Here is a 124393-nt window from a genome sequence, read left to right as displayed (position 1 = left end):
TAGGAGATATTTAACTTGCCTTAACCAAGCCTCCATTCTTCCAGGTATTTATAAGAAGGGCTAGTTTTCTTATGGCCCATAGCTGCAGTTGATTTACATAGATTAGATAGTAATACAGGCATAAAGTGGCTATTTAAGTGATACAAATTAGTTGTCCGCATGAAAGGTATAGCAATACTCTTGTTTTAAAAAAAATATGAACCATAAATATTTAGTGAATATTTCCTGTAGAGATTATATCAAATGATTATATCAGATTATATTCATATCTAGCTGATTTATTTAATTTATCTCTTTCAAGGTACATTACGAAATATAAAATGGTATAGGACCTCCAAAAAGTTCAATGCAAGAAGACTGGATCACAAAATTACAAAACAATGCAGAGTCTTTAAAAACAGGTTAAAACATGACATACCACAAATAATACAAAAACTAGATTATAAAACCAAGAAAGCAACACAGTAAAACAAGATGTTACATATTATGATACATATGATGCATAGTACAATCAATTACAGTCCTTTTTTGCTTCATCAAAGCCCTGTCCTGAACAATTCCATTTTACACATTCCATGGAGTAGTAATTTGTGGGAGTCTTCCTGACCTTCTCAAGCACACCATTCCACAAGATGGAGCCACAGCAAAGAATACTCAGGAATGGGAAGGTGCTGATCTTAACCACTTACAGATGTATCTTTTACAGCAGCTCCACAACCCCACAACAGATCCCCTGAGGAAAAACTGTTACAGAATCCAGAGTGTTTCAGCCCATTCCCAGCTCTCTTCACCTGCTTCTTTTCTAATTGCTCCCGAACGCAAACCGTGCTTGCTTTACTCATGTTAGTCTCTTGTCTTAGGAAAGTAGGGCCTGATGGACTGGACCAATGTTCCACCTTGCCCAGTATCCAGTGCCCAAAAGTGACTAGCTAACTAGCATACACACTATGACAAAAATAGCCCTCTAGCATCTGGTAGGGCCAAGATGTGACTGGAAAGCTCATGGTGCAGTGATCTTGCTAGAGAAAACAGATGGGTGCAGGTAAGGGCCCACCTTCCATGTGAGCCCTATGAAAACATGCCTTGAATCTCATTAAAAGTTAGTCTATAAATGAAATAAGTACATTTGCAGAGTTTTCCTGGTACTGACTACAAAGACTCCTTTTAATGATCACAGTGAAATGAATCTTAATGGGACGTAAACATAATTAAGAGATCATAATCAGAGTCTAGCGTTGAGAACTCCAGATGTGGAAATTCCTGAAGATTTGGAGGTGGAAGGTCGGGTTTGGGGAAAGAAGCTCTGGGAGCCAATCTCTCTGGTATGGAGGTCCAATGTAATTCTGGGTGATCTCTAGTTCTGCCCGTAGATTGGCAACCTTAGCAGAGTCTCAAAAATGGGTGACTGGAAGCCCCACCCCGATATCATGATGCAAACCACTCATAGGTCTATATCATTCCAGAAATAAAATAGAAATATTCATTTTAGTAGACTGTAGGCATAGGATGGCATCTTTTGTGTGCAGCAAGGTTGCCTGGAGATCTGGAGATGGTAGAGTTTGGATAGGACAGGAAGTTCGGCATTAATGAGAATGCGTGGTGAGAGGAAGGAAGGTCATTTTACAGATTTGTCATGGGCCCTGTAGAGCTTTAGTGGACTCACTGACATTGCAATCCTAAGCAGAAGTCATGGCTTCTTGCTTTATATAAAAAGCAAGAAGCCATGGCAGCTGTTCAGACCACTCCATGAAGTAATGTTTGTTGGCAGAGTCTAAACATGTACAGAAGCTCAGCACACACTGATTAAGAACAAAACAGCATTTATTTATTTACTAAGATAATAAACTCTGTAGGACAGAAGAGAGATGGGAGCTTGTCTGCTTCAGCTGAAGAGAGGAAGAGGACAAATTAACTATTCCCAGAAGAACAGGGAAAAACTTGAATGAGCCAGAGGGAAGAAGGGGAACTCTTTGGAGGGGTCTCACTGGGCTAATCTGGCTAGCTGTCCCCTTCGGTGTCCCTGCAGGATTGTCCAGTCACTTTTTTTGTATATATGCACAACGACGCTGAGCAAAGGGAATACTGTGCGTAGACTGATTGACAGTGGCAGAACGATCCGAAGTTAGTCTCATTTCATTAAGTGGGGGTTAGAGCTCAGAGCCCTGCCTCTCAGACTGCCTGCCCACCCTCCCCATCTGTCCTTCGAGGGTGACTCCTCTCTTGACCCCTCCTCACGTTCTCGGTTCGTCTTTCTGATTCTCTCCGTCCTCCTTCTCACTCTCTGTCCGCTCCGTTCCTTAAGGAGACAGTAGGAATCCTGGTGAAAATGCTGACTTGTGAATTCATTCATTCATTCATTCATTCATTCATTCATTCATTCATTCATTCATTCACAGTGTTTGTTCCCCAACCCCTGCCAGGGAGCTGAGCAGCAGGGGTGGCCAAACAGTGGTTCTTCAAATGTCCATGGACTACAATACCCATGAGCCCCTGCCAGCATGTGGAATAAAAACATCTCAGTATTTTACCAGGGTCATCTTAAGAACTTCCATGAAACAAGCCCCTGTGGAATTCTGAGGAGACCCTTTAAGGAGCGCTCCGTTTAAAAACAAAAAAACAAACGTGTCTTTTTAAAAGAGGGCAGAGAGCAAACGAGAACCCTCCCTGTGACGCCTTCATCCCTTCCCAAAGATGGCGGCCACCTTTCCACCGCGCCATTATCCGCCCAAGCCTATGATGGCTGCCACTGACGTCAGAACGTAATGGTCGTTCGCACGTAAACAGCCTGCCCTGTTACCCAGATCTTGTGACCGGCCAAGCAATACGAAGACTTAGTGGAGAAACTGTCATCCGAGAGAGGTGATTGGGGAAGTGTCGATCACGTGACGGCAGGGGAGCTTTGTTGGCGGAAGTAGAACCGACAAATGGTAGAGGTGAGTGGGGGAGGGAGGTTGTTAGGGGAACGAGAGAGTGTGGATCGCTTTGGCTGTCGACCCCCCGTCCCCCTTCTTTAAAGTGGGGGATGCTGGTTTACCAGGGGCTATGGTGGCTAGGAGTGGATGGTACCCTTTTCTGTTCAATAGGGTGGCGCTTTCTGGTGTCCCACGTCCTGCTGCATAGCCTCTCCGCCTCCCCTTTAGTGTGCCTTGAGGCTTCTGTAGCTCTGCCCTGCCCTGTGTGGATGTTATCCTTAATAATTGTCTCTTAAGCAACATCCGTGTCTGAAGGTCGGAATCCGCCCTTTATCTCTTGCATTTTCTTCGAACGCTGCCGTTCTGCAATGAAAGGTAGTCCCGTGTAAGCTTGCCGCTTTCCAACTGAGTGAGGGGCAAACTTTCAGCAACGTGGAGTTTCTTCTGTAGTAATGGTGACAGCTTTGCCTATTGCATGTCTGTATATTTATTCATTTAAAACATTTGTATGCTGACTTTCCACCTGATCAAGGCCCTTATGGTGATGCACGGAAAACGTTAGACGAATAAAGAACAGTACTAAAATTGTAAAATGATTCAATAAAAGCACATAATGGGGCCAGGGAGGAGGGTCAGTGATGGTTATTGTAGGTATGCTGAATGAAATGAAAATATCTTCACTTGCTGATGGAAGACACTGCTACAGGAAAACGTGAAGCTTCTTGGTGAAGGAGTTCCAGAGTTTTGATGCCACAACTAAGAAAACCCTTTCTCAACTCACTACCTGTCTAGCCTTAAATGGTGGGGGGTAGCTGATGCAGGGCCTCCAGAATTGACTAGAGTGGTTACGTTTGTTTGAGTGAAAGTATGTTAGTCCCAAATCGTGCAGGGCTTGAAGATCATGGCATCCGGCCCTCTCAATTCCTAGCAAATAGATGGGGAAGAAACTGACATTTTATTTTCCTGGGCTCCAAGATCACTGCAGATGGGGACTGCAGCAAAGAAGTTAAAAGACGCTTGCTCCTGGGGAGGAAAGCTTTGGCAAATCTAGACAGCATCCTAAAAAGCAAAGATATCATGCTGCCAACAAAAGTGCATCTAGTCAAGGCTATGGTCTTTCCAGTTGCAATGTATGGCTGTGAAAGTTGGACCATAAGGAAGGCCGAGCGTCAAAGAATTGAGACTTTTGTACTCTGGTGCTGGAGAAGACTCCTACGAGTCCATTGGACTGCAAGGCGAACAAACCGGTCAGTCCGAGAGGAGATCAGCCCTGACTGCTCTTTAGAAGGCCAGATCCTAAAGATGAAACTCAAATACTTTGGCCACCTCATGAGAAGGAAGGACTCCCTGGAGAAGAACCTAATGCTGGGAGCGATTGAGGGCAAAAGAAGGGGACGACAGAGAATGAGGTGGCTGGATGGAGTCACTGAAGCAGTCGGTGCAAACTTAAATGGACTCCAAGGAATGGTAGAGGAGAGGAAGGCCTGGAGGATCATTTTCCATGGGGTCACGATGGGTCGGACACAACTTTGCACCTAACAACAAGAACAACCAGCACCCAGAATTGAGCCTGGAAGAAAACTGGAAACGTGTAGATGGAAAAAGACTGAAGTAGTGTGGTCTTTTCTATCCTCTCTAGTCAACACTCTGGCCACAGCAATTTGTTCCAACTGCTACTTCTGGTCAGTCTACAAGGACAGCCCTACATAGAGCACATCACAGTATTCTAACATAGAAGTTACCAGGGTATGCACCGCAATTCATTTTGGCTATTGAAATTACAGGAGCCCTGCCAGGAAAAGTAGTCATAAATATACTGGAGTTAATATTTCCCATGACTTTGAGGTGTTAAATGTTTTGTGATCAAGTAGTTGTCTAAGAAATGTGTCTCAAATTTTTGAAATGGTAGCAAACTTGCCCTGGTCTGTCTCAGAGATGCATTTCTTTCTCAGGAAGAAAATGTAACACTTCTAATCTGAATCTATAGAAGTCTGTATTCAACTTCAGAATATTAGGCAAGAGCATCAGGTACACAATGAGCCATCAAAAGCAGAATTACACCCTTCTGAGACTTTGAAATCTCTTTTCAGGATGGCACTGATAGACTTCTCATGGCCTGTAAGTATAGGGAATATATTTGTGATTGCACCATTTAGATTCATTCTGGAAGAGAATTTGCACCTTGTGCTAGGAAGCCAAATATACCCTAGTGGTTTAAAATACAGATTTACAAGTGCTTGGACAATAAATCTTGTGTGTATATCTCCAGATTACTGGCAAGGTGGGTTTTGACTGCAGTATTCAGGCAAAAGGGAAAAATACAGGGTGACTCCTGAGTTAGGACACTGGATAACTTTTCTGCAGGAATGACGACATTTCTGGATGAGTTAGTGCAGATATGAGATAATCGAGCCTGAACATATAATAAAGAAAGTGGAAATTTCAGACATATATGAGGAAGTTCCTTAAAATTGTATGTTTCAGGCTTGTAGCTTGCATGTTTCAGGCTACATTTTCTAAGTAAACCTGCTTGCTGCCCCCATGCATTTATTTTATTTACATCATTTATACCTTGCCTTTCTCCCGATGATGACCCAAAGCAGCTTATATCCCAGTCCTCTTGCAGTCCTGTAAAGTAGCTCTGAGTGTATGTGACTGGTCCAAGGTCTCCTGACTAATTTCCATGGCAAAGTGTGAAGCTGGGTTGCCGAGACCGTAGTTTGATAATCTAGCCACAACACCATGTATGAGACATTGTAAACCACATGTGCTGATCACATTTTTATTTAACAAAATGTATATCTCACCCTTCTGCTATCATAAGTGCCTCCAAGATGTCTAACATATATGAGCCTAGCTTTAGCTGAGAGGGCAGTAAAACATAATCTAGTTGAAAAAATGCTGTTCATTTAAAAGAAAGAGAGTAGTAAGTTGCACATTTTTTAGCAAAAGCAAGAGTGCCCTGCTTCTTTTCCTCTTTCCCTCTTCTTTCCGCTTTGATCCCAGTTTTTGTTGAGATATGTAATTTTGACATCTTTCACCTGTATTTTATTTCCCTGGGGCCTTGTAAATAATTTCTGCCCAGCCTCTAATTTTCCTGTAGAAACCTAAAACTTTTAGGGACAAGAGACTATATTTTTATGTTTGTGGCATTCTGGATGTGGGAGAGCAGAGCACTGAAGGGTTGCGCTTTATGAAACATCTGAATGGAACAGGCAGTCTGTAATACAAAGTGTGTGTTCTTAGGTCTGTATTGTGTTCCTCAGCTTCAGTAGGTCTTACTCGTCTCTGCTGTATTAGATGGTCTCTTAGCTTGATGTGGAAAACCCTCTGGGTTCAAGTTACCAACAGCCTGTTGAAAATACCATCCCTTTAAGAGAGGTTTAATTTATGGAAATAAGTGGTAGATGCTTTTCATGGCATGGAGGAGAGTAATATTTATTTTCTTAGATTTTTATACCGCCCTCCCATATGGCCCAGGGCGGTCATTGTCAATTGATAATTAACATCCCATTCAGCTTCTATTAAAGGAGCATGACGTTTTTACCTACTCAGGATTTTAGCCTAGAGTTATTTTTCAGTGACCCAGCCCCCTTTTTTATGAACTCCACAAGTCTCTTGGTTACCTGTACACATCCTGAATTTTGATAGTTAATGTAACATCCTTAAAAAGCAGACTTTCTGTACAAAAATTCTGTACTTTCTCGAATCACAGGCTTCCTCAAGTGAACTTTTAAGGAATGTTGGCCTCAAAATCCTAGGAAATGAGATCTTCTGTCACTTGTTGAGTTCTGTGACCAAGAGTTTACCTCCCTGCCCCCATCCCCATCCTCCAGCTCCCAAACACCTGCCGCTTTCTCCAAACAAACTGTGCACATACTAATCAGTTGCTGAAAACACGCAAGGCAGCACCTGACGTGTGTCTTCTTTTCATGCTTTAAATTGATTGTGCCATTGGGGACAGTTTGCTCGTAGAGATCAGAGCTACTTACCGGTGCTTAAAAACAACAACTTGCCTGCTGTAATTGTATGACACATGTGTCTCTGACCTTTAAGCTGTGTGGAAGATTGCAAAATGCATAAAATGCAGGTCACTGGAGCAAAACTACATATGGAGGGAGGACTTGTTTGTTTCAAGTCCTCTGTGAGGGTCGGGCATATCACTATCAAGCGTGGAGGGTGAGTTTTACCTTCCTCACAAAGTTGTCTGTGAACACAATGCTTTGCTTCTCCCCTTATCCAGTGGGAGTGAATGGCCATGGTGGATTTATATCTGCGTGACAGAACAACATCAAGCTGGGCCTAAGCTTGCTCCTAGCTTCAAATGACCCCAGTCTTTTAAATCAAAACTTCTATGTATGCAGTTCCACTGGCTATGCATAGAGCTCCCTTCTGGTTCCTGTTTGTGGTCACTTTGGGAAAGTGGCTTTTATCGATGCAGATGGATAACTGAATGTGTTTGTTGTATAAAGTGCCACGCTGAAAGCCTTGGCCGTCTGACTTCTGTGCATTGCCAAGCGTGTATCCCGCTCAGCAAGCGGAGCAGGGAAATTACCTGTCCTGGGTTACATATTGAATGGGGAGAAGGGAAGTTAGAGCGGTTCCTCAGTGGGCTTCCTCGGGCGGTGGTGGGTTCTCCTTCTTTGGAAGTGTTTAAGCAGAGGCTAGATAGCCATCTGACAGAAAAGCTGATTGCATGAACTGAGGCAGATTGTGAGCGGGTGGGCAGGTAGTTGTGAGTTCCTGCATTGTGCAGGGGGTTGAACTAGATGACCCTGGAGGTCCCAAGTGTCTTGTAGACGAACAAATTATTAGGGGATGACACCGTTGTGGTAATCTGGTAAAAGGTCGAGAAGTGCTATTCAGTGGCCGCCATTTTCAAAGGTAGGCTGGGAAACAACTGGAGATTTGGGGGCTGGAGAATGAGGAGGATCAGGTTAGAAAAGGGAGGAACTTGAGTGCAGTGTAATGCCATGGAATCTACCTTCCAAAGCAGCTGTTTTCTCCAGGTGAATCGATCTCTGTTGCCTAAAGATCTGTTGTAAGAGCATGGCAACCCTAGGTGTATTTTCAGCTCTTTATTTATGTGTGACTACTTTATATATGTAGATGAAGGTTATCCTTTGGTAGGAAGGTCATATATGATGACAACTTTCAAATGGCAAGAGCGGAGAGGCCCTACCTCTTCACATTTTTGCCCCCTCATATAATTTTACTTAGGAAAATGTGGGGGAGGGGCCAGCTTCCCTGATAATCTCAACTTTCAGGGTGTTTTACGTTAGCATCTCAGTATGTGTGTGGTGCTAAGTGAAGGAGAGGATGGGGGAGTGAGAATGGAGATGCCTCTGGACAGATGTGCAGTGAAAATAACATTCATTGGCATGACTAGAAATTCTTATGTCTTTCTGCAGTGTTGGAAGAATACAAGCTACTTTTAGAAACATGCAGTTCTTTGGTCGACTTATGAACACCTTCGGCAACGTCACCCACTTGTTTTCAAACCCTTATCGAGTGAAGGAGGTACCCTTGACGGATTATGCGACTCGGACCCGTCTGAAGTGGGAAGACAGGATAATTCTGTACGACAACAGTTCTGCTCACTCCTGGGACTGCCTTTTCATCAATCCACAGAATCAAGTGGCTGCCTTCCGGTGAGCGGCTGAGGCCTTCACGTTTTGTGCTGGACAATAATCCCCCCTACCCCAAAGGTCATCGTACAAATATGACAATAGGAGAACATGACAATAGTTCCGAAACCATGAAGGGGCATATGTAAGAGTTCAAGAGCATAATAGTAAACTCCTTTCTTCCTAAAGGGGTCCTTTTTGGGGAGGACTATAGATACATATTGTCCTGCATAGTCGACTCCAGAGGAACCTTTTCCTCTAAAGAGAGACTAGCCTGCACTCTGTTTCATCTTTCTCTAGTTGAAGAGATGACCCATGAGGTCCCTTCCAACTCTATTATTCTATGATTCTATTATTCTCGTTAGGGTTTTCTGCTGTAAGGCACTTAACAGCAGAGGAGAATACTCGTTTGAAAAGGTGGAGAATGCTGCCTCTTGTCCGCTGATGAATGCTGGTTGCCAGTTAGCTCTGGGTTCAGTTTGAAAGTGCTTAAATGTTCCATGGCTTGAGGATTCATGTACTTCTTTCTCCCTGTACAAATGCCCTATGTGCTTGTGTCCTGCCCTGTGCTTTGTGCCCACATTACATGAAGACAGTGAAGAGCAGGACTTTTCATGTAGTAGCCCCAAAGCTATAGAAAAATCTCCTTAATGAAGTTAGGCGATATTTGCCTTTTTTTTTTTTAGCCTTCCAGAGAAGGTGATAAAACGTGTCTGTCCAACAGACTTTTAGTCCCTATAGTGGTCATGCTGCAAAGTTTTGTGAGTTTTTAGTTGTTTTGTTGTGAGAGTTTGTATTTTATTTGAGTACTGATTTTTGCTTCTGTGGTTTCATTGTGTGCATTTTTAATATATCATCTCAAGCATTGGAAAGGCAGAACATAAATATTTTTAACTAGTATAATTTCTTCCACAGGCTTTTCCAGGTAGATAATGAGGCAGATGCGATCCAGCTGTTTGACCTGTACGTAAAACAGTTACGTCCATTCTACGAGAGCTATCGAGAACCTTTGCCCCTGGACACCTTGCAGCAACTGACAGATTGTTTTCGCAACCACCCCACCTGGTCCCTGGCTCATATAGCAGTCGAAGTTGGACTCTTGGAGAGCTTCCGGCACAACCGTATCTTGAGGTATGGCTCCGGGAACTTCTCGTAGTGAGAGAGAGTATAGGAGCAAAAGGCACCGGCGTCTGGATCTGCATTCCAGCTGTCTAGAGCAGGGGTAGTCAAACTGCGGCCCTCCAGATGTCCATGGACTACAATTCCCAGGAGCCCCTGCCCCTGTGGCAGGGGCTCCTGGGAATTGTAGTCCATGGACATCTGGAGGGCCGCAGTTTGACTACCCCTGCTCTAGAGTGTTGGGTTTGGAAATCCAGGTTGAAGGTCTTACTCGGTAGTTACTCTCAGTGGCAAGCCTTAGGCAAATTATCATAAGTCTTGTAGGCAGTGGCCCTGTCACTGAAATATTCTGTTCTGTGTATAGAGGGCATAGTAAGAATGCTTGATGGCTGCAGTGGTGGTAGAAGTTAGGGGACATTACACAGTTAGCCTTTTTTCCCCAACAGAAGTTTTATAGAAACACATACAAATATAAACAGAAAGGGGGGAAAGGCACTTCCAAATTACATGCATAGGAAGTGAATTAAGCCAGATCTCATTTAAAAACTGAACATGACAGATGTTGTGAGGCTTTCAGGTGCTTCTGAACTTCTGTTTTGTTTTCTTGCAATACACTAATATGTCTACACCCCTAACGGTTAAATACAATTTCAGGCTCTGCTGCCAACCCCCCCCCCCCCCCGAAAGCATTCCTAGTCTGTCATGCACAAAGGTTTTAGTTAGCCTTTTGTTGGAATGTATAATATTGCATAATCTCAAAAATCTGGCTATTTGTCCAACATTGGTGGTTTTTAATATTCATATTACTCCAAATTCACATTTCCTAGACATTTAATGCCAAAATAAAATCTAAAGCCATACTTAAAGGTAAAGGTATCCCCTGTGCAAGCACCGAGTCATGTCTGACCCTTGGGGTGACGCCCTCTAGCGTTTTCATGGCAGACTCAATACGGGGTGGTTTGCCAGTGCTTTCCCCAGTCATTACCGTTTACCCCCCAGCAAGCTGGGTACTCATTTTAGCAACCTTGGAAGGATGGAAGGCTGAGTCAACCTTGAGCCGGCTGCTGGGATTGAACTCCCAGCCTCATGGACAGAGCTTTCAGACTGCATGACTGCTGCCTTACCACTCTGCGCCACAAGAGGCTCTTAAAGCCATACTTAGGTGCCCCTTAATTTAAAACAAAATAACCCCCCCCCCCGAATAACTAAAAGAATGTTAGGACTTCTAGAGAAGTGATGACACAACTGATTTTTGATAAAATATTTCCCCATATTTGTGCATAGTCTAGCCTTTCTCAACCGTTTTACCATTGAGAAACCCCTGAGAGATTATTCAGGCTGCAAGAAATCTCAGAAGTGGAATGATCATGCAGAATATGGTTGGGAGGCTTAGCTGTGTCCATGGCCACCTGGAGCCCTTCCCCTTCCCACTCCCTCAAGGCCTATCATAGGCCATTTTGGGAAGGGGGGGAGCAGGTCAACATGACCATATATTGTCATATCATGATAAATGTCTTAATAAATTTTTAAAAATATAAAAAAATTAATTAACTCCCATCCATTCGGGAAATCCTTCCAAGGCCATCAAGAACCCCCCGAGTTTCACAAAACCTTGGTTGAGAAAGCCTGGCATAGATACGGCCATATCAAAATAGTCAGTGGGCATCTGCTCACATTGCATATGGGGAACAGCCTCCCTTTGGCTCTCCCAGATTTCACAAATTGGAACGTAGAGCAATACTTATGCACTGTAACATTTTCAGTGTGTTGTAGTGGTTAGAGTATTGGACCAGTGTCTGGAAGACCCAGATTAAAATCTGCGCTCTGCTAAGAAAGCTTGCTTGGTGACCTTGGGCCAGTCACTGTCTCTCAGTCTGGCCTACCTCACAACATTGTTGAGAGGATAAATGTACGAGATGAGAATTATGTAAGACTCTTGACTTACCCATTGGGTGAGAAAGATGAAGTAAACGAAAAAGAAACAAAAATAGCCCAGTTGTTCTGATTTCTGTATTACAGCTCTGAAAATGTCATGCCATGTCCATTCTGTATTCCGATAATACTTCAGTCTACCTCTAGTTGATCTAGAGTTAAAAATTTAAATACGTTTGCTGGGGGCAGAAAAGGATTTACGTGATTTTTACACTGAACCCATCATTCCAACACTCCAGTAACTAAAAGGTTATTGCAACTGATTCATATTTTCTGTCTGTTTCTTTATATATGACTGGAGAGTTTTAAAATACCACGAGAGGTAATCAAGGGGACATCTATAGCTGATAGCAAAGAGAAGTTCTCTTAGAATGAATCCGTGTAGATACAATTTTGACTTTGGAACCACTTTGGAACCACTCACAGTGGTGTGCTTTTGGGGAAAAATAGAGCTGGGGGAGGGGTAGAGAGGATGCATGTATGAGATTCTGGTTGGCTTTGTACTCAGGCCTGATCCTCTACCTGATATTTCCTCATCTTTCTTTGCAGCTGCATGAACAGCAATGAAGGTGAGGACGGCTGCACTCCATTGCACTTGGCCTGTCGGAAAGGAGACATCGACTGTCTGCGGGAGCTGGTGGAGGAATGCCACGCCCGACTGGATCTTGCAGACAGAAATGGAGATACTGTCTTCCACTACGCTGTCCGAGGGAATAACCCCAAAATTGTAGAGGTGAGGCGTTGGAAAGAAGGGACACTTTCTTCCTACAAGGACAAAGGGGGAAGGGTCATGCCATTAGCAGAGGAAATGAGGACTTTCAAAATGTGGGTGCCAAAAAGAGGCTGTTCTCCAGATGTAGGTAATGGGGGATTGTCCAAGTGTGTCAGTCTGCAGGCATTGTGGTACAACTCTCCAGTTCCAAACTTCATATTGGCTTTATGATGCTGATGCAGTGGGGAAGAGGATAGGGCAGTGGGGAGTGCTGAGCTCTCCTTCTGACTGTTTGTTCTGTCCTGCAGATGCCCCCAGGCAGTTTTAAATATGATTCCCACCCCCACCCCCCGGCTGCCATCTTACAGCCTGGGAATGATTGGGGCAATGGAATGGGGGGGATTGGCCTCCTCTGCTTTTCTGTTTTTCCCTTGCATTTATGTGTAAAGCGCAATTTACAGAGTTATCTTTGCTTCCAAGTAAGACATATGATTATTATTTATTATATATAGCCAAATACTGTAAATATTCTGCATTTGGAATCATGTATATGGAAAATTAAATGGGATTCTGGCCCACTTTTCTCTTTCTTGAACATGTCGTTTCCCTGTTGTGTTCCAAGAAACTTTCAAATAGTAGTAACACAGAGGTGCATTCCCTTGTATAAATGGAACATGCAAAGGAATGTTTATGTGAATTTGAATTTATTGTCCGCCACTCTCGGCAAAGCCGGCTTGGGAGGATAGAGTTGGCCCTACCGTGGGAAGAACAAAGGTGAGCTGTGTTGTGCTTCTTTCAGAGCCACTAATGTGATCCAATTGTTCCAGCTGCTGGGCAGAAGGTCAACCGCTGCTTTGGACCATCTGAACAACCAAGGTCAAACTCCTTTGCACTTAGCCTGCCAGCTGGGCAAGGATGAAGCTGTCGTTTCACTTCTGAAGGTTGAAGCCAAGGGCAGTACCTTGGGAACGCTGGGTTTCCCCATCCACACTGCCATGAAGTACTCCCAGAAGAGGTACGGTTGATTTCTTTGCTGGGGTCAGCGAGCTAGAAAGGAAGTTCTTTGAACATGGATTTGCTTTATACTTTCTATGACTCAGTGGCAGGAAGGGTCCATCAAGAACCCATCTCCCTCCCCCCCCCATGGTTTTCATCAGGACAGGCCAACAGCATAGTTGAAGAGAGAAACAGAAGAGCTGTGCCAGTCAGCCTGAAAAAAAGTAGGCACAAGGGCAATGGTGCAATAAAAGAGGGCAGATGTGTATTAAATGAATAATCATGTTAGCTTCATCAGGAGATTCTTAATTTAAATGCAGGGGGATTATTCATTTAATATCTGCAATCTTTTATTGCACCATTGCCTTTTTGCCCACCAGTTGACCTGGAATGTGGGTGTCGGTCTTGGCAGCCCGCCTTTCCCGGGTGCCAGTCTTGGGCCTCAGGTGTCAAGGTGAGAGGACAGAAGCTGTCCTTTTGCTCCTCGGGTTGACCCTCTGTGCTGCTTGCCATGTCCCACATGGCTCCAATTTAGTTATCAAGCCACTGAATTTTAAATGTGCCCGACAGCTGGTACGACTTCCTGGTTGTGTGAGGAAGCCTCACAATGGCTTGTGGGTCTACAACAACAGCATTGACCTGGCAACTGTGCTGCTGTGAGCTGGTCCTACTTGCCCCTCGGACACAGCTAATGCTCCCCTCTCCCAGGTGTTGTCTGCGGCATTGTCCTTGAGCAGCTGGTGCTGAGCCCTCTTTGCAGGCCTTCTTCCTTTGCAGATATGAGTGAGCCGGGGAAGATGAAACCACACAGCCAGTTAATATAGCGGATCTACAAATTAATCTTACCGGACTCTTGGACTGTATCATCGGAGTGTCAGCCTGCAAATTCAGACCTATTTCCCCAGGAGTCCTTGACTGATCCGTGTACCTGTTGCTTGCGCTTTTCGTTCTAGATGTGCCAGGGTTCTCCTTGATGCAGACGTCAGCCAGGTTCAATACAAGGACCAGCGGTATGGAGCCACGCCTCTCCACTGGGCCAAGAATGCTGAGGTGTGGAGCAAAAATACAAGCTTTGGCTATGGAATGTAGAAATCTTTCCCATCTCTGTGCTTTTTCCTTGCCAATGGCATTGCCATCTCTTGTGCCTTTTAAACTGTTCCCCCAGGATGTCTATTTAACTGTGAGGCTTGAATTGGAGTAGCTGCACCTGCTGAATTTTGTTCTGCAGGGCAACCGTTAAAAAGGTGCAGGGGTCCCTCTTCTGAAGTACAATTGGCAATCTTGTGTATGGAAATCAGAAGTCTTCCGTGATTTCCCACCCCCCCCTTAAAAGTAGAATCTCCGTGGTCCACAAATGTATGTTTGCATTTGCAAGCCCGGAATGCACACTCAGGGCTCCTTTTAAGGCAAAAAAATATGTCAAGTGACCCCAGAGGAGGGATTTTTGTTTGGGAACATTAAGGTCTACTTAATCCAGCATTGTTCACAGGAATGTTACGGTGCGCATGTCAGTGGGGTTGATTCAGAGGTGGTTTTTGGCCTTCCATTTTGGTGCAGTAGTTTAGAGTGGCAGTCTCTCACCTGGAGAACCAGGTTTGATTCCCTGCTTCTCCTCCACATGTAGCCTGCTGGTGACCTTGGGCAAATCACAGTTCTCTCAGAGCTTTCTCAGCCTCACCTTACAGGGTATCTGTTGTGGAAAGAGGAAGTGTGGGCAATTTTAAACTGCTTTGAGACTCCTTCAGGTATTAAAAAGCAGGGTACAAATGTCTACTTCCTAGAAGTAACAACTCAAAGCTATTTTTTTTGGGGGGGTGCCTCCTTCCCTGTGGACCCTCCCTTACCTACTGGGACTATCAGCTAGAGCCCCAGTCCTAGCCTAAGACCTTTCAGGCTTGGCTAGCAATTAATAAGGTGCAGGACTTTTTTGGTGGCGGTGCCTGTTCTGCAAATTCCCTTTCAAATGTGGCTCATTAGGGTTCTTCAGGTCCATAAAAGGCATCCAATGCCTTTCGATCCAACAGAACAGCTGGAGGACTTAATACCTGTGATGCTTCGTCATCTGGGTGCTGCTACTGCCACCGTGACACTTGACTTCTCTGCTGCTGCTCCTACTGAGTTGCTTCATTGTTGGAGATGAGCTTCCAGCACCATATTTATCTTACATAGTGGACTGCTTTACCCAGAAGTAGCACTTGGGAGCACAACCATGGTCCTGCCATTGACCTGACTGCACCTTTCTTCCTTCCCCTTCTTCTCTGCGTGGACCTAGATGGCCCAGTTACTTATAGAGTTTGGCTGCGAAGTGAATGCTCTCAGCATGATGGGGGAATCAGCCCTGCACATCGCTGTGCAGCGGGGGCGCTTTGACTGTGCAATGGTGCTGCTGACACATGGAGCTATTACCAACACGAAAGGAAAGGATGGGAACACTCCCCTGCACCTGGCCATGAAGGTGGGCTTCTCCCCAGCTGATGTTTTCCTGGGACTGAGGGGATGGGGGAGAGACAACCAGGGGTCTTCCTTTCCTAAATGGCAGAGAACCTGCCATTAGGAAGACAGCCTTTAGGGTTTGGATCCTGAGATCCATCAGCAAAAAGCATGGCCAAGGGTTTTCTGGCTTTCCTCTCATCTGCCAGTAGCTGTATAAGTGTAGATGTCTACTCTTTACGAATTAACTATTTGCTCCGTGCCTCCAACGCTGACGTAGCAAAGCAGTCCTCCCTGGCTGGCCAGGGCGTCAGTTCAAAGAGTTCCTGGTTCCTGGTTGCAAGGCTTCCCTCCCTGTTTTAAAGTGACTGCGCTCCAGAAACCCACACCTCTTAGCAGAGATTTGAGTCTTAAATTTATTTCCCCATCCTCGTTCACTGTGAGGCTGATGTCTCCAATCCTGTCCCCACCTCCCTCGTTCAGGGAAAGAAGGAAAGAGTCTCCTGCTGTGCTTGGCTCCCCTCCCCACTCTGAGCTTCCCCAATCAAGTGCAGAATACTTTATGTTTCAATTCGGGGGGGAGGGGAGACCCAGGTTCAAACCGATCTGAATTCAGCAGGAGCAACAGTGGAAAAAACAAAATAAGTGCAGAACCAGCCCAGGTCTTTCTTTTCCTCTCCTTAGCAAGACCACCTGGATATGATCAAGGCCCTGATAGTGTTTGGAGCAGACGTGGAGGTCCCTAATGATTTTGGGGAGACCCCAGGGTTGCTGGCAGCCAGGACAAGCAAAGGTGAGAGGGCAGTTGTGGGGCTGGGGAGTGGCAAGTGTGGGAACAAGACACAGACTGTGGAAAATGGCTTTGGACCCTGGTGCTGATGCATTTGTGGGCAGCCCTTGCAATCCCACATGAGAGGGTACCAATTTGCCCCGTCCAATATAGCTGATGAAAATTGGAAGCTGGGACACACAAAACAGGCATCATAAAGCAGGGTGGGAGGATTAGCATCCTCCCTGCAACACCATAGCAGGTTGCTACGAGTCCTTCATCCGTAGGCCGCTGGGAATGGGGTGGTTCCACACTTGCAGTGGTGACTGTTTGCTTTCTCTCTAATGCATGTGACATCCTCACCATGCAAAGGTGCCAACCGGAAGGTGCTCTTAGACCTGCTGAAAACTATAGGGACTGAACGCTGCCACCCTCCCAGTGACCCTGCCCTCCATTTGGCAGCCACCTCATCCTCATCCACTCTCTCGGAAAGACCACCACCCCCAGGGACCACAGACTCAAACCTAGGTAACCTCCTTACCTAGCCCTGTGACTCTCTGTCTTTCACTCACTCTTGTAGGACCTCTTCATCTGTTAGAACATCTCAACACAGCAGGGATTTTGCCAATAAGAATGGACATCAGTCCTGGGCAAACGTCATCAGTTTTTGCTGAGTGGGCATTCCCTGGGAAGGAATGGCCATATGGAACAGTGCTGGGATTCTCTCTAAGCTCTCTAGCTGCTTGTTCTTCCTTCTTGTCTTTCCTGTTCTTTTTTTGTTGGTTTGGTGGCCAGCAGAGGAAGCTGCCAGATTCAGTATTTCATTACCTACACTTCATTGTATCAACAGATATTGGCCACGCACAGATCGTTGGTTCCTTTCTGTTATAGCTTCGGTAAAAGCCAGGGCTCCCGTCTCTTTCATAGCTGTCTATATGGGAGATCTTGGCCAGGTGTTGCTTTACCTGTCGAAGAATGGCAGTGGTGGCAGAATTTGTAAGGCAAGTCAAGGCACATGAGTGCCTTGACTGAGGTGTGGCTGGCAGGGGACTTCCCAGTTTTCCTAAGTCAAGCACGCCTTGGCTGACTCTGGCCACGGCAGTAGCAAGGCAAAAGCAAATTCCTAGGCTTCCAGTTCTTCACGTCTCCCTCTTCCCACACTACTCAACAGATATCCTGGTATGTTTGTCTCCTCCTGTGTCTTTCTAGGATTCAAGGATGTCATATGTGTGTCTGCAGCGCTTAACACCTTGCTGAAAGCACCAGACGTGACCGATTCTGCCGCTGAGAAGAAAAGAACGTGAGTGTGCCGGAGTGAACGAGATTGCTTTCTGTGGTCTGCTCTCTTCCGTGCTGGCAGATAAAACTCTGTTGATCAGTCTGACAGAAATTCTATGCTGTATAAATAGATAAATAAATAGGTATCCCCCAAAGTGAAAACGACCCCCCCCCTTTCCTCCTCCCCTCTGGCTCAAAGCACATTTCCCAAGCGTTCTGCCCTCTTTCCCGGGGTGTCCCTTGGGTTCTGATGCTTGATTGCTTGACTCAGGCATCTGAAGCTGGGAGCAGCCATTTGGGTGACTGGTGTTTGCCACTAAATGCTTCCCTCCCCCTTTTATTCTGCAGCCAAGACCGCCTCTTGAGCCTGGATGGCGGGGGTGTCCGGGGCCTGGTGCTCATCCAGTTTCTCATTGCCATAGAGAAAGTTGCGGGGCAACCCATTCGGGAGCTCTTTGACTGGATCGCTGGGACTAGCACAGGGGGAATTCTGGCACTGTCTGTTGTGCAAGGTAAGCAGTGCTGGAGCAACATTTGCTCACTGGTGGGAAGGAAATTGTCTCCATCAGTTCTCAACTGTATTGTCAGCGGTCCTATAAGCATTGCTTAATTGGTTTTCCCAGACATGCAAAGCATATGAAGCTGCCTTATGCTGACAAGGTCATTATTGTCTACTCTGTCTGGCAGTGGGTCTCAAGCAGAGGTCTTCCACATCAGCTGTCTCCTGATCCTTCTGCCTGGAGATGCCAGAGATTGAACCTGGGACCTCCTGCCTGCAGCACAGGTGCTCTGCCACTGAGGCCCAGTCCCTTACCAATCAAAAGCCTGTGCAGAATGATCGTAAAGGAGATTTCTTCTTTTGTTGTGGTTACCCGATTGCCAGGCAGGGCTCTATGTTCAGATGCACCATTCAGTCTCATGTCCGGTATCTGGATGGTTTGCAGAGTTTGATCTATTGCAGAGTCGGGAGGCTGAAGCTCCATATTCCCTTGTTAATCCCCTTCCTGCATGAGGTCTGCCTTGGTCTTTTGAGCCTTTGGCAGGTGGAGCTCATGTGTTTTTAGACATTACCCTGCAAATGGAGATTTTCTTTCATTTAAAAAAAATAGAGCCTAGTACAGAAAGGGGTAATTTTTGCACAGGATACAGCCCTTCACACAGAGTGTTTTTCCCAGTTCCCCCCTCAATCCTGCCATTGCGTCTTGTGAACAACCCTGTCCATTCACTGGTCACATTCAGCCACTCTTTACCTCCCAACAAGGGGTGTACAAAGAAACCCAGCAGACAAGTATTTGGGGGGTTCAGGCCTATTGAACTCCCTCCCAATACTCCAGATCCCAATATTAGTACAGTATTTAGATTTGGTAAATATTTGGGAATCCCAAATTTTTTCAGCTCCATTATACACTATGGGGACCATTATATACTTAATATAATGGGATTATCAACCAGGGGGTACCTGGGACTCATAGCTGCTGATGCCTCTCCTAACAACAACTAAAAAAACACGCACACAAAGTTTCAAAAAATTGGACCAAGGAGTCCAATTATACCAGCCTCCAAAGAAGGAGTCTCCATCCTCCATTATATTTCCATTGGGAGAGGGAATGCATTCTAAGGGGATAAGCAGAAAGTTCATTGTAAAGAAGAAGAATTGTTTTTTATACCCCACTTTTCACTACACCCTGTAAGGTAGGTGAGAAAGCCCTGAGAGAAACTGCTCTTTGAGAGCAAGTCTAACAGGATTATGACTAGCCCGAAGTCACCCAGCTGGCTACATGTGGAGGAGTGGGGAAGGCATTTAAAGGGACTGCAATCTCTTTAAATTTGACTATGGCTATCCTGAAAAATATTTTCAGGGTTTTTCAGTGGTGGCTGTTTTGGATGGCCAATTTTGGATGGCCAAAATTCAACTTCAATCTATATCTGAGAGAATAGCCAAAAAATACCAATGAGATATTTTTTCAGCTATTCTTTTTGGCTAAGGTGCACCAAATGCACATCCCTACTCCCTACATATGGCGGCAAAGCAAGTGGCAATGGCATCTTGTCCATAGTCCTCTTGCGCTCTCTCCCTATCATGTCCCCTTTAACAATGTCCATCCCTCATCTTCTGTCACCCTTATGACTGCTTCACGCATTGCAGCAAAATAGCACTGCATCCTATTTTATGGGGCATCCGCTGCATGTTTTCAGATGCTCAGGTGTTATTCAGACATTATGCAGGGGGAGCCTCCCTGAATTTTCAGCAATACAGAATATGTCTCCTAAATGTCATTTGGCTTTTCCAAATTCTGTTATGTTATTTGCAATAGAAATTTATTTCATGCATTTTTTTTTAAGTCATGGACTCTTGCCAAGCTCTCCTGCATTTTGTCCTTGCAGCCACCTCTTTGTTAAGGTAGTTGAAGCTGAGGGAAAATGACTGGGCCAAGGTCCTGCAGCAAGTGCCCATGTCTGAGTAGGGACGTGAACCTGCATCCCCAAAGTCTTAGTCCGGTGCACTAACCCTTGCAGCACACTTGCTATAATTTCTGCCACTGTTGGGTGCGCTGTGGAGGCTTTGACAAATGTGCCACTTTGCTTGCCCTTTTGCATTGCAGGGAAGCCTATGGATTACATGCGCTGCTTGTATTTCCGCATGAAAGATGAGGTGTTTCGAGGGTCCCGACCTTACGAGTCAGAACCCCTTGAGGATTTCCTGAAGAAAGAATTTGGCGAGTACACCAAAATGACAGATTTCAAGAAACCCAGGTGCTTCCCAACTCTAGTAGTGCTGGCTAAGCATTTCTCCTGCCCTACCCACCTGTCCCTGCCTTTTTGTATCCTTCCCAGACATTTAACTCGATTAAGGGCAATAGGTAGGCAAGGAGGGAAATGTTATCTCTCTGGCCTCTTACAGGGTCATGTTGACAGCCACTCTGTGTGACCGGCAGCCTGCCGAGCTCCACCTCTTTCGGAATTACGATCCGCCAATGGCTAAAGCCAAATCCCGTTACAAGACAGCAGCCATGTTCCCGGAACTGACCAAACCAGAAGGTAAATGCTCATGGCTTCAGGGATCAAGTCAACTTGAGGGACTAAAGGAAGGCCGTACGGAAGAGAAGAATAGATGCTTCTCTTTCTTGCATCTGGGGCCCAGGCTGTACCAAACGTTACTCCTAAAAAGACCAATGAAGAGGCATCTGAACAAAAGGAGGACTTGAGTGACAGCAAACCCTTCCCTTTTTGATCTTAGGCCACAGGAAGAAGTACGAGTGAGATGGCAGCCAGGATCAAAGGGCAGGGAAAAGGGTGGACATTCCTGACCCCTCCCCCAGCAACAGAATAGATGTGAAGCACTGAAGCTGTATATGAATGCTAAGCAGTTGAAGCTACTGCCATGACTGCCTGTCCACTGCACAAGAGGGAGGGAAATAGCTCTTTCTTCTCTCTCTCCCTCTCAGATCAGCTGGTGTGGCAGGCCGCTCGCTCCAGTGGAGCTGCCCCCACATACTTTCGACCTATTGGGCGGTTCCTGGATGGAGGGCTGCTGGCCAACAACCCTACCTTGGCTGCCATGACGGAGATCAATGACTACAAGAAGTCTTTAATCCTGAAGGTGTGGCTCCGCCCTGTGGAGGCCTCTGTCAAAGCATTTACTTCCACTTCAATATCATTGTATAGTTGTGTGGTTTGGAGTCCCATTTTAAACTTCATTGCTTGCTCAGTTCCCACAAATTGCAGGGAGACCGACTTCCCTGTTTAAAAAAAAAAGTCCTGTGACAGTTTGCAACCTAACAAAAGTTAGTAAAGCATGACAGCCGCCTGCATGATAAATGTGCAGGTCTTTAAAGTGCCACAGGATTCCTTGTCTGTCTGCATGACAGCAGACTGAAAGCCAGTGCATACCCTGACCTCGAAATGAGGCATCATGTACTTCTTTTCAGAATCACTCACTAAATGCCCATGCTGTCCAGTGCAGTTGGAAACATCTTTATAGCCCACTTCTCTACCCGGTGGGGACCCAAAGCACCTTACAACTTAGTTCTTCTCTCCTCTGTTTTATTCTTACACCGTGTGAGGAAAGCAAGGCAGGGCAAGAGAGAGACTGACCCCAGGTCAGCCAGTGAGCTTCCATGGCAGAGTGGAGAGCTAAGCTTGAGTTTCCCTGATCCAGGTCTGACGGCTAATACCCTACTCAAAGGGTTCTGGTTATGACCTTAGTGATGGAGCAGGGTTTAAACATAACTTGTGAAGTTATGTTGGAAGGGCCAGCTTCCTCTGTCAAACAATAATGCTCCAAGGACTCTGGAGCAGATACTCATCCCTCCCTCTTTTGGGTATGAAGAATGGGTTCACTAATGCTAACCAAGGTACGTTTCTCTGTCCTTCCAGGGCAAAATGCATGAGGTGAAGAAGTTGGGCGTGGTAGTGTCCCTTGGAACAGGAAGGGCCCCACAGGTTCCTGTGAGCTCAGTGGATGTTTTCCGCCCATCCAACCCTTGGGAACTGGCGAGGACTGTCTACGGGGCCAAGGAACTGGGCAAGCTGGTGGTGGATTGTGTAAGTATTGGATGGCAAAGGGATGGGCCATTGAAGTGGAGACTCCATGTAAGGTTTCTGGTGCTGCCTGAGGCCTTCTCCATTTTAGGCATAAAAGGAAATTTGGGGTTCAAATACATGATGACGCTTTCTTCTGAAACTGTAGGAGTTTCCCCATATTGTTGTAAAGTTTAGGGTTCCCCAACCTTTTTAAACCAGTGGGCTCCTTCGAAATATCGATATACAGTGATGGGAGCAACTGCAGAATGGCTATGATGAGAAGCCAGCTGCAAAATATTACGCCACAACAATGAACACAAGGAACAATTTATTTTCATGGAAATTTTAACTCATGACAGTTAAACTGACAGTTTAACTCACGACCGGGGGGTGGGGGTGGGGAGAAGGCGTCCTTCGGGGCCCACCTCCAATTAGTCAGAGGTCCACATGTGGTCCGCAGCCCACAGATTGGGGATCGCTATCCTACTGGGCAGAAGCCCCATATGGCCATGCCCATTTTCTATAAATCCTTGGTAGGCCGCAGGAAAAGCGTCAGTGGGCACCACGTTGGGTACTCCTGTTAAAGACCATGGAGATGTGGAGAAATCCTGACTGTTGATGTAAAGGCAGTTTTCTAGCTATTTTCCCCCTCATGATTCTCAATTTTTTGTGGGTGGGGAATTGGGGTTCAGGATAGGGGTCCATGCATCACTGGGGGACAAATGGCCAGCCTACAAAGAGACCTGGAAAAAATTAGAATGTAAGATTTACAAGAGAGCCCCTCCACGGAGAATCTCATCAAATATTGAACGGGCCTCATAATCCCCACCTCCATATGTTAGTAGTCACCATGGGTTAATGTTAGTCCTTTTGCTATAAACCTTTTAAACTGATACTGCATTCAGAGTCCAGGCTGCTGCAAGCTCACCTGTGATGAAGGAAGTCGGTGCTGTTTGAATTTCCAGAATGCTGGGTCTGAAGGGTTCTTCTGCAGAATTAAACATCTTTCTTTGGCGCTTGGAGCTTTCTTTGAACTAGCACGATGCAAGGGTTAAGGAGCAGCAGCCTCTAATCTGGAGAACCAGGTTTGATTCTTCGCTCTTCCACATGCAGCCAACTGGGTGCCCTTGGGCAAGCCATTGTTCTCTTAGAGCCGTTCTCACAGAGTACTTCTGTTAGAGCTCTTTCAGCCCCACCTATTTCATTCACAGGGTGTCTGCTGTGGAGAGAGGAAGGGAAGGCGATTGTAAGCCATTTTGGGACTTCTTTGGGACGCAAAGCTTTCTCAACCAGTGTTTTGTTGGAACACTGGTGTTTCTTGACAACTCTGGATATTGCTTTTACATTTGTTAAACATTTATTGGGTGGGAAAGGCAGGGGCCCCAGGTGGGGGTGTACACAGCTATGCTTCACAACTATATTCTGCATGATCCCACCACATCTGGGGGTTCTCGGAGCCTGAAGAATGTTTTAGGGGTTTCTCAATGGTACGGCAGTTGAGAAAAGCTAGGGTAGTGAAAAGCAGGGTATAAAATCCAGTACATAAACACCAAATGAAAGACAGTGGCTTTCTGTATTTATTTATTATTATTACATTTATATACCGCCCTCCCCAAAGGCTCCTACATTGGGTTCTACATTGGCTTAACAGACTTGTCCCCAAGGCCAGTATTTTCAGATAGTCCCATATTGGCAATTTCATGCTGCTGGCATCTCTCTGAAACTTGTGTTGAAGTAGCACAACTCTCAGGTCATTCCCATAATAGTCATGTTAATGAAAATGGTTTCTGTGTGCTATTTTTTTAGGTCTTTGAAATACTGATAAGCCTGTTTTCCTCCTGGCCGAGTCATTTTTAATGTCGAATTTTATGTCTCTGTTCTCTTGCATAGAGACAGTTTGGCCCACATAAATGGCAAAACGGCACAGCTTGCATATTTCAATAAATACACTGCTTGGGTTGTCATGGGTCCAGCATTCTTTCAAGGGTTAATTCACTCACATAGCTTCTAACACAACATGTCTGCTCCCAGCTAATACGGTTGCTTGTTTTCTTAGATCTTTTAGCAAGAATAGTTTCTTGCATCTTAGAAACTTGGTTTAGTTACAGAGATTAGATAATGGCGCTCTGCCCTTGCTTGCTTTTTAGCCTCAGAATTAATACGGTTTCTGCCACTGCTTCAAGGAATGGAAAGGTATTTACCCTCAGCCAGAACTAGGTTAATTATAGCTGTCAAGGGATCCATTCATAAAAGTTTTACATGACTCCCCAGGAAATTCAACCCTCCCAAAGGGGTTGTGATTCCCCTGCTTTGCTAATGTTTCTCCTAACATTTTCCCGTGTAAAACTAATGTTTCCAGCTCCCCCGCATATTGGAAACAGCCTATCTGCTTATCAGTCCAAATGGTTGTTCAGAGGCTTGTCTGTTGATTCATTTATTTGTGTTGGGGTTTATACCCTGCCCCTCCTCCCAGCAAGCTGGTTCACGGTGGCTTCCACAATTTTAAAATCGCATGGGTAAGTAGGTGGTACAATTTATCCGTAAAATGTGTAGTATATTAATAAATGTAGTAAAAAAGGGAATGCTTACGAACGTGTAATTCTTTAGATATCAGTTGGATGCAAGAATGGTGGGATTGTTGGGGTTTTGGGTAAAATTTTAATTTATTTGCCAGTACTTAATCAGCCTAGTCCAGGGGTAGTCAAACTGCGGCCCTCCAGATGTCCATGGACTAGAATTCCCATGAGCCCCTGCCAGCAAATTTATGGGAATTGTAGTCCATGGACATCTGGAGGACCACAGTTTCACTACCCCTGGGCCTCCCTCCCACCAATGGCTTAGAAAAACCCAAATGCCACGTATTCCTTTGCTTCTGCAGTTTCAGCAGGTGGTGCTCGCACACTGCCAAGCCCATCTTCAGAACCTCAAATGCTAGACATTTATTATGTTTTTTTTTAAAGTGGGAAATTGTCAGGATGTTAATTTTTTCGTGTTGGATATGCCGTGCAACCCTAAACACTGTTACACACTTCTCTAAGTCCATTCAAGCCAGCGGGCTTAGGAGAATGTATCTCAGTTTAGGTTTGCAGAGACACTGTTCTTTTTTGACGCATGCCTATGGGGTCATGGCACTGCATGGTCCCTGCTTGTAGGCACCTTCTCTGTACATCTAAGGCTGCTAGCAGTTGGGAGGCAGAGAGCCGTCATCACTGCTGAACCGCAAGGCTGCATCTTAAACGGCCGCTGGGTTGCTCCAGTTCCCCTTCCTTGTCTGCTGCCAGCAGTATAATTGTCTGAAGTCAGAATTACCAGGCCCTGAATGGCAGCGATGCGTTCTCGAATCTAATTAGCCTGTCGCTACCACCAAATAGTTATTAAAGACGATTCATTCATTCAGTGCAACGGAGGCCCTGGAAACTCGATAAGAATTCCAGAGATGGAAAGCTTCATGTAGTTTTGTATTCTGCTGCAAAGTCCAAATTCTGGTCAGGGGAAACTTGGTCATTCCAGCACATATTGGCGTCACACTCTTGCATCGATTTGGTTCCTTGCTGAAAATGTGATGTGTAGGGTGGGCGCAAACAGGATCTTCAGTGATTATAGCAACGTCTCTTCACAGTGCACTGATTCAGATGGCCCAGTGGTGGATCATTCAAAAGCCTGGTGCGAGATGATAGAGGCCCGTTATTTCAGGTATGTGCCTCATACAGGTCGGTGCCTTGCAGGGGTCAGCAAGGGTAGTGCTTGAGACTTAGCTCACTGCCTTTCAGGGTGTGAGCCTGTGTAGCCTTTGCTGCATTGAGATAATTAGCCTGGGGCTCTAGCATCCCTGTACACTAGTTAAGGACTGAGCCTTCCAGCAGTCCAGAATGCTAGAACTTAAGGCTGTCTTACTGTAGAGTATTAATAATTTCTGTGTTTGGGTGTGAAAGCTGAACAATGAAGAAAGCTGACAGAAAGAAGATTGATTCATTTGAAATGTGTTGGAGGAGAGTTTTATGGATACCATGGACTCCCAAAAAGACCAGACAGCGGGTTCTAGATCCAGTTAACCCTGAATGCTCCCTAGAAGCTCAAATTAATAACCTGAAGTTCTTATACTTTGGTCACATTATGAGAACACAAGACTCGCAGGAAAAGACACTAATGCTAGGAAAATTGGAAAACAACAGGAAAAAAGGAAGGGGCAACATGAGATGGATGGACTCGATCAAGGAAGCCACAGACCTCAGTTTGTGAGGCCTGAAGAAGGTGGTTAATGGTGGATGTTGTGGAACTTAATTTCTTAGAGTTGCCATAAGTTGGGAGCGAGTTGATGGCATCACACACAATGTGCACACACTATTCTGTTCTGGAGTGCTGTATAAGCCTTCTGTACAAAATAGTTTGTGAAGTAAGATGGATTGAGAGGATTTGACTGGCTCAATGTTACGCCCTGGTTGGGCAGCCAGGGTGATGGTGTCATTGAGAAATCTGAACAAAAGTGGTGGATGAACGCATGAAGGTGCTTACAGTGAATCAGGCCCTTGGGCTCCCCAGGGTCTTTCACAGCAGCCAACACTGACTGGCAATGCCAGGGATTAAACCTGGGGCCTTCTTCATTCCAAGCAGGAGCGCTCCCACTGAGCCCCCCCCCCCAATCTAGTAGTAATTATTAATAACGGATTAGGCTGTCTGCAGGACAGGAGATGCCGTTCCAGAGGATAGATAGCCTGGGATAGGTAGCTACTGAGTCTCTCTTGAAAAGAACTGCGGTAACAAGGCTGCCCTCAAGGACAAAGTATATCTCCTGATATATTGCTGAAAAAGCCTGGGCATGTCACATCACAAGCTGCTTCAGCCTGCTATATCTATAGTGCTCAAGAACAGCAGACAGGAAGTGTTTAGGTAGCAGCATGAGTAACTTCTGGGCAATTGCCATGGTGGCACAAGGAATGCTGAGGTTCTCCTACCTGAAAGCTGTGTGGAGAAATGGTTAAAAGCATTGAACTGATTCCTTCATCCACAGGTTCAACCCCCAGTTAGAAACAGATGTTATGCTGGACGAGGTGAGTGACACTGTGCTGGTGAACCTGCTATGGGAGACTCAGCTCTACATTTACCAACACTGGGATGAAATCAAGCAGTTAGTAGAACAGTTTTTAATTCCCTGACGTTTTGCAAGACCTGGTGGTGCTGGTGCTGTGTCTCGGCAGAAGGGATTCCGAAGACTGACCAGAAGTAGCAGATTCTGCTGGCCTGTGGTTTACTTGTCCTCCTCCCCACCAGGAACCGAACTTGAAGAATTTGGTGATTCCACTTACTGACGTGTTTTATAGTTTCTGTAATCCGTGCGTGGTGGCGGCTGCTCTCTTCCTGCAGCCTAGCATGCAACTGAAGGGCATTTCTTGTATTCCCCTTTGCTTGTGTGATAACAGGGCACACACGAGTGATCGGAGACAGATCAGCTGCCCCTGCTTTCCTCACAAAGGGTATTGACTGATACTTTGGGTTTGATGTGTTGCACCTTTCTGTCAAAAATTCTGCGAGAGGTTAAGAGGATTTGAATTGCTCACTTCTCTGTGTGCCCATTGGATTCTGAATATTTGCTGTGAAGGAAGGTAGAGTTGTTATCCCACAGACTCTCTGAGGGATCTCTGAGAGAGCTACTGGCCTGCAATAATTTTTCAACTAAGCATTACAAGCCTCCTGCTTGGTATTGGTAAGGATGAGCGCCTTTGGTCACAAACAGTCAGAGGCTCTCCCCTTCTCCTTTCCTGAAAGGGAGGGCTACTTGTATAATTGGAAAAGTGTTGAGGAAAGTGGGATATCGTATGTATTACACTGATTTCTTGGCAGATAGAACATCCACTGGTGGTATTGTGTCACTGGCAGAGGTGGAGAAATCTCTCCTCACTCCCACCCACGCAGGAGTCTTCTAAGAAGGGTGAACAGGTAGATTTGGATACAGGTAGATTTGGATGCAAAAACTAAACCACATTAGTGAGGGGAGTTTCTATTGGCAGACTATATCTGGCAAGTAGTCAAACATTCATTTCAGTGTCTTTTCCCTTCTGCATTGCAGTACATTAATTCCTTTTTTGGTTTATTCAACCGCGCCTCCCCCTGCTTCCCCCTCTCCCTTTTCTCAATGACAAGAATTTAAGTGATGCTGTAATTTTTCTGCGTGTGCTTTCTGACTAATTTAATGTAATTTATTTACACTATTGGGAAACTATCCTGATGAATGTGAAATCAAACAGTTGTGGGTTTTTTTCCTATTTACCGAAATTGAAAATAACTGTCCAGGCGTGGTGACTGAGGGGTATCTCCACAACACTAACACAGTATTAAATAAACTGAAGTTTACATGAAACTTGGCTCAGCTCAAGCTTAATAACTCTCCAAATCCTCACAGGGAAGGTACAGACATTTGGGAGGGGGCAGCATAAGCATCTCCCAGGGAGAACATGAAAAGAACTATGCTGCTTCAGGCCATAGCTCTCCTGGTCCCACACCTTGCCTGTATTAGGTGCACAACAGAATCCATTTGTTCTTTGTATCTGGCAAGGGCAGGCATTTTTCCTCCTGATGGAAGCTAGCAGGAAGAATCTGGTTCTTTTAGTAAAATATCACTGTTACGGCTATCACCATCACCACAATATGTTGCTGTAATGTGAATACCTATAGACATTCACAGTATAGCAGCCATTCAGTTAGATAAGTTGCAGCTAAGTATTCAGGAGAACTGCAGGGTGATGTGGGAGAATCACATGTTAGTGCCAGCTTGGTCTAGTGGTCAGGAGCGTGGATTACTAATTTGGTGAGCTGGGTTTGATTCCCCGCTCCTCCTCCACATGCAGCCAGCTGGGTGACCTTGGACTCTCCACACACTGATAAAGCTGTTCCGACCAAGCAGTAATATCAGGGCTCTCTCAGCCTCATCTACCTGACAGGGTGTCTGTTTTGGGGAAAGGAAAGGGAAGACAATTGTAAGCCACATTGAGATTCCTTCTAGTAGAGAAAAGTGTTCTATAAGAACCAACTCTTCTTCTAAATTGTTTGGAATCATGACACTCCTGAAACTACAGAAAAGCTTAACAGAGGATTTGATGTTGTGAATTCTAAGGCTAATTTTTCAAAGGTGGAATCAGATATTCCCACTCAAGTTCCAACACTGGTATTAAACAGTGGTCTTTGACCCTGAGTGTTTGATGCTTCTGGTTAAATACAGTGCCCAATACGTCCCTCCATGGTGGTTATACAAAACTGTTCATTCCAGAGGGAAAAGCTAGTGACTGCCTTAGATTGGGTTGACTAAGAGTTGGTAAACAGAGAGGCCATAATCCAGCAGAGATATTGGATGCTTAAACCCCATTAGAATCAATAGGTTTGAGAATGTATCACTCACTCTCCATGTAATAAGTTTGGTCTTTCCCTGGATGTACGTTTTGGCAAGGTATATGCCATGTGTGAACTAGGAGATGATGAACATTGGGCTAGCCTTTTAACCTGCTGCTTCTGTCCCAGGAATTCATCTGCTTATTACATTTTTTTCTAGTAAACATACTATGTAATGTTTGGCAAAATTAAGAATTCAGTCATAAAAGGTTGAAAAATGTGTCTTGTTTCCATCTCTGAAGCACTTTATTTCCAATCCATATTCACCTTGGTTCTACAATCATACCAGAGAGAGGAGAACATCTGTGTGTATTTTTAGGTAATATAGCAAAGCTTCTGTAATGTGATTGTTCCCAGTTAGGGATGCCAGTCCCCAGGTAGGACCTGGGGATCTCCCGGTTTTACAGCTCATCTCTAGGCAACAGAGATCAGTTCCCCTGGAGAAAATGGCTGCTTTGGAGGGTGGACTCCATAGCATTATACATCACTGAGGTTCTTCCCCACCCCAAATCCTGCCCACTCCTGGCTCCACCCCAAAAGCCTCCAGGGATTCCCCAACGCAGAGCTGGCAACCCTGTTCCCAGTGTTTTCTCTAAAGCAAGGGCAGGCTCTGAGTGACAGCAAATCCTAATGTGATTGGTTGTGGTCAAGAGGACAACTTAGCTTGCAGAGCTACACAGGGAGCTGAATATAGAAACTGATGATAAATAATTAAAAGGGAAAGTCACATGACCTTCATGGCTGTCACAGGATTCCTCCCTACCTGGTATCTGATTACATTTAAGGATCAGGTTCTAAGTAACAGCCTGCCTAGTGAATTATTAAACCTCGAGTGGCATTTCCTTCCCTTCCTAGTGGACAGGCATCTTCGCTGTGTGTTGTGGTGCAGCAAAGGAAGTTCTTGTCCTAACTTGATTTGTGGAACTGGACACAAAAGCCTTTTTTTTTTCCCCTGGGGGGACATCAACATATCTTCTTTTCAACATACCCTTTCCTGGAGAAAGGGACCTTTGAATCATCCAAGCTGGAGGGTATGGAACAATCCTACAGATCTACAATCTCCATCTACAAGGTGAGGTTCGGTTACTTCTTGTGCATGTTCTGGAATGCAAGAGCTGCTCTCGATTGGCTCAGAGAAACATGTGGCTTCAGGACCTTCCTCAGTGGAGCAGATCACAGCAGCCGAGAAGAGCTAGGCAGATGGAGGCAATGTTTTGGTTCTAAGAGTAGGGTCCAGATCAATCTCAAATGCATGGAATGGGTGGTGGATGGATTCTTTGCAATGTGGCATTTTACACTGACACAAGGCCTTGCCTTATCAGTCTTGATCTGGTTTCTCTGTTTTGTGTGGTAATCATGTTTATTGTATTTGCCCCAGTGGACTACACAAAATGTGAATAATAGGCTGTGTTCCTGGAAACATGTATATGTCTTGGGGGACTCTCTTGGACTGCAGGTCCCAAGTGGAGGGATATACCATGCATGTAAGAGCATCTGTTCTCCAGACCCCTTGTAAAATGTTTGCTGTGTGAAATGCTGTTGTAGCTTTTGCCACACAAAGTATGAACTGGGTTTCTCTTTCTAAAGTGTGGGAAGCAGAGTTTGGGTCCCCACCTTTTAGCATTTGGCTTGAAACTCTCATGAGCCTTGCATTGACACAGAAAATTTCCATATAGTGAAGGAAGTTGAATCCTATTCCAGGTGTCTTTGTGCATTTCCCTAGTTTAAAAAAAAACAAAACAAAATTGCTAAGCAGGAAGACTCACTAGCAAAAAAGTTGGACACCTAAAAGTGGGCGGATTACTATCCAGGTGACCTGTGGTTTGGTGGCCACACAAGGAGCATTCCCGCCCACTTTCTTTTTTTCAGTGATCTTTGGTAGCAATGGGCCAAGCGGAGGGGAAGCAGTCAATTTCAGGTAGGCAGGCATCGTTCTCTGACTAGTAGAGATTACAAGGGTAATCAAGGAGCTAGCTTAAGCTATTGGCAAGAGGTCCTCAAAAGGAACAGGAACATTACTTTGAAAATAGTAAAAATTAAAGTGAGAGATCTGATGTTTGGCTTCGAATGAACTATGACAAAGTCCTGTTCAAGGTGTGCTTGGGTCAAAATCCAGCTCCGGATTCTTGCATAGCAATACGCAATGTTCTCAGTGGCTTTTTAAAGCTGCCACCCCACCCACCCCCCATTTCCGACTGACCTGTGCTTCCCAAGAGTTGATCTGTCCATCCACCCTTGTAGGCTCTGAAGAAGCATGTTAACGAATGCTACAGTACAGTTCTCCCTCAGAGGTCCTTGAGGTGGGCCTTCCAAGTAATCACATTTTTATTCCATCTTTTGTTCATTTTAGAATAGTTTATTATCCTTTTCTCCCCCATGTTGGATAGAGGACAACGTGCTTTTCAAAATGACATACACAAACACATTCTATTTACAACAACAGGCACAACCCCAAGAGCCCGAAAACAAGGGGGTAGTAAGCCACAGGGATGTCATAGGCCGGGGGAGGACGGTGATCATGCCAGCACAATGTAGACACAACAACAGACTGAGAGCCAATAACTTTTCCGCTAGCCCCAACATCTCATGCCCCTGGTCACACCCAGACTTTAAGTTACCTGCAGGAAAGGGGGAGTAAATGTTCAGGCCATGGATGATTTAGCTGGCCTCAGTATTCCCAATCCCATCCCCCTCGAATAGGGTTGCCAGCTCTGGATTGGAAAATACTGGAGAATTTGGGAGTGGCTGGGAGGGACCTTAATGGAGTACAGTGCTGTGGAATCTGCCCTCCAAAGCAGCCATTTTCTTCAGGGAAACTGATTTTTGTTGCCTGGCGATGAACTGTGAAGCTGGGGGATCTTCAGGCCCGACCTGGGAACCGGCATCCCTACCTTTGAAAAGAGTGTACATAAAATCTTCTCCCTCCATTTTAGCTTCACAATAACCCTGTGAGGTGGGCTGGATGAAAAGACAACAAATGGACCCAAGATCTCTCAGCAACCTTAGTAGGATTAGAACTCACCAGCTTATTACCCCACATATGTTCTGGTGTCTTTGTTCTTCCTCTTTACTGAACTCCCAGGCCCACTCAGTTGTCCTCCTCTACCCCTTTCAGCTGCACATTCAACATTCCAGCTCTCTTTAAGTTGAAGTCTAGCTTGTCTCGGGTTTCTTCCAGTTTGGAAGGCAGTAGAGACATTCCCGAGGCCCAGCTCAGATGTTATTGATTATATTCCTACTTGTTGCATCATGAAAAATGAGCAGTGAGAATGGCTTTGGAGTCGACAACTGGATGAAGCTACAGTAAAAATGCCGGCCAAGTCCTGGGAAAGGGCCCCAGATGAAGGGTTAGGGTAGAATATATCCCAATTATCTGGAAGATCCTCCTTTAACACAAGTGTGGGCAACATATTCAGTAGTTGCATGCAACCCACATGGCTTCTTGTGTGGGGATGAGATTGTATCTCTATTGTGAGGAAATTGCCTGTTCACAGCGCACAAAACCTTCATTTTTAAAATTTGGATACGGGGCAAAATATTCCCAGTGCTTGAAGCTGGGAGACTCAGAAGTGCTTTCCATAACGGTAAAAATATATTGGCTGACAATATGCTGCCCTTTAGGGGCTAAGGTTGCCAGCTCCAGATTGAAATGTACATGGAGACATTGGGGGTGGAGCCTGAGGAGGGGCTATAGAGTCCACCCTTCAAAGCAGCCATTTTCTCCAGGGAACTGATCTTGATTGTGGAGAGATCAATTGTAATAGTGGGAGATCTCTGGGTGCCACCTTGAAGTTGCCAACTCTATTAATGGACCCGCCAAATATGTCATCTGAAGTAGGCTACCTAATAATAGGGTTGGCCCTCCTGGAAAATACAATATTTCCCCCAACCTGTAGATTTATGACACCGTGAAAAGGTGTAGAGGTATCATAGCCATGACTAGACTTAAAACCAAATTAGCAAGGCACAAAATGTGATGACTCCCAGCTTTCCCCCTTATTCCTAACCTTACATTTTTAATGTGAAATGTTTTTTTTTTAAATTTCATTGTTTGTGTGCTCTCTTCTTTCTTGCCATGCCCGCTAGAAACTCTATGAGTAAAACTACAGAGATCCCAGTGATTCCAAAAGAGGCCTGATGTCACACCTGGGTTTTCCTCAAAAGCGATATCAGATCTTCAGCCTGGAAAGCTGTTTTTTCATCATAGCAGCTGTACTCTACATCCACGTGGCAACTATCCCTAACTTTATTATAGAGCAGGGTTGGCAAAACTGTGGCTCTCCAGATGCCCATGGACTACAATTCCCATGATCCCATGCTGCTGGCAGGGGCTCATGGGAATTGTAGTCCACGGACATCTGGAGAGCCACCGCTTGGCCACCCCTGTAGAGCCTCGCCACCCATCAGGGAAATATGTTTGTGTGCAAAATGTAATTTTGGACCACAGTGTAGAGGGAATGGTATGCTCTCCATAAATCCTGACACTAGCTATCCCTGAGCTACAGCCTCTCAGAGTTTTGGTGTGATTCATGCTAATATATGTTGTATGTATCTTTTTTTTAAATCCTTCCTTGACCTGGATGGGTTAACAGAGTATCCTAGAACAGTTTAATCCGGCTCTGGAGAACCTGGTGTACCTGGGTAACAAATACGTGCGAGCTTTCCATGGTGAGTGGCAATGCTAGCTGACTCTTTAGGCTAGAAGTGAATAGCCCTGATCCAGTAACCACATGGCCTTACTAGCCCTGTGCAGACATTCCGTGAAGGAGGGCGGGGCGATCATTAATCCATCTGCTAGCTCTTCTTGGTGTACTTCAATGGCTACCTACATAGTTACAGGAGCGCAAATCATATGATCAAAGACACCGCAGAAAGTGGATATATGCATGTTGTTATAATATATCCTGCCTTTCTAGATTAATATTTCAAAACTCTCAAGCAAGTTTACATTCTTACAGTATTTAAATAAAAACAGAATACAACATCCAGCAAGAGTAAATAGCAGCATGCTATGATGAATCATTTCTTCCATGCATACACATTAATAATATAAACTTGGCCCACAAAGGAAAGCAGCGGACACCCTACCAGTGTTCTTGTGGAGGAAGTTTTTATTAGTCCAGTCTCTGATCTCCACCCAACTATCAAGGCTGGGAGACCCAGAGCAGAGCTTTGGTTGTCATCCTCCTCAGATGAGAAACAAAAATAAAGGAGGATTTTAAAATGCAGTGCGAAATCAATCACAATGAAAAATACCGTGTAAGGGAAAACAAATGATATTCTAATACAAAAAATAAACGAATTCCTTTCTGCACTTCTTATTTGTTGCTTGAAGAGTCTTAGAATATACCTTGTAGCCCAGCTGGGAACGTGAAGCTCATTATTGCAGTGAAAATTCTTCATAAACGGTTCTGTGTAACCAGTGATTGAATTATAATGGTTTGTGATGTATGAGGTGAATGAATTGATTTACCAAACTGAACGAGGGTTTTTCACACCCAAAACATCATTTCCCCCCGCATATATTTTAAGACTCTTCAAGGAATAAATAAGAAACAAAGAAACACATTCATTAATTTTTTGAATTAGAATATCATTGTTTTCTATTACATAGTATTTTTCATTATGTAGGGTTGCCAACATCCAAGTACTGGCTGGAGATCTCCTGGGATCACAACTGAGCTGCAAGCAACAGAGATCACCTGGAGAAAATGGAAGGTGGGCTGTATGGCACTATACCCCACTGAAGTCCCTTCCCTCCCAAAACTCACCCTTCTCAGGTTCCACCCCCCAAATCTCCAAGTATTTCCAAACTTGGAGTTGGCAACCCTAGGGTCTAGTGTCCTCCTAGAATTCCAACTGATCTCTAGACCAGGGGTAGTCAACCTGTTGTCCTCCAGATGTCCATGGACTACAATTCCCATTGGTAGGGGATCTCCAGCTATTTCAGCCGATCTTCAGGCAACAGAGATCAGTTCATCTGGAGAAAATGGCTGCTTTGGAAGTTGGACGCTATAGCATTATGCCCCAAATGCTGCCTTCCTCAAACGCTACCACCAAAATCTCCAATATCTCCCCACCTAGAGATCTGGGACAGATCTTTAGTATGAGCCTACTGACTGTGTCATTGACACCTATATGTCATGGGTAAGGCCTCTGTGCTGATATGCTGCTCCACCCATGAACAAGAAAACAGTCCTCCGAGCAACCGATGGAAGAAATATAAGAACAAAAAGGATTCTTTTCATTTTTAAGTTTGTGCGGGGAAATGGGACTTGGAAGCCATTGGTTATGCAAGGGAGAGAGCTTTGCAGCTGTCTGGGTTCTTCAGACCAGTGAGTTTTTTTTCTGCATTCCCAGAGCTTCTCTGGTTGTTCTCTCTTGGCACTGGCACTACCATCCCCTCATTTGTATCAGGGCACATTCTTTCCAAGGACTACCACCCCAAAAACCTCTGCTGCTGCTGCCTCTGAAGGAGCATCTGCCTTGCTGTTCATGCCTGCAGTTGGACCTTCAGGAGTCTAGTGCTGTTGCTCTCACACACTATCAGAGTGGGGTTAAATTGTTTCCCCTTCTTCTCCTCTCTCTGAGTGTACGTGCCAGAGCACAACTTGGCATGGATCACAGAGCTCAGACCACTAGTGTTCAAAATGTAAAGAATTTTAATAAAGTAATAAAAGCACACAAAACAATTGAAAAGCAACAGGCTGACAAAGGGGAAAAAGGTGATATAACAACAGACATAAGAACATAAGAAGAGCCCTGCTGTGTAGGTCCATCTAGTTCAGCAACCTCTCTCACTAGTGGCCAACCAGTTTCTCTGGAGGGCAACAACTGGGCTTTCTTCTGATATTGCCTCCTGGCTCTGGGATTCAGAGGCTTAGTGCCTTTGAATGTGGCAGTAGCCCTCAGTCACAGGGGATAATAGCCACTGATAGATTTATCCTCTATTGAATCTCCTTATAAAGCCTTTTCTTCTTGTGGCCATCACTGTATCCTCTGGTAGCAAATCCCATATTTCAATCACTCTTTTCATAAAGTAGTGTTTACTTTAATCTCTCCTGAACCCACTGCCCATCCATAATCTTTTAAATCTCTATCATATCCTCTGACTCAAACCCTTCCCTACCCTACATGAAGGGAAATTAGGATAGGCTACTGATTCTTGGAGTAGCACACATCAAATCATCCAATAACTTAGGTCAGTGATTTGGGACTTTGGGATCTTAGCAACATGTGCTTAAGCCAGAGGCGCATAGCCATTGCTTAGAGAGCCTCAGAGACTGAAGAGAAGAAAATTTCTTCCTCCTGTCCGGAGTTTTTATAAACTCCTCTTCTGCTCATCCCTTGAAGATCCTCTGTTTCTTCCTGTCCCAAGGGGAAATCCCCCCCCCCCCCCGTTAGCCCTTTTGACACTTTATAGCTAAGGTGATGCCACGCTCAGGGGAGCCTGTCTATTGTCCTTCTCCTACTAGGACCAGGATATCTGTGGTTCTGCATATTCAAGAAGTGAATAATTTCTTCTTTGTTCTTTTCCCCTCCCAGCCCCCTCCCCGCAAAACACACACAGAGCCTGAAGAGATAGAGACCTAATTATACTAAACCTAGATACAAAATCTGGGGTCTATGTTGGGCATTTCAACACATTTTTGTTATCCTGTTCCACATATGGACAGGGAATGTGACCCTCATCCCCCTTCTTAATGCATACATTGAATGTGTGCATAGGGAAGGAAGGTATGAAGAGTCCCAGGAGAGTAAATGAAAGACAGTGGGAATGAGGGGGGAAGGGGCAGGGGAGAAACTCACCTTGTGTTCTGTCTCTCTTCTCTGCAGCATTATGTGAGGCTGCTGATGTCTATTTTACAGCCATTCAGAAGATTGGGGAGCAAGCCTTGCAGAGTTCTACCTCACAGATACTGGGTAAGATCTCCACTCCTGCCATTTCTTCCCTACAAAAGCAAGGCCTCTAGCTTTGAGGTCCACTGTTCTTGGCAGGGCTCCTGAACCTTTTTTGTGCCATGATCAGAATTTTTCACAGGTCTACCTGCAGTTTTTATTTTCCATATTTTGATAGGGTCAAGGATCTGGGTCGAGTTTAACTTTTAGGATGAATGATGAAACTTGAGTACCGTTTTTGTGTTTCCTTTGCATTTCTTTTAAAAAAATAGCCGTATATTCTGTTCCTTTTACCTGGACCAATGTTTAAGACTGCCCAAGTCCAATCCAGGGTTTGATATTGATAGGAACAGGGAGAAAGGAAGTTGTTCTTGACAGAGAATGAACGGGACATGTTAAAGTTTGTGCTCCTGGTTGAAACTCTGCTGCCTCCTTATTTTGATGCCTAGCATTAATGACACACCTGGGCCTATCACGTTCCTTCTGATCTGTCTGATTATGAGCTTCCTCCAGTGAAATGAGATCTCAGTTGAGGAGGCTTTTTCACGATAACAGTAGAGCTACCTGTGCAGGAAGCATCAAAAATAATGGTGGAGAGAGGCCAGAGCTACATTATAGGTGCCATAAAATACACAAATGAGAAAGGGCTGGGGATCACAAGGACATATATGTTTTGCATGCAGAAGGTTGAGTTGTTGGCATCACTGGTTAGAAGATCTCAAGTAGCAGAGGCTGAAAAAGACCTTTGTCTGTCTGAGGGCTGGGAAAAGTACTGCCAGTTGCCAAAGAAAATGCTGAACTGGATGCATCCCTGACCTTACTGGCTATAATAAGCAGTATGACTGTTGCCCCGTCAAAAAGTCACTGCATCTATAAGTGGCTGCGTGTAGCCTGAGAGATACAAGAGGTTTCAGGACATAGGTTTCATATGCCCATGCCCCTAATTTTTTACTTATTCAGCCAGGGAACTGCATCTTATATTGTAATAGTGAAGTCAGGATACCTTTTGGATACTTAAATCTGGTGACTGGAGCTGTAAATGAGCAAGACAGATATTTCTACAGACCTGAGAAGGGCCCCAGGTTTGCAGGAAAATGTGAAATTAAAAAAGAATACACTGGACAGTTTTTAAAAATCCAAAAATGGTTCAAGGAGTACCTGTAGCTTTAAGGCACTTCCTTACTGGCTGTTGCTAGGTAACCACAGTATTCCAGTCTTTCAGTTTATGCCTGTAAGAAGGTAGGGGAAGGGTGCAGAGTTCTTTTCAGCCCCATTTTGGCCTTTGAGAAAGAACTCATTGGGACTAGGCCTGAGGAGGGCAGCCAAAAATGCAGTAGAGTTCACCAGTTATTTTTTCCAGGGGGAGAGATCTCTGTTGTCTGGCATTCCAGGCCCAGATCTCTATGTTTTGGAGTTCTAGGCTTAAAAACAACCTCTGGGTGACTTGATATCACCTGATATGCATGACTGAATGCAATCTGACTGCTTGCTAGTGTTCAACAGCAGCCACCCTATGAAAGGCAGTGTGATGTAGTGGTCAGTGCTTCAGAGCAGTGGTCCCCAACCTTTTTATCACCAGGGACTGTCAACGCTTGACAATTTTACTGAGGCCCGGGGGGGATAGTCTTTTGCCGAGGGACATCGCCGCCACCAGATGAGCCCCTGTTCCACTTGCTTTCCTGCCGGTGCCCCTGACTTCTCGCCACCCACTGGAGGGCGCTGCCATCAGCAGCTGCGCCAAGGGGGAGCCTCAGCCATGGCGGCCGCTGGAAAGCACCAAAGGTGAATCAGTGGCAGAGTGGCAGGGCAGCTCCTGAGGCAGCAGCCAGGGAGGAGGATGAGAAGGAGCCACGGCCTGGTACCAACTGATCCACAGACCGGTACCGGTCCCTGGACCGGGGTTTGGGGACCACTGCTTCAGAGTATGGTCGGGAAGACCCATGTTTGAATCCCCATCTTGCCGTGGAAGCTCACTGGATGATTTTGGACCAGTCACATACTTTTACCCTAAGCTCTACCTCACTAAGTAGTTGTGTGCATAAAAAGGAGGAAAGGAGAATAGCGCAAGCTGCTTTGGTCTCCTCCACTGTGGAGAAAGATATGGTATAAATGAAGTTAATAAAGAATAAATATAGTTGAAGTTGGGACACAGATAAGTTGGTGAATGACTGAAGAAGAAGATGGGGCAGGGAGAGGTCCTGGATATGGGTATTGCTGAAAGGAGGGAAGAAGTTAGAAAATTCCTAGAAATTTGGGAGGAGGTGGGGTTTGAAGAGGGGAGGGACTTCAGAGGGCTTGGGTATAAATGTCAAAGCAGGCATTTCCTCAAGAGGAAGTAGGATTACCAAATTCCAGGAACCACAACTGTTCTCCAGTTGACAGAGATCAGTTTACCTGGAGAAAATGGTTGCTCCGGAGGGTGGACTTTATGGCAGTATATCCCGCTGAGGTTGCCTCCCTCCCCAAACCTCACCCTCCCAATGTTCTACCCCAAATCTCCAGGGATTTCCCAAGCTGAGTTGGCAACTCTAAGGGGAACTGATCTCTGTAGTTGAGCTATCTGTTTTGATTCCAGTCCCTACCTGGAGGTTGGCAATCTTAGAAAGAAAGAAGTAAGAAAAGCAGAGAGACTATGGAGGCTTTCAGGCAAGGGAAAGAGCAAACAGTGGGAGAGTCTTTGTGCGTTCCCACTTTTAAAAAATAATACCAAAAGCTCCTGAATGAAGTTTGAGGCCAGTGGCACCTTTGAGACTAATGAAGTTTTATTCAAGGTATGAGCTTTCATGTATCTGAGGGAGTATGCGTGCACACGGAAACATATACCTTGAATTTATTTCTTTGTTTGTTTGTTTAGATTTTTATACCGCCCTTCCCTATGGCTCTGGGTGGTTTACATAAAACATTTTGAAACATTTACATAGAACACTATCAATATCAATATAACAGTAAAACAATATAACAATAACAATAACATACTAACTAGAACAACCAAATAAAACACTGTTAGTCATAAAGATGCCACTGGACTCTAAATTTGTTCACCTGCATCAAACCAATATAGACCATTATAGATGTGGGTAACACAAAATGTTTTTTTCCTCAACAACTAAATTAAGGACACAGTCCTTGGGAGGGAAGGCCAGAGGACAGATTAATTGTTTTAAGTCACCTCAAAAAGCAGCAAGATAATTTTGAAGACATTTAACCCTTCATAGCCCCATGTAGTTTACTTTTGGTTATACATGTGATTCTGATAAGATAAAAAATCTCCTATCTGAATCATCACATGCAATGAATCACCACCATCATCATCATCCAACATAAAATCTGAAGGGTACTTCCAATGATGTGCTGGCACTTTTATTGGCCTTTGGACGGGAGGGCCTTCCCCACTGAAGGCCATTCAGAGGGGCTGGTGTGTTGTCAAGAGATCCAGGGAGGCTTCTGATCGCTCCTCACTGTGAAGGCTCTCTCCCACTGAGGGCCAATCAGAGTCTCTTCCCTGCCCCCCCCCCCCACTTCAACCATGCGGAGCTGACAGGAGGTAAGCTGCGCTGCTCAATGGCCAGCCAGCACCCCTCGCTGCTGGCAGGAGCTCCATGGACTAGCTGCCTCCTCTGCAGAGGCCCAGCTGGCCTTCCTGGCCACCGCCACCACCGAGGAGGCAGCCAGGGAATGTGGATCCTCTATGCAGGAGGTGGCCACTGTTCTTACCCTCTGGCACAGGTGAGTATGCCTGTGCATGCCTCCCTGCCACGGGCAGCGGCAGAAGCCACCTCCTTGCCTGTGAGTGCTCCACTGCCTTTTTCTGCCTCCTCACTGCCAGGTGGGAGCATGGGGGGACCACATCCTCCATCTCACCTCTGCTGCTCCCTCCAGCCTCACACGGTGAGAGCTGGGGGGGGGGAGGGGGCTGCTGCCATCTCCTAACTGGCTTTTTAAAGTGGGCTTCTCTGCTGTGTCCTTCGCCCTGTTCTTGATGCTCCCTCCACACTCCCATGGCAAGAGCTGGTGGGGGAACAGCTGTGGGCTCCCAGCCCAGTTTTAAAGTGGCCACACTGCTCTTGTCACTCTCTCCGCACGCCTGCGGCAAGGGGGGGGGGGAGTTGCGAGTTCCCAGCCAGCTTTTAAAACACACTTTGCCCCTGGCACAGTGATATAAAATGATAACAACTGGACTTTTATCCTGATATATATGACCCTGTGGAGTTATCTATTGCTAATATTTAAATATCAGGCTCTTTATTCTCTTCTCTGTTATCTTAACCATTTCTAGAGAGACCTTTTCAGAGTACAAAGTGCTCTGGGAGTCTTTTTCCACCCTTCAGTCATCCTAACAACATCCCTGAGGTAAATTAGTAGAAGGATGATTTTCCTCACCCATTTGGTGAGAATCATGGCTGAACTGAGAATGGAACCTGTTACCTGCATAACTTATGATTGATCAAATAGCTGTTTATTGTGGCCTGCCAAATGCTTGCCAATGCCCCTATCTCCTCCTTTCCAAACAGATGGCAAGACCAGGAGGTTTGTTTTGTCCCTGGTGGTTTGCCATGCATGGATACCAAGGACCAAGCCCTATGAAGATAGGTTGAGGGACTTGGGAATGTTCAGCCTGGAGAAAAGGAGGTTGAGAGGGGACATGATAGCCCTCTTTAAGTATTTGAAAGGTTGTCACTTGGAGGAGGGCAGGATGGTGTTCCCATTGGCTGCAGAGGAAAGGACATGCAGTAATGGGTTTAAACTACAAGTACAACGATATAGGCTAGATATCAGGGGGGGGGAATTTCACAGTCACAGAGTAGTTCAGCAGAGTAGTGGAATAGGCTGCCTAAGGAGGTGGTGAGCTCCCCCTCACTGGCAGTCTTCAAGCAAAGGCTGGATACACACTTTTCTTGGATGCTTTAGGATGCTTTGGGCTGATCCTGCATTGAGCAGGGGGTTGGACTAGATGGCCTGTATGGCCCCTTCCAACTCTATGATTCTATGATTCTATGATACTGGGCTACATTTGCCTTGGTGGGTCACAAATTGAGCTGGCTTTGCAGACACAATAACAAATGACAAGGAGGAGAAGGAAACCGTTTCATTATGACTTTCCTGCTTTCTCTAAAGGTGAAATTTTGATACAGATGTCGGACACTCAAATGCATTTGAACCGCAACCTGGAAGTAGTTGTGAGTATCTTCGAGGAACATATATTTCATACCAGCTACCAGAAAGAATTGTGACTGAGAATAACTTGCTAAGCGTCTGTTTGTGGGAGATGTGGGCCTTGAACTCCACTCTCCCAGACCAACATCTATTTCTCTGTCTTCTGAGAGTTCAGCAGGGCTAGCCCATTCACTAGGGATCCCTAAGCAACTGCCTACAGTGTCAGAGGTCGAGGGGCACCAATCAACTCTGTCCCCTTGCCCACCCATAGTGTCTGGCTGTGCAGTGGCACCCCTGGAGGTACTTTACCCCAGCCCCAGCGGGTGGGTGCATTGCCAGACCATACCTGGCAATAGGTGGGAGGGAAATGGCAGCCACAATGTCATAGGGCCTTCACTATCCTATGTCACTTTCAGGTTTCCTACCCAATGTCTTATGTGAAAAGTCTGGGACTTATGAAGAAAGGCTGAAAAGTCTGGCATCTGGGGGGGGGGGGCATGATAGAGTTGACATAAAGAATATTTTCTCCCTCTCCCCAAATACTAGAACTCAGGGGCATCAAGTATAGATGATGAGGAATAGATTCAAGACAAAAGGAAACAATTCTTCACACAGTGTGATTAAAATGTGGAATTGGCTGCCAGAGAATGTAGTGATAGCCACAGGAATAAACAGCTTTAAGAGGGGATTTGATAGATCCATGGAGGGTAGGTCTGTCAGTGGCTGGCTAATAACCATGATGAAGGGAATCACCACATTCAGAGGCAGTAAGCCTCTGAATCCCAAAGCCAGGAGGCAACGTCAGGGGAAGATCTCAGCTTATGTACCCTGCTTTTGGCCTTCCAAAGGAACGGGTTGGCCACTTTGTGAGACAGGATACTGGACTACATGGACCAAGTCTCTTCTTATGTCATTTCTGGGTTTTTCCTGTCAGAGGCATAGCAACGCAGACGACATCTCTGTGTCTGGCAGCCCTATTCTAACCCTCAATCGGTTCAGATGGAAGCTACTCTGTTGCAACATCCAGTTGTTTTGCCATGTGAATGAGAGCTGTTGTTGTTGTTGTTATGTGCGAAGTCGTGTCCGACCCATCGCGACCCCATGGACAATGATCCTCCAGGCCTTCCTGTCCTCTACCATTCCCTGGAGTCCTTTTAAGTTTGCACCTACTGCTTCAGTGACTCCATCCATCCACCTCATTCTCTGTCGTCCCCTTCTTCTTTTGCCCTCGATCACTCCCAGCATTAGGCTCTTCTCCAGGGAGTCCTTCCTTCTCATGAGGTGGCCAAAGTATTTGAGTTTCATCTTCAGGATCTGGCCTTCTAAAGAGCAGTCAGGGCTGATCTCCTCTAGGACTGACCGGTTTGTTCGCCTTGCAGTCCAAGGGACTCGCAAGAGTCTTCTCCAGCACCAGAGTTCAAAAGCCTCAATTCTTTGACGCTCGGCCTTCCTTATGGTCCAACTTTCGCAGCCATACATTGCAACTGGGAATACCATAGCCTTGACTAAACGCACTTTTGTTGGCAGGGTGATGTCTCTGCTTTTTAGGATGCTGTCTAGATTTGCCATAGCTTTCTTCCCCAGGAGCAAGCGTCTTTTAATTTCTTGGCTGCAGTCCCCATCTGCAGTGATCTTGGAGCCCAGGAAAATAAAATCTGTCACTACCTCCATTTCTTCCCCATCTATTTGCCAGGAATTGAGAGGGCCGGATGCCATGATCTTTGTTTTCTTGATGTTGAGTTTCAAGCCAACTTTTGCACTCTCCTCCTTCACCCACATCAACAGGCTCTTTAGTTCCTCTTCACTTTCTGCCATTAGAGTGGTATCATCTGCATATCTGAGGTTGTAGGGGTTTCTAATTATTTCCTTTTTTTGAGCAGGCCCAGAGCTTCCATGTGGACTTGCTGCAGCAAATGGAAAAAAACACCAAACTGGACATGCAGTTCATCAATGTGAGTGTCAGGCCAACCCTTAGCCTGTTTTTGCCTGTCTTACACATGAGCCTCAGTTTCTGGGAATGTTGTTGTTGTTTGCATAGAAGTTGCCTCTGCTTGTAGCATAGCCATTCCTGTTACAGGCAAACCAGGCACTCTGTTGAACCATTCCTCATCCTCAGTGGAGGCGAGGAACATGGCAGACTATGTTGCCATACAACCTCTGCTGATTAGGCAGTTCTTTGAAGGACTGGATTACATGGGGGATTCTGCACCTCCCCTGTTGCATCTTGTGATACTGAAGTGATCGGGAGGGGGACACATTACTATTTTCAGCATGGCAGGGCTCTCAAAACATATATAAGAGATAATTTAAAGTTATTTAAGGATAGTACTTGTTATGAATATAACAATTCTGAGGGCCATTCTGCACATTGGCCAAAGTTGCGAGATGTCCGCAGCATCTTGAACCCCTACAATTAAAAGTGGAAAATTTAATTACAGTGATTCAATGTATATCTCCAACAGTTCAGGTTCTAAAATATACATAACAGATTTAGTGACAATGGAAAGCCAATTTCTTTTTCGGTTAACATAAGTTAAATATATAGCTTGGAAACATACCTGTAAGTTTCTGTTGGCTACGAAGATATCACTAATGTCACTCATTTCTTTGGTGCCCACCTTGGAAGGGGGAAACTCCATTCAGCAATAGAGGCAAGGGGGAAGATTAAAGGTGGAAAATGGTAGAAGAAAAGGTTATTATCCCTTCCCACTTAGTGCTGCCTTCCCAAACCTATTTGCTTCTCTGCTGTTAGCTTGTTAAAACCAAAATCATGCTCCAGATCATACATTTCTTGCATCGCATCTCATTTGACCCTTTGTATGTACAGCAATTGAACGGGTCAAAAAATGCTCCTAAGGAAAAGTCCCCACAAAGAATATAGAATAGAGTATAACTCCCTTCTGCCCTCTCTGAACTAATGATTTAGACCTACTGATTGTGGAGAAAAAGTTCGAACAAGGGTTTGCTCTTTTAAAGGTTCAAAAACAGTAGTTTAGTTTATTAAATTTCTGTACCCCATCTTGGAGACTGGCTCTGGGTGATATACAACATATTGCATAAAATGATCTAGATTTTCTAGTACATCACTGAACTTTTTTTCTGATTATGCAGTGCTTGACGATCTGGGGGAAGGGAAATGTGTGAATTGCTATGAGGTAAATTTTTGAAAAGAACTGAGGCAATGTTGGATGATAAGCAAGTTTTATTATTGGTAATGAATCCGTGTGATATTGACATGTCCATCACTGGGCACTGCAGTTGTCAGCTGAGGAATGTGCCACCGTGAATCGGCCCATAGGGTTTATTTATTCCCTGAAGGAAAGTGATTTTTGTGCCCTCTCTCCTACCCCTTCTAACCTTTTGATTGTTAGTACTCTTTGTGCTATGTACATCTGTCATAGACATCTACTAGCTGAAGGGTCTGTGATATCCTTTTTGACACCACCATTATTAGTTTTTTAACCTTTCTGGGCCTGGGACAGTTGCACCACTACAAAGTTGGCAAATGTAAAGAATCTTAATAATTTCCCTTACTTTTTGGAGTTCACTCATTCTTGTTTTCAGACTTTGGCAAATGATTTTGTGCGGCAAGTGGGCTTTTGTTTTCTCTCCAGCCATGAGTTCAAGCTTTTCTCTCTTTGCTATGCCTGTACATAGGACAGCCGCCAGCGATATGAGAAGGAATACCGTCGGAGAGCTGCCAACCTTGACAAATGCATGTCAGACTTGTGGAGAATGGAGAGAACGCGAGACAAGAATGCCCGAGAGATGAAGGTGGGGAATAATGTAGAGACTAAAGACAATTCAGAGGAGGTAGATAGGCAGCATGTCCCGTATTGGCACACAGCAAACTTAGGATCGCATTTCACAAAAGACTGGTTTGTGTGGAACTCCAATCAAAGAGAGCAAACCACCAAGCTGCTTAAAAGAATCAAATAGTTTTATTAAGAAGAGAAACAAACTTTGTATAGAAAGAGAAGAGAGATGTTCCTAACTGTCAAACTTCTGTTTTTCTATCATATTGTCAGTTGAGGAGGCAAGCAGCGAGAAGCATGATCATCGAAGTTGGAAGTCTCCAAATTAGCTAATCTGATTATTTGAAAAACATCAGGAAGTTCCTATTTTAACTATGCTAAACACCTATCTCCTCAAATGCCCCCTGTAGGATATTCCTCATATGCTCTTAAATCATGCACATGACAAATCTTGCCTCTCCTGGCATGTATCCCAAGCCACATTATGACTTTCATAGGCCCTAGGCAGTTTTGCCTTTGTTTGCCTCTCCCACCAAAATAATATAAGTATTAAAAATTATTTTTAATATAACTTTAAATACAACATATTTTTCCCACTATAGGCAAAATTGTATAGATTTTTGCAGGCGCTAAAATGTCATTCTTTTCTAACGTGTGGGAAAAAAATTAAATGTTTTCTTTGACCATAAAAGTTATTTTTTTTCTCCCGAATTTAAAAGAAAACATTTTTGTTAGCCCCTAAAAGTATTGTGTGCCTACTGTACCTAACGGACACTATGCCTATTGGCCTTCTTGTATCAACTGGCCACATGGCCACATAGTCAAGTGGCCAGCTGATTAATTTGTTAGTTTACCAGATGATCTTTTCAACTGCTATGAGTTAAACTTTCCACACAAACTTGAGTTCATACAGAAAAATGGAAGCAGCCAGTGAAGGTGTTTTTTCCACACAGTTGAACAGTTCCACACAGTTTCCACACAGTTGAACAGTTTCCACACTGTTGAACAGTTAGGATCCATACATCCCTGCAGAATAGTCGTATGGCCTAATGCTAATTTCCTGTTCAGAATACTAGGTGACCCATGTTCTTGCTTCCACACCCAACTCCAGGAGAACATGATGCTCCTGCACACGGAAATGCAAGCTTTTGTCAGTGAGAGTCAACAGGCTGCTGAGCTGGAGGAGAAACGCCGGTATCGTTTTCTAGCAGAGAAGCACCACCTACTCTTCAATACATTCCTTCAATTCTATACCAGGGTGAGGCGAGGAGGCAGGTGTCATGAGTGTGTGTGACAGGAGAAATCTAGCTATTGGCATATTCACAGTGAAAATTTGATTTGACATCAAAGGGAGTCTGGGGAGATGCCTTCTGAAAGGGGGGAGGAGGAAGCCTGTGGTTAATCGTCTTTTCATGAAGCAAGAGAGCTGATGGCCCCTGGCTATATGCATAGGTGAAGTATGTGCCTTGCTGAGACTCATGGTGACTCATGAGAAATGATACTTAAAGGAGAATGCCATACCATATACGAGCACCCTTCCTTTCAGATTTGAAAGACAGCAGCTTTCTAGCTCTCATGGAAACATAAAAAATATTTAGAGGTATTTTTCCAAAAGTGCAGAAACCAGAGAAGGGTTGGGGGTTCCAATGGCTAGATAATGAAACCTATATTCAACACAACTTTTGGTTCTTTGTCATGGCGGTAGGGTTGCCAACTAGCTTGGAAAATTACTGGAGGTGTGGGGGTGGTGCCTCAGGCTGACAGTTTGGACCAGGGGTAGTCAAACTGCGGCCCTCCAGATGTCCATGGACTACAATTCCCAGGAGCCCCTGCCAGCAGATGCGATTCTTGTAGTCCATGGACATCTGGAGGGCCGCAGTTTGACTACCCCTGATTTGGACAGAGGAGGGAGCATGTGGGGATGTGATGCCGTAGAGGCCGTCCTTTGAAACTGCTGTTTCCTTTAAGGAAAACTAACCTCTGTTGTTGTAGGTTGGAGATGCTACTGGGTCTCCAGTCCTCCTTTCCCCTGCCTTATAGGTCCCTCTCTTTCGGAAATCTGAAGAGTTCCAGCCTTTGTTGCCCAAGGCTGCAAGTTGGTTAGTGGCGAAAGTTCTAGAAAGAAAATTCCAGCTTAGCGTGATAAAATAAGAAAGCCTGCTACTAAAATGAGCAACATAACCAAGCCATGTGTATTAAACAAATGAATGCTGGCATGTCCAATTTGCATACTCTGTTCCCAGTGCAAATCTGGGGCATGGGCTGGCATTTAATCTTCATTTTCTAAACCTTTTCTATATTGAATTCAAACATCCAGTTTTTTCCTATCTCTGGAATCTGTTAATCATTTTCATTTATGCTGTATGTTAATTTACTCTCACCCTTGCCTATAAATATGAACTTACTTCCATTCCATGATATTGTATCTGAGGAAGGCTGTGTGCACACAAAAGCTCATACCTTGAATAGAACTTTGTTGGTCTTAAAGGTGCCACTGGACTCTAAATTTAATCAAACTGTTGCCGTGTCATGCGGTGTGAGCGAAAGAGGTGGTGGATTACATTTTTGTAGGTCAAATAAATCAATGAGAACTTGGGGTAAACCCAAAGGCCTGAAATTTCCCCTGTTCTCGGGATTATGTTTGTGTTAATCATTGTTACTGCCTTGCAAGGGAAAGGACCTAATTCTTTCAAACACTGAAGCATACATACGTTTTTTGCTGTGTGAGACCTGATCCATTTCCATCCAATCTTTTAAAAAGGACAGGTCACTACTTTATGCTTGCTCAGTCTGCAGATGCCATTTATGTTTTCTTTACTTCCGTTAAGTCCCGGGGCATCATCCAAAACAAGTCACCTTTGTGGAAGGAGCAGTTGGAAGCCAGCCGCAATCCTGTTCCCGCTTTGCTTAGCACTCCCCACAACCAAGGTCTCCCATCAGGCCGCCTGACTCCGACCCACCTTGAGATGGTAAGGAGGGTGAAAAGTCGCCCACGGCTCTCTGTGAGAAATGATTCCTGATAGAACAGGCTGTGATGTACCATTGTGCAGGAAAGGACACAAACATCAGTTCTTTCATGGTGTCATTTATTTATTTAACATCTTTATAGCCTGCCTTTCCACAGTGTAGTCTATTAAGGGGGGCTTAGTGATTTTGGGACCCTAAGCCAAAGTCCAGGATGGGGCCCCAGAATCGTTGCCTGTGGAACCAAGCAAGAAGCAGCCCTCCCTCCATATGTGGTGGGGAGGAGCTATTGCAGGAAAATGGCAGCCCAAGACCCAGAGAGAGGACCACAAGTGGATGCTGTTGAGCCAACTGCCTGTGTGCTGCCTGGAGCAGTTGGGAGTGGCTGTTGCTGTGAGTGGGTGAGTGGGCAGTCTGAGGAGTCCTGAGGGTATTGGCAGAGGGAGCCTGTTTTCCTCCCACCTCATCAGAAGTGGGGCCATGGACAGCCACCACTCCCCTGCAAGCGATCTGGAGCAGCTGTCTCTGTTGCCCACTGAGACCTTCCCCGCTGCAGTCTATGAAGCAGCTGACATAACTATATCTAAAATCCACTTATGAGGAAAAATTAACATTGAGATAGTTAAGGAATAAAACAGCAGAAAGATAACTGAACAATCTTTGTTGGTCTTAAAGGTGCTACTGGACTCTGATTTTATTGTGAAAAATGAGCTATCTCTGTTAAAAACCTTTTTCAGATAAACTTGGTACCAAACCGAACATGGAAAAGTAGTCAAGGGAATATTTTAAAGTTATTATTCCACAGCCCAGGGGCCACCTCAGAAAGCCATTTCCCCTCCAGGGGCACCAGTCTGACAGCTAATGACAGGAGGAGAACCTTCAGTTATGACCTTAATAAAGGAGTGGTTTCATATGGGAGTAATACTGGCAAATGGAGTTATTTTTTAGATAATAAAAAAATCACCAGAATGTTCATTTTGTCTATGATGCTTTTATTTGTGACCACGGGAGACCTATTATGGGGTGGACTGACCCAAGAATCCACAAGAGATCCATCAGTGTAGAAGACTGAATGTAGAAGCCTGGCTAGAAACTCAGCCACCACTGCATTCCTTGGCTGCTTATGTTTTGAACAATTCCATGGTCACACCATATGAGTACAGGCGTTTGGACTGAATATGGTGTTCAGCATCCTGAGAACCTAATGTTTTGAAATGAAAAACAGATTTCTAGCAGTTAAAGCTGCCAGGATAAGATAAAAATTATGTGGAAATAAACACAGGAAGGGCTGCACCAACTTGCAAAGCAAAACGAGAAACATGTGGCATGTTCTATGTAGCAATGCATCAGATTGCCAAAATGTAATTCAAACATAAGATGTTCATCAGGGTAAAGGATTGACTTTTTTTCCCCCTGGTAAGCTTCAGGGCAAACCACTTGCTGACAGCTCAGAGTTCTCTGCAGCTTACCAAAGAAAATAGTAATTGTTTTCCTCTGAGGAACAACAACAACAACAAAAGGTGTGGGATAATTTGGGGCATAGTCTCATAGAATAAAAGCTTTCCCCTCAGTTGTTGATCTATTATGGTCTCCACTAAGAGCAAAACTAGATGTTGTTTTTGCGACACAGTTGAGTTGATGTTCAACGAACTAACTCTGATCCTCTTCCAGTCAGACAGCTCCTACTGGGAATTAAGTTCCCAGTTTGTATTAGGACTGCAGCAAAAGGGAGGGGCGAGGGGTAATGAATTCTGCAAATGCAGCTCCTTCACGGTGCAAATATTGCTATCCTTAAGCTGTTTTGGGGATGTGAAAATGGCTCAGATAAAGGCGGAAGCCTAGTAGAGAATAAGGAGAGTTTACTATTTCTAAAAACCATGGAGACCTGCTCATAAATCTTCCATGGTCACATCCAGTTAGTCCAGCCAATATTCTGACATAAAGGATGTTTGTATCTCTTTGCATATGCAATTCATCTCTTTGAAGGGTCTCCTGCTTTAGGATTTTCTCTTATCTTGACATTTCTCTCTCTGACCATTTCTGCTTTAGGACAGGGGTAGTCAACCTGTGGTCCTCCAAATGTTCATGGACTACAATTCCCATGAGCCCCTGCCAGCAAAGGATGGCAGGGGCTCATGGGAATTGTAGTCCATGGACATCTGGAGGACCACAGGTTGACTACCCCTGCTTTAGGAGACATACCTTGTTTTAGCCTCGCTATGGATTTTCTTTGGATGCTGCGAGTCGACTCTAGTGTTTCCACATTTGGGCTTTCCTCCCCTTATTTGCCATCAATATGCCGATGACACCCAGCTCTTCCTCCTGTTGCATGGCCCCCCTGATTCACCCTCAGACTCATTAGCTAGATGTCTGGAAGCAGTGACGGGATGGCTCAAGCAGAGCCATCTTGAACTCAATCCTTCAAAGATGGAGGTCCTGTGGCTCAGTAGGAAGGGTCCCGGCAAGGAAGCACAACTGCCCTACCTGGATGGGATGCAGCTACAAGTAGCCTTTGACACCTCCCTCTCCATGGAGGAATACGGAGGATGGTGATAAGGAAAGTGGCATGCCCATTAACTCAAAATGGCGGGCACAGGGAAAACCCGATTACACACATTTCTGCATTGGCCAGCCCCGAATTAGACCCCATTAGACCCCACTTGAAAAGATTAAATCCAGTTTTCTGGGGATTCCTTTGCTGTGGGGCAAATGAGGGGGTAATTCAGGACTGTGCCTCAAGAAGTAAATTGTAGTGTGGAAATGGACGAAAAAGTCAACCCTTAAAAAATGCAAATCCGAATGATATTGCTAGTGCAGAAACACTGTTTGAGTGTGTGTGTGGTACAGTTCCTATATTGTGGAACAGCTTTCATGTGAGCGTGGGGAATGGATGTCCGATACTGATTGTATTTCTGGTTTCATCTTGTTTTGAGATATATTGTGGTTTTGTATTTGTAGTCTTCGTTGAATGCCTCTTTGGGTCTCAGTTATGGGGAACATTGTAATCAGAAAATGTTTTTTGCCTTAATTGTTTTGTTCCAGCCTCAGAGAACTGTGGGTGAATTCAGTACATTGATGACAGGAAGAAGTTCCAGCCCCTTCCCTCAGGAGACCGTGGAAATTATGCCTTCCCCTCAGACAGAACCAAGGAGGAGGTCCCTGCCAAGAACTTCTTCTGCTAGTAAGGAAGGGGAGGGGACTAATAGCCCTTCCAGTATATCTGACGGGAGATAAAGAATCGCCACCAAGAAAATCCCCCCCCCCCCCCCACACACAAAGCCTTGTATATGTAGGAGAGGCTGCTACATTCAGTCAGGGCAGTAAAGCTGGATAAGCGTGAGGCCTGAATGTACCAATTGTTCAATCTCAAAGAATATCAAGAGCAAATGTTTGAGATACATGTGGGCAAATCTGTAAGGAACTGTCCCATTTCCTAGTGGATAAGGCATCAGCCAACACAATGGCTTTACTCAGTTATTCTGTCTCTTGTAGGTTCTCTTTCCACTGGCCAACGTTCTCGTTCTGGCTCCTTCGGAGAGCAGCCAGGAGGAGGGAAAGAAGCAGGGAGCAAAGAGGAAAGCAACAATAATGTGCTGAGAGTCCGAGCGATCGCACCTTACTCTGCTGGTTCCAACAGGACTCTTTTGCAGTTCAGCCTTGGAGATGTAGTTATCGTGTTGATACCAGAAGCACAAAATGGCTGGCTTTATGGCAGGCTGGAAGGGACATCCACGTAAGTGTGCTCAGGTTCATGTCCAGGGAATTGTAGTGGGCTGAGAGAGTTCTTGGGTAAATGCCTCAGACGCCTCTTCTCAGGTAACGCTGACCAAGCGGATTCTTCTTTTATGGGGGACTTATCTTTAATTGATTGGTTCAAATTGGGCTCTTAATATATTGACTTTCTATAGGGTGAAAGGGAGAGTTAAAATGCATTTATTATAAAAGCTAAATACAAAAAGAATTACAAGCATTTCTCACATTTGGTGAGGATCTTTTGTCAAATATGACACATAAAGAAGTGCTTGCATAGCCCAAGAAAGGCAGATGCTCAGATCTCCACATCACTTAGGTTGGCTCAGATCTCCAGATCACTCTGACATAAGAATCCCACCCTTAGGTATTAAATCCCCCCCCCACCTTTCTTTAGAGACAGTGTCCATTTCTGTGCATTCTGAGTTCAATACTTTTGGAAAGTTTTCTCTCTCTCTCCCTGTTTTCACACAGCAACATGGGGGGCATTTTTGCACCTTGGGGGTTTCTCCAGTTTTTCTCCAATCTTTCTCAAACTTGCTTTGTTTGGAAGTTTGGGAAAAAATTGCAGTAAAGTTGGAATGCTGCTACGTGGGTCAGAAAATTTTGGTTTTTCAGTTCACCTGGCAACCATTGTCCTTGAACCTGTCCTCTTGACAGCTTTCCCTGTCATTGAGGGAGGGAAGGAGGGAAGTCCTCTTACTTTTTTGTAAATCAGCACTGGAATATCATTATATATACATCCAGAGAAGTAGAAAGCTTATCACATTTAAAGCTGGGTTCAAGGCTCATGGGGTCATAATGCCAAGCCCCAGTACCTTTTTTTGCTTTATCATATGTTGAATTTGAGGATTTCCCCCTTGGAAGCCCACACAGTGAAGTTGTCAAAAGATGGAGCCCAGTTTCAAATCCTTGCTTAGCCATGGAGCTCCCAGGTGTCCCTGAGCTGCCCCCTCTGTCCTTATAAGGTTCTTGTGCAGGGAAAAAATGGGGCAGACATCATGTGCAACACATGGAGTCTTTGGCAAAAAGCCTGGCTGATGGAATCGTTAAGGGCAACTGTTGCCACATGTCCTTGGTTTTTAGGAGTGGCTGGTTTCCAGAAGCTTTTGTGAAGCCATTGGAGGAGGTGAGAGAGCCTGAGGAGACCACCCCCAGGTAACATGAACTTGATCTCTGTACATTCTGAAGTTCACGTGTGCTGGTCTTTATTCTCATATGGAACCTTGTGCAGTGCAGGGCCAGCCTCTTTTTGGAGCAGACGGGGCCCCTGTTTCTGGCATTAATGCTACACTGGGTACCAAGCAATGTCAGGCACTGTCAGTCATGGCTGAATGCCATATGTTAACAACACCTGCTTGTCTTAATGAAAGGCAGCTTCAGGAGGTGATTTTAACTTCTTGACTGTTGCTTTTGCACTCTTAATTTCTCTCTCCCCTGCTATACCTGCCCCCTCCCTCCGGGTTAAATACAACTGGAACCTTTTGAGAAGAGTGCGGGAGAAGTAACACGTGGTGTGCATAATTAAGCAATTGGTAGGGAATATGCACAGACACAGATGCCATCTCTCTGCTCAAAATCTTCAGCTTCCAAGATAGGCAGTGGGGAGCAGAGAGGGGAAAAAAGAATACTTGATTTTTTACCCATCTAGGGATGCCGGCCTCTAGGCGGGACCTGAAGATATTCTGTTAATAATATTTTAATTTTTGTTATATATAAGCGCTTACAAAAATATTTTTTTTGTTAATAATATTTTAATTTTTGTTATATATAAGCGCTTACACTGAAGATATTCTGGAATTATAGTTTATATATCCAGACTAGAGATCAGTTCCCCTGGGTAAAACCGATACTTTGGAGCAGGCTTTCTCAACCAAGGTTTCATGAAATCCTGGGGTTTCTTGATGGCCCTGGAAGGGTTTCCTAAATGAGTAGGTGGGAATTAATTTTTACATTAAAAAAAAATGTATCAAACATTTATCTGGTGAAATGACCATATATGGTCATATCAATCTGCCCCCCCCCAATGGCCAGTAATGGGCCTGGAAGGGGGGCAAGGGGGCTTGCACACAGCTGTGTCTCTCGAGGGTTAAAAAGTTGAGAAAGGCTGCTTTGGAGGGTGGCCTCTATGGCATTTTACCCCACTGATGTCCCAGTCCTCCCCAGGCTGCACTCCTAAATCTCCAGAAGTTTCCAAACTTGGATGTCTCTGCCCTATCCCCCCCCCCCTTTGTTGGTCCCAGGGGACACACACCTGACAATCCTAGACATCTGATTATCTACTCCCAGTCACAACATACATCATAGATATGTTTGTACCTGTCCCCCCAAGGAGAAAATCCATTACAGGGCAATTAAAAATATCATTCAGGGAAACCATGTCTTTTCTCCATGCCTGATCTTCTTTTCCTCTTCTTCCTTCTGTATGCCAGTTTCCATTATTTATTTCAGTGTAGCTTGGTGCTGAAATGAGCATTGAATCCAAAACTTTTGACTTGCACTCCTAGCCATTTTCAGTACGCCTTTCCCTGCATTCATGAGCCTTTGTCACCCTTTCCTTCCCCCAACCCCAGGCCATTTCCTCTGCGGAGCAGTCATAGCGTGGATGAGCTTATGGATCGGCCTAGTGCCCCATCAACGGGTGATTATTGGCACACTCCTACCCGACCGCAGTCGCCAAGCCCTTCTCCTGCCTTGGCGGTGGCTGGCAGCCGCAGAAGCAGTGTGGCTAATCCTGCAGCCACCACTTCAGATCCCAAGGTGAGTGTTTACCATGTCCCTGAGACCACTAGATCTAATTGGGATAGCGAGGACTGGGAATGGCCTATAGATAACTTTCTGACACTCCTTGGCAAAGGGAGCTGGTTCAGGCTTGGTTTGTATGCTGTGGGAGATGTGGTTACTGCTCATAACTACTACTATGTGATTGGACTAGGTTGCAGCAGTGGCCAATCATGTAGCCACACAAGTCACATGACTATGGACCACTATTAGAACCACTGGCAGGGATGCTGTAAGCCAGGGATTCTCAACTAGCCTCTATGTACAGGGTCAGGGTCATCTCCAGTTCTTCCTCTGACTTTTGCTGGTAGGCTTTGGAACGGGCATACTTGGAGCTCTTTCCCCCTTCATTTTAGCTATACTCTGAGGCTGGAAGACTCAGTCCCTTTTGGTCTGTCTCCTCTCCTTACCTATTGCAGCCTAGGGACTCTGCTTTGCTGCTGTAGTGGGTGAGTCTCAGTCACTTCTCTCTTCACTCTCTAGGGTCCCTTCAGTTCACTCCTCTGCTCCATGACATCTCAGCCTGATTTCTGGTGGCTCCGGGGCAGCAGCTCTTTCTGCTAATAGTAGGACTCTGAGTGCTGAAAAGGGATTTGAGTGGGGCCTGGCTAGCTAACCTTTTCATGCCTCCTTTGTTTGAGCATCTTGGGTTTTACATCAATGTCAGCAAAGGCAGAGATGTCGCATGGTAAAACATCCTGTAGGCTGTGTATGTGCCAGGCTTGTACTATCTTGCTGGGAGGTCAGTGGTGCAGATGCTGTCTACGTGTGTGAGTGTGTGATGTTCTCTCATGTTTCTGCCTTTCCATTTTGTCTCTGTTAAATTCAGAAGCGATTCTTTCTTGGCCCTTCACTGTGTTTTTGTTTCATTGTAGAAACCAACAGGGAGGGAGCATCCACCAGAACTGTTCCCTAGGTAAGTCTCGACTCTGTGCTAGTCTGGGATTGATGACATGATTATCATTATCCCATAGTTAGCATATATTAAAGACACTTATCCAAAAGACACTCTTTTTTTTGTATTTCTCATGTCTGTGATGCCTCACCACCCTGAATTGTACATGTTTGTTTAGAGTCGGAGAGAATATAGTTCTTTTATTTTCTATTTATAATTTGATTTTTAGACTGCCGCTCCCAGCGAACTGGCTCGCGGAGGTTTACAACATATATATATATAAAACATTGTATATAAAATCTTATAACAATAAAATCCCCAAATTGTATCCCAATAAAATAAACATAGCAATAAAATACAATAAGACACAATAAGACACGATGGCGGTAGAACTGAAAGATCTCCCCAGCCTCCAATACAGTCAGTTTGGTGGTCTGGAGTGGCTGGGGGGATGGGTACAGCAGGGTAGTTCTGTAGGTCTAATACCGAAGACCCGGGTGGGGTGGGGGAGTTTGAAATTCCCCGGTACTCATCACACCCAGCCTCAACCAAACACCTGGTGGAAGAGCTCCATTTTGCAGGCCCTGGGAGGAGAGTCCAGAGGCATATTGTTTTTAATTTTTTTATTTATTTGATTTATATACCGGTGACATTGCATAATGTACAGTGCATAGCTTAAAGACAGTGCCTATTCATAGAACAAAGGTGTAAGACCATGTCTCTTCACTTAGTGGGCTATAATTGGAACTGAACTAAAAACGGATGTTTTCAAGCATTACTTGCCACAATCGCCATATTTTACAGGTTTTTTAAAGCTTGTATTATAAATGCACAGAGATTCTTGTCATGATTTCTGAAAGTGTCCTAAGCTTGTTACTTCCAGTCTATAGCAAGACATTGAACATTTAGACAGAACTTTTAAAAATGACTTCACGTATATTTTCATGTTGTAATTCTTATGACAACCCTGGAAGATGGCTTGAGTATCTCCAGCTTACCTGAAAATACCTAATGAATTCATGGCAAAGACAAGATTGAAACTGATTTAAATTCCATCTCTCGGCCACTTATATATTGTGTGATTTGTTCATTATACATGTTTTTAAAAGGGGCTGCTGGAATAGCAGTCTTCAAGGCAGTCTCTCGGGGGAAGAGTGACCAGTTTAAACCTGCCTGCTTACCTTCAACAGTGTAGCAGCATCTCATGTCCTCAAGGCAATCTCTGGCCTTTAGCAGCTACTGCTAGGTGCCCTTTCTTTGGTCACAGTGCAGCTAGAGTAGGTTGGTGTATCTCCCTGCCACAGGGCCAAAATGAGCACAGGAGGCCCACTGGCAACCCTCACTGATAATGTGGTTTATTGTGTTAGCTGCGTCCACAAGGATTATGATCATGGTAGGCCCAGCAAGCCCAATTGTGTCAGTTCTTGGAAGCTAAGCAGGAATCAGAAGGATGACCTCCAAGGAACACCAGGGTCATGATATAGGGGCAGGCAATGGCAAACCTCCTCCAAATATCTCTTGCTTGGCAGAAGGACAATCTTAGTATCTCCTGGCTACATCATACACACGATAACGAATGTTTAGAATGTGTCAGTGACTGATACCCTCTCTGTTGTGATGTGGCTTGCTCTACAGTGTTTCCAGAGATTTAGTTTTCACCTTTTTTCTCTTTCTAGGGGCACGAACCCCTTTGCCACTGTCAAGCTGCGCCCAACGGTGACCAATGACCGATCAGCACCTGTCATTCGATGAAAGCGGGCTGGGTTTGACTGGGCAACTGGCACAGAAAACTGCACAGAACAGTCCTTTCCATTTCAGAGTGTAGGTTGGCATTCTCTCAGGATTATTTTTTCACCAAGTAGCAAACCAGAGTGGAGGTCAACACTTTCCCCATCTTTATTTTTCATACAAGCTGTGTTGTAGCAGTCAATAAGTCCCCGAGTCGTTTTGCTTGGTTCTCTTAGGGCTTTATGCAGGAGCATGTGTGTTTCTCCCCATTGGTAGAGCAAAGATGGACATTTGTTTTGCACTTTCTGTTGGTGAAAGAATGCCTATCCTGAGCTATCTGAGAGAGAATGCAATGCACCCCAGTCCGTATAGTCCAATCATGGCTTTATGAAAGTAGAGTTCTTCATGACAGGCGTCTACTGAGTATAATTTGTCACGTAATTTCAGTGCTGGGCTATGCAGCTCCATTTTCCCTCCCCAGTCACATTCTATTAGTTTCATAACAAGTTTTGGTTTAGTTTTAGGGTTTTTTTAAAGTTGTGTGACAGTTGTGCTGTCCGACTAACGAGGAACAATTTTTTAAAAATGTAGCTCTCTGATCTTGAAAATAAACTTGGATGCTACATGCTCCTTTGCTGCCTTACCTGCAGGGAGATCTTGGCTACCAGTTATACCCCTGGATTTCATTCTTGCAGAATTGCCCCCTGTCCCATGCTAGATCTCGAGGGCTTTCTGACTGAAGTTACCTGGCCATTCTGTGTCACATTTATCCACTGTGCCACCTACCTCAATCAGCAGAACTGGGAGTGGCTCTAGAATTGCTGGGGAGGTCTATCTGTACTTTCTTGATTCTTCAGTTTGATTCTGTAAATAACACTAACAAAATGTGTGTGTATTTTTTAGAAAAAATTAAAAAGTAGAACAAAATGCTACTGGTTCCTGAGTGTCTCTTTTCTTATTTTAAGTTTGCATTTTCCATTTTATGCTTCCAAGAACTCCAAGAGAGGGATGTTAATGAGTGAAGCACTAGTTCAAGATCACTCCATGAGGTTTATGGCTGAGTGGGGATTTTGAACTCAGGACTCTCGTACTAACTGCTACACCATGCTGTTTCTCATGTTTCATTTTTCAGTTCTTAAGTCCATTGTGCCAACAGCCCCAAGTTTTTAAAAGGTCATAAAATGTACCTTTGTGTGAATTTTCTACCCTAGTTGTACTTTTTTTGGCAGAAGGCAGAGAAAAGTGGCTCTAGAAACTTCTCTTAGGAGATTATCACCTGTACAGTGGTGAAACATGTCCCCAAAACAAAGCCAGTTGGTGGTGGTGGAAATCCTAGGCTCCTTTCCAAGGCAGACTTGCAGAGGGTGCCATTACTGATGCACAGATGGAAGGATCTGTTCCAAAATCCCAGAACAGCCAGAGACATATTCTACCTGAGCATCCACAGCCACAGAGGAAATCAAAGAAAGAAATAATGTCGAACTGCTGTTTAACATAAAACATTCTTTATCATCCACAAAACAAACAGAGAGGCAGAGCATGTGTTCAGAGAATGGAATGGAAGCAACCTTAACAATGAGAAAGTGTGGAAAGCCACTGACATCGTGGAGCTCAAGGTATAGCTTGGAGTCCTGCTTCTTGCAAGGGTTATCATGATCCCCTGGGGGAACCATGAGATACATCCTCAGGGCAACCCTTCTCAAACTGCAGCCCTCCAGATGTCCATGGACTACAATTCCCATGAGCCCCTGCCAGCGAATGCAGTTTGACTACCCCCGCTACAGAGAGCCTGAAGAGATATTGTGCAACTACGCCAAAGTAATATATGCTCTCACTGACATTTTCTCTCACAGGCCTGAGTCCATGGGCACCTTTGGAATTCTGATACAGTGTGGTACTGGCAGCCACAAAATGCTGCTGCAGCTTACCTTCAGTCACACAGTTAGGATCCTCGTGTGGTGTTGGCAGCTGCTGCCAAAGCAACATACTTAAAAACCTGCAGAGCCAATCAGCTCCTCAGTGCCCAGTCAGAAACATTGCTGGGAAAACGTCCCACCTGATCTCACCCACTTTTCAAAAACACCTTGTGGGCACCAGATAAAGAGCTGGAGGATGCCCTGATGCTAAAGGGGACCATATTGGAGACCCTAGTTAAAGGGCCAGCCTAAGAGATCCGCTTCCATGGATTCAAGTGAATTGCCTGCAAGAGGGCTAAATGAAAAGGTGGTGCCAAGCTATGGTCAGAAGATCCACGATGCAATAACCTTGCTGAAGCTTGATCAGTGCCAGGAAGGGACACTCCTTTGAATTCTATGTAAACTTATTTGTGCTCCTTGATGACAAATGCACATTCAATAAATAAGGAAAATTTCCTCCAGAGCATGGGGGAAATTAATTATGTTTTAATAGGTGCTCTGCCTTTCTAATGTGAGATCTTTCCGTGAGTTCTGCTTGTTGAAGCAGCTGCTTGTTCTCACTATTAGCCCATCAATTCTCTTTCCTATCTTTACAGCACTCTCATGCATACTCCTGTCCACTGCCTTTCAAGACCACTAGGGGGCGGCAGACTCTAGCAATCTTTTCCCATTCCTCCAGAGGTCCCGCATCTGTCCTTGGCCGAGGATGATGTCCAGTTATCACCTATGTATTCACTAACTAGAACTGGATCACATGAGAGGCCTCATGAAAGACTAGGGAAGGGGGAGATTAAAGTGCAGCACACCTTTCTGCACCCTGATCAAGGAGGCAGGAAAGCAGGGATGCTTAAAATAAATGTCACGTGTGATTGCTATCTACAATTATTTCAAAAATTGTCTGGCCGCCATCTTGTGTGCTTTTGGTGGAGGGACTAGAAATTGTCGAAATAAACATCCCTAGACCCCTAGCCACATTTGACGACTAGATACAATGCAGGTCACGGCTACCAGGCCTTGAATAGTCATCTGAGCCTTCGGGAAGGGCGGTATATAAATGTAATAAATATAATATAAATAAATCTTGAAGTGGGAATTCGGACACATGCAGATGTCTTTGCCTGCAACCATTTGCTCTCCCAGTGTTTTATCACGATTTGTAGGGGAAGGAGACACATAACTGGAAGACTAGTTTTATGTTCTCTTTTGCATCTAATAATCTGAGAACAGAGAAGAGGATATGTTCAGTTCTGCCTCTTGTCCCACCATGCTGATCTTGCTCTTTTCCGCTGCTCCATACAGACGAACGTTCTATCTTGATCTACCCCGCAAGACTGTTGTGTGGATGGTGCCCCCCTGGCCAAGCTGCTTGCCCTGCTGTAAACCCTGTGAAAAGGTCGTTCAACCCCCAAAGGGGTCCCGACCCCCAGGTTGAAAACCATTGATCTAAATCGAGGCAGGCAGCCTGTTCATGATCAAATACAATTCCTTTGTTATTTGGTAGTTTACTACCTAAAGAGACCCTAAAGGAAACAGCTGGCCTACTAGTGCTGCAGTAACCAAATAATTCCAACAGCTGTGATAGCTGTTAAGAATTTCAATGCCTAAAATGGTGCCTTGAAGGAAATCAGAGTGCATGCTCAGAAATAAGGGTGCACACTCAAGCATCAGTTATCCCTTAATCATTCATTACTATACAACTATCCTCCATGGGATCCGGTCCCTGCATTGACATCTGGACACCCCACCTAGGGTGGCTGTTTTGGGGGGAGGTAGAGATCTTGTTGCACTGTTGGGGGTATTGCTATTGGGGTTTTGATGGTTTTATTTATTTTGGATAGGTGGCAGGATAGAAATCTAATAATAAATAAAATAAATAAAAACAAATTGCAAGCAAGCACCGAGTCATATCTGACATTAAGAGATTACAAAATGGTAGAGGGACTGAATCTCTTCTAAAATCCTTACATAGGGGAATCTTACATTGGTGATTAGTGGGGCAGAGATTTCATTCTAAATTAAAAACAAAGCACAAGGATGTGATCTTGTGCCTACACTATGACAAAGAATCACAGAATCATAGAGTTGGAAGGGATCTCATGGGTCATCTAGTCCAACCCCCTGCACTGTGCAGGACCTTCACAACCCTATCGCTAATCCACTGTAACCTGCTGCCCTCTTATGGTTTCACAGATTCAGCCTCTCCGTCAGATGGCTAACCAGCCTCTGTTTTAAAATTTCCAAAGATGGAGAACCCACCACCTCCTGAGGAAGCCTGTTCCACTGAGAAACCGCTCTGTCAGGAACTTCTTCCTGAAGTTTAGACGGAATTTCTTCTGAATTAATTTCATGGTAGAGGAAATTGGCCTGATCTATAAAGGTTGACCCCCACCCCCCCACAGTTAAAGACCCTGCATCACAACCTCCCTCTTTCCACACAAAGCGGCCCCTTCCCCATCCACCTGCATGGAGTTTGGTTTCTCTTTCCGTGGCGCCAGGTGTAGTGCTCGTCAGTCACCTTTTAAACCTGGTTTAATGAAAATATTCCTGGCCTTGGGGGTGGGGGGTGGGGTCACTGCTGTAAGGGGAAGAGCGGGGTTTCTCCCCCCCCTCCTGTGAGCAGCTGGTTCTCAAGGCTTCGCAGGGTCTGGACACAAACAGCTCTTTGTTGCTGAAGGCCCTCATGAGTGGGAAGGGGAGGAGAGAGACCTGTTGTGGCTCCTTTAGCCAATTAGCCTTATTAATAGAAATTAAACCCCCGTCTGCAAGCTCCGGGAGCCTCGACATGCTCCCTTCCCTACCTGTGCTATTTCTCCCTTGAGAGGAATTTATAGATGAAGAAAGAAGGGGGTAAGGGAGGGAAAGACTAAGAAGCTTAGAGGCTTAAAAACCAAGGCCTTTCACTTCTAGGACTTGCCAGAGGAGGTATTACAACCTACCTGGCCTCGCTTGTGCCTTGCGCACAAATTTTAGGTTTTTTTTCCTGCTGTGGCCTAACCTTACCCTATTGCTTTTTCTGTCAGAAACACTGGGCCAGTAGAATGTGCCACCCCCCTTTTCTTTTTCTGGTGGGGCGGTTGTGCCCATAACCGCTGCAAGGCAGACAGTAGTTCTGCATGCAAAGGTTTCTCCATCATGGTCTTTCTATATTAGGAAAATCTTTGCTTGTTCAAGGTATTAAAAGTGCAGGAGTCCTGGACAAGGTGGCCACCATATTTTATACATATGGATCATGTATCTCCTGCACTGTATCTCCTCACACATGGTTTACCGTCCCGGTTCCTTAGTGGAGCAAACTGCAGTAGACTTGATGACTGAAATCTCTACAAGGACTCCGCTGTACAAGTTCTATTCACTTGAGCAAAGAGAAACTCTAATAGGAATTATACCCCCACCCAAGAACATTAAGATCATCCAAAAAATGGGTGATCTCTGGCCCCCCAAAACGTGCAGCCAGCCTCAACCAGGGCCAGGGCCTTTTTGATCTTGGCCCCAGCCTGGTGGAATGGGCTCCCAGAAGAGCTCTTCCCCCTGGCCAGCTGATTTCATGGTGTGAAGTATATTAAAGTACCATGTTTCTATGAACCGAGGTTTTCTACACCAGTCATGAAGGCTGGTGATAAATAAATATGTGCATTCTTCTCCCCCTTGCCCTACTACGCCCCATTGTGGAGATACCACTACCATAGAGAAGTACTTTCTGGAGATTTGAAAGTAACCTAAATTGCCTATCAGTGTCAAGAATACTGGAATTCTGTAGTTTCTGTTGAACTACAGAAATTGTTAATATAAACATCAGGCCTGGCACAGAAATCACTTGGTATCAATAATAGGATGATGCTATTAGGTACTACATTAATATTTCATTTCACTCTCTTGACTAACATGCCTTTATTGACTAGGAAAGCCCATTTTGAAAACAGGCCATAGAAAGGCAGAGAGAGAGTGGAAGGGCTCCCACAAACCAGGGCAGGCCTGCCAGCAAGGCAGGTCACCTGGGCCAGCATGAATGGTTCAACAAGCTCTCCCAGAGGCCAGGAGGCCGGGGAGCCTTGTGCAGCTGTGGTAGAGCACACCTAGAAGGCCTTCCCTGCCCTCCCAGCAGCCAGGAGACCAGAGATTGCAGTGCAGCCATGGCAGAGTGCAGCTGGATGGCCTTCCCAGCTTACCTCCTGTTGCCTCTTCCTCCTCATGGCAAGTGCAGGAAGCAGCAAGAAGGACAGGTGGTGGGAAGAACCTCTAATTGACCCTCAGTGGGGAATTGCCGTCACCCTATTGAGGACAAGTCCCCAAGTGAGGGCCAGTTAGAGGCTTGGCACATCATTGGAAGGACCGTAAGGTTTTTATAGTTTATGATGATGGTATCAGCAATGGGATTACATCACACATTAGCACACAATTGCGAATATATCTAATTCTTAGTATGGCCCATCTGGATACTTAAATCCAGAGACTAGTGCATGAACAGACAGATCTTTCTGCAAATCTGAGTCCCAGGTTTGCAAAAAATATATAAAGCCTTATACACATGATGCATAAAATAACCACCAAATAATAAAAGCAACACCTGTGCCTTTAAGAAACAAATGCCATCTGCAGTGTCCATTGTAGAGGTTGCTAGGCAACCACATTTTAATCCTTGATTTCTGTCCCTAAAAGGCAGGGAACAAAGCCCTTTTCAGGGCTGTTTTGGCCTTTGAGAGAGGACTCATCAAGTTCAGACATGGCAGCAACTACAGCTGCTCACTATCTCTCAATAGTAGCTACTTCATGAAAGACCATGTGGTTCGAGTTTCAGACAAGGGTATGAGAGACCCACGTTCAACACTCTGCTGTGGGAAGCTCGATGATAGGGTTGGGAAATACATGGAGACTTTGAGGGTAGAGCCAGAAATGGGCAGGATTTGGGGATGGGCGGGACCTCAATGGAATCGGATGCTATGAAGTCCGCCCTCCAAAGCAGCCATTTCCTGAAAGGTGCTTTGGATCCCCATAGTACAATGGAAGATGGAGGCAGATCAAAGGTAGGCTGGACTGGTGGGTGAGGACAAAGGAAACTGGAGAGGATATGAGGACTACCAGGAGGAGACAGAGTTCAACGAGATCTGAACACAATGGAAAAATGGGCAAATGAGAACAAGATGCAATTTAATAAAGATAAGTGTAAAGTTCTGCATCTGGGTCAGAAAAATGAAAAGCATGCCTACTGGATGGGGGATACGCTTCTAGGTAACACTGTGTGTGAACGAGACCTTGGGGTACTTGTGGATTGTAAATTAAACATGAGCAGACAGTGTGATGCAGCGGTAAAAAAGGCGAATGCCATTTTGGGCTGTATCAACAGGGGCATCACATCAAAATCACAAGATGTCATAGTCCCATTGTATGCAGCACTGGTCAGACCACACCTGGAGTACTGTGTGCAGTTCTGGAGGCCTCACTTCAAGAAGGATGTGGATAAAATTGAAAGAGTACAGAGGAGAGCGACGAAGATGATCTGGGGACAAGGGACCAAGCCCTATGAAGATTGGTTGAGGGACTTGGGAATGTTCAGCCTGGAGAAAAGGAGGTTGAGAGGCGACATGATAGCCCTCTTTAAGTATTTGAAAAGTTGTCATTTGGAGGAGGGCAGGATGCTGTTTCCGTTGGCTGCAGAGGAAAGGACACACAGTTATGGGTTTAAACTACAAGTATAACAATATAGGCTAGATATCAGGAAAAAAATTTTCACAGTCAGAGTAGTTCAGCAGTGGAATAGGCTGCCTAAGGAGGTGGTGAGCTCCCCTTCACTGGCAGTCTTCAAGCAAAGGTTGGATACACACTTTTCTTGGATGCTTTAGGATGCTTAGGGCTAATCCTGCATTGAGCAGGGGGTTGGACTAGATGGCCTGTATGGCCCCTTCCAACTCTATGATTCTATGAGGAGGGAATAAAGAACAGCTGATAGGGGGATACAGGGAAAACCAAAATGCCACCTACAAGTCCTTGTGTGCCCCCGCTAGTTTCTTACTACACTCAGTCTGGCATTGAGTAATATCAAACAGAACAAGATTCGGAAGTGCGAAGCACAGCTACCCATACAGAATCTGTTCTCACAAACAGCAGGCTTTGCAGTGCAAACCTTTCACAATAATGGGAGATTTCTGGATTCAAAATTAAACTTAGTGAAATTTTGGTACAGCTCTAGAAATCATGGATTTCATAAATATACATCAGTCATGAATATTCATTGAGGTAGCGATTGGGTCTTCCCAGTGATTACGTATTTTCTCTTTATTGTGACAAACTCCGTTAAAGAAATCTTTTTCAGCTTCTTGCAGCCTCTCCTCTATAATAATAAACCACTTCCTGCTTCAGAACCTTTGCCTTATTGACAGTTGCTTTATGCAAAGTGAATCTGAGTTACTAAGTAGAAGGAAGCTGCGTTGTGATATCAGATTTCGTTCTTTCCTCCTAGTTGTCAGCCTGATTTACCTTTGCTTTAAGGCAGGATCTGGGTAAATGAATCAATTCAGAAAAATGGTTTGGAAATGCACGGGGCATTTGCCTTCACATAGTTGGATGGTTAATTGTCCCTGACTACAACTGCTGCTGATGTGCACACATTAGCCCACTCTGCTATTTCCACACAAGCCCAAATACTAGCTCTGTAGCCTCTCTGCCATGACCTTTGCTGCGCTATTGCACCCTGCTGCACCCTCAAAGCTGTGCCTTGCCCCATTATTGCATGCTACCTGTACTGTAAGAGCCTCTTGTGGTGCAGAGTGGTAAGGCAGCAGACATGCAGTCTGAAAGCTCTGCCCATGAGGCTGGGAGTTCAATCCCTGCAGCCAGCTCAAGGTTGACTCAGCCTTCCATCCTTCCGAGGTCGGTAAAATGAGTACCCAGCTTGCTGGGGGGTAAACGGTAATGACTGGGGAAGGCACTGGCAAACCACCCCGCATTGAATCTGCCATGAAAACGCTAGAGGGCGTCACCCCAAGGGTCAGACATGACTCGGTGCTTGCACAGGGTATCCCTTTACCTTTACCTTACCTGTACTGTGCTCCCTCATTATGTTCTATGAGACCGCCTGGTCTGATGGGCCAAAAACAATCTTCCCTACCTGCCTCACAAACTTGTAGGTGAGCATCAAGAACAGAGGTGCAGGAAGCGTAAAGAATCTATGGGCTGTCTCTCTGCTTCCTCTCGCTTTGGAGCAACAGGATTACAGGAGATTCTAGCCCAAGCTCTGCTCCTTCCCATTGGCTGGGAAAGCCTCTTAAAAGTACAGAAGTGATTTCTGCTAGATCAGCAACCTATGATTCTTTAGCGACTTTAAACATAAGCAGCTGCTGACCCATATTTACACTGTAAACACCTTAGGACTTGAGCTGCAGACTTTGCTCCAGGGACTCCGGAGGGGAGCTAGAAAGAGGACTTGCACAGGAGATCACCACATGACCCCTCTCCCCTCGCACCAGACTTTCAGGAGGGGGCCACAGTTCAGGAAGGATCCTTGACAGCCTAAGTTGGATGGAGACTTTTCCTGGCTAGAACAGAGGAATGCAGGTGATGCAAGAGCATCTTCCAGGGGTTTTGTATTGATGCCTGAAAGCCTTGCTCCATTAAACTGACACTCCGAATACAGAAGGACTGCTCAGATCTGTCTTCTTGAAAGCCAAAAAGAAAAAGGGAAGCCACAGTTCAGCTCCAGGTCTGTATTTTATTATGGAATGCATGTCTCCCATTAGTTGTTAGCATTGTTGTGTGTTGCAAATTAATGAGCTACGGAGGATGCCCGACTGGCCTCCAGTCCAGGTTAAATACTGGTTGTGTAGGGAAAGCAGTGTGGCATAACCCAGTCTCATCCGACTGGGAAGCTATGCAGGATGGGAGACCACCAAGGAAGGTTCTGCCGAGTCAGACAAGGGCATAACTACCTCTGCTTCTCACTTGCCTTTAAAGCTCACTGCTGAGGTAGCCTTAGGTTGGTTGCAGCTCGATGGCACATACATATGTAAACACTGGCTTCATAGCCTAATTAAATGGGAGCACATATTCCAGGAAAGGCTCATTTACTTGCTGTTCTGCAGACTGCCTGTGGATTCATGCAAAAGGTCTCTGCTGTGTTAGGTCCCAGAAACCATGCTTGCCTCTTGCCATCCTTGTCTCTTTTTGCTGATTCCCCTGATGGGAGCAATTTTCATGTAGCAAATAGAATGCTCAACAATTCTCCAGAATGCATGCTGTTTGATTAGTGCTTCAAAGGACAAAGCTTTGCAGAAATTTTGAACACTTGCACATCCAGAGTATTTGAGATATGTATACGCAGGTTTATACCTACCTGTACTGTAAGAGAGCCAGTCTGGTGTAGTGGTTAGGAGTGCGGACTTCTAATCTGGCATGCCGGGTTTGATTCTGTGCTCCCCCACATGCAACCAGCTGGGTGACCTTGGGCTCGCCATGGCACTGATAAAACTGTTCTGACCGGGCAGTGATATCAGGGCTCTCTCAGCCTCACTTACCTCACAGGGTGTTTGTTGTGGGGAGAGGAAAGGTGACTGTAAGCCGCTTTGAGCCTCCTTCGGGTAGAGAAAAGCAGCATATAAGAACCAACTCTTCTTCTTCTTCTTCTATACCTAAGAGAGACATGGAAGGAGCACAACTCACTTAAAAATATGGACACTAGTTCATGGTAAGAGTTATAGCTGCTTAATCTATTGAAATCAATAGCTTTAAGCAACCATGTGGTTGTGTGAACTTCATGGTCCAGAGTTTTTCTACCCCCACTCCTCCACTATACTATGTTCTTAGATGAGAGTAAATGTCACACAAGGCAACACACTTATTTGCCATGTTAAAGAAAAATTGTTTTTAAATGTTGCATTTTAACCCATCACACAAAATCATAAGGACAAATTTGCCCCTTGTTACTGGAATTAACTTGTACTCTACTTTCTACTCTTAGTTTAGATTGCAAACTCCTTGCAGCCTTTCCTTCCAAGTTCCACAAAATGTTATGCTGTAGATGGTACTTTATAAGTAAGAGGGTATAATAATGACGCTATGCTACATGCTAAGATTTCAAAGGAAGACGAAGAGTATGTCAGTTTCACAGAAGGGAAGAAGCAGGAAGCATTGAGATTGGTGTGTGAGTGTGAGAGTAGGTGTGAGTTATACATACATACATATACATATATACACACACATATATATAATGTGCAAAGGCCAGCTCGTGTGGAATACATGTGTCGATTGTACACTGAAACTGTTGTACACTGGAAACCAGAAAGGAAACTTCAAAAGTAGGGCAGGTTCTCTTGCTAAAGTTTGTACATGATTACAGATTTCTGAGTGCCATGTGTCTATATTTAAATAGCTCCTTTTATCTAGAGGACATCCTCAAACGCTTGTGCAAAGAACAGCATCAGAGCAACATGCATTTAGACTGGCTGCTTTGGTGTATTCCCATGTGGCACGGGTATTGTTCTGGGTTGTTCCGTGCTGTGAGTGATGTCTGTCCAAGAAAGCATCATGAGTATGTGTGTGTGTGTGAGGGGGGGTTATTTTGCGTACTGCTTTCATGATTTGTCTTTGGATTATTGAGGTTTTTCAGACTGATTACTTGGGGCATGTGTGATGGGGTGGAACATGCAACTCCACAGTTGTTTTGTGTTTGCCACTGTGTGCGTGTGCTGTAGTGGGGAAGAGGTCAGGCCTGCGTTTGTTTCACCTTGAATAATGCCCGAGAAAGATGGCCTGACAGGTGATCTTGAAGTATGTTAAGACAGGAGGAACACTTCCTCAGCAGGCATTTACTTCCTTGTATATGAATCAAGAGGTGGGGTTTTTAAAAGAAATGTAGTGCAAAAGCAAGCTGCCAAGCTTCTTTAAAAGACTACTGCCTCCTTTGTCACTTTGCTTCTGTTAAGATCAGTGGAGAAGAATGCATGTTTTTGTCAAGGCCCACCTGCCATGGACGTTGGCTGGGGGATCTTGAGCCAGCACTCTTGCTTTCTCTCAGCCTGACCTACATTAGAGGGTTGTTGTGAAAGTGAATGGGAGAAGGGAGAATAGCCTTGTTTGGCAGCCTGGGGAAAAAACAGGGTGTAAATATTTGAATAAATTAATTGTTCATATTTCAAATCAGTACTTTATGGGCATGCGGGGAAGCAGTTTCAGGGCTGCCCAACAGGTGTAGCATTTAGCCCCTCTGGAGATTTACAGACTCAAAGCATGTTTTTAGAAGCAGTTCTCAAATCTTTCTCTTTGGCAGGCTTTTGGGGCTAATCTTACATTTTATCTTCAATGTTATTTTGTATTCACTGCTTATTGTGAGTAAAGCATAAGCGTAACGTTTCTAAACTTCTCTATAGCCATGAGGGCTAGCAACATTAATCTGCAAAAATTAAAAGTTTTCAAAATGCTAAGACCAGACATGGATATAATTCTGAACATTGGCTGAAATCATGAAATCTCTGCAGAGCATCTTGTCCCTTAGTTCAGGTGTTCTTATGTCCCTGCAAATTCTCGGTGGCTTTAATGAGTTAAGTGCCTCGAACAGATACCAGAGAAATCAAACATTTGTTGGGCTGAATGAATGTTTATGACAGGGAGATATTGCTCCTTATCTGCTGCAGAAACTAATGTCACAATTCCATGCTATAGATCTGCTGTAAAATCCCCTAAGAATCAAGCTACTTCCTCACCAACACCCTCTCCAGATATGACAAATGCAAGGCCTCCTAGAGTTGAACCATAGATGTTAGCGCAACCCTATGACTACTGTCTAGAGAGGGAATTTATTCTGCAGTTCGTGGCCAGGCCAGGGTCTGCTCCTTAACCAAAGAAGGCACACCCTAGAATCTAGAGCAGGGCAGGGCTAGTTTAAGGAGCCACAGTGTTGGGCACCCCAGTTGAAGAGGGATGTTGACAAACTGGAGCGTGTCCAGAGGAGGGCAACAAAGTTGGTGAGGGGTTTGGAGGCCAACACATATGAAGAAAGGTTGGGGGAGCTTGGTCTGTTTAGCCTGGAGAGGAGACAACTGAGAGGGGATTTGATAACCATCTTCAAGTATTTAAAAGGCTGCCATATAGAGGATGGAGCAGAGTTGTTCACTCTTGCCCCGGAGGGACGGACCAGAATCAATGGGATGAAATTAATTCAAAATGAATTCTGTCTAAGCATCTGGAAGAAGTTCCTGACAGTTAGAGTGGTTTCTCAGTAGAACAGGCTTCCTCGGGTGGTGGTGGGTTCTCCATCTTTGGAGATTTTTAAACAGAGGCTAGATGGCCATCTGATGGAGAGGCTGATTCTGTGACGGCAAAGAGGTGGCAGGTTACAGTAGGTGAGCGATTGGGATGTGAGTGTCCTGCATAGTGCAGGGGGTTGGACTAGATGTCCCATGAGGTCCCTTCCAACTCTATGATTCTATGATTCTAGGGCCCATAGGACCAGAAGCATTTTAAGGATTCGCAGAGCCTTAGCAGAGCACAGCCGGTGCTGCTATTTATGCTGTAGCAGCAGGCTTCCTTCCCAAGGATAGTTGGAACTTTGGAAACAACTGACAGCTTCTTCTTCTTTTTTTTCATTCTTGCCATCTGAAATACAAAGACCCCCTAAGAATCACAGTGTGAAGGCCCCGTAACCATACAGCACCACGAGGCCCCTAGGGGTCCACTAGGATAAACCATCTCCGTAGCAGGGCCAATTTCTGCTGGTCTTCCCACAGTGACTGCAGGCCTTGTACGATCAAGCTGCATAACTAATTTTTTTTTAATTAAAAAAAACCCTCCACAGTGACTGACGTGCTTAGTACCACAAAGGTCATGAATGACTGGCTTATGTTGGAAAACAAATACTAGGCTGGCCATTGCTGACATTCTTGACCAGCTTAAGGGTTTGAGACACCCTTGCTACCTTCCTCTCCCTCTCCTGTTTGCACCCACATTTTTCTACTGTTCTTGGCCATGCCCCATAACAGGCAGATCAGAAATCTGTTTGGCACGTGCCTCGTTTCCTTTAGAAATGTCCCACAGTATTGGGGGCTACTGGAAGTATGTGCGTCTAGACCTTTTAGAAAAATTAGCTATTGTTCGTTCTGCATTTCAGCAGCATTACAGAGCTTCCAACACACTGTATCTGGCTTTATTGTGTTAAAAACTGTTTTGCACATGAAGACATTAAAATGCTTCATATTGAATCATCCCATCGGTCCATCAAGGCCGGTAATGACCAGCAGCAGTGTCTCATGTGGAGGTCTGTCTCATCACTACCACCTGCCCTCTTTGAATTGAAGATGCTGAAGTTTTAAACTTGGGACTGAAGAGAAGAAGATTCTTATATGCTGCTTTTCTCTATCTCTAGGAGGCTCAAAGCAGCTTCCATTTGCCTTCCCTTTCCCCTCCCCACAACAGACACCCTTTGAAGTAGGTGGGGCTGAGAGAGCCCTGATATCACTGCTCTGTCAGAACAGCTCTATCAGTGCTGTGGCGAGTCCGAGGTCACTCAGCTGGCTGCATGTGGGGGAGCAGGGAATCAAATTCGGTTCACCAGATTAGAAGTCCGCACTCCTAACCACTACATCAAGCTGGCTCTCACATACCTTGCTTAAAAAGAAAAATAAATGCCAAGCAGGTGCCATAGTCCATTCCCAGTCAATGCAAATCACAGTATGTTTGCCCATGTCATGGTTTACCTTGGGAGGATAATCTTCTATGATAAGAATTATTTCATCGTTGAAGATCTTCTTCTGCATGCTTCTCCCCTTTTGAAGCAAGGTGGGTGAGAATCAGAGATGGGGCTTTTCTCTTGTGACCTACAGGGCTCTGCAGCTTCCTCCACACAGAGGCCTGGTTGTACGAAATATGCAACCCTTTTCCAGGTGAAAGTATTTTTATTTGCCGTGCTTTTGTATAATTATTTACCCCACCCTGTGAAGGTTTTGTCTCTCCTTGGTTATAAGTGATTTTAAACAGCTGTTTCTATAATCCTCAGATTTTTAAATATTTTATTCTGCTCAATTAGCTACTTTTAAATGCACTGGACTCCATTTTTATGCTGCTGGTTTGTGTGTGTGTGTATATATATATAATGAGCCTCTTGTGACGCAGAGTGGTAAGGCAGCAGAAATGCAGTCTGAAAGCTCTGCCCATGAGGCTGGGAGTTCAATCCCAGCAGCCGGCTCAAGGTTGACTCAGCCTTCCATCCTTCCGAGGTCGGTAAAATGAGTACCCAGCTTGCTGGGGGGTAAACGGTAATGACTGGGGAAGGCACTGGCAAACCACCCTGTATTAAGTCTGCCATGAAAACGCTGGAGGGCATCACCCCAAGGGTCAGACATGACCTGGTGCTTGCACAGGGCATACCTTTACCATTATATATATATATATATATATATATATATATATATATATATATATATATATATATATATATATATATATATATATATATATACATACATACACACACCACACTGCTTCAAGAATGTTTTACTGAGGCAATGGGGGAGTCACCTTTGAATTAAATCCATTTCAAGGACTGAATGTGAAATACAAAGAGTAGGATAGAAACTGAAGGAAAGGACATGAAGAATTTAGCCTGCAATCCTAGACAAACGCCAGCAAACATAGCCTAGCCCTCTTCACCATCTTTGAGGGATATACTACATCATGTTATCTCTTCAGAACGTCCAGTGGAAACTACAGGCCTAGGTATATGCAATTTTACTGTATCCTTGAAAGCAAATGCTTCTTCACGGAATGTCACTAAACCTTGTATGTGCTGCATTATGGAAACATTCCCAAGGATGTATAGTTTTACAAACAATGCAGAGTAGAACCTGCAGCTTTGTGGATGAAAGTTCCTGCCCAAGAACCCAGGGAGAGAATTTCTGTCGCATTGCTTCACCCATTGATGGAAGCTGCTGCTGGCATTATAATGGCCATTGGCTGCTAGGTTCAGTGACACTCAAAGGAGGAAAAGAAAAAGAGAGTTCCCTCAGGGACTATAAACTGAACCACCAGAGAAGCAGTACATGTGATTCAATGTAAATAAATGGAAAGTGAAGCGTTGCACATTGGGGCAAAAATTCCAAGTTTCACATATACACAGGGGGGGAGGGCCTGCTGGTAGTGGACTAACTAAGGAGGAAATCAGGGAGACAGGAAATATTGCTGGGCACCCTCCATTTGAGAACACTAAAGCATTTTGGATTTTTAATTTAAAACGTGACTGAGCAGAGGCATGACAGAAGATTTATAAACATTGTACATGGTTTAGTGACAGAATACAGGGAAATGTATAAATGGGTTATTTGTTCCCATCTGGGTTCAGTGTTGTTCGGAAGCATGTTTTACCCTGCTTTCCCACATCATCATGGAGTATTTGTGCCCTACCTTGGATTTCTCCGGCTTTCCTCCAATCCATTTCAAACTTGCTTTGTTTTGGGGAAAAGTTTTGGGGGAAAGCTGCAGGAAAGCCTGGCAGCTATTATACAGGTAGGAAAGTCCAGATTTTCCAGACTGCATTGCAACCATTTTCCCTGACCCTGCAATGGTCACCCCCCCCCCCCCGTCGCATTTTGGGTTGGGCTTATTTAAAACAGTAAATAAATATTGTTATCAATACCCTGTGATAGATTATCTGAATTCTTAGATTTCATTGTAAACGAGAGTCTGTATTCCCAACTGCAGTTGAGATATAAGGGGAATCTCTGCAATGGAAGGGCCTAAAGTTCTTTGTTTGATTTTAAATTAAAGCTGAGAATTCAGAGAACCTGTTATCATATTTTCTCAGTTTATTGTTATGATATTTAACAGCCAATTTTTCTTAAAATCGAAAAAAAGCTTGAGAAGCTCAGGGCAGGGGACTGCTAGAAAATTGACTGGTATATAATCAGAACATATAGAAGAAATTACTTGAACTTATTCACATCAGCATGGGACACAGAATGCCTGGAATTTGCTGCAACAAGATCTGGTGAACATGTTTTTGATGGTGGGACATTAGGCAAGTGACAGAGAATAGCTATTTGCCATGACAGCTCAATGGAGTATCAAAGAAAAGCAGGGAGAGTTTATGTACTTTGCATGCAGGAGGACTTGGGCTTAGTTCACACTTAACTCCTAGTAAAGGCAGAAGGGTTGACCAAGAAGACATTGCTCTGCCTGAGACCTTGGAGAGCGACTGCTCAACCGAGCAGAAAATACTAAACTAGATGGACTGACTGGTCTGATTCAGTATGAGTCAGCATCATGTCCTCATGGGAGCAAAAGCTGTGCTTCTGAGAACTCTGAAGCTTCACTCCACCGAAACCCCTTCCCCAACTGCTTTGTTCTTCTCTCAAAACAGCCAAACTCATTTTAACCAATTCTCATCTCCTTCATGTTCTGGAATTTGCATGTTTCCAAGCCTTCAAATGCAACTTTTACTCTGCCACAAGTCCAATGTGGAGGTAAGATGTAGAAATGCATGAACAGAGATCAAGCTGCAAAGATGACACAGATGGTAGCTGGTAGTCAGTATTTGTGTCTTGTATGCACCTCTGTTGCTTCAGCAGTCTACCTTCTGTCTCTGCTGCCTGTTGACTTTTTGGTTCCTCTCTTAGCATAGACAATGGGCAGGGCTGATGCAGAAACGGACCCCCTGCCTGAAAAAATGAAGCCCCCCGATGGAGGCTGGGGCTGGATTGTGCTGCTGGGTTGCTTCGTCATTACTGGTTTCTCCTATGCCTTTCCAAAGGCGGTGAGTGTCTATTTCAAGGAGCTGATGTATGACTTCCACGTGGGCTACAGTGACACAGCCTGGATCTCATCTATCATGCTGGCTATGCTGTATGGAACAGGTAAGGAAGCCACCGGTCCTATGGGGCCACTTCTGTATGCTTACAAAACATCCGCAGTGTGAGAGACCTACAGCCAGAACAGTCTCTAGTTATTGTGACATCCAGTCCTCCTCCCTGAACTTCATAAGGACTGTCAGAACTCCTCCCCTTGTTAACTTCACCTAACCTATTTCCCTAAACCCTGCAGTGCACAGCACTCCCCCCCCTGCCCTGTCCTGAGGGAGGAGGGAAGCTAACCTTCCAAACTCTATCACAAAAAAATGTGGATAGTGCGGATGTGGATAGACATTACGGCAGTGACCAGGGCTTATTCAGCACACAATAGATAATGCACTTTAAATGCACTTTAGAAGTAGATTTTCCTGGGCAGAGTCTGCACTTACTTTCTTTATTCCATTGTCAATCCTGTTGAATTCAGATCTCTTTGAACTCGGGTCTTCCTCTCCCCCCCCCCCATTGAAACAGGAAAGTGTTCTGCACCTGGTTAGGGAGGCTCAGAAGGTGGGGGGGGGAGCCAAGCCTCTTTCTTTCTTTTCTTGAAGGGGGGGGGGGAGAGAAGCCAGGCACGGAGCCTCTTTCTTTTCTTGGAGGGGAGGGGGAGAAGATCAAAAAAGGCAGAGGAGGGAGAAAAAATCCAGGATGGACAGAAGTTGAGAGAAATTAGGGGCTTCTCCTTTAAGGCAAGTCTGTCACTTGACCACCTGTGGCCAATCACGTGTCCTCTACCAGGGAGGAGAGCCCAGATTCAAAACAGCCAGCTTTCTCTAATCTGAAATATTGAGCGTTAAAAGCAGTCTGAGATATCGCACAATAAAGGTAGGGTCAATCTGGATCAATCCTTCTTGCTGCAGAAGGAAAATTAAAATCGCCCCGAATCCAAACGGAAATCGCATTCTGTGTAGAGGGCAGGGACTTAATCGACCTGGGGTTGGAATAAAAGCTCCGTGCAGTTTACACCGTTCTTCACAGGAAAATCCAGCTGTCAAAGCACATTGAAAGTGCATTATCCTATATGTGCGGATGAAGTGTAGAAGGCTAGTCCTTTGACCTATCAACTAAATACTCTCAGTGGTCAGATTCTTCCCCATTATTGCCTGGCGCTGCTCTATGAGGCTAACAAGGTAGACCTCCTTGGTTTGTCTAAAACTGATTGAATTGTTTTGATCTCCCTTTCCTCTTCTTCCTCTTTTATGTGCTATGTCATTTAAAATGCTTCCTACTTTCATCCCTCCAGTCCACTGAAATGTACTATAAAGAAGCACAACAAAGCTTTTTCCTTTCCTGAAACCCTCTTTTGTGACCACCAGTCCTCAAAGCAAGGAGCAGCATGTGGGGCTCTCCATTCTCCAACCACCCACAGCCTCATGCATGCGTCTTGCTCTTTTTTATTGTATAATTTTAATCCCTGAAGTTTCCGGACCACAATTTTCCCCGTCATAGTACATTCCGAGGCTGCAATTTCTGTGTGTCAAATAAAATATGCAAGGGGATAGCCAAGACATCTTCTGCTGTTCACAGTCATTCACTACATCCTGATATCTTCCCTCCCTCCCCAATTTCTTGGATTCTCTTCAGGACCTGCATGCAGCATTATGGTGAACCAGTTCGGATGCCGGCCAGTGATGCTTGTGGGGGGGCTCCTGGCTTCCTCGGGAATGATTCTGGCCTCCTTCACCACAAACATTATTGAGCTGTACTTGACGGCCGGCATGCTCACAGGTTAGTGTTTGCAAATAAGGGGAGAACAGCTGGATCGTACAGGGTGTGCAGCCAGAAGCCATGAGCAGAATGGCTGCTGGGGGAAGGGAACATGGTACATCGAACATTTTCACGTATGTGCCTTTGAGTCTCTGTCTTGCTCTCTGTGGACATGTGCAAATGTTATAGCCCAGAAAGTGGACACGACACTTCCTTAACTGAAAGTACATTGACAATGCAAAATTGAGAGGAAAAAATGATGGAAGAAAACATCCATAGTATCTAGGAATTCTAGGGTTAACTGGATCCCATAACTTCTCCAGCAGTGCCTCTTAAGGCTTATTCAGCTTTAAGAAGTACATTCAGATAATGGTTTAAATAAGACATAGTGCTAAGAGGAAAAGTGCATGAAAGGATGAGATTCAAAAAGAAGCAAAATTCCTTTGCAGACACTTGAGGAAAGCAGCAGATAAGACTGAGGTCTTTTAATATAATCTCTTTCTAATTCTACAGGTTTAGGGATGTCTCTGAACTTTCAGCCTTCTCTGATCATGTTAGGCTCCTACTTTGACAAGCGCAGACCTCTGGCCAATGGGCTCGCAGCAGCTGGGAGCCCCGTTTTCCTTTCAGCCCTCTCTCCGCTGGGACAAGTCTTGCTGGAGAAGTTTGGCTGGCGAGGGGGGTTCCTCATTATGGGGGGCTTGCTGCTCAACTGCTGCACCTGTGGTGCAGTCATGAGACCTCTGGAGATCAATATGAAGAAGAAAGAGAAAGTCCAGGACAAATATGAAGCAAGAGAAATGCTTCCAATGGGAGGAAGGGCCGAAGAGATCATCAGCACCACAGAAAGCACCAAGAAGTCAAAGAAAGCCAAGAAGAAAAAGCTCAAGAAAAAGAAAAAGTTGTTAGATTTTTCTATCTTCAAAAACCGGGGGTTCGTCATTTATGCTATTGCCAAGTTTATCATGGTATTGGGCCTCTTTGTGCCCCCCATCTTGCTAGTCAACTATGCCAAAGACATAGGAGTGCCAGACAAAGAAGCTGCTTTCTTGTTGTCCATAATTGGCTTCGTCGATATTTTTGCCCGCCCAGCCTGTGGCATGTTTGCTGGGCTCAAGTGGGTGCGCCCCCATGTCACTTACCTGTTCAGCTTTGCAATGCTGTTCAATGGCTTGACAGATATATTCAGTGCCAGAGCCAACACCTACACATCCCTCATCATCTTCTGTATCTTCTTTGGCATATCCTACGGGATGGTGGGAGCTCTGCAGTTTGAAGTGCTCATGGCCATCATTGGTTCGCAGAAGTTCTCCAGTGCCATTGGGCTGGTGCTGCTCATCGAGGCCTTTGCTGTGCTCATTGGACCTCCTTCTGCAGGTAAGTCTTGGATACTTCTTCCCCCCCCCCCAAAAAAAGATAAAGATCTCCCTTATCTTTGTGCAGAGTTTAAATCTGTGGTAGGGCTTTTGGTTTAGACCAATGGCCAATTTCCAAGTCCTAGTTCAGCCCCCAAACACACAAAGTATTGAAGAGAATGGCTTTGGCGATGTGCAGAATGCTCACCCCTTACTGCTGAATAACTCACAGGAAGCATGAGGAGCCAAAGGTGTGGCTTCCTGGAAGGCTTAGTCTCATTTTGAAACGCCAGAAAGTGTTTACATATGGAACATAAGAAGAGCCCTGCAAAGTCAGACCAATAATCCCATCTAGTTCAACATCCTGTCTCACACAGTGGCCAACCAGCTCTTCTGGAGGGCCAAAACAGGGGTAGGGACCAAGGCCGCCCCTGATGTTGCCTCTTGACTTTGGAAATCAGAGGATTGGCGCATCTGAATGTGGAGGTTCCCCTTAGTCACCATGGCTAATAACCATTGATAGGCTTATCCTCCCTGAATCTCCCTAATCCATCTTTGAATAAGGTGTTTTTTTCCTGTGGCCATCCTTGGGCATCTCAACATTTTAATCACTTTCCGTGTAAAGTAGTATTTCCTTTTGTCCATCCTGAACATACTGCCCACCAGGTTCATTGGATGCCCTCGACTTCTAGTATTCTGGGAGAGGAAGAAAGATTTTTGTCAACGCTCTCCATACATGTATTTACAAACCTCTATCCTGTCTCCCCCCATCATTTTTCTAAACTGAAAAGTCCCAGACTCTTCAGCTTATACTTGAAGCTGAGATTTTTGTCCCAATGTGCACCACTTGACACCAGCACTGGACTTCATTTGCCACACTGTCGCCCACTCACCCAGTTTGTGGAGATCTTCACAGTCAGTCTTGGTTTTCAGCATCTTGAATAATTTGTGTCAGCTGCAGACCACTACACTACTCAGCCTTAGTTCCAGATCATTTATGAATAAATTAAATAAATTACCAATTTTTTTCTGAACATACATAAAGCTACCTTATATTGAGTCAGATCATTTAGCTTTCAATGGCAGTATTCTTTACATTTACTGACAGGGTACCTCCAGAATCTCTGGCAGAAGTCTTTCACATCACGCACTACCTGATGTACTACTACTACCTGGAACTACCAGGGATTCAACCTGTGTCCGGCAAAACAGATGCTCTACCACTGAGCCACAGTAGCTTTTTGTTACCATGGTGGTTAAAAGTGGCTGCTTCTAATCTGATGAGCTGGGTTTGATTCCTGGCTCCTCCACATGCAGCCAGCTGGGTGTCCTTGGGCTTGTCGTGGCCCAGAAACTACTGTTCTGACCAAACAGTCCTATCAGAGCTCTCTCGGCCCCATCTACCTCACAGGGTGTCTGTTGTGGGGAGAGGAAGGGAAAGCAATTGTAAGCTGCTTTGAGACTCTTTGGGGAAGTGAAAAGCAGGGTATAAAAACCAACGCAATTTCTTCTAGTAATCTCAATTTCAGTATATTTCACAGATTATCAGCTCTCCTTCAGACCCAATTAACACGGTGGCCTCTATCATCTCAGCAAGATAGTACGTCTCAAGCTTACAACTAGATATCCCTTGGCATATTACCCATATATATAGCATCCCTCAAGAGATATAGAGAGTTTACTAAGAAAGGGGCAAGTTCCTACTTGCCCACCCAGTTTCCATGTGGTTCCTTGGCTGAGCTAAGAAGGGATGATTGATAATGCTGGGAGCCCATGAGATGTCTTATCTTTCTTGCTTCTCTATTTTTCTCAAAAATTTGGGAACAAACTTGGTTCACTTCACACATTATATGATAGGAAAACAGGTGCCATTCTGAACCCAGAATATAAAGTGAAATGCTTACATTATGCAGATGTCATATTTTGGGTATTTTACACGACATCATCAACATCCAGTTCCCCAGCAGCAAACCTCCACTTTAAAGTGCTAGCTGGGGAATCGCATAACGTGGATTCTCCAAACTCTGTAGTGCTAGCCGGAGGAGAGCAACCAGCAAGCCACACGCTAAGGAAATGTGTGCAGCCGAAGTAGCGCTACCTCCACCTCCAGTGCCCGCCCTTGAACCTGCCTCCCTCTCCCTTCTCCCGGGGACGTTTTTTATTGGGGGGGGGGGGGGAAGCAAACTGCCTGAAGCAACAAATAGGCGTTAAATCGTCCAGGCAAAAAAAAAAAAAAATTCCCCCACCAGATAACACACAAAGTATGCCTCTCTAAAGTCAGCCCCCCCAAAAAATTGGGGAGAAGATTAATTTTTAAAAGCTTCAACGCTCATGATTCCAAAAGTGGTGGCATTAAAAAAGCACTATGAATCTATGATTAAATGCATAGGCATCTCAACGGAGAAGTTTTACTTTGAAAAAATTAGCTGGGGTGGTCCCTTTAAAACATGGAGAAAGGTGATTGGTTGCCTGCCTTGATTGAAAGGCAGAGGAAAGTTGCACGTAAAGCGCATTGTTCTCTTCCACCATTTCAAGCAGGCATACAAAGTGCTAAGAAGCGTGAGAAGGCGGCAGAGGAAAGTGAGAGAGCCAGAAGGTGCCGAAGGCACATTATTTTTCTGCATTACGCTATTGTGCTGGCGTAGCACTATTTTTTGCATTACGCTATTGTGCTGGCGTAGCGGTATTTGCCCCAGGTTTTCCACTGCATTCACATATAGTGGGGAGCTGTAGTGTAAGACTACCATTTCCAGTATTGCAGTTTAAAATGTTCACATGTGACATTTTAAATGTACATGCAAATAAAATCCTATTAATCACAGAATAACAGAATCATAGAGTTGGAAGGGGCCATACAGGCCATCTAGTCCAACCCCTGCTCAACGCAGGATCAGCCCAGAGCATCCAAGAAAAGTGTGTATCCAACCTTTGCTTGAAGACTTCCAGTGAGGGGGAGCTCACCACCTCCTTAGGCAGCCTATTCCACTGCTGAACTACTCTGACTTGAAAAACTTTTTCCTGATATCTAGCCTATATCGTTGTACTTGAAGTTTAAACCCATTACTGCGTGTCCTCTCCTCTGCAGCCAGCAGAAACAGCATCCTGCCCTCCTCCAAGTGACAACCTTTCAAATACTTAAAGAGGGCTATCATGTCCCCTCTCAACCTCCTTTTCTCCAGACTGAACTTTCCCAAGTCCCTCAACCTATCTTCATAGGGCTTGGTCACTTGGCCCCAGATCATCCTTGTCGCTCTTTCAATTTTATCTACATCCTTCTTGAAAATTATATCAATTATAATCCTATCAGTTATAAGAGCCTTGTTAGATAGTGGTTTAGGGTTTGTTATTTACCCCTTTTTACTAGGAAGAAGTCCGATTGCAGTGTTCATATGTTATAAACTCTTGTCACGTCAACAATTTATTGGGCTGTAAGACTATTGGGCTATGAAATCCTATGAAGAAAGATGCTGGAAAGCTTTTCTAGAGAACTGCTACAGTAGACTGTTTGAGTCTTATAACTGTAGTTCTTAGGTGATGTTGATAAGGTTTAGAATAAATACCCCCTAGGATGCAGATCTTTAATCCTGCCTGGAGCTCCAATGAATCTGCTGGTACACTTTCCACTTTTTAGCTTTAAGCATCACAATAGATAATGTTCTAGATTCTTTCTACTGTAAATATAGGAAGTGACTTCATTGAATTATCAAAATAATGCTTTATGGCGAAAGCTCCAAGATAGTAACACCTGATTACAACAACTTGCGTCCATATCCACAACAGCCTAAATTGCCTTGTTGGTTCAAGTTAAACTATTAAATCCATACAAATACACCAGAGCCCCTGTCTCATTGGCTCCCTGTTTCTTAGGTCTCTTTTACATAGTTTCTCTTGCCACTGAGCTTCCCAGCTCTTAAGTTCCCTTGTCTACCCAGCACTATTTCTACATTGCTTTTCTTCCAGTAGCACAGGAAATGAAGCTAGACTAGGACCTTGAGGCTGGGCTCCAGAACTGAGGGTTGTGAACTAAACATTGGAACAATATATGGAGTAGCCCAGTTTAGCTCTTCATTCATTCATTCATTCATTCATTCATTCATTCATTCATTCATTCATTCATTCATTCATTCATTCATTCATTCATTCATTCATTCATTCATTCATCCATTCCCCACCACTTACAGCGAGCCATCTCGTGACAGGTTACATACTAACACCCCTCCATAAAACGACCCCATTAATATTAAAACAAGCATGGCGGTAAAAATATCATCCCTCCCCACAATCGGTATGACTGCCATTAAGTGTGCCAGAGGGACTGCACCTGCCGACAGCCACCAGTACAATGTTCCAAAACTTAAGGTGGCAGTATCTTCCAGGGGAGCCCGTTCAATCTCCCCAGCCATAAACAATATGCTCATCCCATTTGCTCTGTGGATCCCCCAGTGTAGTACATTCCAGTGTAGTGACTGGAATGGGTGAATCATTATTAGAAGCATATTTCAAGCATGGATCCAATTAACATTTTTAATTTCTACCAAACTCTGAGCCTTCACAGGACACCAAGTCTATCAGATCTTGGCATGTCCACTGTGAAGTGTTGGTGATTACTATAATGCCTCTATGTTGTACTCTTCTTGACTCCTAGGACTCCTGGTGGATGCCCTCAAGAAGTATGATGTTATCTTCTATCTCGCTGGCTCAGAGGTTGTGTTGTCCTCTCTCTTTCTGTCCATTGTTTCCTACTGCTGCTTGAACAGGGCAAAAAAGATGACCTCACAACCACAGCATCCTCCTCCAGGTGAAGGCGGCAGTGAAACAGAGGAAGCAGAATCAGACATCCCGGAAGCGGAGGATCATCCTGGTGACAACCACTACCTGTCCCACAGTGATAACAATGCTGGGGATGAGGCCGTGAATCACCTTACAGAAAACAGAAATGCAGACCGAATCGGACGGCCTGAAGCAGAGAGCACAGTAATGATACCGGGTGGCTGTCATGTTGACCAGATAGTGGAAAGAGACAGTTTTTAGCAATGTCAAGATCAGCTTCAAAGAAAAACAATTGTACCAATGGGCAGGACCTGGTACGGCTTAAAAACGATATTGGTTGGGTGGTGGGAAGAAAGAGGGGCATCATGCAGTTTTTACACATAGAGACATAAGAAGAAGAAGAGTTGGTTCTTATATGTCGCTTTTCTCTCCTCGAAGGAGGCTCAAAGCGTCTTACAGTCGCCTTCCCTTTCCTCTCCCCATAACAGACACCCTGTGGGGTGGGTGAGGCTGAGAGATCCGTGTTATTACTGCTCAGTCAGAACAGCTTTCTCAGTGCCGTGGTGAGCCCAAGGTCAGCCAGCTGGCTACATGTGGGGGAGTGCAAAATCGAACCTGACATGCCAGATTAGAAGTCCACACTCCTAACCACTACAACAAGCTAGCTCTCTCAGCCTCACCCACCTCACAGGATTCTCTAAAAAAAAAAAAACTGTCATGGTCTCCAAAACTGTCTTTGAAATTTCATAACATTCACACATACTGCAAAAGTTTTCCTCCTGCAATGTCAAACACTTTCATTAGAGGCTATTAGCAATCAGACTGCCATGGTTGTGTTGATTTTTGCTCTGATACCTTTCCTGAGCTACCTCTGCAGACCTACAGCCCAGTCAAAGAGGCCCCCCTCTCCCTGGCCCTGGGCATGGGGTTGCCTGGGCAAAGGCACAGGACATGATTGTTTTGTACATAGAAGAGTAAGAGATATACCATACAGACAGAAAATAAACAGGATTCATTTTGAAAGAGCAGCAGAGTGCCAAAGTTTCAGTTAGAAATAGTGCAAAGGAGAAGGCTGCTATTGGACAAAGTTCTGTTGATACATGACAGAAGGTCTGAACCCCCCAGCTGGTAGCAGTATTCATCACATATACTGAGAAATACTTTTTAGGTAAATTAGAGGTGGAGGAACTAGGCTGAGACAACAGTTAAGTCACTGAAATCTGTTGGACAGGCTCAGTAAACTATCCATGCAAACATTTCAAGGAAATCATGTTAGCACAGCTCCCTAAGCAGTACTTGCCCTTTGTTAGTAGAAAGCCAAGCCTGCTTTGCCCAAAAATATACCCTATGGCAGGGGTAGTAAACCTGTGGTCCTCCAGGTGTCCATGGACTACAATGTCCATGGACCACAGGTTGACTACCCCTGCCCTATGGTATCCATGACAAAGTGACCCCACCCCATTCAATCCATGCCAAGGCTTCTGCCCCTTTCAGAAGTTCTATGGCAGGCAGAAGTTGTACAGTACTGCTGAGATGGCATCAACTGCACCCGCTTGAAGGGACAGAAACCTCTTTGCTTTTGCAATATGGTCTGCCTACTTCATCGGCGGAGGCCTGGCAGAGGCCAAGTGTAGCTCTAGTCACTGTGCACATCATGTTCCCCTGCCCGTGACACACTCAATGACACTGGCCTGCTGCGTTGGGCAAGATGCACTGATGGAAGCAGCAAGACCTTGCCACCGATCATCACGGTTTACACAGCCTCGGCATCTTTGCATGGCATAAGACAGGAGCATCAGCAAGGATATCAGCAAAAGCCGATACATTTCTGTGGGGGCCTTTGCAGCAGAAGTCCATTGTCGAGGGTGCACCCAAGGAGGGATCTCTCAGAACTGAACTATCAATAGGCAGAAGTACAAGGCATTGTTGAATACTACTAGATGTAAAATCGTAAACTCTTTGTACTATTAGCATGAACACTTGTTTATATGCCAGCACAGAACTTGCTCTCCATATTTCACACTAGAAAGATGATCCTCTGAAGCGTTGTCTGTGCACACAGACTGGAGCAATAAAGACAACTGCCTTATCTAACCTCCGTGTTGTGAATGTATTAAACCCAGAGAACATCGGCTTATACTCGAGATTCCGTGACAGGTGTATATATCTCACATACTAAATCAAGACAACCGCCTGGGCGGCCGGATGCTACTGATGTTCTGGAATGTCAGTAATGTAGACAGCGGCAGAGTCTGCTGCAGGCATTTTCCTTCCCAGAACAAGAAAGTTGTGACCTGACAGTGGTTTCACGAAGCCCCACACTCTGTTCAAGTCTACCTGGCATCCTAGGTAGGATGCAGACAACAGGCCTTTACACCATGGCTGCAAACATCTCCTTCCCCTTTACACTTTTCTTTGGTTTAACATTCAGCTTGGTGATGAGTTCCAGAGAACTCTTACGCACTGTTTCATGTTATTTTGGTCACCTTAATAAAAGGTATTAACATAGCTTTCAGTCTTGGATGGTTTCCTTTTTTTGTTTATTAAACTCAAAATATTTAATAGCCACCTTTCTTCCTTGTGGATCTCAAAGCAGCTTACAATATTAATAAAATACATAAAACAGATTACATATAAAAACAAAACTTAAAACCACCACTTTGGACTGCTTCAATCAAATGCAGCCCTAAATAAAACCACCATCAGCTGCCTCTTAAAGATTAAAAGTAAAGGGAGGTTGTTCCATAATTGTGGGGCTGCCACTGAAAAGGCCCTCCCTCATGCACCCACCTTCTTTGATCGGACTGTCAGGAGGGCCTCTCCCTGTGATCATAAGTCCCCGGCAGGAACACATGGGTGGAGATGGACCTTCAGATCCCCTGGTCCCAAGCCATGTAGGGTTTTAAAGATCAAAAACAACACCTTGAATTCGGCAGCACATATACTAAACAACACCTTGAATTGGGCCCAGGCCAGATCCCTTGCCAGTGTAATTGCTGTAACATCAGGGTCACAAACTCCCAATAGCTGGCCCCAACCAAAAATTTAGCTGCAGCATCCTGTACTAGCTGCAGCTTCTGAAAACTCTTCAAGGTTAGCTCCAAGTAGAGCACATTGTGATAGTCCAGTCTAGAAGTAACTACCTCATAGATCCCTGTGACTGATCTGACTGACCCAGAAACAGAAGCTGGGCAAAGCTTTGGACTGACACAGCAACCTGCAGGGCCCATACTTACTGCAATGTCTGGATCCCAGCTACTGAAGCCCAGGGCTTCCAGCCAACCTTCTTGCAGCGAGGCCCCCTCCAGCTGGATGTGGTTGGCAGTTGTGGCAAATCATACGGCTTTGATAATACAACTGTGCGGCCGTGGGTGTGAGTGTGTGTGAGATTTGCACCCCATGCATTATTGCTGTAAGTGTCCGTGTGCTTGGGGGAGGGGGGGATGGGTCCAAGTACAAGGACTCAGTCAGTGATTTTGGTGCTGGCAACAAGATGCCTTAAGCTTTATTATAAAGAGATGTGACAGAGACATCATCATTGTGACACGCTGGAGTCCACTGAAGAGGGGAAGACAATTCCTGTGATGATATTGGCTGAACTACTAGAAGTAACAAGTGAGGGAACGATTTCAGGAGTTTTCTACAGTGCACCATAATGTGGCATAAGTTTATGCGCTGTTGACTCATGGACCTTCACTGTACCTAAACACAAATGGTCAAGTTATGTCTGCCTGATGTTTGTATTACCCTTTGCCAATTGCTTGATCCAATTGCTTCAGTGTAGTTTTCTTTCCCTAATCTTAATTATTGGGTTTCTGCTCATTTCACATATTCAAAGATTTCCTAAAAGTGTGAATGCTTCATAACTGAATCTCACAAACAGCATGAAACCAAACCAAACCAGCATTCCAGGTAGAAGATGACTTTTCCTGATATCCAGTCATTTCTGGTGCAATACGAAATGGCAAAAGGAACTGGGGTGGGGAGAAAGGTAAGGTAGGGCCCTGGAGACAGGCCCTCCTGGGGGACTGGCAACCCTGAAAGCTCTCAGATGTGTAACTTTACCAGAGAATGGTCTTCTAAAAACTATATTAATTCTAGTGGAAATAATACTTCTAAGCAATGTGAACACACATGCAAAGACATTATTTAATGGCACTGGATGCTTCAAATACAGATCCTGATTTAATCAACTCACAACCCTGTGATAATTTCACCCCATAGTTAAGCTCTCAGAAGGAGTGTCTCCAGTACCCACCTAGACACTCCTATGTCTTGAGGATAATCTATTCATGGCAATGCACAACAGAATGTCCTCACATAAACAAGTTAATGTTTGCAGAAGAGCAAACAACCACTAGAGACTAAAATGAAAAAGTGTTCAAGCACCAAACAAATGGGCCTCTCTGGCCTTTAAAGATGGATTTCTGGATGAAAACTACCTTCTTGGTCATGCCTAAATCACACTTAATCTGCTTTAATGCCAGGTCTCATATAAACAACCTTTGCCTAAGCCCTTCCTTCCTGTTGCTGCAACAGCCTGACCTAAAATGCCTTACAGCACCACCTTAAAGGAACTGTTACATCACAGAAGGATCAGGTGCTAAATGCATGGTTTTGCAGCAGCTATATGAGAGCAAACATCTTGCTGCTGGTCTTAAACTTCACTAGCAGTCACAAAGAGTTAAGGTGAAATGTTCTAGGGTGGAGAAGAGAGTTAAGTCACTCAAATTTCACAAGCAACAAGGAAATCGTAATTTGCATCACAAAGGATGACCTTTAGGTGGAATCAGAAAAAAATGATGGGATGAACAAAGCCCTTGGTAGAGAGACTGTGAGGACAGAACCAGCTCCAAAAATCAGGGTGATGCATATGTCCTCTATAAGCAGGTAAAGACATAACACCAAGGATACCCACAGCCATTTTCACTAGTGCAAAAAATCAATTGAAATTTATAAGACAATCTATTTAAATTCCAGGCAAAGTCCCCTCTGGAGAACCTTAAAGAAGGGAAACAAAAACCATGAAAGACAGTTGAAAACTTTCAAATAAGTATCCATGAACTAGATGAGTTCCAACAATTAGTAAAGAAAAGCATTTTTCTTTACAGTTAGTTAGGAGATGATGGCTATGTGTGTGTGAAACAAGGAAAGTGCTGGGATAGCTACCGCATAAGCATTCATGTTACCTCCACATGCAGCCAGCTGGGTGACCTTGACCTCATCACAGCCCTCTTAGTGCTGTTCTGCCTGAGAAGCCCTGTCAGAGCTCTCAGCCTCACCCACCTCACAGGGTGTCTGTTGTGGGGAGAGGAAGAGAAGTTGATTGTAAGCTGCTTTGAGACTCCTTTGGGCAGTGAAAAGCAGGGTATAGAATCATATAGAGTATGGAGTAGGGTATAGAGTTGGAAGGGGCCATACAGGCCATCTAGTCCAACCCCCTGCTCAACGCAGGATCAGCCCAAAGCATCCTAAAGTATCCAAGAAAAGTGTGTATCCAGCCTTTGCTTGAAGACTGCCAGTGAGGGCAGTCTTCCTCCTCCTCCACCTTTACTTTCCAGCTTTTGCCCAACTACTGTGAAGCTTCAAATGTATTTAAAAATGCCAAACAAAAAGGAGTCTTGCAGTGCCTCAAAGACTAACAGCTTTATTCTGCAATAAGTCTTTTGACCAAACTGTTTACAATTTTGTGCCTCAATTCTCCTGCCCCCCTCCCTAAGGATACACTTCATTTAGTGTAATGAAGTAGACCCTAGTGCATGCAATCCTACCCCAAAATAAAGTCTTTAGTTCCACAAGATTTTAGCCTAACACAGCTGCCCCTCTGGAATCTGAAATACGTAAAATGGTACACATTCCATAAGGTGCCAGAGTCTTGGGCAAAATATTAAGGCTGTCCAATACTTCTGCATGCGGACATAAATACATGTCTTCAGTATTTGGTTACATAGATTCTGTTTTGGGATTTCCTGGTGAAAATGCCATTTCCATTCATCCCTCAAGGTACATGGCTGTTCTAATGCTACCAGCTTACTCTGAATTCCAAAGAGATTCAGGGCAGCAGCACATTTCTTATGCAGCATGTATTAATGACTGAGTATCCATTTGCTTGGAAAGAATCAGCAGCCGCTAAGCTTGCCCACACAGCTAGTGAATGCCTTAGGTCAGGGGTAGTCAAACTGCGGCCCTCCAGATGTCCATGGACTACAATTCCCAGGAGCCCCTGCCAGCATTCGCTGGCAGGGGCTCCTGGGAATTGTGGTCCATGGACATCTGGAGGGCCGCAGTTTGACTACCCCTGCCTTAGGTGGATGCCTATTCCGTAAGGGGGTGAGCTGAGATTAAAGCTAAGGTGGAGTGCGTATTCACATTTGTCCAGGCTATGATTTCTGGCCTGCAAAAATTATCTCAATGGGAACAGAAATTCTTCTCTGGAAGCTATAAAAAATAGAAAATGCTTACCCACACTCTTTGTGCCTCAGCTTGGGATAAAGAAAAATAATTTTAAAATGGATTAAGGTGAGACGAATTAAAAAACGGGTCAAAGTCTGGAGAAAGAGAGAAGGCAGAAAATTCACATTGTTATTTATTGGTCACGCCACTTGACATGTAAAAGCCCTGGATCCACAGGCCTTTTGCTGGCCATTCACACAGAAAGAGGCAACGGATACTGATGGGAAGCAAGGGTGTCATAAATTAATGCCCTTACGCAGCTTCTCTCCTTGCCCACAGACTCAATCAATATGAAATGAAGAGAGAGTCAATGCTCCTTATCTTCTGAAGATCACGGTTAGTAACTAGAACAAAATGCCACCCTATTTCATTGGAAACTCAAAGTGCCAGGGAACTAGATGTATTCTCCAAAGACCGTTTCACCCCTCTTCCTTTAGGGACAGAGAAACTATTTGAGGGTTTACAGCAGTTTCCTTGTTCCCAGAAGCAGCATGTCATGAATAATAAAAGTAAATGTGTATGGGAAGGGAAGTTGAGAACTTTAATGATTAAAACAGTCATTTGATCAACCACCTCAGGCCAGAAGGCCTTCCCCAAGCACTATTTCCTCTCTCTGTAGGAAAGGTTTCCAAATCTAATTGCTTGTTAAATACTGTATAAGGCTTTAGAAGAGATGCAAAGAAGAGAGGCAGGTTGTGCAATCCCTAAGGATCATATTTGATAAAGGCCAACCATGAGTCTTTGCAACTGAAAAGCACCAGAGACTGGGAGCATGGGCTAAAGTAATCTAACCCCCACTACTGGGTTCATACCACCTACCTATATTGATTTGATTCTGAGGAAGGTGATTATAGAGATCAGGTGATTCCTCTGGATATCCTTTTTAGCATTGTTTAGTTTCTCCCCAGCCTTGTCTGTCTTGCTTCCCTTCTTGTGTGAGGTGGGGCACGGACAGTGGCAAGGATGGGATACATTCCCATATAATGACAGTGGCAGGAAATAAAAGAGGAAGGAACAAATCAAATATCCTCCTTGAAAGGGGGGGACTGAAATGATTTTACCATTGACCCTAGCAAATATATGTGAAGACAAGACTGGTCATATTAAACAAAACATTAGGGAAATGGCTAGTGATGGTGCCTCAGTGCAGGGTCACACTAGGAGGAGAGCTAAAGGGCGCTCCCATGTAGTCAACTCCTTTCTCTCAGCTTCACAGATGGGCGATGGGATTTGGGGAGAAGGTAATTCAATCAGACAAAGAAGGGGGAAATTGTTTTAGGCATGGGATCACTTTCAACTTCTTGAGGTGCAAGTCACTCCCAAGCACCCACATATAAAGAGATTCTCAACTCCTTGGGTGGGCTTTTGCAGACAGAAAAATCACTGTGGACAATGTGCCTAGAGAAATATAGTTTATAAGTCTCTGCAGTGATTTTTCCACCTCACCAGGTCCTTGAGCTCAAGCATCATCGATGAGCTTCTCACCATTCTCTTCCTCCTTCCTGCTGCCTTCCCCACATCCACCACCTTCTTCTTCCTCCTCCTCTGTTCCATCTGTGAAGACATCTTTCTGGCCATAACTCAGGGTGGTACGAGCTAGATCCACTTCAATGGGGAAGACATCTGCATCACGCAGAACAGCATAGCAATCATCATAGTACTTGGAGAATGTGGAGACAAAGCGTTGGAGCTGGAAGACGATGTCTTGCACTGTAAGGAGGAAAGCCAAGATTATGGTGAGTGGCAGACAATATCCCTCCCTGTTGCACAGTCTGACATGTGAAGCTGCCACCACATCTACCTTAATACTAGTCAAATATTTGTGTTTAGCAGTCTGGGTTATATTTTATACACCTTATATATTTTCCAATGTTCTAATGCCATAGGATGATAAACTATCTGAATACTGTGATCCAAAGTACATATGTACTTGAAAATAAGATCAACTAAAATAAGATCAACAAGGGAAAGTGCTTCCAAACAATCTACAGCTATAGAGGGAGACCTCCAAAATGGATCACTTCAACCAGGAAGACCAGCAAGTGCTTTTAGACCTGAACAAGGCCATCTGCTCCATGCAGAAATCCCAATATCCCAAAAATCTCAATAGAAATTCCAATGCCAAATGTTTCTTTTCAATCCAGCTCTAACAGGTAAGCGTAGAATGGGATACAAGATTTTGAAAGTATGTTCCTCTGATGAGTCTCTTTCCCTTTCCTCCAACATAAGTGTATCCTTTCCCCATAACAACCAGCTTTGCTAAAGCTCTCTTTAAAAGAATCTGTGCCATATTGCTGTCTTGTAGCTCCACCTAGGGGACCTCCCTTCCCATCATACAAACACACTCTTCCAACTCAATCCTTCAGTCATCCAAGTTCCCATAATGCTCTAAACTCAGCAACTCAGTTTCCCTTTGTTTTCCTGCTTTCATTACTTTAGCCTAACATTTTCCTCCCATTACATAGTAGGGGAAAGCAGTAAATTTCAACTATAGCTGAAATACCAAGAAGAGAGAAATGATTCAGGACCCAGTTTTTAACCTGTATATTCAAGCACTCTTCCATACCATCATGGTACTGCTATTTGTTTGTTTGTTTGTAAAGAATGCTATATCGGCAGCTATCCATCCCTATATTGCAGCAATGGCTCCCAGCTGGCTAAATAAATGTCAACCGTAACTGATGGAATTCAACAGGATGGAAAAAAATTGCCAAATATGCTCCAAGTGAAAGTAGAGACATGACTGAATGGCAGGGCAAATATTCAGCAGTAGGGGATTTGGTTATTTCCCCCCTGCAGGCCTAGTATGTTTAAAAGGCAGGTAAGAGGTTTTGTTGCAGTGGAATCTACAAGCATGCTTTTTGGTCCTAATGGAAGGGCACTTCATTCCACTCACCATGTTTCTGGTCCAGCAGCTCCATCTTCTCTAGTACATCTTTCCTCATTTTGGCAAAGCGTGTCCGTGCCTCCTGGCGGCAGCGCAGGATTAAGCGGTACTCATAATTCCCTGTGCTGACCCTGTAGAGAGGCTCTCCCAGTGCCTGAAGAAAGCATCGTAATTACTGTAGCAACTGATAATAATTCTACAGTGGCTTCATACATGGCTGCATTCCCACCCCCCCCACCCCCCAAATGCAGCTATGGAAACTTCAGCTCCCCACATGATCAGTGCAGCCACACTGGTTGGCTGATGGCCAAATATTAAAAGCATGAACTCTGAAGAAGCTTGTGCTGAGGAACGGAGAGAGGCTTAGAGGCTTGCGGGCAGGGCAGCTAGGATTTCAAAAGGAGCTCTATCAGAAGGCCTGTCACATGGCAAAAGAGATCTGAGTCCATCTGAGCACGACAAGTCAGGAATGGATATCGGCGCTTTCTGCCCATTTCAGGGAAACAAATGTTGACTCCTTAATTTTTAAAGGATTGGCGCATACAGTTCACTGCCAGGAACTTTAAACACAACATACTACGAAATGAAAACCTGTACCCGAGACTTTGATCTCTGCATTTTTCTTTCCCTTAATTCCGCCCCCCCCCTTCTCCTGGCAAAATCCTGTTTTAAAGAGAAAACTAACCTGAAATTTACCTCCCCTCAATCCAAGAAGCCCCTTGGAGCAGGACTCCTCGGACTTAACACCATCAAGTGTTTGTAATGGGAACCATATGATATGATCTCTTGTCTAATTCTGAAGTGGGAGCAGGTTCTGGAGAATATGATGACTATCAGGGAATGAAAAACCATAGAAAGTAGCTCTGCTTAACCACTGGATTGCACACTGGGTACCCAGGCTCTATAAGGTGGCTGCCAAGTGACCAAGATGGGGCTTCAAGTGATCTAAATAAAATATGGAATAGCCAATATATGTTGTATTTTACAGTGAGTCAGAATACTGGAAACTAGAACGTATGACTACCATTTCTATGTCATACAGGAAAAAGAACTGGCATGTGTCACTGCAGAATGTGTGATACGGAGCCAGGGTTGGAATAAAACGAGAGACTTTATAGCCTTTGACTCAGCAGATATATGGGTCCCAATAAAACTATGCCTTCAGAGCTACAGTTTTAAACATAAATATAAAACAAACTATATTTGTTTATCAAGCCCAATAACCACAGTGCATAAAATATGTTCTCATTTAAGGTCTTACACGTTCTTCTGATGCGACTTTTTATTTTATTTATTAATACCCCACCCCTCCCAGCATGCCAGCCCAGGATGGCTTCCAATGTACGTCATAAAACAGACACAATAAAATACTATTTATCAATAATTTAACTTCAACATAATATATTATTAAAACCTTAAAACAACAAGTGTTTTAAATCAATGAATCACACCAGCTGATCAATAAATTGATATATTCAAGAGCGTTTGGTAGTTCATTCCAGCTTCTGGGGTAAGGGATGGGAATGTCCATGCAGAGGGAGACCAATCAATGTTTAATGCAGTTGCCCTGATGTTCATTGGCCCCAACCAAATGCCCGGCAGAAGAGCTCTGTCTTGCATTCCCTGTGGAACTGCTCCAGTTCCTTTAGGGCCCTTAGCTCTTCTGGGTCAAGAACCGAAGCTTCCTCTAGGTATGCCAGCAGTTGGTCCCTGGCTGCCCTTTCAACCACCTTTCCCAGAAACGCCAAATGCAAAACTGGGCAGTAGTTGGCCAGGTCTTGGGGATCCAACAATTTTTTTCAGTAAGGGCTGGACCACTGCCTCTTTCAGCCTCTTTGGGAACTCCCTGGTAGATGGGGAAAGATTATCTCCCGGAGAGGGCCTCCTATTCTCTCATGCTTGTTTTGAGCAGCCAAGAATGACAAGGATATAGTGGGCGAGTGGTCAGTCTCTCTGACATTCACTTCAGCAAGCAAGAGCCATCTGAAGCCACCAAACACCATCCTTAAAGATGGCTGAGGGACCTCCATTACCCATTCTGTATCAAGAGTGGCAGGAAGGTTATGAGACCTTATCCACAGAATAGCTTGCAAATGACTCGCATCTGACTACTATTTTGGCACCCCTCCTTGACAGCAGTGAGGGACCAAATTACTCTAAATTAGCGATCCCCAACCTGTGGGCCGCGAACCACGTGTGGTCCTTCAACTAATTGGAGGTGGGCCTCGAAGGACGCCTTCTCTCTCCCCCCCGGCCCTTTACTTCATCCCCCCCAGCCCTTTACAACACACTTCATTGTTGTGGCGTGTCTGTATCTTATTTTGAAGGGATGTTTAAACATTACCATAGCGATCAGAGAGCTCTAGGGCAGTAGTTGAGAGTAGAGGAGTAAACTACCCCCCCCCCACCAGTCCTCATAAAAGGCGTTGAGTGGTCCCCGGTGAGTGGTCCTCAGCGTTGAGTGGTCCCCGGTGATAAAAAGGTTGGGGACCACTGCTCTAAATCAGTGGTCCCCAACCTGAGGGCCGCGGCCCGGTGCCGGGCCGCGAAGGCCATGGCGCCGGGCCGCGGCTCCCTCTCCCCGCCCCCCCCCCCCGCAGTAAAAAACTTCCCAGGCCACAAGCTTGCGGCCCGGGAAGCTTCTTACTGCGGGAGGACGGGGAGAGGGAATCAGGGCCGGCCGGAAAGGTTGGGGACCACTGCTCTAAATAATTGTGCTGGGCGTGAGATAACAGATGCAATGGTGGTTGCATAAGACTCCCATTTAGCAACCTTCACCGCCATATCAAAGGCTTCCATAAGTGTCCTATAATATGTTCTCAAAGCCTTGTTGTGAGACTTCTTCCACATGTTCTCTAGCTGTCCCTGTTCCTTTTTCCTCTAATGAAACTCCATGGTATACCAGGGAGCTCTGGTATACCATGGTAAAAAATAAAGGCATTTTATAAGGTGCCATGATTAGTAACAATGTACACAATAATGCAAAATTCAAAAGAAGGTGCTGAAAATGGTAAGGCTGCATGCTTTTCACCTACCCTTTCACTTAAGTCTGGGATGTCAGGAATATTAGTAAACCTGCCTGTGAATGCTGGAAAGCAATATCAGGAGAAGGCCTTGGCCTCTTTGTCCTGCTTTTTGGCCATACAGGGCAACTGGTTGTCTACTCTGTGAGTGGTGATGCTGGAGCAGACATACCACTGGTCTGATCCAGCAGGCTCTTATGAGACTATGTAGGAAGCAGTTGGGAAACAAAGACCTCAGTACTTACAATACAGCTGTATTCTTCGTCATCCATCTCCTTCACCTTGAGACAATAAGACTGCCGAAGAATAAGAAATGCCTAACATTACAAGAAATCTGAGCACTCAAACAGAGTGGAATGCAGAGGTACAGGCATTATTCTAGATTAGTGTCTAGGCCTTCCTTACTGTTTTTGCACTAGCTGTTTGTTGTATTTAAACATTGAGATAAAGTAGAGCAGATGCCTGCTTTCCCAAGCTCCACACAAGATTAATAACACTAAAACTACAGCATGAAGCCATCTGAGAGGTAAAATTTAGACTAACTTGCCTTTATCCCTTTGTAGGCAAAGCCTTTATTCCAAGCCAGGAGGAGCAAGAAGCTCACTGTAATCACAACCATAATGTGCATGTGCATGTTTGCAAGTAATGAGGGCTTGATAAAGATATTCCCTGCAGAAACCAAGATTTTAAAAAAAATCCCTAACATTGTATATATTATTTAAAGAATTGTATTAAGAAAATAGCAGTGGCTCAGAGGGTATATGATGAGGTGAAACTGACAGAGGCCCCAGGGTAACAAGCGCAAACAAATGTTATCCAGTAGTAAACATTGCAGAAGAAAGGAAGTGGTACTGTAAGACCGTTTATGCACTGGGAACTTCACTGCCCCAGCTTCCATGCAGGAACACAAATTGGGGGTGGATGAGGTGCACCGGGCCAAATGCTTCCCCATGTGAGTGCAGGAAGAGGTGGGGCAACCTGCCACGACTAAATCTCCAGCCTGCAGCCTGGCATGAAACCTCCAGTGCATAAACAGTCTAAGAGATATCCTTAACACTATTTCACTCCCTTATATATTTGGGAAACAGCCTCCTGGGAGGATACTGTCCGGGGCCCTGTCTGTCCAGGTCCACCCTGATTGGCCCTCCCCCTCCAGCTCCCACCCTCCCTCCTTGCCTGCTAGAAGCCTTGCGGCTGCAGCCTCCATTGTCGCCCACGAGGAGAGAGGCAGCAACAGGGCTTTGTGGCCCGCAGGTACGCTTTTGCTGGGGGAGGGGAGGGGAGAAGTTTGCAGCCTCCCTGTGGGCCACAAAGCCTGTCGCCGCCGGCAGGGGGGCTTTCTACTCCCTTTAGCCTGCTTTGCCGCCCAAAAGGAGCCGCGGCCACCCTCTCAGGCCCTCCTGACTGCCGCCCCTTTTTAGTGTCAGAATAAAAAGAAACATTCCTTAGTGTCAGTCAGCCTTGCAGTCCCAACATTTATGTTATTATGGCATGCTGAGGCCAAAGAAAGGCAAACTCTTATGTTGAAGATACATCTCCCTATGGCATTTTTTTTGTAACACAAATACTCCTGGCCCCATTTACACAGTATTTTTGGCCTGCATGGTCTTTACAACTAACATCTGGACCACTGCCATATCCCATCATTATGCTCTCATTTCCTGTTTTCCTTTTAATTCTTTTTAAATAGGATCGTGAGTGCTTCACAAAATAGGCACCAAATCTGCCACTATGCCTCTTTTAATGCTAGTAAAAGCATAATTTTAAACCAGTTCCACAGTGAAGTCATTTGGGTTTTTTTCACATATTCAACAGAAAGAAGCAGTGCCCTGCCTAACTACTGGCAGTAGGCTATGAAAGTCACACAAAGAGTTCATTTCACAAGCTAGTATGCTGTTGTTCCAGTTTCCCCGCAGTGGCTTGGTTTATCTGGCAGTAGGTAAGCAACATCCATGAAATGTACATTCACTTTCACGTTTCTCAGGACTATCATTTCAGCAACTGGACGTGAACATACATTATGATCTACCATTCTGCTCCTTGTTCACTTCTTAAAGAGCATCTGCCCCCAGTCACTGTTTTGTGACAGATAGATCAAAGTCTTTAGTTGGCTAAACTAACAACAAAACCAAACCATGCTTTTGATGTTTAAATCAAAGCAAACTATGGGGGGTGGGGGTGGATTTACATCACCTTGCAAACAGCATGATTGAAGCTAAATTCAGACTGCCAAACACGATTTAACCTTGCTATAATTAAAACAAAAGAGGATCGCTCACCAAATACTCAAATTTGACATCCAAATACTTCTTGATGGTTAATCGTGTATCAGGAATGGCTTTGTTAAGATAAGTGTTCAGATCCGTTAGCATCTGTAAATAAAAGGTAGGGATGAGAAAGGAAATACAATACAAAGCAGACCAGTTTAGTACTTACATAAATACAGCCAACTGGATCACACCATGGTCCATCTAGTGCAGAATGTTTCACAACACCACCAACCAATAGGCCTTAGAGACCAAAGCCTTCTCTCCTGCTTCTGTGTCCTGGCACGGGGATTCAGAGGTCTGCTGCTTCTGAAAATTGAAGCTCCTTTTACTCACCATAGCTAGTAACTATTGATGGATGTATCCTCTATGAATATGTCCCTCCATTTTAAAGCTATCTACACTTGCGGCCCAGTTATAGAATCATAGAATCACAGAATCATAGAATTGGAAGGGGCCGTACAGGCCATCTAGTCCTGCTCAACGCAGGATCAGCCCAAAGCATCCTAAAGCATCCAAGAAAAGTGTGTATCCAACCTTAGCTTGTGAGGGGGAGCTCAACGCCTCCTTAGGCAGCCTATTCCACTGCTGAACTACTCTGACTGTGAACATTTTTTTCCTGATATCTAACCTATATCATTGTACTTGTAGTTTAAACGCATTACTGCGTGTCCTTTCCTCTGCAGCCAATGGGAACAGCATCCTGCCCTCCTCCAAATAACAACCTTTCAAATACTTAAAGAGGGCTATCATGTCCCATCTCAACCTCCTTCTCTCCAGGCTAAACATTCCCAAGTCCCTCAACCTATCTTCATAGGGCTTGGTCCCTTGGCCCCAGATCCAGATTATCCTCGTCGCTCTCCTCTGTACCCTTTCAATTTTATCTACGTCTTTCTTGAAGTGAGGCCTCCAGAACTGTACACAGTAATCCAGGTGTGGTCTGACCAGTGCCATATACAATGGGACTATGAAATCTTGTGATTTTGATGTGATGCCTCTGTTGATACAGCCCAAAATGGATTTGCCTTTTTTACCGCTGCATCACACTGCCTGCTCATGTTTAGCTTACAATCCACAAGTACCCCAAGGTCTCGTTCACACACAGTGTTACCTAGAAGCATATCCCCCATCCAGTAGGCATGCTTTCCATTTTTCTAACTCAGATGCAGAACTTTACACTTCTCTTTATTAAATTGCATCTTGTTCTCATTTGCCCATTTTTCCATTGTGTTCAGATCTCGTTGAACTCTGTCTCTATCTTCTGGAGTATATGCCAGTCCTCCCAATTTGGTGTCATCTGCAAACTTGATGAGTAGTCCCTCCACCCCCTCATCTAGATCTTTAATAAATATGTTAAAAAGTACCGGGCCGAGCACCGAGCCCTGAGGTACCCCGCTACTCACCTCCCTCCAGTCTGATGAAACACCATTGACAACAACCAGTCTGATGAAACACCACTGACAATGTATATAGGAGCCATATACATTACCATATTTGAATGTATTATATAACTTTTTTATCCAAGAGTGTGTTAGGAAATTTCTCTAGTGCTTTTCACAAAGACTTGTTTTGCAGACACTCAAAACAGACACCTGCTAGAAGACAAGTCTCTTTCCTGTTTCCTCTCTCCTATTGCTTCCTCTGGGTTGTTTATTTACCGGTTTGATGGTTTTCAGTAGGCGGATTCCAAACTTTTCAATGCTGCGATGCGCATCAGCGAATTTCACAAATGCTTCACTGGCAGCTGGCTGAGGCTCCCGTACACCAATGACCGAGAACACATCACCAAACGCTAAGCAGGAACCGCAAAACATGCAAATTAAAGACTAGAGCTGAAATCACATGTACACTTTCAAGAGCTTTTAATTACTACCTAGAAATATTCCTTTGAGTCACCAGTTTCCTGGTTTAAACATTGCCAGACACCTCCACCTGTTATGGTATAACCCCATCACCATTTGCCTTGCCTAGACAGTAGCTAATATTGCCTTGAAATTAGCTGTAGATATAATCTTGGCCTTTTAATGCATCTCATCACCATTTCCTTCACTATCTTCCACTTTTCAATAAAACTGATAAGGCCAGGAAATTCTTGCCAACTTCATCGATGCCTTATCAGGTTTCTTTTAAAGGTTCTACTATGTACATCAGAGCCGGCAAACATATATACCTTTTTGAAAGGAGGGGAGGGCATCTCCCCTTCCCAAAGCTACAGAGAACAGAGGTGAAGTTGTTATAGCTGATCTTCACTTGAGAGCAGAGAAGGAGCAAAGTGAAGGAATTCTGTACTGAGAAACTGCCAAAGTTTCCCCCCCCCCCCACACACACACAAACACACACATTCTGTTTAGAGATTAAAATGTGAAAGAGCCATTCCCAAGTGTGCAGAACTTAATGGACAAAATAGTGATTCAAGGACTAAAAATATGCTTCTGACAGAAGATACAAACGTGACAAAAACAAGCAAACCTAACAGTAGGAAATTTAAAATGCAATAGTAAGTGCACCTTTCTGCATGACCATCAATTGAGTCAAAACTCTAACTCTTATTTAAAACTTTATTTCTATCTTTCACAAATAGTGCTCAAAGGTACTTTTTTGTGAAAGACATATGTCTGTTATTCAGAGGACAGTATAAAATATTAGGGTAAAGAATGACAGTCTGTTTACCTCTGTGAGTTTGAGACAGTTCGAAGAAGGCTCTGAGAAGACTTTTTGTATGCTCCGTCATGCCTAGATAGGAATTAAAACACACACACAACAATTCTTCAGTAATGAAACATCTAAATAGAACATTCTCTGGCTTTAGCACCAAATCAGATGCTGGGAGAAGAAACAATGACAAAATGCAGCTGTGGACATGACATGGATATGTTTCAATTGGTTTAGAAGAGTTGGTTCTTATATGCCACTTTTCTCTACCCGAAGGAGTCTCAAAGCAGCTTACAATTGCCTTCCATTTCCTTTCCCAACAACAGACACCCTGTGAGGTAGGTGAGGCTGAGAAAGCCCTGATATTACTGATTGATCAGAACAGCTTCATCAGTGTTGTCCTGAGCCCAGCTGGCTGCATGTGGAGAAGGAGCGGGGAATCAAATCCAACTCCCCAGCTTAGAAGTCAGAGCTTCTAACCACTACATCAAACTGGCTGAGTTTAAAGCTGAAGCCCATGCTGGTTTCTCACTGTTGCCTTAGTCTATATTCCCCTATACAAGGGAAGCAACCTGGGCTGAAAAACCTTGCAGTACACGATACACTGAGGATCAGGTGTGCTCAAACTGTACATCTAATCCAGGCTTTCTCAGCCAGGGTTTCATGAAACTCTGGGGTTTCTTGGCAGCCCTGGAAGGGTTTCCTGGGTGGAAGTTAATTAATTTTTGAAATAATTTTAAAATTTGCTAAACATTTATCAGATGATGTGCCCATATATGGTCATGTCAACCTATTCCCCCCCCTTCCCCAAAATGGCCGATGGGTCTGGAGGGGGTGGGCTGGGGAGGGGCCTCGATTAGGCATCTACACAGGTATGCTTCCAAACCATATTATGCACGATTGTGCCATTTCTGGGGTTTCTTGAAGCCTGAGGAATGTTTTGGGAGTTGAGAAAGACTAATCCATAAAGAATCCTGAGGCGCAAAATCCCTTCCAAGATTGCAGAAAGGTGAAGGATTTACCTTTGTAGAGCTCTGCAGTCCTCTCCAGTTCTTCCAGTCTTTTCACCAGCCCATCTAGAAGGGGGAAAAGGGGGCAGAGGTTGATTCTTTTGATGAGTGACATCCAGGAAGACAGGCAGTCCTACAAAATTACAGGCAAAATTCACTAGATAGGATGTCAGTTATCCACACATCTTACGAAAGCACATTAAAGCTAAGGAGAGCAACAAGGGCTGTGATCTAATTGGGGGCTTCGGAAATAGAGCATTTTATGGTATGTATTTGTGTGTGTGTGATTTTATAATTTTATTGATTGTTGATCCATGTTTTTACCCTCCTTGAGTGTTTAAGAAAGATGGGCAAGAAAATGAAGATTTATTTATTTTGTATTTAACTTTGAAACAGCAGGTGTGAAGAAAGAGGGGAGCCCTCTTCTTAATCTCTACAATGGCAAAAACTGGAGTACTCAGTGAGAGACTCTCAGGGCCATTCCGCACCGGGATCCATGTAGCAAATTGTTTGCTGAACGAAAAATCGCCATTTTAAATAGTGGAATTCGGCGTAACGCATACCTGCCTTTGTAGTGGAATCCAGTTGCATTTCTATCGTTTCCCACAGGGTTCCGGTCTCTGCAAAAATCGCTAGCCAGGAAGCGCTATTGCTAAGCTGTGTCCCGCCCCTGGCCGTCAAGCAGCCAATAGGCGGCTGTTATCATGCTCCCAAACAGCCCCTTTCCCTTTAAGGAAGTTTTTTTTAAAAAAAAACACACCCGTTGCAACGAATATGCGTTGATTCGTTGCAACGGAGAGACCCATCCAGCTAGCAGGTGGTGTTTGAGCTGCCGTTTCATCGTTGCCACGCTCCCGAGTGGAAAAAAAATCCCCCCCCTCACGGGCGCGATTTTGGCCGAAAACAGTGTGAAAATAAAGTGAAAATAAAGTGAAAATAAACCAGCAAACGGGCTTGTGCTTGGTGACTTTAAACAGAGGGGCTGCAGCCAGGGAAGCCTCGCTGGGTAAATGAAGGCTCGCTGGTGCGTTGATCTCCGCTAGCTCGGAGAAAAAAAATGGCGATCGCTTTGCCGGAAGATCAGAGGAGAGAGCCAGGGGGAGGGACTTTGCAGAAACCGCAACAATGGTAACGCACAGAACTTTCCCGCTAGTGTTGCAGATTGCTTGCAGGAGTGTACCACTTTCTGGAGGGTGAATCCACTTTTTGGGATTTCCCTGAAAGCGCTACAACGAAGCGCTTTTTGCAGATCGGTTTCAGGAGTGTTGCAGATTGTCAATGACGTTGTGCATAATGGCAAAACTGTAGCGATTTCAATGAGTAACCATTGTGCTATTTTGGACAAATGCGGAATGGCCCTCAGAATTCCAATGGCCACCTCCATGCCTAAAATCAAAAGAGAAGAGACCTCCCACATATCAGACTAACCCAAGTACTCAAGAACAGAAGCCAGGCAACAAAGGAATATAGTAAATACTAAGTACAAATTTGTATTCAAATGCTTCAAGAAATATCAGCAGTCCTTTAAAGGATCTCATAATGCTTTCAATCCCACAACATTATGAAGCAGGTATACATGCTGTGCTGAGGAATGTACACTTTGTAAATGGAGATTCAAGTGGGTAGCCATGTGGGTCTGAAGCAGCACAACAAAACAAAGTCAGAGTCCAGTGGCACCTTTAAGACCAACAAAGATTCATTCAAGGCGTGAGCTTTCGAGTGCAAGCACTCGAAAGCTCACCCCTTGAATAAATCTTTGTTGGTCTTAAAGGAGCCACTGGACTGTGTAAATGGAGGAAATGTTGACGGAGTCCTTGGCACTGCTGGTCTGTAAGCCCAAAGCTCCTTCTTGCATGCCTGCTTACCATTGCAGAGGATGGCTCGGCTGAGCCCTAGAGCATCTGCTGTCCCTGAACTCATGTTCTCTACCAGGCGGTGTTTTACTTTCTTCAGCACTGTATTCCAGGAAAGATACAAATAACACACAAGAGGGATCATTGCAACACCATGCAGCAGCAAAATTGCTCTGGCTTCCGCAGTTCAGAATGAACCTAACTCAGAGGAAAGCTATAACTTGGCTGATAAGAGAAAATAACACAGAAACTGCAGAACAGAAGGGAAAACCACTCTACTTACTACATCAGTATTGTGTGTGTGGGGGGGGGGGACCAGTATGACGTACCAATATCCAAGGTCTTGCCCTGCTTTGGGTCAGCCTGGAGTTTGTTGTAGTGAATTGTCACTTCTCCCTGCAACAGCAGAAACCAGATTCTGGAACTGGAAAAAGTACCTGTTTTGTCGAGAGAGCAGCAATCTATGCTTGATACATCAATAACCTGTTCCTCTTACCTTCACGACCTGTATCATTTTGGCTACTTCTACTTTGGTTTTCCCTTTCACTGATTTCCCATTCACACCTGTGATTTCATCCCCTGCTGCCAATGTTCCATCCAAAGCCGAAGGAGTGTTATCAAACACCTAAGGAAGCCAACACATAAGAGAAGGTCAAAGCAGGAAGGAAACAAGCAGTAACTAAGTGCATCTATTGGGCTGGGGCCTACCAGCTTTTTTTGCTTCTTGCTCAATTCTCTTCTTCAGGGGCCTGCCTTTGTGGCTTTTGTCCTTGTGGGTGCTACAGTCCCTGGCACAGCCTTTTCATCAATCAAAAATGACACTTCCTCCCTCTTTCATGAGCAGAAAAACTGCTGGATTCCCATTCCATTGTGCTTGGGCTGGGCCATGTGCAGTTAGCTTGCCAGAGCCGTGACTGAAGCTGCCTAGAGCAGACAGAGGCATACAGATAGGGTTTTTGTATTTAAGTGAAAGACAGTTACTGGCAGAATTCCAGTACAAACACGAATTCCAATCTGTCTTCAAAAATGCCAGATTCACTGCTATCTTGCATGCAACCGCTACTTTTTCCTTCTCAAAGGGAAAATGCTCCTCTCCCATAAATACCAACCTGAACTATATAAAGGCAAGGGCAGTACTGAGCTCCTCCCCCTATGCTGATGCCAATCAGATTCTGACTGTCCTTCTTCAAGGTCACTGTACCAGGCACAGTGGGAATACCCCTACAATGAAAGAGGGATATACAAACATATACAAATTGTTAGCAATAACTGTTTTGAACATACATATTTTTTAATCACATGAGTTACACGTGTTAAAATAAATATTATGTAGGATGCTCATTAAGTTGGCAACAAGGTTCATACATAGGGATGTAAAATTTCCAGAAGTTTTGAAGGCATAGGGAAAAAACAGGAGTTTTCTACTGGGGGGGGTTAAATGGAACTTTTGGGAAAGGTGAAAAGGTCAACAGGACAGCTGATTTAATGCAATTAAATCCCTATATGCTCCCCTCATGAAGATTCTTCTAGGTACAGACATTCAATCTTGAATATAAAAGGTGATGGGTCTACAGCATGTCCAATGTGTCTTTAAAAGCATTTCACTCATTCAGAAAGAAAGAAAAAATATTCCATAGGATTCTTTTCCAGTTATTTCATTGGAAAATCAGACAACCCCCCCCCCTCACACACACACACACACACCTTGGGAGGAAAATAAACTAGGCGAGAGTATTTCTCCCCACCCCCTGAATTTTTCTGGTTCTTTTCCCCAGGCCTTCACATTCACAAGAAACATAACACAACAAAGTAGGATTCACTTAATGCACTTATTTATTCAAATAGTTATTATAATACCCATTTAGTTCAACTCACTGGTGTATTTTCCAACTTCAGATTTTGAGTGGCAAGAACTAGGTTTATATATATATATATATATATATATATATATATATATATATATATATATATATATATATATATATATATATATATATATATATATATATATATATATATATATATATATATATATATATATATATATATATATATATATATATATATATATATATATATATATATATATATATATAACAAATTTTTGTGAGATGCAAAAATTTAAGTTTTCCTGTGCAGAATAGTATGAAAAAGACAAAATGTACTCCAGATGAGTTACATATTTTTTTACTCTTCCTGCTCCCTGCAATGCTGTCCAAAATTTTGTTCAGGGGTACTCAAAACTGGAAAGATATTTCTAATCCCTGGAAGCCAGCTCCTAAGGTTTCTTTACAAATTAAACATGTATTAAAGTTTCAGATGTATGTGTGTGTATACACAATGCTCACAGCACCACAATCCCCTTACGTATACTTATCCATTCCCCATTATCTTTAAACAGCCCCGTGGCGCGGAGCGCCACGGACTGTATAAATCTTTAAACAGCCCCGTGGCGCGGAGCGCCACGGACTGTATAAAGGAGTAAGGGCACTGTGGGAGGAGTTAGGGCGGGCCCTGTCCGGGATAAAAACTCGGAGGGGCCAATCAGGAGCCGCAAAGCGGCTCCTGATTGGCCCCTCCAAGTGTCCATCCCGGCCCAAGCAGGCAATGGGGAGCCGCGCAAAGCGCGGCTCCCCATTCCCTGCTTCACTGGCAAGGGCGCACCCGCCAGCCGCGCATAGCGCGGCTGCCGGGTGCTCCCTGCCTGGCGGCCTGACGCGGCTGCCGGGGACTCCCGTCCGTTCTTCCAGCACGGCTGGCGGGTGCTCCCTGCCTGGCTGCCTGACGCGGCTGCCGGGGACTTCCGTCCGTTCTTCCAACGACAGCCAGCCGCCGCCGAAAATGGCCGCCGCCGCCAGCCAGCAGCCGCCGCCAGCCAGCCGCTGCCGAAAATGGCCGCCGCCGACAGCCAGCAGCCGCCGCCAGCTAGCCGCCGCAGCCTACCAGCCAGCCGCTGCCGCTGCCAGCGAGCCAGCCGCCCAAAATGGCCGCCGCCACCGCCGCCGCCCCCACCCGAGCCGCTACCTCCGTGACTGCCCCGCTGCCGCCCATCAATACAGGTAGGCCGCAGCCCCGGCCCCACTGTACCCTTATGCCGGCCGGAGGGGGGAGGAGGATAAAGACTTCTGCGGCCCCACAGCTGCGGAAGCCTTTGGGAGTCGGGGGCAGGAGGCCGTGCCCATCTAGCGCCCATTTTATTCCAGATTAAAATGAGCTTGATTTCTAGTTATTAATAAATCAAATAAATAAATATATTCCCCATTATTATTATTATATGCCACATATTTCTCAGGTATTTTGAGGAGATTTTATCAAAACTGTACATTCCATAACCAGTGTGCTTTTATCTTTTACATCAACCCTTACCTAATCTATTGTTTTGGGTTGTTTTCTTCCCCAACTTTTTTCTGGCTTTAGTTACTTTATGTAGATGAAATAAACAGCTTTCCGCAGAGCCTTTGGATCAGAGGATCTTGAAGAGGGAGATTTAGGGGGACATGATTTTTCACAACCATCCAACTTGTTCTCCACAGCAAAATTGTGGAGTGATAAACATGACTCTCAAGCACTCAGCCAATCCAAACACAAAAAGTCTGCATCAACTGAAGTCGTTTGTGAATCATGCTGCAATAGCTATTTTCAGTGTCTTTATTCCACTGTTTTCCATCATAGGGACAGTTGCTGTGCAGTGCACTGTCTACAAGTATGCAAGAAATTGGCAGCAAAAACTCCTTATCTGAAACAGCCTTTTTTGGCAGAAAAAGAAGGGAGGGGGGAGTGAGGCACTTACAGCTTATCCTCCTCAATGTCAAAGTCCAAGTCTGTAAACATTGTTCCGATTGATTAAAGACCACCTGAGGCAGATGCTGATTGTCCTGATGCCCTAGAAAGCAGAGAAGCCCATCATCGGTACTGAAAAAACATCTCATAAGTGGAGACCATCAACTGTTTTTTTTATTGCACATGCCACAGTCCTGGAAGATATTTGCTTCAATACTAGCTCATTCCCTCACAAAGTGCTAGACACAGAAATAAACTTCTATAAAATATTGACCCATTTTTGTCAATATTCTATAGAAAGAAATACTAATCATCCAGGAAGTCAACACTAGTAATTACCTATTTGAAACTATTTGATTTCTGTGTAGGATAAGAGTTCCACAATATCTAAGTCTTACTAGGTAAAAACCATGCCATATTCTGAAATACACACTGCCCATCTTAATTTAGTGTCGAAAATAACATCAAAACCAGATTCAATTGGCTGGTTGCCCTTTCTCATACTTGGATGTAGCTAACACCAAACAATTTTACAATGGGATTTGGTAAGCACAAAAAGGGATTTGAATGTTCCCACATCAGATTTGCATGCACATTAATGCACCTGTGAGGACAGAACTTGAGGTTACAGCGGTCCTTTCAGTGTAGAGACTATATTAAACACCATAGTGTTGTTTTGCATTGGTAATGCATATAAACCAAACTGAAAACATCTCAGAACACAGTTGGTTTAACCATTACTTCTCCCCAAGTTTACATTGGGAGACACAAGGATGCTGCCCTGAGTTTCTCAGAGGAAGCACAGGAGGAAAATGTAGACATTGGCTGGTGGTCATGGATCTCTTCGTGCTGTGAAAAGCCTCATTTCTGCATCCCGAGCAAAAGGCTAGCCTGGTTTTGCCTCTCACCTCCCCCATCCAGATGGCAACCGTGGGCAAAAAAAAAAAAAAAAAATCCCCACACGAGTCACCTGTCGCTGAGGTAGGGGCAAACCTGGGCGGTGAACAGGAGGGAGAGAAGTGGGCAGACCGGCCCCTCCCTCTGTGGCAGAGGTGGGGCAATAAGGAGGTTCCCGCCTGGTCTCTGCCCCCCCTTCCCTCCCCTTCATAAAAAGGGAGCAGTTTTTCTCTCCACACCCACCTCAGAAGAGGAGGGGGGGTGACTGGCTTGCCCTCTCCCTCACCGGAAGCGCCTGGCTCGAGCTCAGCGTCCGCATCCACCTGCCTCGGGTCTTCTCTTCTTCTCTACCTGTCATTCAGAGCCCCACCCCCCTCCCCGCGCGGCTCCTCCACGTCAGTGTCAAACCTGGCCGGAAGGCACCGCCTACTGTGCTTACCTAGTCCCGCCCCTTCAGCGGGCTGCGCTGACGAAGGTGGGGAAAGGAACCTGCGGATTGGTTCATTTCTCGCGATATTACAAGGCAGGCGGGATGGTGCCGGGGGGGGGGGGAGAGTGAATGGGTGGGTGCGGTAACAGAGATGGAACGTGTGACGTCACAATGACGGAGCAGTGGGGCGGAGTGGGCGGAGCCTAGGCGGGGAGGGTGGTGGAAAGAGGAAAATGCGGGGATCCTCCCGACACGGAGGGGAAAAATGCAGCCGAGCCCGGGAATTGCTCGAGAGCTCCAGTGTCCTGTGAAGGCTGCGGTTTTTGATCACGGGCTTCTCCTTGGGAGTAAGCGTGCCTAGGATCCAAGCCCTCGGAGTCGACCTCGTTGCATTCTCCCACTGGGGCTTTCTTTAGGGGGAGGGTGAGTTAGAGAGGCGAGCATACCTGGAGCACCTTTAGGAGGGCCTCGGACGTCACGCAGCGTCTAGAAAAGAACTGGCACGCACGCGGGGTTAAAATGGGAGAACACATTTAGAGCCCAGTGGCACCCTTAAGGCCAACCAACTTTTATTCAGGGTATGAGCTTTCGTGTGCACGCACACTCCCTCAGATATATGAAAGCTCATATATATCTTGAATAAAACATGGTTGGCCTTAAAGGGGGCCACTGGGCTCTCCATTTGTTCTGCTGCTTCAGAACAACACAGCTACCCGCTTGAATCTCTTAAAATGGCAGTTTGTGGTTGATCGGGGTGGGGAGAGGGGGTGGGTGGGGGAGGTCAATCAGGCTAAAAAGTATAGTGTTTTCTAAGTGACAAGTTGTGTTGGAATTTAAAAACTGAATAAAGGGATTTTTTGGAAGAGGATGGTAGTGAATGTTCAGCACATTGAATATTGTGTGATAATTACTGTTGTGATCCAGTGTGTGACAGTGGGTAATTCATGCTCTTGCTGTTGGTTCTGATCATTGAAAGACAGAAATCAACATGGTATTTTCACATTATAAAAATATGTATTCAGATATATGCAGAACATGCAACTGTTTAAGGTCCTGCCCAATATATTTACATGACCTGTTCATCCAGAATGAGGCACAGTTTAGCAGTCAAATGTTTTAAAGTGTTTTTACCTTGATCAAAGGGTTCAGGGACTGAAAGAGTGCTTTGACTTCTGCAAATCAAGATTGCCCTTTATATGTCAGTTTTCCCCCAGCCATTGGTAAAATTTCTGTTGAACCAAGACCTGACTTCTGACACAATGCAGAGCACCACTTTTATCTGGAAATGTGAGTGGAACATGGCTTTGTTAACCATTGTTTCTCTTTCTCTCAGTGCATAAAGAGTTACGGGCATAATTAAATGACATTTGCAACCATATTGATCAAAGCATTTAAAGGTGAAGCCACCCATGTTGAATAGACAGGGTGATGTAGGAAAAGGTTTGATGTATTACACAAAGGACAAGAAGCTTATTCTTCCAGCCAGCTAGGCCAGGATGAGGATCTATTCTTGGCTAAAGCCGTTATTTGAAACTCTATGACCAGAGAACTTCTCACATCACCTGCGCTGAGGCTGATTCTACATCGGCCGATTCTGCACAGGCCTGCTCCAGATTGGGCCCTCGTTTGCCCTGACCGAATACATGAATCCTTCCGTGTTCCCTTTGTTAAAGTGGGGGCCAGTGGTAGGCCTATGTGGACAGGGAAGGCCTGGCTCCTCCCTGTTTTATGGTGGCCCAGAGGGGGGGAAATGTCCTGGTCAGCTTTGCGGCGCTTTGCCACATCACAGGATGGACAGTGTTTATTCCCATTCCCCCCCCCCCCGCAAAATACCCCCCTATACGTGATCTGCAGAACCTGTCCACTGCTGCATTTCCTGTGGGGGGGAGGACACATTTCAGTGAGGGACCAGTTACCCTGCTGAATTGTGCCCCCTACAGGGACGCAGATCTGGTGCTGAAATGTGTCCCCATGGGGAGACAAAAAGCAGTGGAGCATAAAGCTCTGCAGCACTGCACTAGCAGCAGCCCTGTGTGGCTGCTGCTGGACAGAATTGGCCTGAGGGATTCCCTGTACATCTGCCAAAGAACTCCTGTGCAATGCAAAAATATTCTCTATGCTGTGTGCTCTAAGGAGCATGCCCACTTCATAAAGGGTTTTGTCACCTGTGTGAGCTGATAGTATACCCTAGAACGTGCCTGATGCCCCCCTATAACAGTATGGAGGGGATGGTTGGTAGTTATGGGAAGGTGGCCACTTTCCAACAACTATTCATTTTTTCATTGAAAATCTGTTGATCAGTTTCCAAGGAACCTTGAGACTGGAAAACCTTGGGCCAAAGGAATAACTGTACCCTGCCAAATCCCCTGTTGTAAATAAATAGGAACTTAAGAGGAAAACAACAAAAACAAAGCAACTAGAATACTTTCATGCAGTTCATGCTTTTTAAGGCAACTGCCAAGTACTTGCCCATTTATTAAAGATGCCTCCTTCATTTCACTGGACAAAGTGGAACTGTGAGCCAGCATGGTTTATTGGTTAGAGTGTTGGACAGGGAACTGAGAGACCCAGGTTCAAATCCCCACTCTGCCATGAAGATGCTGAGTGACCATAGACCAGTTACTCCCTCTTTCAGCCTAACCTCTCTCACAGAGCAATTGTGAGGATAAAATGGAAGGAAGAACGATGTAGAAGTAAATTGCTTGTAGACCCTTGGAGTAAGGGAGGGATTTTTAAAACTACCACATAAATAAATATTCCCTTGTACCTGGCCTGCTCCCTCCAATGAAATGAATTGGGCAGCCAATACACTCAAGAGCTCCCCATATACAATGGATACCCTGGCTTAGATACCACAGGCTAGCCTGATCTCATTAGATCTCGGAAGCTATGCAGAGTTGGCCCTAGTCAGTATTTGGATGGGAAACCACCAAGGAAGTCCAGGGTTTCTACCCAGAGACAGGCAATGGCAAACTACCCTGCTATATCTCTTGCCTTATTTGCAACTTGACGGCACTTTCCACCACTGCCAGAGATGGGATTGTCCCCTCCCTCCACCACTGTTACCAGTGAGATTCCATATGTTTTTGTTCTCATACCTGTTAAAAGGAAATTCACCTATGAGAACTCTTTCCTATAGTGGAAAGAAAAAGGTTGCAGAAACGGTTGCAAATGTGCATGTGCATTATTTGGTCTGGAAAAAGAGGCAGAGTAAGCACAATATCTCTTCACTAAAGCCTACATGTTCTTCTTTTGGAAGCAGTTCCAGTCAAGAGTTTCATTGACTGAAAGCATTAAATTCCACTTCTAGGACTATACTGCCATCTTGTGGAGATATGTGAGTACTCCAGAAACAATTTGTTTTTCCCATCAAGTCACACTGAGACTGATTCTGCACTAGGAATTTGCCCCTGCACAGCCTCTCATTGCTCACAGGTTTTGGTGCTGCTTCTTCATGACGCCGGCAGCAACCCATAGCTCTCCAGTGGGTGGTGTGGGGTTTTGTCAAGTTTGCTCCGCAATGAGGGAAATCACAGAATCATAGAGTTGGAAGGGGTCATACAGACCATCTAGTCCAACCCCTGCTCAATGCAGGATCAGCCCAAAGCATCCTAAAGCATCCAAGAAAAGTGTGTATCCAACCTTTGCTTGAAGACTGCCAGTGAGCGGGAGCTTACCACCTCCTTAGGCAGCCTATTCCACTGCTGAACTAATCGCAAAATCCCGCTTCCCCTTTCTTGTTGCACTGCATATCAGGGCACAAACAGGGTCAAACCCGTCTGAATGGAGAAATGCAGGACAGTCTCGGTAGTGTTGTACCCACCCTCACACCTGCCTTCCAATCCCCATTTCCAGATTGATTTTTTTTAATGGTGCAGTCCATATAACTATGGGGCTGCAAAGCAACGTGCCCTCAGTTAAAAAAAAATGTTCTCTTCAGTGTGTACAGTAATATTGGGATTGGGCAGCAACCCAATCCAAAACACATTCCTGTTGTGTTTTCTGGCGGTTGGGTATGAATAGGGAAAGAGGGGGAGCGTGTGATGAAGCCGCCCTCAGTTTAGCTTCCATGCTCTGTTTTAAATCTTCATTGTGAACACACAACCATCAGGGTCCAATTACCATGGCCAGCCTATCACAAATCTACCTGAACCTAAAAACAGACCGTTATACAAAGAATCCCCAAAAGAGATCTAAATAAATATTTTATTGTTTTGGTGTGATCCTGTAGCAGCACAGAAGTGTTGTGGCGTGTCCCTGTGGCAATATGGAAGTGTGTGTTTTCTAAATTAATATCGGGACTCGGGGGGACGGGACGGAGGTTTGAGCCCCCAAAACCACAACTGTGAAGGGATTGGTGGCTTGCATTCATTGACAACCTGAGGCGCTGGGGGGAAACTTCGGGTTGTCCATGCTTCCTGCTTCTCTGCCGCCTTGGTGGGAGGCAGAAAGTAATGACGAGATGGCGGGATAATGCAGGAGGGGACTCCCATCCGGAAGTGTGTAAACAAATTGTTTACTATCGCACATTTGCAAGCAGAAGGCGGAGCACATTTTACACCTCCATGGGGAATCCGTCTGAATTATGGCAACTCTAAGGGATTTTAGGGATGTTGGAGGTACTTTGCCATTGCCTGCCTCTGTGCAGCAACCCTGGTGTTCTTTAGTGGTCCTCCATCCAAATAATAGTTAGAGCCGATCCTGCTTAGTTTCTGAAATCTGACAAGCCTGAGTTATAATACTAGTGCAATATAAGAATGTCCTGAAGAATCACATAGCAAGCTTTCAGGTTCTCCAGAACTCTTTATCAGGCCTTCAGAACACGGATGAGGCCCTCCTCTGCTGGAAATGATGCTTCTACTATTTTTTTTAAATAGTTAGGGGAAAATGTATGCCACCTCTTCGTTAGCCTGCTGTTAAAAGATATTAATTTAAATATATTAATATTAAAAGGTATGAATAAAAACCCTGCCCAGGTTAAAAACATAGACCACATAAACAGACTACTGCCAGTGTATAATAACAGTTTCCAGTCTGGAAACCTAAAGCAGTATTAAATGATCAACCCCTTAGTTAAAAGCTTGGGTGAACAGAAGCCTTTTGGCCTGGTACCTAAAAGAAAACTATATAGGTAGCAGGCAAGTCTAAAGAGGAAGGGCATTCCATAGCAATGTGCGACTACTGAAAAAACCATCTCTGGATGTCACCCGCCTCACCTTGAAGGATGGGGACACAAAGAGTACAGCTTGTGAGGCAGATCTTCACTGGTGGGCTAGACACTATGAGAGGAGGCAGTCCGTTAAGTCTCCTGGCCCCAAACCATCGAGCCCTGAATGACATTGTCCTTTAAAGCCATCATTGACACTGGTTCAGTTTGTTAGGCAGTATAACTTGGAATGAAATGCTGTGGTCTTGTCAGTGTTGGCTCTTCTTTCCTACATGTAATTGACTTGGTCCTTGCTGGATTTCATTTTGTCCGTATTAGTCCAGTTTTTCTGTTTCTTGCAATTGTTTTTCTGATTCCCCCCCCTAAAATTAAGATTGTATTAATTTTCAATCCTGTCCTCTTGAACTGTTGCAGCGTTTCCTACCCTTGTGTTATCTGCACATTTGAAAAATGTTTTGCTCACAGTCTTATGCAAGCCACTGCCAAAGATGTGGACATGCTGTCCATTCTGTAAATCTGTCAACATGGATACATAATGGCTGGGCTCAAAACTGGGAAATAACTGGAAATTGGCATGAAGCTGCCCTCCAGAAGCCCTGCGGGATCTGTCAGGGGTTCTGCAGGTCAAAGTACCCCTCAACAAGATTTGTGGATGGGCCAGCTCAGAGGGTGAGAAGCTGGACCAGAGCTTGCTCTCATTACTCATGGGTCCAGCTACCCTTTCAATCCATCACATTTTCACCTTCAAGATGTAAAAGAGTCTTGTTAAGAGGGGTTGTAATTCATAATGACACCCTCTTTTTATTAATGGGTGTGGGGGATTGAATCTGATGAAAAACAAATGAAGTGATTTAGCCCAAGATTCCCCTCGAGAAGTAAGGACCCCTGCACTAGGGCCACCCCTGCCCACTTCCCGACTCTATTTCTGGCTGAAAAATTTAAGTTTAAGTGGGATGACCTTGTGACCTGCCTGGCCCCCAGGGGTCACTGATGAAAGCAGATGGAAGCTTCACAGTCAGGTCCCTTGTGTGTGAGCCTTTTGTTCAGGAGGCTGGGGTGTGCAGGGCTTGGGGACAGTGCTCAATTGTTCAGCGGCATTGCTCTACCCATCATAGATTTCCTTCAGTGGCCCCACACCCACTTGGGCCTGCGTAGGAAGGAGACAACTTTTCCACCCCTGCTAAGAAGGAAACCATCTCTCTTTCTCCTTTCAGTTAAATTTCAAAGCATTTGTCAATCTGTGGGGGCAGCTAGTTGGTCTCAGAAGAAAGCACCCAGAAGCCAGCTTTTCTCCAGGCCATGATCCTAAATGGTGGTTGCTTCTTCACCTCACTGGACTTCCATATGAAAACATTCACTCATGAAGTGAATAAAAATGTTCAGGCTTTTTCTGGTAATGTAAGCTTTTTCTTCTCTGTTTCTACAGTGAATTTCAAAGGGGGAAAGCCAGACAGGAAGGAAAGTGATTACCATCCATAGTTATCTCAAACTTCCCCTTCTCATCTTTAACAGAAGGGGCTGAGGGGCAATATGACTTCCAGATAGAGATGACCATATCCAGGTGGCACCTTGAAATCCCTGGAATTACAGTTCATCTCTACAGAGATATGGATGCTTTGGAGGGTGGACATTGTACCCACTGAGGGCCCTGTCCTCACCAGTTTGGTGTAGTGGTTAGGAGTGCGGACTTCTAATCTGGCATGCTGGGTTCAATTCTGAATTCCCCCACATGTAGCCAGCTGGGTGACGTTTGGCTCGCCACAGCACTGATAAAGCTGTTCTTGACTGAGCAGTGATATCAGGGCTCTCTCAGTCTCACCCACCTCACAGGGTGTCTGTTGTGGGGAGAGGAAAGGGAAGGCGAATGTAAGCTGCTTTGAGCCTCCTTCAGGTAGAGAAAAGCGGCATATAAGAACCAACTCTTCTTCTTCTTCTATCTCCAAATCGGTGGGAATTTTCCAACCTGGCTCTGGAAAATCTATCCCTCCATCCCTTGGTACTGGTGAGGGGGAACCTGGCATCCCTACTCCCAGTTGAAAACAGACACACTGTAAGTCTGGTGGCCGTTCTGTCAGGGATTTGTAGAGCAAGGAATATCTGTTATCTGTGACAGGATCATAATGTCCTGGCCTAGATAGGAAGCTTGTTAGAAGGCATAATCACTACTACAACCGTGACAGAGATGCATTCCACAGAACAGGGATAGCCAAGGGCCAAGAAGAAGTGAGCAGCCATGGATCTGATTGTGTGGGAGGCCTATTGTTTCCGTCTCATTGTTTTCCGTTTGAGTGGCATTTCACTTCCTCTGGTGTTTTACAGCTATTCTCTCCTTCCTGTACATTCTGTCTCAATTAAATAGGAATGGTTTAAAACAAGCCCCCCCACCGGCCGCCTTCTGTAAGGGGGATAGTACTGCATAATGTGGGCATAAAGAGCAAAGGGTCAGAGCTTAATTGCTTTATTGTACTCTGAGTTGAATGGTAGAAGCACTTTGTCAGGAGGTCACCTAATAGCACCATGGGGGAGAGGGCTGCAGAAAATTTAATTCCTTCAATGTAATGCTTTTATGGGGAAATGGGAACGAGCAGAGATTTTAGCTGTTAATATGAATAATCTCTTGATGTCCCAGGTTTTAAATAACATAATACCTGGCAAGGCTAGAAACTGAGGACATGGAAGCAGTCTTGTACTGCAGGGGTAGTCAACCTGTGGTCCTCCAGATGTTCATGGACTACAATTCACATGACCCCTGCCAGAGGCTCATGGGAATTGTAGTCCATGAACATCTGGAGGACCACAGGTTGACTTGCTCTGTTGTACTGAGTCAGACTGTTGGTCTGTCAAGATCAACATTGTCTGCTCCGACTGGCAGAGGCTCTCTAGGGTCTCAGGGTCTTCCCCATCACCTACTGCCTGATCTTTTTAGCTGGAGATGCCAGATATTGAACGAGACCTTCTGCATGCTCTACCAGTGCGTGCTGAAGCTGCCTTCTCTCTCTTCAGTGTTGATCCCTGCCACTGTTGTAATGGAAAACTAGATAGCCTTGACTTCTCCCAACTGGTCCCAGTATAACCCAGCTGGTTCTGGCATGCCATCTTCCTGACTTGCCAGGCCAAACTGGGCTCTAGGGGTGCTCCACAGCAGGAGAGAGAGGTGGAAGCAACTGTGTCTGCCTTGACTCCAACATGAGATGTAAATGTTGTCTGGTGTCTACAGTGGAAGAAGATGATGATGTTATCCGTTCAGTCATGTCTGACTGGGCCGCGGCTCCTCCTCATCCTCCTCCCCGGCTGCTGCCTCGGGGTCTGCCCTGCCACTCTGCTGCCAGCTCACCTTTGGTGCTCTCTGGTGGCCGCCATGGCCAGGGCTCCCCCTCGGTGTGGCACTGTGCACCTGCTGCTGGCAGCGCCCCCCAGCAGGCGGTGGGAAGTTACGTGTGCCAGCAGGAAAGCAAGTGGAGCAGGGGCTCAGGCGGCAGGGGCAACGTCCCTTCGGCAAAATACTACCCCCCCCCGGGCTACAGTAAAATTGTCAAGCGTTGACCGGTCCCCGGTGATAAAAAGGTTGGGGACCACTGACCTAAACATTACTCATATTTGGTAACATCAGAAGAACATGACTACTTTGCTTGATCAGGCCAAAGCGCAGCTCATCCATCATTCTGCCTCAGATAACAACTAGCAAGATACCTCTGGATCATCTTAAGTTGGCTATGACAGCATTGATGAACCCCCTTTGATTTCCCATAATGTTTAGACTTATTTTGGCTCAAAACACAAAGGTTCCATCTATCTAACATTTATGTTGACAAGCCTGTCCTCTGTGAGTTTGTTGATTTGTTTTTTTAAAAGCTGCCTATGCAAAGAGACATCATGGCACCTTTTTGTCATGAATTCCAGACACTTATTACGCATGATATGAATATATCCTGGACATACTTTCTGTTGTCTTCACTGAACAATTCCCAGTTTGTAATGGGTTCAAGTTACAAACATGATGATAGGAAAACTGCTTCCCCCTCTTATCTCTGATACAATATGTTGATGAGACCTGCTGCTGATCCAGTGTTATTTTGGATTATTTCTTGACATTTTTATGCAGTAAAAGCATGATTGACACTCATTTGTTGCAGGGAATCAATATATTTTCTTTAAATAACACATCTTATATGTGCATATAAGTGGAATTCTTAGCTGAGTTATACTCTTCTCAGTCCACTGACCTTAATGGACTCAGATCAGTGGATAATGTCCCCCCCCCCCCAGTTAGCTGGTCAGCTGTGATAAAGAATGCAGTTTGAATATCATTTGTGAAAGCAGCAGCCGCCTATCAGTGCCTTTACATCACTATTAATGTATTGTACACAGTATCTCTGTCTGTAAATAAAGCAGCCTTTTTCAATCTTTTACTTTGGAGGAACCCCTGAAATATTTTTTCAGGCTTCGAGGAACTCCAGAAGTGATGTCAGCTGGCCATGCCTCCTTGCCACCCCACCCTGCCCCTGGAAGTGACATCACTACCTGTGTTAACAGACAGACTCGAGGAGGATTAAGAAGGGGAGAGACAGGAAGTGGTTTAAGGCAGAGGAGGCTTGCCATTGCCTGCTGTCCATCTCTGTGTGTGCGTGTGTGAGTGTGCATGCACATTAGATACCATCAAGTTGCATCCAACTTATTGTGACTCTACAAATTAATGTCCTCTAGAATAGCGATCCCCAACCTGTGGGCTGTGGACCACATGTGGTCCCTCGACTAATTGGAGGTGGGCCCCGAAGGATGCCTTCTCCCCCCCCCGGCCCTTGACTTCATCCCCCCCCCCCGGCCCTTTACAACACACTTCATTGTTGTGGCGTGTCTGTATCTTATTTTGAAGGGATGTTTAAACATTACCATAGCGATCAGAGAGCGCTAGGGCAGTACTTGAGAGTAGAGGAGTAAACTACCCCCCCCCCCACCAGGCCTCAGTAAAAGGCGTTGAGTCCCCGGTGAGTGGTCTCCGGCGTTGAGTAGTCCCCGGTGATAAAAAGGTTGGGGACCATGTCCTATTGCTCAGGCCATGGCTTCCTTGATTGAGCCAATCCATCTATTGTTGGGTCTTCCTCTTTTTGTGCTGCCTTCAACTTTTCCTAGCATTATTGTCTTTTTCCAGTGACTCTAGTCTTCTCATAATGTGACCAAAGCACAATAGCCTCAATTTGGTAATTTTTGGTTCAGGGAGAGTTCAGGTTTGATTTCATCTAAAACATACTTGTTTGTCTTTTTGGTATAGTCCATGGTATCTGGAAAACTCTCTTCCATCACCATATTTCAAAAGAACCAACTTCCTTCCTGTCAGCTTTCTTCATTGTTCTACTTTCACATCCTAACATAGTAATGGGGAGCACCATAGTAGTTGTCCCTCTACCCTTGAATAACTTCCTGGTCAACAGGGATTTGGCTCCATCCTGTCCACTATGTAGTAGACAAGGTGTAGCATTCTACTGTGCTGAATCTGCACAGATGCTAATAGAAAAACATACATTCCTCTTGTATATCTTAATCTCATCTTGCTTATCTTTCTTGGCCTACAACTAAACTGCCTAAAATTTCTCTCTTGTCTTCTTTCCGCCGCATTCTATTTTGTCATCACAACCTTTCTTGCACTTTACTCCCAGAATTCGACTATCTGCCATAACTTCTGCTCCCTGCGCCCTTCTACCCTTGCACCTGTCCCCTCACACACATTTCCCTCCCTGCTCTTCCCCCGTTATACTCCCTACTCTGGGTCATCTCATCTCCCTGTATCCCTTTGTGTTGTTTGCATGAGTCAAGTCTGGAATCATGAGATCACTGTGTTTTTCTGCCTTTTTCTGTCGGTGGGAACATCACATTAAGGAGCGTGGAGAAGTGACCGGGGGCCATTGGGGTGAGAGTAACACCCTCTTTCCTCTGCCCTCCCTACTTCTTTCCTGCTTGGTATCAATGGAGGCCTTGTTACTCAAAAGCAGAATGAGAAAAGCAGATAAAAAGGCGGAACATGTGATCTCATTGGCTTTATTTAGCCCTCCATGCCCCGCCTTTCGTGATTCATCTACAGTCATCTAAATAAGAATTCATAATCTGCCCTCTTTCTGCATCAAAAATTTAAAAAGATGGGTAATTTATTTTTTTTAATCTTTTAAATGTAAATATTCAACAGCGCACCATTCTCCTTTCAAGTTCCTTAACCGCCCCACCCCACCTACCCACCCAGTTCCCTGTGCCATAGACATGGGGCGGGTAAACTGGGATGTGGGGGTGTGTGGCAGTGTGTGGTTGGGATGTGAGGTTTGTGTGGCAGTTAGTTAGACACAACTTTAATTGTTGGTGCATTGGTGCTATTTTTAATACTAATTAATTTATGAACTCATTGTTTTAGTGTATTTTACTCCATGTTGTAAAGTGTCCTGAGCTTTATGGATGTAGGATGGTATAAAAACCCAGTAATTTATTTATTATTATAAATTAATTAATAAAATAAATAAATAAATAAATAAAAACAATGGAATTGGAAAGTTATTTCATATTCTAATAAGAGCAAGTTGAAATGCAATTTTCTTTATAGTTCTAAACTAATTCATTTTGGTTCCACTCAACACAGTATTTCAAACCACTGCTTTGGGCCTCTAGAACTGGAGAACTTCTCAGAACAACTCAAACAGATCTTATTAACTGTATCTGTAGTGAAGAAGAAACTCTATTTAAAGAAATTCTGTGGTGATGCCATTATGTCTTAGGTCCTTGTCTCTTCTGGATTAAACAATGGGTTTTCTTCTTTTGTACAAGTGAATAGGCCTTAGGAGATATCTTTGTATGCCCATGATACCTGCCTGTATACCTGTATCAGAGACAAAAAACTATATTATCAATTTTTGCTTATCTTCTGGACAGTAAGTGACTTAAAAGTCAGGACAGGATCATGAAGATAATTCCATTCCCATTTACTTATGGGGTGAAAGCACTAGGCTGGAGAGATGCAGGGTCTCAGAATTTTGAAGAATCACCGCTGCTTCTCTGCTATAGAAAGCTGAAGTATCTCTAGAAGATGTTAATACATAATTGTGTTTTTCCCCCTGCTAGATTGTAGAATATACCTGTCTTCTTGTGAGAAATTGGAATTTTGGTGTTTTTAGGATGTTATTATGTATTGATGTTTTTACGCATGTGGTTTTATTATGATCTGTTTTATTGTATGTATTGTACTGCCACGAGCCAGTGATGGGAGCAGCGGTATACAAATCAAATTATAAACAAATTATAAATAAATCCACGGCCTTTCCCCTCCTGCCTAAATGAACTTGGCCACAGGCTAGGGAACTGGCTTCCGCCACTCAGAAAGTTTGGTGTGTAGGCCGTGGGTATAAGAATCAAAGGAAGGGAGTCAATTGTGGCCTGGTATGGGGGGTCCAGGCTGTCTTCTCTGATCCTGTCCTTCTTTCTGGCCTACCTGAGGCAAAGTAGTAGTAAAGGTCGGGGGAGGGAGTGAAAGAAGAGCGAAGGGTGTGGATGGTTATGCTATTTCTGCTTGTGTGGCAGGGAGGGATGGCCAGCTGACATCACTTTTGGGGGGTCCTAAATGCCTGAAAATTTATTTCAGGAGCTCCTCCATAGTCAAAAAGTTGAAAAAGGCTGCTTTAAAGGAATAGTTGTGAAGTAATAATATATAATATTAGCCTGTTTGGCCAGGCTAGTACTTGGATGGGAAACCAAGGCTCGCTATGCAGAGGAAGGGAATGGCAAACCACTTCTGCTCATCTTGTGCCTTGAAAACCCCTTGAGGGGGTCGCCAACTTCATTGCACTTAATTGCTAGTGAATATTAGGATAAGGAAAAGGAGCTCTAAGTATGCATTGAATGTTTTCTTTTTTTGTTGATGCGATTTGTCAAATGCTAACTTGTCTCATAGTTTCTGGACTTCTTATGTTATCAGAGAACTTTTGTGCATGAATTAAAATAGTGTTAAAGATGCCACAGGATTCAAACTTTGTTCTATTGCTTCAGCCCATCATGGCTACCTACCTGCATCTGTTTAAAAAATCAGTTACTGACAAATTGAGTTCTTACAATCTCAGAAGCCCCTAGATTGTGGAAGTGTGAATGATGCTAGTATGATGTCAGGGAAGACAGACTCTCTAATTCGCAGGATAGCCTCCCTGCCTTTATTATCATCTTCACCAAAAGGTCATAGTAAAGCAGGCTTTGGAAAGCTCATAGAAAGTCCAGGGAAAAGCCAGAAGTTGCATAAGTGCATCATGATACTATGTGGAAGTAGAAAGAAAAACCTCCTTCCCATTAGCATACAAGCTGGACCCAACTGCACCATCATTCCGAGAGTGGCATGAATGTGCCTGGATCATGCCACTGATGATTAAATTATTACAAGATAATAAAGAAACTATGCTAAAAAAACAGCTGTCCCCCAAAATTGCCTTTATTTGTTTCCCACTGAAATAGTAATTTTCAAGGTAACATGGAGCCATTTTTCCCATTGCAATAATTATTTAAACTTAAAAAAAAAATTTGGAAAAGCTTGCCGTCTATCCTTGCAGAATGAAAGAGCAGGACTTCTGTCCTGGGCAGGTAGCCAAGCTACCGAACACCTAAGGCTGGCTCCTTTGCTTTAGAAAATTAAGCTCTGCCCCCAATTCCCTTGATAGCCTGAGAACTCAGTCCAAAAATACATATGACATGTTTACAGCCTTTATTTCTTATTAAGAAGAGAATATTCATATCTTGCTTACCTATTTAAAGTTAACACTCACTGTGGCTTGCAAAATATTTTAAAAGCCACAACGGAATCAATATAAAACAAAGAGTAATCAGTAGTGACCAAAAACTTTTAAAAGAAAAAATTAACTTTAAAAAGGCCTTCTGGACTGCTCGCACAGCACTATCTTGCAGCTAAACATGATGCTGTTTTTTCCACATTTGACCGTACTGGTTTTCTCAGGGGTGCTGGATAAGAGCAAGAATAAATTATACCAGTGGGTGAAAATGCTTGGCAACTCACACTTTTCATGCAGTGGAAAGAACTGGACAAGCAATGGCTTGCTCATGACTACCCCATGACCATCATGGCTTAGGAGGGATTTAGAATCATAGAATCATAGAATCATAGAGTTGGAAGGGGCCATACAGGCCATCTAGTCCAACCCCCTGCTCAACGCAGGATCAGCCCAAAGCATCCTAAAGCATCCAAGAAAAGTGTGCATCCAACCTTTGCTTGAAGACTGCCAGTGAGGGGGAGCTCACCACCTCCTTAGGCAGCCTATTCCACTGCTGAACTACTCTGACTGTGAAAATTTTTTTCCTGATATCTAGCCTATATCATTGTACTTCTTGTTTAAACCCATTAAACCCATTTCAATCTGCACCTTCCCTGCCTCATTCCTGATCCTTTCTGTGTTAGTACCACATGGGCTATCAAGCTTCCTGCTCATTTAGAGTACCATTTGTGTACAATGTAAGAGGCACACAATGGGAAGAGTCAACTCCTCTCCATGGCTTCACTATGGCCAACTAATGGGAGACTTCCTCACAGAAATCCTCAAGATCCCCCTCACCAGTAACCAGAGAAATATGTGCCATGACTATGTTATGGCCATTTTTTTGCCATTCTGTAGTTGGTTGGCAGCCATCAAGGAGAAGAGGCGGGCGCTGCGGAGTGGGGGGGGGGGAGGTTAAAGGAGTCTGGGAGGAGGGAACAAAAGATTCCTTTGTGGTACAGTGAGAGAGAAAAAAAGGGAAAGCATCACCAAATGCCCAGAAGCCATGTTTGTAACAAG

The 124393-nt window shown here is 44.8% G+C and overlaps 4 protein-coding genes across 12 annotated transcripts; 3 read left to right on the top strand and 1 right to left on the bottom strand.

The window, feature by feature from the left end:
• Positions 1-2751: 2751 nt before the first annotated feature.
• PLA2G6 (phospholipase A2 group VI) lies at positions 2752-28654 on the top strand. 5 transcript variants are annotated; one of them, XM_077339514.1, is made up of 18 exons: positions 2785-2933; positions 4865-5030; positions 8324-8563; positions 9455-9670; positions 12140-12323; positions 13130-13317; positions 14252-14348; positions 15571-15753; positions 16413-16521; positions 16870-17025; positions 17707-17797; positions 18124-18287; positions 20379-20529; positions 20678-20814; positions 21222-21376; positions 22153-22320; positions 25919-25992; positions 27308-28654. In XM_077339514.1, the coding sequence occupies exons 3-18, from the start codon at positions 8355-8357 to the stop codon at positions 27450-27452; spliced, it is 2427 nt and encodes an 808-aa protein (XP_077195629.1). In that variant the 5' UTR covers positions 2785-2933; positions 4865-5030; positions 8324-8354; the 3' UTR covers positions 27453-28654. The 5 variants fall into 5 exon arrangements, with proteins under 5 accessions (XP_077195630.1, XP_077195628.1, XP_077195632.1 ...); XM_077339515.1 differs by lacking the exon at positions 4865-5030 and having other exon boundaries at positions 2752-2859; XM_077339513.1 differs by lacking the exon at positions 4865-5030 and having other exon boundaries at positions 2766-2933.
• Positions 28655-30516: 1862 nt separating this feature from the next.
• BAIAP2L2 (BAR/IMD domain containing adaptor protein 2 like 2) lies at positions 30517-59523 on the top strand. Of its 3 annotated transcripts, XM_077339511.1 has the most exons (15): positions 30724-30751; positions 34272-34347; positions 35311-35397; positions 37516-37602; positions 42694-42755; positions 44613-44684; positions 46390-46506; positions 47599-47745; positions 49316-49456; positions 52494-52632; positions 52944-53184; positions 54288-54359; positions 55775-55961; positions 56858-56898; positions 58554-59523. In XM_077339511.1, the coding sequence occupies exons 3-15, from the start codon at positions 35391-35393 to the stop codon at positions 58627-58629; spliced, it is 1389 nt and encodes a 462-aa protein (XP_077195626.1). In that variant the 5' UTR covers positions 30724-30751; positions 34272-34347; positions 35311-35390; the 3' UTR covers positions 58630-59523. The 3 variants fall into 3 exon arrangements, with proteins under 3 accessions (XP_077195625.1, XP_077195627.1, XP_077195626.1); XM_077339510.1 differs by lacking the exon at positions 35311-35397 and having other exon boundaries at positions 30517-30751; XM_077339512.1 differs by lacking the exons at positions 34272-34347; positions 35311-35397 and having other exon boundaries at positions 30518-30751.
• Positions 59524-67887: 8364 nt separating this feature from the next.
• SLC16A8 (solute carrier family 16 member 8) lies at positions 67888-86709 on the top strand. The gene is made up of 5 exons (XM_077339506.1): positions 67888-68214; positions 76112-76348; positions 77924-78067; positions 78560-79423; positions 84047-86709. The coding sequence occupies exons 2-5, from the start codon at positions 76120-76122 to the stop codon at positions 84430-84432; spliced, it is 1623 nt and encodes a 540-aa protein (XP_077195621.1). The 5' UTR covers positions 67888-68214; positions 76112-76119; the 3' UTR covers positions 84433-86709.
• A 936-nt stretch (positions 86710-87645) lies between these two features.
• On the bottom strand, positions 87646-109544 carry PICK1 (protein interacting with PRKCA 1). 3 transcript variants are annotated; one of them, XM_077339509.1, is made up of 13 exons: positions 109433-109544; positions 108107-108199; positions 105426-105537; positions 104813-104941; positions 104646-104712; positions 104329-104418; positions 102476-102529; positions 101472-101534; positions 100460-100593; positions 98814-98906; positions 96780-96830; positions 93521-93665; positions 87646-92334 (listed from the first exon to the last, which is right to left on the bottom strand). In XM_077339509.1, exons 2-13 carry the CDS (start codon positions 108145-108147, stop codon positions 92084-92086), a joined length of 1230 nt encoding a protein of 409 aa, XP_077195624.1. In that variant the 5' UTR covers positions 108148-108199; positions 109433-109544; the 3' UTR covers positions 87646-92083. The 3 variants fall into 3 exon arrangements, with proteins under 3 accessions (XP_077195624.1, XP_077195623.1, XP_077195622.1); XM_077339508.1 differs by lacking the exon at positions 109433-109544 and adding an exon at positions 109280-109412; XM_077339507.1 differs by lacking the exon at positions 109433-109544 and adding an exon at positions 109237-109403.
• Between the last annotated feature and the right edge of the window lie 14849 nt (positions 109545-124393).

This window comes from Paroedura picta, chromosome 5, assembly GCF_049243985.1.
Source record: "Paroedura picta isolate Pp20150507F chromosome 5, Ppicta_v3.0, whole genome shotgun sequence".
NCBI lineage: Eukaryota > Metazoa > Chordata > Lepidosauria > Squamata > Gekkonidae > Paroedura > Paroedura picta.
The sequence above is the reverse complement of the archived record's forward strand: the minus strand, read 5'-3'. Positions and strand labels throughout refer to the sequence as shown.

Bases quoted from the DNA above. Each gene is read 5' to 3' on its own strand.
- BAIAP2L2 (XM_077339510.1), top strand. From the start codon at position 30,713: ATGGAACAATCCTACAGATCTACAATCTCCATCTACAAG. The intron at 42,756-44,612 runs GTGAGTATCTTC...TTTTTTGAGCAG, and splicing joins ACCGCAACCTGGAAGTAGTT to GCCCAGAGCTTCCATGTGGA. The intron at 53,185-54,287 runs GTAAGTGTGCTC...CTTGGTTTTTAG, and splicing joins AGGCTGGAAGGGACATCCAC to GAGTGGCTGGTTTCCAGAAG.
- PLA2G6 (XM_077339515.1), top strand. From the start codon at position 8,355: ATGCAGTTCTTTGGTCGACTTATGAACACCTTCGGCAACGTCACCCAC. The intron at 12,324-13,129 runs GTGAGGCGTTGG...CAATTGTTCCAG, and splicing joins ATAACCCCAAAATTGTAGAG to CTGCTGGGCAGAAGGTCAAC. The intron at 20,815-21,221 runs GTAAATGCTCAT...TCTCCCTCTCAG, and splicing joins GGAACTGACCAAACCAGAAG to ATCAGCTGGTGTGGCAGGCC.
- PICK1 (XM_077339509.1), bottom strand. From the start codon at position 108,147: ATGTTTACAGACTTGGACTTTGACATTGAGGAGGATAAGCT. The intron at 105,538-108,106 runs GTAAGTGCCTCA...CTTTCATTGTAG, and splicing joins GACATTGAGGAGGATAAGCT to GGGTATTCCCACTGTGCCTG. The intron at 104,942-105,425 runs GTTGGTATTTAT...TGGCTTCCTTAG, and splicing joins CTTGCCTTTATATAGTTCAG to GTGTTTGATAACACTCCTTC.
- SLC16A8 (XM_077339506.1), top strand. From the start codon at position 76,120: ATGGGCAGGGCTGATGCAGAAACGGACCCCCTGCCTGAAAAAATGAAG. The intron at 78,068-78,559 runs GTTAGTGTTTGC...CTAATTCTACAG, and splicing joins GACGGCCGGCATGCTCACAG to GTTTAGGGATGTCTCTGAAC. The intron at 79,424-84,046 runs GTAAGTCTTGGA...CTTGACTCCTAG, and splicing joins CATTGGACCTCCTTCTGCAG to GACTCCTGGTGGATGCCCTC.